General features: G+C 34.6%; 8 protein-coding genes across 17 annotated transcripts in view; 5 read left to right on the top strand and 3 right to left on the bottom strand.

Moving 5' to 3' along the window:
- LOC25483183 (transcription factor ORG2) overlaps window positions 1-235 on the top strand; it is a 12,177-nt gene extending 11,942 nt beyond the window's left edge. For all 3 annotated transcript variants that reach the window (XM_024775654.2, XM_024775650.2, XM_013611833.3), the window contains one exon: window positions 1-235. This exon is cut by the window's left edge and continues 1,057 nt beyond it. The gene's annotated coding sequence lies outside the window, so the exon portion shown is untranslated.
- Window positions 236-32,387: 32,152 nt separating this feature from the next.
- Window positions 32,388-35,968, top strand: LOC25483182 (transcription factor MYB1R1). Its single transcript, XM_024774937.1, has 3 exons — window positions 32,388-32,598; window positions 35,421-35,536; window positions 35,924-35,968. The coding sequence occupies exons 1-3, from the start codon at window positions 32,388-32,390 to the stop codon at window positions 35,966-35,968; spliced, it is 372 nt and encodes a 123-aa protein (XP_024630705.1).
- Window positions 35,969-45,792: 9,824 nt separating this feature from the next.
- Window positions 45,793-60,507, bottom strand: LOC25483181 (serine/threonine-protein kinase TIO). The gene is made up of 22 exons (XM_013611831.3): window positions 60,287-60,507; window positions 60,104-60,178; window positions 58,954-59,046; window positions 58,696-58,770; window positions 58,515-58,607; window positions 57,858-57,921; window positions 57,663-57,747; window positions 57,162-57,234; window positions 57,020-57,088; window positions 56,841-56,921; window positions 56,641-56,722; window positions 56,364-56,516; window positions 54,385-54,523; window positions 53,377-53,548; window positions 51,746-51,844; window positions 51,003-51,530; window positions 49,628-50,785; window positions 49,009-49,242; window positions 48,227-48,370; window positions 47,805-47,885; window positions 47,331-47,519; window positions 45,793-46,245 (listed from the first exon to the last, which is right to left on the bottom strand). Exons 1-22 carry the CDS (start codon window positions 60,377-60,379, stop codon window positions 46,000-46,002), a joined length of 4,026 nt encoding a protein of 1,341 aa, XP_013467285.1. The 5' UTR covers window positions 60,380-60,507; the 3' UTR covers window positions 45,793-45,999.
- A 7,802-nt stretch (window positions 60,508-68,309) lies between these two features.
- LOC25483180 (ethylene-responsive transcription factor ERF104) lies at window positions 68,310-69,632 on the top strand. The gene has a single exon (XM_013611830.3). The coding sequence runs from the start codon at window positions 68,454-68,456 to the stop codon at window positions 69,147-69,149; it is 696 nt and encodes a 231-aa protein (XP_013467284.1). The 5' UTR covers window positions 68,310-68,453; the 3' UTR covers window positions 69,150-69,632.
- A 9,263-nt stretch (window positions 69,633-78,895) lies between these two features.
- On the top strand, window positions 78,896-88,938 carry LOC112419533 (bifunctional 3-dehydroquinate dehydratase/shikimate dehydrogenase, chloroplastic). 7 transcript variants are annotated; one of them, XM_039834831.1, is made up of 13 exons: window positions 79,648-79,786; window positions 80,371-80,526; window positions 81,461-81,670; window positions 81,786-81,891; window positions 82,315-82,542; window positions 83,086-83,432; window positions 85,481-85,544; window positions 85,654-85,762; window positions 85,859-86,002; window positions 86,546-86,694; window positions 87,404-87,566; window positions 87,716-87,760; window positions 88,570-88,938. In XM_039834831.1, exons 3-12 carry the CDS (start codon window positions 81,474-81,476, stop codon window positions 87,754-87,756), a joined length of 1,548 nt encoding a protein of 515 aa, XP_039690765.1. In that variant the 5' UTR covers window positions 79,648-79,786; window positions 80,371-80,526; window positions 81,461-81,473; the 3' UTR covers window positions 87,757-87,760; window positions 88,570-88,938. The 7 variants fall into 7 exon arrangements, with proteins under 7 accessions (XP_039690768.1, XP_039690765.1, XP_039690767.1 ...); XM_039834834.1 differs by lacking the exons at window positions 79,648-79,786; window positions 80,371-80,526 and adding an exon at window positions 78,896-79,079; XM_039834833.1 differs by lacking the exon at window positions 79,648-79,786 and having other exon boundaries at window positions 80,283-80,526; window positions 81,466-81,670.
- Window positions 88,939-89,669: 731 nt separating this feature from the next.
- LOC120580720 (endonuclease 4) lies at window positions 89,670-91,494 on the top strand. Of its 2 annotated transcripts, none has more exons than XM_039834846.1 (4): window positions 89,670-90,093; window positions 90,182-90,351; window positions 90,876-90,986; window positions 91,078-91,494. In XM_039834846.1, the coding sequence occupies exons 1-4, from the start codon at window positions 90,041-90,043 to the stop codon at window positions 91,167-91,169; spliced, it is 426 nt and encodes a 141-aa protein (XP_039690780.1). In that variant the 5' UTR covers window positions 89,670-90,040; the 3' UTR covers window positions 91,170-91,494. The 2 variants fall into 2 exon arrangements, with proteins under 2 accessions (XP_039690780.1, XP_039690777.1); XM_039834843.1 differs by having other exon boundaries at window positions 89,674-90,093; window positions 90,171-90,351.
- A 25,507-nt stretch (window positions 91,495-117,001) lies between these two features.
- On the bottom strand, window positions 117,002-117,975 carry LOC11424269 (ethylene-responsive transcription factor ERF107). The gene has a single exon (XM_003589802.4). The coding sequence runs from the start codon at window positions 117,872-117,874 to the stop codon at window positions 117,269-117,271; it is 606 nt and encodes a 201-aa protein (XP_003589850.2). The 5' UTR covers window positions 117,875-117,975; the 3' UTR covers window positions 117,002-117,268.
- A 13,959-nt stretch (window positions 117,976-131,934) lies between these two features.
- LOC11429289 (lipid droplet phospholipase 1) lies at window positions 131,935-137,699 on the bottom strand. The gene is made up of 11 exons (XM_003589805.3): window positions 137,291-137,699; window positions 137,075-137,142; window positions 136,382-136,452; window positions 135,564-135,806; window positions 134,163-134,326; window positions 134,024-134,079; window positions 133,872-133,924; window positions 133,672-133,786; window positions 132,548-132,645; window positions 132,298-132,426; window positions 131,935-132,216 (listed from the first exon to the last, which is right to left on the bottom strand). Exons 1-10 carry the CDS (start codon window positions 137,413-137,415, stop codon window positions 132,355-132,357), a joined length of 1,065 nt encoding a protein of 354 aa, XP_003589853.1. The 5' UTR covers window positions 137,416-137,699; the 3' UTR covers window positions 131,935-132,216; window positions 132,298-132,354.
- Between the last annotated feature and the right edge of the window lie 6,480 nt (window positions 137,700-144,179).

Raw genomic sequence — 144,179 nt, 5'->3', positions numbered from 1 at the left:
GATAAGTGATGGTCTAAGATGGAGGAAGTGCTAATCATGGGCTTAGTGGTCCCCCATCTAGGTTTTAGTATAAATAGTAGTTTCCAAGCCGGAAAGAGGGTCGCAAATCATATACAGAATTCTACAACACTCAAACTACCGGCGTCCAGGGAAACGAGTTATACAGAATGTATGTAAAGTGATTTGTAGACCACCCCTTTTATTTTAATGCATTGCATTTTACTTTTTTCCTTGAGTTTACATGCGTAAACTTACTTTTATATTTTATCTTGCTTTATTTTAAGCTTTTTATCGCATTCTCAAACCTGTCGAGAGACAGTGCCTTTTTATATCAAACCCGACCTGCTCTCTAGCAATGAAATCAAAATTAAGTTTGATGTAGTGGTGACGAGGGCATCCCCCCGGAAGTCGTTGCATTATTGCTTGAGATAAAGAAATTATTGGGGTGGTTGCCGATTAGAATGTTGCCTGATTTTGGACTCTTTGTCGTTTGTGACGTTAAAGGTGTGCCCTTCCTCCCCCTAGGTGTTGTTTGTTAGCTTTTTTTAAAAAAATTGAACACTTGCTGTACTCCCCAATTTTCGGATATCAAACCATTAATTGATTTGAATCGTCAATCTTTGAACTCTCAATTTTTATTCGTGGGAAGGGAAAAAATGAGTAAAAACCCTTATCGAGACTTTGGATTCGGGGGTTGGTTTCGGATAGGGAAGGTGTTAAGCACCCTAAACGACTTCGGTACTCCGAAGGAACCGCTTACTTAGATTATCTTGTGCTAAATTCATTTGCTTACTTGAAAAATTATTACCTAAAAATCTAAGTAAAAGAATGGAGGGAGAAGAAGTATGTTTTTGGTTGTTTTTATTTGATTTGGGAGGACAAGTCCTCTGCCTACGTACCCTTTTGGGAAGGGATCAAAACCGACGTAGTTCCACTCAAGAATTTCTTTGGTGGGTTAGGTTGATTTTAAGATTTTTTGAAAATGGGTTTTAAGAAGAGAAAGAGGCCTCAAGGCATGAGATAAAAGAAATGAGTGAGGTTGATTGATTTTTGAAAAGAAATGGTTGAAGTTGAATTAAGATTGATTGAGAATTTGATTAAGAAAATAAAGAGAAAATGTTGCTAAGAAAATGATTTTTTTGAATTTGACATATTTGATTTTTTTTGATAAAAAGGTTTTTTCTAAACTAACGGTGATAACTAACGTAACATCGTAAAAACTAACGGAAAGCGGTAAATAAAATGTGGTAGTGTCGGTGCATGTGTCGGTGCTTGTGTTACCTACATTATTACATCAATTCCTAGATACAACCCTAAGGCCTTTATGCCAAAATAAAATGCAAGAAATAAAATTACATCAACTCCCTACTTATACATACTAAGTCAATGACAAAATAAAATAATGAGAAAATTAAATGTGCATGCTATGATTCAAGACAAAAATTAAATAGTTAGTAATCACAAGAAATATTATGATGAATGAGACATAAGAAATAATAAGCAAGAATTAAGACAAATAAAAATTAAGGTCATCATATAAGAGATAAACAAAAAACACAAAAGAAAACAAATAGAAAGGATTTTTAAAATTAGGGAAAATTAAAATAGTGAGAAAAAATATTTTTTTTGGAATTTTTCTAACCACAAAAATGTCAAAAAAGTGTAAAAACAGTATTTAAAAAATAAAGATAATTAAAAATAAAAAATAATAAAACATTGGCTCAGCAGGATTAATTCTGGACTATTGGATTAAATCAATAGTCCAGATTCATTCACTGGATTCATCACAGCCATAGGATCTAAGATCCAACGGTTTAAAAAAGAGCAGGAACACGATAGTAAACAGCAAGGGCGCACCAGATTAAAAGACAGTTTCAACAATGGCCATCAGATCGTGGAACTATCCAGATCTGGTGGCATAAAAACATGAGGGAGCATGAGATAACGGTGGATGCACGCGCGTGGGATCGAGAGTGAGTATAAAAGGAATATTCTGGTTTGTGATTTCATTTCTTCTCTTTTATCCTCTCTCTAAACCAAACTCTCTCACTTCTCTCTATAATTTCAAAGGAAAAGATCAAAATGAAGAACAATCTTCATCTTCTCTGATGGGATTGTATCTTCCGGCGCGGTGGCCGGTGGTGGCACCACCGCGCCGGAGCTTCAAACTCCTCTTTTCTAAAAAACTTTTAACAGTTTCGAAATTCCTTTTTCGTTTTAAACTCACATCCGGATTCACAATTTCAAAAACAGTTCATAACAGACCTAGATCTAACAATGAAGATTCAAAAAAAACTACCTCCGATCCGGTCCAGGCGCGTTTCTTTTGTGTTGGAGGAGATTCGGTTTCCTTCTTCTTCTTCGCGAACTGGGCGTGGCGCTTAAAGGCTCGGATCTTCTTCTTCACTTTGATTTCGTAACTGTCTGTGTTTGTTGTTCTTGGATTTGAGCTCTCCGATCTGTTATTGTTTGAGTGATGATGGTGTTGAGATCGGATTTGTTTTGTGATGAACTGGTGATGTGTTTATGAATTGTTTTGATGTTGAATGTTGTTGAGACTTTTTTTGGATCTGGAAACTTTGAATGTTTTTAATGATTTCTTGCTTTGATCCGAAAATGTGAGAGGAAAGAGGAAATTAGGGTTTGTGACTTTCTGTGGCTGCTGATTGACGTGTCAATGATTTTTCTCTGACCCATTTCCCAATGATTGACAGTGTATTTATAGTGACAAAATAGGGTTGGCTCTGGTACAGATCAAAGACCAAAATACCCCTGTTGGAGACTTGGAGAAAAAGACTTGACAAAAAATAAAAATAAACAAAAAACAAAAATAATAAAAATAAAAATAAACAAATAAAAAAAGAAGAAGAAGAAGAAAGACCAAAGTCACTTACTGTCTTCTCTCTTTTTTTTTGAAAATAAAATAATAAAGTAAAAATAAGAATAAAAATGAAGATTAATTAAAAATAAAAACAAAGTCCCTTCGGAACCAAATGAGGTACTTCAAAGTAACCTCCCTGCCGAAATTTTGTCTGAAATGATTAAAAGGACACGATTTTTAAAATATGATTAAACCTTTTAAAATGACTTGATTATTATGACTAACAAGACTATAAAATGCGCTCAAAACGTTATAAAAATGCAGATAAAAGTTTTTAAATGATTAAAGAAGAAAAACACGAGTTTTAAATGGTAAAAAAACGAATAGAAGAGAATGTGGACTATTTCAAAATATGGACAAAAAGATTTTAAATGGTCCAAATTTGGGGTATGACAGATGCCCCTATTTAAGTTTCTTCGTCACGAAGGTTTTAAAAGGGAAAACTTTTAAACCAAAGGGTCGAAGAGACTTAAATATAAAAAGACGCCAATTTGGACCGTTTGAAATGCCAGATATGCGATGCTGATGAATGTGATTATATGACTGCCCATGATACAAGCATGAATGTAAAGATGATGCATAAAAGACTGATTGGGGGACAAATGGATAAATATCACTGGGGAAAGAAATGATAGGTAATGCTTAAGATTGTTGTGAGATAGCTTGGAACAACTGGACTATGAATGATAATGTTTGTTAACATTGTTTCCATTGTAAAGGTAAGGACATGGTTTAGACGATGGTGAAAGTAACGACATGCTTGGCCGACGAGTGGCGAAAGTAAAGACATGATTTGCGGACGAGTGGCGAAAGTAAAGACATGATTTGCCGACGAGTGGCGAAAGTAAAGACATGACTAGCCGACGAGTGGCGAAAGTAAAGACATGATTGGCCGACGAGTGGCGAAAGTAAAGACATGATTGGCCGACGAGTGGCGAAAGTAAAGACATGATTTGCCGACGAGTGGCGGAATTAAAGACATGACGGGCCGACGAGTGGCGGAATTAAAGACATGACGGGCCGACGAGTGGCTCAATTAAAGACATGATTTGCCGACGAGTGGCGAAAGTAAAGACATGATTGGCCGACGTGTGGCGAAAGTAAAGACATGATTGGCCGACGTGTGGCGAAAGTAAAGACATAATTTGCCGACGAGTGGCGAAAGTAAAGACATGATTGGGCGACGTGTGGCGAAAGTAAAGACATGATTTGCCGACGAGTGGCGAAAGTAAAGACATGATTTGCCGACGAGTGGCGAAATTAAAGACATGATGGGCCGACGAGTGGCTAAATTAAAGACATGATTTGCCGACGAGTGGCGAAAGTAAAGACATGATTGGCCGACGTGTGGCGAAAGTAAAGACATGATTTGCCGACGAGTGGCGGAATTAAAGACATGACGGGCCGACGAGTGGCGGAATTAAAGACATGACGGGCCGACGAGTGGCGAAAGTAAAGACATGATTGGCCGACGAGTGGCGAAAGTAAAGACATGATTTGATTGCCGACGAGTGGCGAAAGTAAAGACATGATTTGATTGCCGACGAGTGGCGAAAGTAAAGACATGATTGGCTGACGTGTGGCGAAAGTAAAGACATAATTTGCCGACGAGTGGCGAAAGTAAAGACATGATTGGCCGACGTGTGGCGAAAGTAAAGACATGATTTGATTGCCGACGAGTGGCGAAAGTAAAGACATGATTGGCGGACGTGTGGCGAAAGTAAAGACATAATTTGCCGACGAGTGGCGAAAGTAAAGACATGATTGGCCGACGTGTGGCGAAAGTAAAGACATGATTTGCCGACGAGTGGCGAAAGTAAAGACATGATTTGCCGACGAGTGGCGAAATTAAAGACATGACGGGCCGACGAGTGGCTAAATTAAAGACATGATTTGCCGACGAGTGGCGAAAGTAAAGACATGATTGGCCGACGTGTGGCGAAAGTAAAGAAATGATTGGCCGACGTGTGGCGAAAGTAGAGACATAATTTGCCGACGAGTGGCGGAATTAAAGACATGACGGGCCGACGAGTGGCGAAATTAAAGACATGACGGGCCGACGAGTGGCGAAAGTAAAGACATGATTGCCGACGAGTGGCGAATGTAAAGACATGACGGACCGACAGGGTTTGCTAACATTGTGGGATAGCAAACACACGGTAAAAATAAAGGCAGGACGGACCATTAGCATTTGCTAAAAGCAAAGCCTCCGGTGAAAGTAAAGACAATGTAGAGCTTGGTATCAATGAGGAGTAACTTGATAAGGGTAAAGCTTAGGGGAAAAAGAATTTGTATGAAGCTAAAGGGGAATTGTATGTATGTATAGACTGATTACTGGTGAGACCTGCCACTTTGGAACATGTTTGACTTGATGACATTTTAGAGTTAGACACACTGGGTGTGGTATCTGAGGATAGTGAAGCAAAAAATTGGGCAAAAATGCAACTATGTATGAATGATATTTATATGCGTGCTATGTATGCATGCATGAATGAATATGTATGAGACTCATATGACGGTGTAATGGTAAGATTGTTGAGACAAGATTGGGCAGGTCTACAAGGAGAATGGTCCGGCATCACTGTACGAACACTCGAAACCTTCATTGGGGATAAAGTCACTGGAGAAGAAATCAATCCACTGCTGGGGTAAGACCCAATGGTCAAAAGCTGGGGTAGAAGTCGCCATTCCACAAACAAGTCACTGGAGAAGAAATCAAGCCACTGCTGGGGTAAGTCCTCATGATCAAAAACTGGGGTAGAAGTCGCCATTTATCTGGATGAAACCCATCAATCAACCATTCTGGCAGAAGTCGCCATCAATCAAAGTACATGCAGAAGTTGCCATCAATCAAACCACAGGCAGAAGTCACAATTTTCCAGGATAAAACCTATCAATCAATCAATCTGGCAGAAGTCGCCATTCTGTAAGCCAACACAAAGTGCATTCTTCCATTTGGTCAACTTGAACTGTGATGCCTCTGTCTTTTTTTCATTTCTTTGTATATTTTTTTTTTTTTTTTTGAATCCCTAACTTTTGCCTGGACCGCCCTTTCGGGTCTTCAATCCACCGGGAATATACTCTTTTTGTTTGTATGCCCCTAATTTTTGCCTGGACCGCCCTTTCCGGTTTTCAGTCCACCGGGACGCTCATTTTTGGCTTAAGCCGCCCTTTCGGGTTTTCGACTTAGCGAGCCTTTTTTTTTTTTTTATCTCTTTTTTTTTTTTTTTTTTGATAGAGGTCATCTCACAGCTTTTAGTCATGCCAACCCTGCAGAGCTTAACTGTCCTTGAGACGGATGTTGATGTATGTTTCACCCACTCATAAGTTCAAAGAAGATGTACCTGTTGTTTATGCTTTTCAGAAGACATGATAAAAGTTTTTTTTTTTTTTTTTTTTTTTTAGGTATTAACATCAAAAATAGAAGAAAAATTTGCAAACAGAATAAATGAGAATTTCAAATAAATGGGCACAAGCTCAAGTTAATGTAAATGGAGTGGTGGCCTGCCAAAGGCGTGGTTCCACGGATTTTAAAAGTTTGGAAAATGGTAATTATATGGAAAATGAACATTGAACACAATAACCATTGTTCCCTCTACCAACTTTGAATTTCACTGTTCTGAGTCTTTGATTTGCAGACGCTTCAGAACGGAAGCCCTTTAACAACTAAGATGCCCCAGATGAATCATATCTGATTTGATGCAATTACCTTGTCATGAGTCGAAGGTCTTTTGACGGCTGAAATGCCCTAGATGAGTCATGTCCGACCAGATGCAGTTACTTTGTCATGATCCTTAACTTTTGCATAGATCGCCCTTGCGGGTTTCAACCTATCAGGATAATCATCATTTTTTTATTTTTTTTTTTATATATGTCTCTAACTTTTGCATGGACCGCCCTTTTGGGTTTTCAGTCCATCGAGACGCTCTTTTTTTTGCCTAAGCCGCCTTTTCAGGTTTGCGATTTATCGAGCTTTTTCATTTTAACAAAGTATTTCTTGACTGCATCGGTATTCACAGGACATACAAGTTTACCCTCATTCTTTGTATTAGGCATTCATTGCCCCTGGAACTTGGTTAAATCAGATAGTATAACTTTTGAGCACAAGGCCACTCTTTTGACATTCATGGGGACGAGCCTTCTCTTGTTGAAAACTTGCTTCATGCTTTTGATACAACTGTCCACGCCATATGGCAGTAACACTTTTAAATTCAATCAAGCTTAGCTTTCATTGGAACTCCCGTTGACGGGACTTTGACCTCCATGTGAGGCACTGCGTTTATGTTTTATACAGAGGGATGGAGGGTGGGTTGCCCATGTTGAAGTGTGCACTTGAAGTATAATATCCTTGCAAGATAAATGGTAGCATCTCGTGCCAGTCTTTGTACATGAAAGTCCTCTTTTGGACAATCTTTCTTGATATTTGCTGCTTCTATGGCCAAGATGCCCTAGTAGGAGAGAAATCTTAGTGGAAGTTTCTTCATCATCCTCTTCTTCAGCCTCATACACAAGGAACTCAAAGTCGAGCGAGAGTACAGGGTTTAAGTGTTCAACGGGTTTATTAATGCATGATTTGATTATTGATATAAATATTATGATTATGCAGATATGTGGAAATGATTAAAGAAAAAGAAATTTTTGGTTTTTTGTATTACCATTTTTCCAGAAAAAGCACAAAATAAAAGAAGGTCGGGACCAAGACGACCTTTTCATTAATGATGAAAACAGATACAGCATAAAGCCCTAAACAAGTTCACTTCCGTCACGGGTGGGACGAAAGGATTTTTTTTTTTTTTTATATTTTTTTAAAAAACATAAAGCCACAAACAAACATATTAATTGAACAAAAGAGTAGTAGAAATAAACATCAGCAAAGGCCCAATTGTAGCTAAACACTCCACATGTCAACACAAGGTCCAAAAATCCGATAGCAGGTTAACTTGCACATTCAGATCCAAACTCTTCGAAAGGTATGAGATCGTCTTCGATCAGTTTCTGGACCCCAATCTTCAAAGAAAAACAGCGCTCAACATCATGACCTTGTGCCCCTTGATGGAAAACACAAAAGAGATCAGGTCTCCATCGAGCCGGCAATTTCTTCGGTATCGGAGGAGGTGGCCTAGTTTGGACAAGGTTCCTCTCAAGCAAATAGGGAAGCAACTTTGCATATTTAATTGGAATCGGATCAAATTTAATTCTTGGAGCCTGTTGTCGAGGCTGTTGTTGATATTGCTGAAACTGGGGCTGATAACCCGGATTGCGGACAACATTCATGATGGGCAAAACAGTGGTAACAGAGTGAGAATCCAGATACTGTTGTTGACTTGGTTGAAACTGGGGTTGATAACCTGGATCTTGAACAACATTGGTGATGGGCCTAACAGCGGCAACAGAGTGAGGAGCCAGATGTTGTTGTTGAAGTAGCACTTTTATATCTTGGTCACCGAAGGACCAGACGTTATTTTCAATCAACTTCTGAACTTCTTCTTTCAAAGGGTAGCACTGCTCAGTGTCATGACCTGGTGCCCCTTGATGGAATACACAGTTGAGGTCAGGGCGATACCAAGGTGGCAGCGAATTCGGCACCCGAGGAAGTGGTAGGGTTTGAACAAGGTTCTTCTTAAGCAAAATGGGAAGCAAATCCGCATATTTCACAGGAATCGGGTCACACTGAGATGCTTTTTGGACTTGATTTTGCGGAATGAACTTCTGAGGAACCTGATTCTGAGGGATAGACTGCCGAGGAGCCTGTTGTCGAGGCTTTTGAGGGCACATTGGCTGATATGGTGATTGAGGCCTTTGTTGGGCAAGCGGTAAATCATTTGTAGCCATCAATGAAGATACAAGGCTAGTTAATTTCTCTACCTCAGCCCGAAGTGTTGTTACCTCTCCACGAAGATCCTGGACTTCTTGCTCAAGCCGATCCATTTTTCCTGTTTGCACGAGTGTCTGCATATGCGAGCCGAACTTGGATGAAGACATCTAACCACTTGACTGACGGATTGACCTTTTATGGAGAAGACACAATGTAAGACACGGACTAGAAACTATGAATACAAAATGATGCATGATATGCTTATGAAAAAGATAATAATTTTTTTGAAGGACTTATCAAAGCGAAATGTAAACACAATACGAATATGGTTTCATTTTGAATATTGTAAAGACGTCGCAAACGGTTCCTTTTTCAAAAGGTAAGAACGAAACTAAGGAAAAAGTACAAAAGCTAAAGCTCAGTTAAGATTTTTGAAGTTGTATCTCTTGGTGTTCATTCTTACAAGGTCCATATCCATGATGTTTACAAAAACTTGACTAAGTCCTTCAATTTTTGATGGAAAAAGTTGTTTATGAATGGATGCATGTATGCATGGTTATGCTAAAGTACATAGAATACATGATGAGGTTAAGTCCCATAATGTTGGAGTCAAGGGTAACAACGCCATTTGGTAAGGACTATGGTTTCAAATTGTACCGGTGTCACGGGTTCTACCAAGGTTCCCAAAGTCCTCGACCACTTTCGAATATTATCGGATACCGAGAAAACACCCCGGTCCAACAACGTCCGTAGGAAAGTCTCGTTTGAGTGTAGTATCGCGTGTCGACTAGTTCCGAGAAAACACCCGGTTAGCCACCGCACTACGTCCTAAAAGGCCAAGATGGGTTAAGGGTTACTAAAGGTCCTTAGCTTCAATGGAAACTTAAGAGCAATAAAGTCTAAACGTGAAAACACACGCCGACATATATCACTTCAAGCTCCTCCGCTAAGTGTGGTTATCTCACATGTGCCAAGACACGAGTATACTCTCGGTATGCCACTATGAGTCTACCACTCCTATCTTATATTTCCCTCAAGCTCGGGTGTAGAGCTTATTTTCTCACCCCTCACGTAATAAGGTAAACATGTAAGAAAATATTTACAAAGCATAAGCAAATAATAAAGCACAAAATAAAGAAAGTAAGGTGGGTTTAACCCGCATAGGACCTAAGTCCCCAGTGAAGTCGCCATTTTGTGCTCCCCGATTTTCGGATATCAAACCATTAATTGATTTGAATCGTCAATCTTTGAACTCTCAATTTTTATTCGTGGGAAGGGAAAAAATGAGTAAAAACCCTTATCGAGACTTTGGATTCGGGGGTTGGTTTCGGATAGGGAAGGTGTTAAGCACCCTAAACGACTTCGGTACTCCGAAGGAACCGCTTACTTAGATTATCTTGTGCTAAATTCATTTGCTTACTTGAAAAATTATTACCTAAAAATCTAAGTAAAAGAATGGAGGGAGAAGAAGTATGTTTTTGGTTGTTTTTATTTGATTTGGGAGGACAAGTCCTCTGCCTACGTACCCTTTTGGGAAGGGATCAAAACCGACGTAGTTCCACTCAAGAATTTCTTTGGTGGGTTAGGTTGATTTTAAGATTTTTTGAAAATGGGTTTTAAGAAGAGAAAGAGGCCTCAAGGCATGAGATAAAAGAAATGAGTGAGGTTGATTGATTTTTGAAAAGAAATGGTTGAAGTTGAATTAAGATTGATTGAGAATTTGATTAAGAAAATAAAGAGAAAATGTTGCTAAGAAAATGATTTTTTTGAATTTGACATATTTGATTTTTTTTGATAAAAAGGTTTTTTCTAAACTAACGGTGATAACTAACGTAACATCGTAAAAACTAACGGAAAGCGGTAAATAAAATGTGGTAGTGTCGGTGCATGTGTCGGTGCTTGTGTTACCTACATTATTACATCAATTCCTAGATACAACCCTAAGGCCTTTATGCCAAAATAAAATGCAAGAAATAAAATTACATCAACTCCCTACTTATACATACTAAGTCAATGACAAAATAAAATAATGAGAAAATTAAATGTGCATGCTATGATTCAAGACAAAAATTAAATAGTTAGTAATCACAAGAAATATTATGATGAATGAGACATAAGAAATAATAAGCAAGAATTAAGACAAATAAAAATTAAGGTCATCATATAAGAGATAAACAAAAAACACAAAAGAAAACAAATAGAAAGGATTTTTAAAATTAGGGAAAATTAAAATAGTGAGAAAAAATATTTTTTTTGGAATTTTTCTAACCACAAAAATGTCAAAAAAGTGTAAAAACAGTATTTAAAAAATAAAGATAATTAAAAATAAAAAATAATAAAACATTGGCTCAGCAGGATTAATTCTGGACTATTGGATTAAATCAATAGTCCAGATTCATTCACTGGATTCATCACAGCCATAGGATCTAAGATCCAACGGTTTAAAAAAGAGCAGGAACACGATAGTAAACAGCAAGGGCGCACCAGATTAAAAGACAGTTTCAACAATGGCCATCAGATCGTGGAACTATCCAGATCTGGTGGCATAAAAACATGAGGGAGCATGAGATAACGGTGGATGCACGCGCGTGGGATCGAGAGTGAGTATAAAAGGAATATTCTGGTTTGTGATTTCATTTCTTCTCTTTTATCCTCTCTCTAAACCAAACTCTCTCACTTCTCTCTATAATTTCAAAGGAAAAGATCAAAATGAAGAACAATCTTCATCTTCTCTGATGGGATTGTATCTTCCGGCGCGGTGGCCGGTGGTGGCACCACCGCGCCGGAGCTTCAAACTCCTCTTTTCTAAAAAACTTTTAACAGTTTCGAAATTCCTTTTTCGTTTTAAACTCACATCCGGATTCACAATTTCAAAAACAGTTCATAACAGACCTAGATCTAACAATGAAGATTCAAAAAAAACTACCTCCGATCCGGTCCAGGCGCGTTTCTTTTGTGTTGGAGGAGATTCGGTTTCCTTCTTCTTCTTCGCGAACTGGGCGTGGCGCTTAAAGGCTCGGATCTTCTTCTTCACTTTGATTTCGTAACTGTCTGTGTTTGTTGTTCTTGGATTTGAGCTCTCCGATCTGTTATTGTTTGAGTGATGATGGTGTTGAGATCGGATTTGTTTTGTGATGAACTGGTGATGTGTTTATGAATTGTTTTGATGTTGAATGTTGTTGAGACTTTTTTTGGATCTGGAAACTTTGAATGTTTTTAATGATTTCTTGCTTTGATCCGAAAATGTGAGAGGAAAGAGGAAATTAGGGTTTGTGACTTTCTGTGGCTGCTGATTGACGTGTCAATGATTTTTCTCTGACCCATTTCCCAATGATTGACAGTGTATTTATAGTGACAAAATAGGGTTGGCTCTGGTACAGATCAAAGACCAAAATACCCCTGTTGGAGACTTGGAGAAAAAGACTTGACAAAAAATAAAAATAAACAAAAAACAAAAATAATAAAAATAAAAATAAACAAATAAAAAAAAAAGAAGAAGAAGAAAGACCAAAGTCACTTACTGTCTTCTCTCTTTTTTTTTGAAAATAAAATAATAAAGTAAAAATAAGAATAAAAATGAAGATTAATTAAAAATAAAAACAAAGTCCCTTCGGAACCAAATGAGGTACTTCAAAGTAACCTCCCTGCCGAAATTTTGTCTGAAATGATTAAAAGGACACGATTTTTAAAATATGATTAAACCTTTTAAAATGACTTGATTATTATGACTAACAAGACTATAAAATGCGCTCAAAACGTTATAAAAATGCAGATAAAAGTTTTTAAATGATTAAAGAAGAAAAACACGAGTTTTAAATGGTAAAAAAACGAATAGAAGAGAATGTGGACTATTTCAAAATATGGACAAAAAGATTTTAAATGGTCCAAATTTGGGGTATGACACTTGCGCATTGTAGTGCGAGGGGATATGAGTGTGAAGTTTCTAACATTTACGCGGGGTGTTTTGTGTTAGATTTTTTGTCTCACCAAAGAGTTGTTTACCTGAATGAGTGTTCGGAGTTGTGTTCCGAACGAAGGACAAGGAATGGGCAAATAATAATAAGTTAAATCCAAATCCTCGAGGCGTGGATCACCCATCGCGAGCTGGGGTCCTGCCTAAACAATGCCGAGGAGTGATGTCGCAGTTGTGAGCGAGCATACTGAGGAATTTAATGAATCTGTCTGTCTAGATTTCATTATTCCTTTATATTGATTTTTGGAGTTAGAGCGGCACAAATTTTTTTCTCCATTGTAGGTGCTCGTTTGGAAGAGCTTTTATTTCGTTTGTTTGAACTTTTTAAATGTGAGTGAATCGCTGAGCAAACCTTTACCTGTAGTACCTTTTAAGTTTTTCTACGTTCCATGTTCTAGGAATGGTTCCTTTTATGAAGCCTTCGAGGCCGTAGGCTCCTGTCCCTGTTTTAATCGTGATTCTATAGGGTCCCTCTTAATTGGCAGCGAGTTTCCCTTCTTCAGAATCTCATGGTTCTCTTCGTAGGACGAGGTCGCTAACCTCGAATTCTCGTTTCATAACTTTTTTGTTGTGTCGGGCCGCTGTTTTTTGTTTTAGCGCGATTTCTCTTAGGGATGCTTTGCTCCTTATCTCGTCGATGAACTCGAGTTCCTCGCGTAGGTTGACCGCGTTAATGTCGAAGTCTGTGTCAGCGCTTGTCCGCCAACTAAGCTCGTTTGTCTCAATGAGGATGACCGCCTCCGTGCCGTAAGTGAGCCGGAATGGTGATTCGCTAGTTGTAGAGTGAGGAGTGGTTTGATAATCCCAGAGGACCTTATGTAGTTCCTCAGCCCAACTGGTTTTAACCTGGTCTAGCCTTCTTCGTATTATGCGTAGGATTACTCTATTTGCTGCTTCAGTGGCCCCATTAGCTTGAGGATGTTCGATGGATGTCAAGCTTTGTTTGATGCCCAAGTTTCTCAGGTAATCTTGAAATTTCCGATCGGTGAACTGGGTCCCGTTATCGAAGACCACGAGCGCTGGTGTTCTGAATCTTGTTAGGATATTTCTTTTGAAGAAACAAAGTACGTTTTTGGCTGTGATTTTTGTAACACCCTAATTTTTAATATAAGTTTATTAATATTATTATTAGATAATATTAGTATTAATGTTGTTATTAGTCTTTGTTGTTAGATAGTGTTAATTTAATTATTTGTATTTATTGGAGAATATGTAAGGAGAAAGTATAGGTTGGTTAGTCACTTAAAGCATAAGAGAAAATAATGTTTAGAAAGAAAATAGCGTTTTAGAAAGAATAAGAAAGTAAAGTGCGAACGGAAGTGGATTAGTAAAATTGGTAGGAAAGAGGTGTAGTTTGTGAACGAAGTAGTGTTTTAATGATTTAAGCAGAGGGGGGTGTGAATAGCAAGACGGTGTAGTTACAACAAGAACAATAACCAAAATAGAGGTGCGGATAGTAACCGTGTGAGAGAGATTAAGTGAGAAACAAACTCAGTTAGTGATTATAAATAGATGAGACCATTAGAGAATTAGGGTTGCAACAAAATAGAGAGTCAGAATACGTAGAAACTGCTTTTGCGAGAAAAAGGGAGAAAGTGAGAAGTCGGATAAGAGAAGAGGGGTTGTAGCCTGACATGTCGAATTATGATATTAGCGAAGGGAGGTTTATGCTCTGTTAATTTTAAGCGAAGGGGGTTGTAGCATGTCAAGTCAATAGTTGATATACAATCAGTGGTGTTCACAATACAAATCAGATACTGACTCTAAAAACTCTAGAATTTCTAAGATATGAGCTTTGATAAGAAATTCTAAGTGAACTTTGAATGCAGAACAATTTCAGCAGAGTTTCGGCTCAGTTAATTTTTCGTATTGTTCTACTGAAACTCTGAGTCTTCACTCTATTATATAGAGGTGTGAAAGAGACGCTGAATTTTCAGCACATTAAAAATAGAGTCGTTTGAAACTTTTTGATCAATCACCAATGATCCTTTGCCTGATATGGTTATTGTCCTAAGAATGATCAATTTCAAATGCATTCCTATTATGAAGGAATATTGTTGCAGGCAGAGCTGTTTTTCTTGTCTTGTAGCAGAGACAAAATAGAGTAGTGGAGGTAGTGGTTGTACACTTCGTACAAACTTACTATTTCAGCGCTCTTTGAAGAATAAGCATCCAATGCCTTCAAATCCTTCCAAAATAGTCGTTGTTATACTTTTCCAGTCTTCTGCAATCTTTAGGCGAATTTGAATCCGTTAAACAACTTTTGAAGCTTTAAGTTGCATCTCCTGATGAACTACAACTTCTGGTGATTCTCAGCTTCTGATAAATTTGCTTCTGATGAATTTGCTTCTGATGACCTTGCCTCTGATGACGTCATCAGTTCAGGAGCACTTTGTCTTCAGGAGCGCTTTATCTTCAGGAGCAGTTTTCTTCAGACGCTTTAAGCTTCCTTTTTGTTGATGTATTTGCTCTTTATTTGTTCTTCCAAGACCTTTTTAAGATATTGGGTCTCCTTCCTTTAAAGAGCTCATATGTTGTTTTCTCCAAGATAGGTCTGATATAGATTCTATTTTGGACATAACATGTTGTATTCACTGCTTCTGCCCAAAAAAGTTTAGCCAAATTGTTTTCATGAATCATGGTTCTAGCCATTTCTTGTAAAGTTCTATTCTTTCACTCTACAACTCCATTTTGTTGTGGAGTTTTAGGAGAAGTGAATTCATGGACAATTCCATGTTTTTCACAAAAAAGTTCAAATGGCTCATTTTCAAATTCACCACCATGATCACTTCTGACTTTTAAAATGTTCATTTCTTTTTCACACTGTATTTGAGTGCAGAAGCTACTGAATACATCACATGCAAAATCCTTACTTTTTAGGAATTTTACCGAAGTCCATCTGTTGTAATCATCAACAATGACTAAACCATATTTACTTCCATATAAGGATGCGGTGTTAACTGGTCCAAATAAATCAATATGAAGTAATTATAAGGGTCTGGAGGTTGAAACAATGTCTTTTATTTTAAAAGATGATTTCACAATCTTCCATTTCTAGCATGCACGATAAAGTGCATCTGAATGATAATCAATGTTAGGTAGGCCTTTAACCAGTTGTAACTTGCTAAGCTTAGAGATTAGCCTCCGGTTAGCATGTCCCAACCTTCTGTGCCACATCCATTTCTTATCATTCACTAAAAGAAGGAAAACTACCTTCTTATCAACCAGTTCAAAAAAATTGATTTTATAGACATTTCCAACTCTCTTTCCATTGAATATTATGGATTTGTCATCCTTTTTATTACAGTGCAACTGGTCTTATCAAACATCACATCATAACCATTATCAACGAATTAACTGATACTTAACAGGTTATGTTCAAGACCATCTACCAGCCACACATTATTAATTGAGGTAGAGTGTAACACCCCGTTTTCCCAACTTGAATTTTTTTGTATAAATCAGAGTAAAACAACTAAACAGAATGCTACACTTCTTTCAAATATGAATATAGTAAAATTACTATTTATTTCAATCATCACATGTCATCAAATTAAATCTCATTGCAGCAGAAAACAACTAAGTTCAACATCATGTTGGCACAACGGCCTCAACTTAAACAACTTAATTAAAATCCAGTTTAAACAAAACTTCAACATAAAATCATGATAAATACGTAACACATGGAAAACAAGCAAATGTCCATCCCGTTACGTATCAGAGCGACCCTAAGACGACGAATATTGAGAGAGTCATCTCACTTTAACAGATATTCTTGATTTCCTGCAAGTTACCCAATTGTAAAGACAACATTTCCAAGCAGAAGGGGCGAGATTTCACATTCAATAATAATAAGCATATAATTCATCAAATGCATTTAACAACTTAAGCTTCATCAATTAATAACATTAACTCTTCATATAATACTTCATTAAATCATCGATCAACTTCTAGTCATCATTAATATCATATTCATCACCTCATATACATTCATCATATAACAACATAATCATCATATCATAACATCATCATGTAACAGCATAATCATCACATCATAAACATCATCATAATATAACATAAACATCACATCATAAACATCATCTTATAACATCATATATTTCACATCATAAACATCATCATATAAAAACATAAACAACAACGATTAATAAATATTAATACTTCACATAGTTCTTCATTAACAACTCATTGATAAATGACAACTTAACGACAACGACAATGCGACTTCAACAACTTAAACTCGACAAATGCAACTTCAACTTCTTAATCATGCATGTGGTACCAACCAGGGCATCAAGCCCCCAACTTATAGAGCGAAAAAGGCTCACAGAGCATCAAGCCCCCAACTTATAGAGCGAAAAAGGCTCACAGGGCATCAAGCCCCCAACTTATATGAACGATTATACATTCCAGAGCATCAAGCCCTCAACTTTAATGAGTATGCATGGACTCAGAAACCAACAACTTTAACAACTTAGACGACTTCAACAACTTAGACAACTTCAACAACTTAGACGACTTCAACAACTTAGACAACAACTTACAACTTACAACTTTCACGACATTGACGACAACAGCGGAAACGACAACAACAAAGACTTTGCATCATAATATGATAATTCATTAATTATGAACAACATCACGTAACATCATATTCATCAACATGTACATTCATGTAATAATTCATCAATCATGAACAACATCATATAACATCATTTTCATCAACATATACATTCATATAATAATTCATCAATCATAGGTTAAATACTCTTAAACACCTTAATTGAACCCCTAGTACTTCTAGTTTTGAGGTTTGGAGTTATTCCATAAGTTTTGGATTAACTTAGAAACAGTTATGTTGAATGTTCATAAAATTTCACTAAGACCTCCTTGAAGTATTTTCATCATATCTCAAAAATCAAAAATCAGTTTCAAGTAAAACCAAAGCCACTGGAAAGCTAACACATTTATCTACAACTTTCATGTTTACACTAAAGGCCAATTCAAAACAGAAACGTGTGAAAAAGACGCAAGAACATAAAACAGGAGATGCTGTCACTGTGCAGCTCTCGGGAAAAACCCATTTTTCATCCCAAAATCCCAATTTTGACTTCCCAATGCCCAAATTTGATTCCAAAACTTGTCTAACCATTTCTATACATGATAAGACACTCATAACCATATAAAACTTGACCCAAAATATTATTTTAGAAATTCACCAATTATCAACCTAATTCATCGAATTATTTACTCTTTCTACGATCAATTTTAGTTTCAAACCCTAATTCTACAACATCAAAACCTATTAACAACTACAAGGTTAAACCCTTTTTCAGGATTACATAATTATGATTAAAGAAGGTTAGTCCCACCCTTACCTTAGGTTAATCGATCGAACTCTACAAGATTGCTTCTCTTCTCACAAGATTCTTTTCTTCTCTGACTTCTCTCTTCTCTTGGTTTTCTCCCTTTTTCTCCGAAAATAGGTTTCACGTAACCCTTATTTTCTAATTCTAACTCTCTCCTTTTATATAAATCCTTAAACTACTTATTTTTTCTTATTTCCAAATCTGCCCTCCAAGTCTCAATATTCTATTTTAATATATATATATATATATATATATATAATATAAAATATTTCTATAACAAATAACAAATATATCTCTATAAAAAATATATTTTTATAACATATATATTTCTACAACAAATAAGAAATATATTTCTACACCAGATAACATATATATTTCTATACCAAATAACAAATATATTTCTACACCAGATAACATATATATTTCTACACCAAATAACAAATATATTTCTACACCAGATAACATATATATTTCTACACCAAATAACATAATATTTCCAGTTATTCCACTAAACTCTTCTAATTTCCAAAACAGCCCCCACAACTTAATCTTATTTTATTTTCAAATCTTATTCTATTAAATAATAAAATAAGTCACTTAATAAATCAACAACACATCACAAAAATTATATAAATCACACAAGTCATAAAAATAGACTCTAAACTCAATAAAATAAATAAATATTAAAATAAGGCGTTACATAGAGGAGTTACCAATAGTTTTTGTACCAATGATCTTACCAGGTTGGCTGCCACCAAACTTCACTTTGCCTCCTTCTTTCATTGCAAGGGTGAGGAACATAGACTTCTCTCCTGTCATGTGCCTTGAGCAACCGCTGTCTAGGTACCACGATTTTTGCTTTACTTTTGCTCTTAGACATATCTCATTTTCATCTTCAGAATCTGAATCAGAATCTGCTTCTAAAGTCACTGTAGCCACTAACCCAACAGCTACTTTAGCATCTTCTTCAGAATCCTCCTTTTCAGAGTCTGAATCACTGTCTAAATCTTCCCATGTTTCCAATAAACTCTTTTTGATCTGCTTTCTGAATTTCCTTGTATTGAAGCTTGACTTCTTTGACCTGTCCTTTGAAGATCAGGGCAATCAGCAATGAAGTGTCCAGGCTTCTTACAGTTGAAGCATCCTTTCTGATCTTCTTTCTTGAAGTTCTTATAGCCATTTTTCATCATCAGAAACTTCTTATTCTTCTTTTCCTGATACTCAAGCTTGTTTGAGAGCATAGCCATCTTCTCAGTAGGATCTTCATCAGAATCTCCATCAGGTGATTCTTCTTCAGATTCCACAACTTTAAGAGCTTTTGATGACTTCCCTTTTGATGGAAGAGCAATGAATTACTTTTCTTAGAAGATTCATGTTCATTAAGACTTATCTCATGAACTTTGAGAGAGTTGACAAGATCCTTAACACTTAAAGTGTTTAAATCTTTAGCTTCCTCAATAGCAATCACCTTTGGTCTCCATCTAGCAGGTAAGCTTCTAAGTATCTTGCTCACATGATCAGAAGCTACATAGCTTTTCTTCAGTATTTAAAGTCCAGAAACTAGAGTCTGAAATCTTGAGTACATTTGCTCAATGCTTTCATCATCTTTCATTTTGAACAGCTCATACTGATGAACAAGCATAAGAGTCTTTGCTTCTTTGACTTTCTTACTGCCTTCATAGTTAGCACAGAGAGAAGCAAACATTGATCTAACAGTGGATTTTTCACTCATCTTCATATACTCTGCTTTAGGTATAGCTTTCACAAGTGCTCCTCTGATTATGTGATGCTTCTTGTAGAGTTTCTTTTGATCAGGAGTATGCTTTTTCCTATCAATAGCAACTCCTTCTTCATCAAAGACCAAGTCACCAATACCATCTTCTAGTATGTCCCATAGCTCTTCATCTAAACCCATGACATGACTGTAGAAGTTGGTTTTCCACCAGGAAAATTCATCAGGATCTCCGTTGAACTTTGGAACTTTTCCATAGTCAGGTTTCTTGTTGCTACCATAATCATATGGAATAGCACTTCTCGTACTGGATTCAGGTTCTGCACCGGCACCGGAAATGTTTTTCTCAAATCTTTTTCTGTTACACTGTTAAGTGTTTGACAACAAACCAAGGCTCTAAATACCAATTGAAGGTGAGAAAAAACACAAGAAGGGAGGGGGGGGGGTTGAATTGCGTTGACTTTTTCTTCTTTTTCTCCTAACTGAAAACATAGATCAGAAGCAGATAGAGTTCTACTTCTGAAGAGATGTTCAGAAAAAATTACAGCGGATAAAAACAAAGAGAGAGAGAGAGAGAGAGAGAGAGAGAGAGAGAGAGAGAGAGAGAAGAAAGAGATAAGCAATTTATACAGGCTCCTTCCACAAACCGGAAGTCAGTCCTGTCCCCCTTGCACTTCCAAGGAGAGTTCACTATATAATATCTGATTACAAATTGCTCACTACTAAAGTTAGTAAGAGACTTCAAATGCTCAAGCACAATTGCAAGAGACTTCCTATGCTCCTGAACACAATCAAGAGACTTCTATTGCTCAAGCACAACTGCAAGAGACTTCTCAAATCAAACAGAATTACAAGAAAAATGTTTGAGATTGAACACTTGATATACAATCAATGGTGTTCACAATACAAATCAGATACTGACTCTAAAAACTCTAGAATTTCTAAGATATAAGCTTTGATAAGAAAAGTGAACTTTGAATGCAGAACAATTTCAGTAGAGTTTCGGCTCAGTTAATTCTTGGTATTGTTCTATTGAAACTCTGAGTCTTCACTCTATTATATAGAGGTGTGAAAGAGATGTTGAATTGCCAGCACATTCAAAATAGAGTCGTTTGAAACTTTTTGATCAATCACCAATGATCCTTTGCCTGATATGGTTATTGTCCTAAGAATGATCAATTTCAAATGCATTCCCATTGAGAAGGAACATTGTTGCAGGCAGAGCTGTTTTTCTTGTCTTGTAGCTGAGACAAAACAGAGTAGTGGAGGCAGTGGTTGTACACTTCGTACAAACGTACTATTTCAGCGCTCTTTGAAGAATAAGCATCCAATGCCTTCAAATCCTTCCAAAATAGTTGTTGCTATACTTTTCCAGTCTTCTGCAATCTTTAGGCGAATTTGAATCGTTAAACAGCTTTTGAAGCTTGTTATCTTTCCAGTACCCTTGTTTTGACGTGAAAATCTTGTGTGGATAACTTAATATGTTTTTACGAAGATGTATGATGAATTGTGGTTGTTTAAGCGAAGGGGGTTGTAGCCTGTCAAGTCGAATTACGACATTAGCGAAGAGTGCTTGATGATCTGATGGTACCACATGCATATTGTATTTGTTGAGTCGTTGTTGTTTCATCTTTGAGTTGTCGTTGTTGAATTGTTGAGTCGTTGTTGTCGCATCGTTGTGTTGTCGTTGTTGCATTGTTGAGTCGTTGTTGTCACATTGTTGAGCAAAGTTAATTGATAATTTATAGTTGAAATTATGTGAAGCATTGCTGATAATGATTTGCTGTTGTTTGTGTTGCTAAATTCTTCTACATGAATTATCGCTTATTAGCATTGTTAATGATGAATTGCTGCTGTTTTGTGTTGTTGAATTCTTTTATAGAATTATATGCTTATTATTATTGAATGTGAAATCTCACCCCTTCTGTTTGAATGTTGCCTCTACTTGGGTAACGTGCAGATAAGCAGGAGTAACCGTTGATGTGAGTTGATTTCTCGTGTCGTCTTAGGAGTCGCTCTGATACGTAACGGGATGGAGATGTTTGTGTTTTTTGTTTTTCCTTTGTTACGTATCTTTCTATAACTTGATGTTGGACTATTTTTAGGTGGATTCTATTTATGTTGTTGATGTTGAGGCCTTAGTGCCAAGTTTTGTAAGATGAATAAATATTTCCGCTGCGATTTTGTTTTAGTCTCAGGAGCATAGGAAGTCTCTTGCATTTGTACTTGAGCATTTGAAGTCTCTTGCTAGTTTTAGCAGTGATTAGTTGTAATCAGATATTACATCTTAGTGAACTCTTCTTGGAAATGCAAGGGGGACAAGACTACTTCCGGTTTGTGGAAGGAACCTGTATAATTGCTTTGTGTCTTTCTTCTTTCTCTCTTTGTTGTTTATGCTTTTCAGAAGACATGATAACAGTTTTTTTTTTTTTTTTTTTTTTTTTGTTTAAAAAGATTTTTTTGAATTTTTTTTTTGCTTTAGGTATTAACATCAAAAATAGAAGAAAAATTTGCAAGCAGAATAAATGAGAATTTCAAATAAATGGGCACAAGCTCAAGTTAAAGTAAATGGAATGGTGGCCTGCCAAAGGCGTGGTTCCACAGATTTTAAAAGTTTAGAAAAATGGTAATTATATGGAAAAGGTACATTGAACACAATAATCATTGTTTCCTCTACCAACTTTGAATCTCACTGTCCTGAGTCTTTGATTTGCAGACGCTTCAGATCGGAAGCCCTTTAACAGCTAAAATGCCCCAGATGAATCATATCTGATTTGATGCAGTTACATTGCTATGAGTCGGAGGTCTTTTGACGGCTAAAATGCCTCATATGAGTCATGTCCGACCAGATGCAGTTACTTTGTCATGATCCTTAACTTTTGCATAGATCGCCCTTGCGGGTTTCAACCTATCAGGATAATCATTTTTTCATTTTTTTTATTTTTTATTTTTATTTTTTTATATGTCTCTAACTTTTGCATGGGCCGCCCTTTTGGGTTTTCAGTCCATCGAGACGCTCTTTTTTGCCTAAGCCGCCTTTTCAGGTTTGCGACTTATCGAGCTTTTTCATTTTAACAAAGTATTTCTTGACTGCATCGGTATTCACAGGACATACCAGTTTACCCTCATTCTTTGTATTAGGCATTCATTGCCCTTGGAACTTGGTTAAATCAGATAGTATAACTATTGAGCATAAGGCCACTCTCTTGACATTCATGGGGACGAGCCTTCTCTTGTTGAAAACTTGCTTCATGCTTTTGATACAACTGTCCACGCCATACGGCAGTGACACTTTTAAATTCAATCAAGCTTAGCTTTCGTTGGAACTCCCGTTGACGGGACTTTGACCTCCATGTGAGGCACTGCCGTTATGTTGTATACTGAGGGATGGAGGGGGGGTTGCCCCTGCTGAAGTGTTCACTTGAAGTACAATCCTTGTAAGATAAACGGTGGCATCTCATGCCAGTCTTTGTACATGAAAGTCCTTTTCTAGACAATCTCTTTTGATATTTGCAGCTTCGACGGCCAAGATGCCCCAGTAGGCGAGAAATCTCAGTGGAAGCTTCTTCATCATCCTCTTATTCAGCCTCGGATACAAGGAACTCAAGGTCGAGAGGGAGTATATGATTAAAGTGTTCAACGGGTTTATTAATGCATGATTTGATTATTGATATAAACATTATGATTATGCAGATATGTGGAAATGATTTAAAGAAAAAGATTCTTTTTTGTTTTTGTTTTTTGTATTACCATTTTTCCAGAAAAAGCACAAAATAAAACAAAGTCGGGATCAAGCGACCTTTCACTAATGATGAAAATACATAAAGCAAAAAGCCCTAGATGAATTCACTTTCGTCTCGGGTGGGACAAAAGGATTTTTTTTTTTTTTTTTTTGAAAAGACATAAAGCCACAAACAAACATATTATTTGAACAAAAGAGTAGTAGAAATAAACATCAGCAAAGACCCAATTGTAGCTAAACATTCCATGTGTCAACACAAGGTCCAAAGATCCGATAGCGGATTAACTTGCGTATTCAGATCCAAACTCTTCGAAAGGTATGAGATCATCTTCCATCAGTTTCTGGACCGCAATCTTCAAAGAAAAACAGCGCTCAACATCATGACCTTGTGCCCCTTGATGGAAAACACAAAAGAGATCAGGTCTCCATCGAGCCGGCAATTTCTTCGGTATCGGAGGAGGTGGCCTGGTTTGGACAAGGTTCCTCTCAAGCAAATAGGGAAGCAACTTTGCATATTTAATTGGAATTGGATCAAATTTCATTCTTGGAGCCTGTTGTCGAGGTTGTTGTTGATATTGTTGAAATTGGGACTGATAACCCAGATCTTGGACCGCGTTCATGATGGGCATAACAGCGGAAACGGAGAGAGGAGCCAGATATTGTTGTTGGCTTGGTTGAAACTGGGGTTGATAACCCGGATCTTGAACATTGGTGATGGGTGTAACAGCAGCAACAGAGTGAGAAGCCAGATGTTGTTGTTGAAGTATCACTTTTATATCTGGGTCTTCGAAGGACCAGGCGTTATTTTCAATCAACTTCTGAACTTTTTCCTTCAAAGGATAGTACTGCTTAGTGTCATGATCTGGTGCCCCTTGATGGAAGGCACAATTGCGGTCAGGACGACACCCGGGAGGCAGCGTATTTGGCACATGAGGAGGTGACAAGGTTTGAACAAGGTTCGTCTTCAGCAAAATGGGAGGCAAATCCGCATATTTCACAGGAAACGGGTCACACTGAGACGCTTTTTGGGCCTGATTTTGTGGTATAAGCGGTTGAGGAGACTGATTTTGAGGGATAAACTGCTGAGAACCCTGTTGTCGAGACCGTTTCATGCATATTGGCTGACATAGTGCCTGAGGCCTTTGTTGGACAAGCGGTGGATCCTTTGTAGCCATCAATGAAGATACAAGGCTAGTTAACTTCTCTACCTCAGCCCGAAGTGTTGTTACTTCTCCACGAAGCTCGTGGACCTCTTGCTCAAGTTGATCCATCTTTTGTGTTTGCACGAGTGTCTGCATATGTGAGCCGAACTTGGATGAAGACATCTGACCACTTTACTAATGAATTGACCCTTTTATGGAGAAGACATAGTGTGAGATACAGACTAGAAACTATGAATGCAAAATGATGCATGATATGCTTATGCAAAAATAGATTTATTTATTTATTTATTTATTTTTGAAGGACTTGTTAAAGTGAAATGTAAACATGGCAGAGGAACATGGTTTCATTTGAAAATTGTCAAGATATTTACAATAGGTTTCTTTTTCAAAAGGTAAGAACGAAACCAAGGAAGAAGTTCTTTAACAGAAGCTAAAAGCTTAGTTAAGATTTTGGAAGTTGTATTTCTTGGTGTTCATTCTTACAAGGTCCATATCCGTGATGTTTACAAAAACTTGTCCAAGTCCTTCAAAAAAAATTTTGATGGAAAAGGTTGTTTATGAATGAATGCATGTATGCATGGTTATGCTAAGTGGATAGAATACATGGTGAGGTTAAGTCCACAATGTTGGAGTTTAAGGGTAACAACGCCATTTGGTAAGGACTATGGTTTAAAATATACCTGTATCACGGGTTCTACCAAGGTTCCCAAAGTCCTCGACCACTTCCGAATATTATCGGATACCGAGAAAACACTCGGTCCAAAAACGTTCGTAGGAAAGTCTCATTTGAGTGTAGTATCGCGTGTCGACTAGTTCCGAGAAAACACTTGGTTAGCCACCGCACTACGTCCTAAAAGGCCAAGATGAGTTAAGGGTTACTAAAGGTCTTTAGCTTCAATGGAAACTTAAGAGTAATAAAGTCTAAACGTGAAAACACACGCCGACATATATCACTTTAAGCTCCTCCGCTAAGTGTGGTTATCTCACATGTGCCAAGACACGAGTATACTCTCGGTATGCCACTATGAGTCTACCACTCCTATCTTATATTTCCCTCAAGCTCGGGTGTAGAGCTTATTTTCTCACCCCTCACGTGAAAACAATAACATTTAGACATGTATTCACAAGGCATAAGAAATAATGAAGCACAAGTATAAAGAAAGTTAGGTGGGTTTAACCCGCGTAGGACAAGGTCCCCAGCGGAGTCGCCATTTCTGTGCTCGCGATTTTCGGATATCAAACCATTAATTGATTTGAATCGTCGATCTTTGAACTCTCGATTTTTATTCTTGGGAAGGGAAAAAATGAGTAAAAACCCTTATCGAGACTTTGGATTCGGGGGTTGGTTACGCGAAGGGAAGGTGCTAGCATCCTAAGCGTCTATGGTATTCCATAGGAACCTCTTACTTAGATTATCTTGTGCTAAGTTACTTGTTTACTTGAAAAAATTATTGCCTAATGTCTAAGTGAGAGAATGGAGGGAGAAGAAGTATGTTTTTGGTTATTTTTATTTGATTTGGAAGGATAAAAATCCTATGCCTACATACCCTTAAAGAAAGGGATCAAAACCAATGTAGTTCACCTCAAAAATTTCTTTGGTGGGTTAAGTTGATTTTAAGATTTTTTTGAAAATGGTTTTAAGAAGAGAAAGAGGCCTCAGGGCATGAGATAAAAGAAATGAGTGAGGTTGATTGATTTTAAATTTTGAAAATGATTGAAGTTGAATTAAAATTGATTAAAAATTTGATTAAGAAAATAAAGATAAAATGTTGCTAAGAAAAAGATTTTTGAATTTGACATATTTGATTTTTTTGTGAAAAATGATTTTTTCTAAACTAACGGTGAAAACTAACGTAACGTCGTAAAAAATTAATGGAAAGCGGTAAATAAAAATGTGGTAGTGTCGGTGCATGTGTCGGTGCTTGTGTTACCTACATTATTACATCAATTCCTAAATACAACCCTAAGGCCTTTATGCCAAAATAAAATGCAAGAAATAAAATTACATCAATTCCCTATTTATACATACTAAGCCAATGACAAGATAAAATGATGAGAAAATTAAATATGCATGCTATGATTTAAGACAAAAATTAAATGGTTAGTAATCACAAGAAATATTAGGATGAATGAGACATAAGAAATAATAAGCAAGAATTAAAATAATAAAAAAATTTAAGATCATCATATAAGAAATAATAAAAAAAAAACAAATTAAAAGGAAAAAAAATAGGATGGATTTTTAACAATTATAGAAAATTAAAATAGTGAGAAAAACATTTTTTGGAATTTTTTTCTAAACATAAAAATGTCAAAAAGAATAAAAAACAGCATTTAAAAAAATAAAAACAATAACAAATAAAAAAATAAAACATTTGCTCAGCAGAATTAATTCTGGACCATTGGATTAAATCAATGGTCCAGGTTCAAACCCTGGATTCATCATAGCCATAGGATCTAAGATCCAACAGTTGGATAAAAAAGAACATGGAATACTGCAGGCAAGGAACGCACATGTGATCTAAACAGAATCATCCTTGACCGTTAGATTAAAAATCAATCAGTCTAGATCTGAAGGTGTATTAAGGAACACCATAAATTGCACATTCATGACCGTTAGATTAAAAAAAGGAAAGGATCTAAAGGTTTAGAAAGAAAGGAGAAGGGAAACATATGGACCGGTCCGGTTCAAGTGAACCAGACCGGTTCACACATGCTTATAAAAGTGGTTGGGACCGGTTTTTTTCTCATTTTCTCCTTCCTCCTTCTCTCTAAAACTTTTGCTCTCCCTTCTCTCTAGAAAAAAGAAAAAGCAGCGCCCCTCCTCTCTTCTTCTCCGGCGAAGGGCAGTTTTCCGGCGCGGTGGCCGGTGGTGGCACCACCGCGCCGGAGTTTCAAACTCCTTTTTTTTTTTAAATTTTTATAGTTTCTAAAATCCTTTTTCGTTCTAAACCCAAATCCGGTCTCAGAATTTCCAAAGCAAGCTCGTACAAGTCTAGATCTAGGAACAAAGGTTCAAAGAAAAATGAGCAAAAAAAGTACCTCTACTTTCCCTTTCCGGTTCGGTTCAAGTGCTCTCTCCCCTGCTCCGGTTCGTTTTGTTTCTCCTTTGTTCCGGTTCGGTTGCTCCGGTTCATTTCTTGCTGTTTGGGTTCGGATTTGTTGTTTTTTTTTATTCGGTTCTGTTCGTTGTGTTATGTGTGGGTTCGAGTTGGTTTTGTGAATTTGTGCTGTTTATGTTAACAAATGTTCATGAATGTTGTTGGTGAATGTTGGTGATATTCATATTTGTTCTTATGATTTTTGTGTTTGATCTGGTAAAGAGGAGAGAGAGAAGGAAATTGTGTTTGTGACTTGATTGGAAAAAATGTGTGGTTGCTGATTTTTCTGTGAACAGTGATTTTTTCTCTGGCCCATTTCCCAATGATTGACAGGCTTTTATAGTGACAAATTAGGGTTGGCTCTGGTACAAACAAATGACAAAAATACCCCTGCAGCTGAGACTTGGAGAAAAAGATTTGACAGATAAATAAATAAATAAATAAAAAACAAAATGAATAAAATAAAATAAAATAAAAAAATAAAAAGAAAAGAAAAGAGAAGGAAAGAAAAGAAGTCACGTGAGTGACTTTTATAAAAATAAAGAAAATAAATAATAAAAAACAAAACTAGCCTAAAAAAAAGAAAGAAAGAAAAAAAAATAAAAAGTCCCTTCGGAATCCGACATGAGGTACTTCAAAGTATCCTCCCTGCCGAAATTTTGTTTGAAAAGATTAATAAAAAAACGCCTTTTAAAATGCGATTAGGCCTTCTCTTTTTTTGACGTGATCGTTACGATTTAAAAAAAAAAAAAAAAAAAAACTATGCGTCGTAAAAATGAAAGTGAGACGTTTTTAAACGTCGTGAAACGCGAACGTTGATTTAACACAAAAAAACTTTTTGAATGACTAAAGACAAGAAACACGAACTTTAAACGGTAAAAAACAAACGAATAAATGGGAACGTGAACAAATTTAAAATACGGACAAGAGATTTTAAACGGTCCAAAATTGGGGTATGACATGGGTGATATGAGGAAGTGAGTATATATAGAAAGAGAGGGCAAGAGCAAATTTTCTTCCAAAAACAACTATGTGAATCGATTCACTAAATGTGTGAATCAATTTAGACAGCTAAAGACAAAACTGGAAAGAAGAGGAATGCTATGAAGATTGATGTGTATCATATGAGATTTGAATTGATTCAAAATACCCAGGATGAAGGCCGATACGATTCAAACTATCTTGAATCGATTCATGGCAAGTCAGAAAGATTTTGTGATACGATTCCCACATTTTTGAATAAATTCATGATATCATGAAACGATTCACACTAAGTCAGAAACTTAGTGTGATACGATTCAGATGAAAACTAATCGATTCATGTAGTAGAAACATCAATTTTAACAAGCTAGCTAGAACACATGGAATCATTTTGTACTGGCGTGCATAGATTGCTTCACTGGTTTAACAAAAATCTAAGTGAAACCTAACATAAGATCAACATGCTAAAGTTAGCAAGCTAAAGTCAATATCAAAAACTAAAATAACATCATCAAATCAGCTTATTGAAATCTAGGTTTGGGGAAGTTGTCCGCTTTTTACACACAAATGGGGAAAAGGGTTTAATATGGTAAAGCAATTTAGTTATCATTGGCCATGGTGTTGGTACAGCTGTAGGAAGTTTGATTTATGATAATTTTGCGCTTGAGTTAGGGAATGGTAACTCGATTTTATTTTGGTGGGATACTTGGATGGAGGGTGTAGATTTCAAAGATATGTCAAGCCGTCTTTTCGAGATGTCTGATAATAAGATGGCTACATTGGCTGAGATGAAACTTTTAGGGTGGGTGAGGGTGGAGAGGCTTGAATGTGGCACAAGAGGTTATGGGCGTGGGAGGAGGAGTAGCTGAGGGAGAGTAGCGATATGTTGAACACTATTATTTTGCAGGATGATGTTAATGACAGGTGGAGGTGAATTTTGTATTCTTCAACAAATTATATTGTCAGCAGTGCTTATAATTTTCTTCACCAATCAGCAAATCAAGATAATATAGCAATTGACAACCTTGTATTTTGGCACAAGGATTTTCTTTAAAAGTCAATCTATTTGTCTGACGTCTTCTTCTAACCGTCTTCCAACATATAACATTATGTTTGAGAGTGGAATGATGTTGGCTACTTCTCAACCTTGTGTGGGCAGGTGCGGTAATCTGGCGGAGGCGGCTTATCTTTTTCTTCACTGCATCTTTTTCTGTCAAATCCAGATCGTAGTTTCTAATTGGTCAGGCTTCGACATAGTTACTTCGCTTCGAATTTCAAAGCATTTAGATTTGTTCGTGGACTTCAATGATTTCTCTAAACGTAAGCGCAAAATATTTGCTTAATTTAGTTTTCTACAATTTGGGTGTTATGGAAAGAAAGAAATGCAACAATCACCAAAAACATAAATGATAATATCCACCACTTTCTTGACAACGTTAAGGCGCAATCTTTTGACTGGTTGAAAGCGAAATTTAATAACCTTGCTTTTGACCACCACCACACATGGTGTCTAAATCCTTCTAATTTCTTGTAACTGTTCTCTTTGTTTGCTTTTGGTGTACCATACCTGTGTCTCACGTAACTTTACTTTTCTTTTTGCTTCTTTAAAGCACACCTTATGCGGGGTAAGGAATGAATATTTGTTAATATAATTTCAATTTAGTTTCTTAAAAAAAATTAATAAAAAAGAAGTACAATCTCCACACAAAAAAATTGTTTAATCTTATCATTTCAGTTACAAATAATATAATAATAGTTTTGCAAAAAAGAAACAACTAGAATAGTAGTAAATCCAATCCCACATATTTAATAACAAAACATAAATCCCACAAATATTCGGTGATATAAGCAAAAGATCAAAATACAAATGTACAATAGCTGTACAATTAATTTCACCGCGTCAAAAACAATAAATAGCTATACAATTCTTCGTTTTAGTCAAATGCAGTTACAACTTACTACAATACATTATCAAAAGGACAAAATGAAAAAAAATTATCTTTTTTTTATGAGGAGCAATTTTATCTTTCATGTGCTGCAAATTTTTATTTTAAATTTAAATAGTAATCTATACATTATCAAAAAAATAAACAAATAGTAATCTATAAAATCAATACTACCTTTTTTTTCTTGACAGGAGTAGTTAGCAATTGTTATAATATGGGAACACATAAATAGACTATATGGGGTTTCTTTCAGGTCCACTATATTTTTTTAAGGGCCAATAATTTACTAAATTTTTAAGAATAACTTTTTTGTGATTTCCTAAAAAAAAAAAAAAAATTGTGATTATAAGGATGCGGATTTATTTTGAGGTATTCAAAAGAAATTGTTTCGTTAATATTATAATATTTCCGGAATCTTTATAGTAGAGGGAATAATATGCAGAATGTTCTTTTGAATATGCATAATCTTAACGAAACAATTTCTTTTGAATCTTTATAATATTATAACAATTTTCGGAATATTATAATATTATAATATGCAGAATCTTTATAATATTATAAATTTATTTTCATCTTCATAAAAACTTGACTCCCACTCTATTTTATGAGAATGTTGTTTAATTTTTAAAAATATTGAATATCAAGAATAAAATTCATTAAACTTGTAAAAAACATTAGAATATATATTTCTATCATTTTTGCCCTCAAAAAAAAAATATTTCTATCATTTTATTTGTTGGAAATTATCAAAATAATTTGAAACAAACATACCTTATAAAATATTCCAAAAAGTGAAAAACCTACCTTATAATAACTTGAAACAAACGTGCTCATTATTTAGGTAAATATGTTCTTAAGAATTCAGATTACATATGGATCGAAGAAACTCCGCCTTGTATTTCTGCAGTCTTGCATTTGATTTATTGCCCGACTTTCATTATTCAAATTTCCTTTAATGTCAAAAAAAAAAAAAAAACCTGAAACAAATATTAGTGGAATCATTAAAACAAACGTAATTATTTTTTTATAATTGAAACAAACGTACTTTATAAAATATTCCGAAAAAATAATATTAGTGGAATCATTAAAAAGATTCTCAAACGGGAAATATATATACACACATATTTTTGACAATATATACAAACACATATTAGTAAAAAGAAATTATATATATATATATATATATATAATATTTCGTCAAATAAATTAAAAAGTAAATCATTTATAGACACATACATATATATTTGTAACAAAAATATATCTTCCTCAAATAAATTATTTTTTTGAAAGAAATCTTCCTCAAATAATTTTTTTTTGAAAGAAATCTTCCTCAAATAAAAGTAATCAGATTTTTTTTTGACTAATCAGATTGTTATCTTATGTCTAGATTACTTCAAAATCAAACTATATCTTGATAAAACAATATTTCATCAGATAAGAAATTATTATACGTTAGATATTCTAATTATTATCACCTAAATTTAAGGGATTCCTTCAAAAAGATCATCTAAATCATCTAACTTTTAGGGATATTCAGTTATACCCTCGAAAAAATATGACTGCCAATAGTGAGAGATAAAACAAAAGTTTGTATATAAATATAAACAGAAGATTAAAGCAAAACCCTTAACGCAGAAGGTTTTCGCTAGACCTAAAGACAAAAACCATGTCGAATAATTTAAAGACATACGATGAGAATGGTGATAGGTGTGTGATGTTGTTTGGTGTGAACATCGCAAAAAATCTTGTCACAGATGATGACACCATGAACGAGAGTTTTAGTCTGGAAAACTTCAATCATAGACCTGATGAGTATGAAAACGAAAATCAAGAATTTGATACTGGTCAAAGTTCCAACCATGAACACATCAAAAAGGGTATGTTTTTAAATAACATTTTGTGTTTTGTGGTTGTTTGCAGCTCTTGGTTAGTGGCGTTTTGTTTGGTGGTTTGTTTTGTTTTTTCGGGGTGGTTTTCTGAGGTGTTTTGTTTTTTTTGCTCTTTGCCAACCCTAGTGTACTATAGTTCTATCACTTGTTATACTATAGTTCTATTTGTTCATGTTTTGATTCCAACTTGCGTTTGGGTTAGAGGATCTCTTATATTGATCATGGAATAGGACAATTTCTCTCTTATATTAGTACTACCTTCTTTTACTAACAATATTGTTAACAACATCTTATAATCTATGAAGCAAAATAAGATAAAATATAAATATTAATTTTTTCTTTTAACAAATGAGGTGTTGATGGATTAAAAGTAAACATAAATAGTACACAACTGGGGAAATAACATCTTACCCATCATGATCATGAAGCAAAATAAGATAAAATATAAATATTGATTTTATTTTTTTAGCAAATATGGATATGCGACACCCTGAACAGATTAATAGTAAACATAAATGGTACTCCCTCCGGTCCTATTTAAAAGAAACATTTAACTTTTTTTATTCATTGCATAAATGATGTATTGGTCTATATTCTAGATCAAATACAATTATTCAATGAATCTAAAAAGTCAACTTTTTCTTATAAGTAAATCGGAGGGAGTGCAAAAAAATTGGGGAGATAACAACTTACCCATCATAAACATGAAGCAAAATATGATAAAAATATAAATATTGGTTTATTTTAGCAAATGACACCCTAAATTGATTAAAAGTATAACATATATAGAACAAACAATGTGGGGACTTAACACCTTACCCATCAAAAATAAAAGAAAAACAATTAAACTAGGTAAAATAAAGCAACCTTATAGGTTCTTCATAGTGGAAAGGTATTTCCTTGTTAGGATTTGGCGCCACCTCCCATTCAGACTGGTTTTTGGATGGGGTGAGGAAGGTGGTCAGGAGTGGGATGTCAACTTCCTTCTGGGAGGATATATGGGTCGGTCAGGTCCTTTTGTGTGTGCGTTTCACTAGACTCTTCAGGTTTCAAAGCAGAAGGCAAAGTTTGTGGATATGATCGGAAGTTGGGGAGAAGTTGGTTGGGTTTAGGATCTCCGTTGGAGGCGGAATTATTTTGTGTGAGCAGAGGATTTGTCTGGGGAGCTAGTGTTTGTTATGGATGAGGTCATCCATCCCGAGTGGGAGGATTCGTTGAAGTGGGTGCATATCCCGAGGAGGTGTAATTTTCTAGGTATGCCTATTGAGTGTTGTCTGAGCGGTTGTTGGGTGAGGGCTCTAGCTTGGAGGATATGATTTCTTTGTTGTTGAGGTCGTGGAAGAGTTGGGCTCCCTCTAAGGTCAAAGCTTTCGCTTGGCAACTCATTCTTGATAGAATTCCAACTATGATGAATCTTCTCTCGACTTCCATAGTACATCATGTCCCTTTTGTGGGGTGTTGAGTGAGATGACTCATCATATTCTTGTGTTATGCCCAATTCCGTCTTTAGTGTGGTATAAGGTGCGCTAGTGTTTGGGTTGGGAGCTGGTTCTTACGGGGATTGTTTTATGTTTATTTCAATTAATAGAGTCTCGTGGGAAGAGGGCTAGGGGTAGGCTTTGTTTTATTTTAATCTAGCATTCAGTTGTGTGGACCTTCTGGAAGGCTCGTAATGGTCTTATTTTTGCAGGTAAACCTGTTGAGGTTAAGCCACTAGCGGATTAGATTTATTTCCTCTCTTGGAAGTGGTTGTTTGGTAGACACCCTGGTCACCGTTGTTCTCTATGAGTTGGGGGTGGAACTAGTTTCTTTGTTGGAACCTATAGAGGTTGGTGTAGGCTATTGAGTTGGATCCAACCTGTGTGTGTGGGTGGGGGGACTTTGGTGGTGCCCAAAAGCCGAGTGGGACCCTTTCAGGGGATTAGTCAGTTCCTCATTGTGTGGTTTGTTTGTGGGTACGTTGGTCTTTTGTTTATCCTTTTGGGACTTTGTTCTGGCGTTTGTACATTCCTCCTTCTTTCTGTAAAAACCCTTTATAGAAACCATAAATCAAAATCGAAAACAATCAACCACACGCTACTAGCACAATCCAGGGCACTCGAGTACGGATGTGAAACCAAATTGTAAAAATATATTGATGTGTGACATAACAAGAATTGGATCAAAATCTTGATTAGAGCTAGTGAATCCGACTGCCAACACGGTAACAAATCCATGCACCTCCACAATACAGCAAACTCTCAGCCATTTCTCGCCACAGCCATTTATAACCGATCAGTCAAGAAGCATAACAATAACATTTACGGACATTTGAATCAGCACCCACCTTCGAGGCGATCATGAACCAAAGAAAGCCACCAGCACCTGAAGGTAACTGGATTAATCTTTACCCACAAACAATCATTCAGACCCTCACGGGTTTTAGAAACAAACAAAATTGGATGAACCAGACTCTTTCGGATTTCAACCAAACCAACACACAACCACACGAAGGTGGCGACATACTCCAACCCGACGAGTGGTGAGGAGTCTCGTAGCACAACAAAAAACCAATCAAGATTTAGAACCAAAACCCATACAGTAATAACAAATCCAGTGGTTTAAATGTTCAATATTATAACATTAAGAGACAATCCAATGGTTTAAATGTTCAAAATTCATATTTTTATGCATTGCCCTATCCTTCAATGCATGATCAGATATTTTTATATGATTAATCTCACTTTCTTTTATGGTAATCAATATCTTACGCTTAGTGAGAAAAACTTCTATTATTTTGTATATGAAAATAATAACTTGTTGCATTATAGTGAAACCATGGACAAGGACGGAGCACAAGGCTTTCTTGAAAGGTCTAAAGGCTGTTGGAAAAGGCAAATGGAAGCGAATATCGAAGGATTTTGTGGTGACCAAGACTCCTACTCAGGTTGCTAGTCATGCACAAAAGCATTTTAATTACAGACGTGGTACATATAATAACAAAAATCGTACAAGCGTCTTTGACATGAAACTTGTAAGTTTTCATTTTGTTTTTCTTCTCTTTGTGTGAGTGAGATTTTTGTTATACATACATTATGTACAAATACGTAACCTTGGCGCAACTGGTAAAGTTGTTGTCATGTGACTGAAAGGTCAAGGGTTCAAATCTTGGGAAACAGTCTTTTGTATAAAAAAACAGGGTAAGGCTGCGTACAATACACCAAAAATGGTGGGACCCCTTCCCAGACCCTGCGTATGCGAGAGCTTTAGTGCACCGGGTTTCCCTTTTTATACATTATGTACAAAATAATAACTATATTGCTTGATATGGCAGGAAGAAAATGAAAATTCAAAAGCTACTGGTGCTTCTTCTGTATAGAGGCCATCTTCCTGCAACTCTAATTATATGTAAGTCAGAAAGTTCATTCATAACTTTTACAATAACAAATTGGCTTTGGCATCTTACATATGCATATGCATGTATTGTTACAACAAAGACTAGACTGGTATGCTATAATAACAAATTAGAATGCTTGCATAGGAAAAATCCGTGGGTGTGTATGGTCTATAAACCAAGTTAAATTTGACGACATTAATAGTTGAAAATTGTTTCATGGACACACATCCACCCCATTGACACCTTGAGAAAGAATGAGATAAAGAGTATGTGATAAATGTGATTTTTTTTTTCTTTTTCTGAACAACAAATGAAAAAATCTTGTTGAATCATAGGTAATACAATGTAATGGTTACTTGACGACAAATTTGTCAAGTGAACTAAATTGTTTCAAGTAGTAAGTAGTAACTTATCGTCTTCACATGACTTACTACTTTTTACTAGGCAATTTAGTAGACTTGTGAATTAAAATTGGGGGGATTCGCAAGTTTGATTTGATTGCGCATAGCGAGTTGTTTGATTGGAAAATAATTAAGAATGTTTGATACAGATGAAATAGAAGTTTTTCTGTTTGTCTACAATAATGCTATAGTGTTGATATTATTAAAAAAAATAATAAGAGTTTATAGTATATTTGTTATATTGTTGGTGTCATTGAAGAAGATAAGCATTGTTTGTCGATAGCGCAGCATGCATAAACTTGCAATGCAAGTTATGATTTCATAGTTAGGGTTCTTGACAGAAATTTTAGGGTTTATGATTTTATGTGAATTGAGAAAGAATAGAAGAAGAAGAGAATGAGAGAAATTGAGATATGTGAAATACACATGTAGAAGTGCTTATATACAAGGTTTGTTAGGTGACTTGAGAAACAAGCAATCTTTCTAAACCATAACAAACTAGGCTAAAACAAAACAAAAATGTAACAAACTTATAGCTAACTAGTTATTCTATGTTTAATCAAACAAACTTGATTAAACTCAAACTAATTAAACTAACTTGAATTAAACAAAACTAACATTTGTTACAATTCAAAACTCACAATCATGTGTACCTAAATTTTAATCAAAATTTCATAAAAAACTCAATTTAACTAATTACTAACATTGTAATAGATGTTACTATTGTTACAAAGTGATAGACCAAAAATATGTCAAAACAATGCAGGAGGTTCTTGTTTAATTTTTTTTTTTTTTAATGGTAAACTTATATATGTGTGTGTTATGCTTCTAAGCTTCTTAGAATGTGCTATACCTATGCAAAATCACCATGAAACATTTTTTGAATTCCTTACTGTGAGGTACTGCATTTTTGTTTATTATCGACATGTTATAGTAGTAACATGGATGAGGTTATGTATAAACTTATTGATATGACTATATGATGAGGTAGTTTTAAGTAATTAACAGCCTTAAATATTATTAGCTTGATCTCTCACTCATACAACTTATTTTTGCAGTTGCTGGCCTTTGATTTGTGGCGGAGAATGTTCTACTATAAAGAGATTGGAATGGTTGAGGAAATAGTTTTGCATAGTAGTAGTTTGGGACACATCAATTCTTTTAGAGTAGTGCTATATTTATCACACCATTTGCACGAATACTTTTTTTTTTTTTTTAAATTCCATGAATACCTTTAGCATGTGGATTAGTTTTTCAAGGGGGGGTTGTTTATCAATTTGTTGACACATGTAAAATAAAATATTGATTTTTTTACATAAATAAAATAAAATATAAGCTAATTAAAAATAATTTATTTTTTCTCAGCTAAATTGTATTGTCACTAGTTATGGATTACTACAAATATTCTTGACCAAGCGCTTCCACCAATAAAAATAATTTATTTTTTCCCGGTATGAATTGTATTGTCACTAGTTATGGATTACTACAAATATTCTTGCCCAAGAGCTTCCACCAATTCTCCGTAGTTTGCAGCCTGGAGTGGTATGTGAAAGAGGTGGATTGTGTGTGAAAATATAGTAAATGAAAGTGTTAATTGAGAGTGATTTTGAGTCAACCTTATATAGTTGAGGAGGTCAATAACTACCTTCAAGTTTTGTGACGTGTATCCTCGAAACTGTTAGAGATGAATCTGATAGATATGATTGATCTTGTCGTGCTTATGTGTTGTGATGCGCATAGGGATTTTTATGCGCCTTCACAGTGCTTTGTCAATAGGAGTATGCCAATCCAAAATAATTCCCTCCACCCCCCCCCCCCCCCCCCCCCAATGTCATTATTGTCTCTAAGACGTAATGGGCTTGTGATTCTGAGGATGTTTTGGACCTGCAGCGTGCACGATAGGTTTGTGCCTTCCGGGTCTTTTCTTGCTTTGTGTCGTGCACGCTAGATTCGTGAAGTAATTCTAAGGATGTTTTGGACTTGCGTCGTGCACAATAGGTTCACACCTTCGTGATCTTCTATGGCTTTGTGTCGTGCACGCTGGATTAGCGCAATGCTGCTAGACCACTTTTGTATTGTGAGTGGGGGTAAGTTACATTTATAATGATGTGACTAGAAGGAATCTGACTAGATGTCTCTATACTTTATGCCCCCTACATGTCACTTGCATGTCTTACACGCGTCTTGGTGTTGGAGCATGCGCTCTTAGTATTGAAATGTTTTTCAAATTTCAAGGGTACCCCCGGCAATTGGATTGCACTCTTCGAATTATGTTGGACCCTAGACCTCGATCTAACTTTCTTGGAGCCTATAAAAGGGAGGAAATATCTGTCATATTTACTTTTTGGAAACTCTTCATCTTTTTTGCTATTATATTCTACAAAAACTTCTCTTTTCTCTCGATCTTTGAGATTCTTTTCCTGATTTTTCGATATCTTCCCAAATTTCACCCTAAAGTTTTAGAGATTTACTTCAAATATCTTTGTTCTTGTTATTCAACACCAAAATTTTCACACTTTCAGGTTCTCTAGAGAAATCAAAGGTAGTTCTTTCTCCCTTTCCTTTATTTCTCTATTTGTTGTTCTTGTAGGTTTTTCCCTTTTTCAATTAAAATGGAGTGAAAAACCAACTTTAAAAACCTAGAAAGTTTGAGTGATTGTTGTACCAGTTCTTTATCTAAGGGTAGGAGTAAGATGGTGAGGGAAGTCGACTTAGAAGGGAGTAAAGGTTTGGACTTGATGGTGATGGAGAACCTTCCCTCTCTCCATGCTCGTTATGAAAAACAATGTGTGGGTATCAGCCACACCTTTATTGAGATTGAGTTAGAAAACCTTGTTGATGTCCGAGATATTGAGAATGATCTTGTCTATTAATCAATAAAAAGTAGTATAAAATTTTGATTTAAGCGTCCTTCCCTCCATCGCGACATCATATGGAATGTTTAAGTTGGTGTTCTCATGGCGCTCACTTTCTTTTTATGGACAAATGCAACAATAAGGGAAACCAAACCCAGTGACTCTAGAGACTCCACCGGATGTTGAGGAATATAGTTGGATGAGTCCAGACGTCCTCGGTGTACATTCTTCTTATGAGTACCATTGGTCCCGTCGTTGAGACGCTTGACAAGTAGAATGCATTGTGACTGGTAAAAGGATATGTAGTATCTACGATGTTTTTTGCCTTCCTATGTATGATGTTTTGTTTCGAGAGTTACACGGCATGCTCCCTTTTACTATTTTTGAGGTTAGGCTCTTAAGCCACATGCGCATTGCCCATTCTAAACTTCACCCTTTGAGTTGGGCGCTGACGAAAGCCTTTGAATATTGGTGTGAATATCAAAAGAGTGCTCCCACCGTTCGTTTGTTTTTTGTCCTGAACCAAGTTATGCATATAACTCTTGGAAAAATCGGCCTTAAGAGATCATCTTCTTCAAACATAGGACCAAGTATTTAGAAAATTATTTGGAGTCCTTGAGGTCTTTAAAAGATAAATACCTGGTGCTTCGACCTCATTCTCGGTTGGCTCATTGATGTATTGTTGAAGTCCTTGTTGGTTGCAGATCAGATAGGCACATTAGAAGCACTTCGGAAAGGCTAATCCAAGAAGTTCAAATTTGGTTCTCGTCAACTGATTCTCATCTCATATATTAATAATAAAGCTTTTTTAAACTTAGAATGGAGATCAATTGTACATGAGGCTGCAGATCAGGTAGATCATAATTAGAAGTCAATGGTTACATAGATTGAAAATCCAAAGTTCAGAAGCAGGTCAGAAAAGAATTCATAATCGGAAATTCATAAAAAAATCAAAAGGAATGATGATAGAAACACAACCAAAGGTGCACAATAAGATCAGAAGCCAAGATCAAAAGTTGAGAAGCATTGCACAACGGCTAGTTTCAAAACATTCTTGGTCCACAAGGCAAAGGACAAAAAAATGGCTAGTTTTATAACGGCCAGTTCCTTGCTTTCTCACCAAGAATGAAGCTACATCAATAAAATTAGACCAATATCAAATCTCCACAACATATCTCACACCAAAATATTTTCGATTTCAAGCAAGAATCTCAGCATCTAAAAAAATCAGAAGAAGAAAAGATCAGATTACTTCTCAAAGATTAGAACACCAAGAAAAAGAATCCATTAAAATCCACAATTCAACCCCCCCCTATTGTGTTATAAAACACAACAACAACAAAGGGGTGAGAGTATTCATCTTGACATTTAATTGGGATAAATTAATAAATACAATAGTCATAAACACAGCTGGTCATCTTTTACAATCATGCTCATAATATTTCATCATTATAATGCAACATCGACGTTCATCAGTTCACATCATCATTATATATATCACATACATCACACATAACACATAAACATCATAGCATAAGCATCATATACACATCATCATCATCATATACATCAATTACACATAACATGAGTCATATGCAATTACACTTAATTCTTAGACCTGTATGCATGCCGGTACCGGAACTTATCGTCTTTAAATGTATGTCAGAGTTGTGTTACTAAACATGAATTCGTCTTTATGCAATATGATATGATGCATGCAAACTCACTAATTACCGTATAGGAAATACATCATCAACCCATCATTCAATAGATCATATTTACAACATAAAATTCATCATTTTACTTGTCATAGAACAAGTACGTCTTCCGTCCTTACTCGTCTTAAGTACGTCTTTCGTCTTTTACAAATATCATGTAATTCTTCATTCATCATCGTCATATAGCAATTAATATTTCATCATTTACTCCCTGTCTTATTTCAATAACATCTCTTTTCTAATTCTTATCTTATATCTTTAGACTTAAATTCATTATAAGGTTACTTCACTTATCCCTTATATTATTTTTCATTAGTCTTACTATCTTCTATTCAATTTCCATCTTAACCCATTGCTCTGCTATCCCTAATGTCATTCATTTACTTATTACATAACTCCTTATCTTCGTTTACATCTCATCTTAACAATCCTCTCATCGTCATCAATTCTATAAATTCGATCACACTAATTTAAACTGTTATATTCTCAACTTATTAATCTTAACTATCTCAACGTGTATCCTCACCACGATGATGGTCGGATATGGCAAGTGTACCAAATCGTTTAACAAGTAATAAAGTGATAAGTAGTGTATCGTATCCACAGGGATTGTCGTTTCGTTCAAACAATTTCCGTTACTTATTTTTGTAGGTTGACGGTATAAAATTTAGGTTGCAAATTTTATCTGTTTGCAATAGAGCAAGTTTACCTATTTTTGGTTGCAGAAAAGTAGGCAGCGGTAAGGATTCTTCGAATCCCCTCTGTATATTTATTGTTGGATGATAAATAATAAAAGTATGTCGCGTTTATTTATCTTAAGTAGACTATATAAGTGATGAGGCCGTTGGGATGTTCCTACTTAGGTAAGGCACCACCTGACTCAATGGGATTTAACATTGAGTACATACTTAGGCTTTTCCCTCCAATGGATAACTGCACTTGTTGATCGCACGATGATCCTTACGTGCGGGGTCTTGCTAATTCAAAGATAATTGAAACATAAACTTTATATTGGCTTTCCAGTGTTTCCCAACGCAATGAAGGCCAAGGTTCCCTTAGTTATGCCCATCTATGAATCTTAGGACACTCATAGCACACTCTCTCTACGCTTTCTTAGTAGTTTTACAAACGAAAGCCCTAATCTACGTCTACCTGACTAAGGGTTTCAAGAGAATGGTTATATTAGGTTATAGCTTAAATCGGACCGCTAGGTGCTTGTTTCCCTAATTACTAACTAGTTAATTCCTAGGTTCGGTAAGGCACCACCCAACCCAATGGGCTCTAGCTGTTGGCTACCTATATCTTGGGTCAACAATTATTCCAGTATATTTGGCTAATTAATAATCACTTTCCTAGATTGATAGTTATCAGTAAAGGGATATAAATATCAAGATATAAGCATCCAAATATTGATAGCAATATTAGGCCCTGTCACAACCTAAGTACCTAATCTAGGGTTGCACCTCTCGTAGAAATAAAACTACTTCCTAATAAAACTTAATAGCATACAAAAGAATAAATAAAATAAACAATATATTAAATAAATAAATAAATATCCAACAAAAATATACAGAGGTTCATCTTAGAACTCTAACCTAAAAAGATTTAGTTACACATGGTAACTAAAAACAAATTACTAAAGATAAAAACAAACCCTAGAAAAGCAAGGAGAAGATAGAAACTCTCCTGAAGCTTCAAAGTCACCTTCCTCTTGCACTGCAACAGTTCTGAACGAGAAATTCTAAATGAGGAAGGCTGGTATTTATAGTGAGAGTTTCTACCTGGGTTTGGGCTAAAAGTGTGGGCGCATAGAAAATGCATGGGGCGCATTATAGTTCACCCCTTTGCATGCCCTAGGCGCATGGTTTGTTAAATCATGCCCTAGGCGTTTTTCTCATGCCCTAAGCGCATTGTGTCTTTATTTTGGGCCCAATCTCTGACTTTCCGTTGTTTTCAGGTCTTCATCTTCAAATAACTTGCCTCGGTACTTTGGGAACAGAATTCCTCCCATTTGTAAGTCTTCTGAGGCCTCTTAAATCTTCATTCTTATCTCTTGAATCTTCGCAAATCTTTGGATGTTCTTGATTTGCCGATTTGCATGATTTCTTCGTGAATTACTTCAAAAACCCCCAAAAATTGCTATGTTTCAGGAAAACTAGAATTACATACTCAAATATTGAAAACATTACAAAAGTCTCAAAATCATAGGCAATCGTTCTAATACTCCTCCTTTTTGCTGTTAAATCCTACTAAAGTAAACTGAAAAACATGCTAAGAATAACGTAAGATAACCTGTCATCACACGACTATTACCTCTCACCATATCCATTTATTTAGCCCAACTTTCCTTACCATCGTTTATATACACCTCATCGCTTCATTAACTTTACTGTTTATCTTAATTCCTTTACCCTTCAACCTAACAACCTTCATAAGCTCATGTTTGTTTTAAAGGAGGTTATGTTTAACCTCATCAATTATCCCAAAAATACCTACTCCATGTCCACTCGTATCGTCATCTTTTTCACTTCTTTAACTCATTTCTCTCCTTAAAATCGGCCACCCCTCCCTCAAAGTCTGCAAACAGCCTCTTGTCTTGGTAAAGGGTTACCCACTTTCGCCCGCCTTTCATGTTTGTCTCCCTTCGAACCGAAAAGATACTAAAGAACATATCTTTAGAAGGTGAGGCTCGCAAATATCGACACACCAGGTCAAAGGCTTTGACATAAGGGTAAGAGTGTGGATGCAACTACGAGCGGCATAACTCCAGCCACTGAAGTAGAGTAACGTACAACGACGAGAATGGCAGCCTAAAACCCATCTCTTTAAAAATCGTTTCATACATAGGAATGCAGTTAGCATCATATTTGGAGCATATCCAGTCCGAGGTATTGGGAAAATTCACTTCTCGATCTTCTTTCCTTCCCACGGAAAGATGCGGGATTTCCGTCGCGCCATTAGAGGAAAACACGGATATCGCATCTAAAGGTCCTTTTCCAACCCAGGAAATGTCATGCAGGACGACCTCGTTCCTATTAGGGTTACCTGCCATGGACGAAACCTAAAAGCAAAGCACAGAAAGGGTGAATCCAAAGCGATCAAACCTGTTGTTCCTTTGCGCATCAGGTTCGCCTTGATAAACAGGATACTCTAAACCCTAAAACAGGAGAAGGGAAATGTATAATGACGAAACACCACCCAGCGGTGACAAATCAAAACCCTAAAAAGGATACGACTAGTCACCAATGATTTCTCCCACTAGAAAACTCAAAAATCACCAAAATGGATTCGAAATCCTAATACTCCTCAAAACGCAGTGCAAACCACCAAACAACGGTGGCACCACAGCAACGGAGCAACAATAACAGCATGCAAGATTGCGGTTTTTACGCACAAAAAACTACAGTGATCAGAAACCCTACGACAACAGGAGAAAGAAATGGAGAAATGACGAACATGTGTTGAAAGTAAAAGACTGGAAGTTGTTGATGATGAATTGAAAGGCCAAACTGCTCTTGGAATCTCAAAAGGAACTCTGAAAAACCTTAAGTTGCTAAAACAAGGAGAAATGCAAAGTGTTCCAAACATACGTTTGAAACATATTTATACTCCCTTCGCAACCTTTCAGAAAACAGGCGAGCGCAATCCAGTGCAACCCTTCACATACGAATCTTCACTAACAAAACAAAGCAACGTTCTAAATCGTCTCAATCAGCACATCCAACGGTTCTGATAACGTCTCAGAAACACAAACTCAAACGCCCTCAAGGTGCAAGGTACTCGAGTACCGTCATAGCTTTTACACGTGGCAGTCAGAAACCAAAGGTATCATCCAACGGTTCTGTCCCCTCAGTCTCACCCTCGAGACATATGCATTGATTGCTGAATGACAAACGACGAACTCTCTGACGAGGAAATCTTTCTCACTTCTGACCAACATGGGCGAACACGGCATATCGAGCACATGCTTGAAAGAGGACACCCTTGACCCCGATAGCAAAGCAACCACAAGTGCCAAGTCCAAAGAAATGCCCGCCTACGCCGAGTACGAAGACCGTCCATGATAAATTACAAACAACATTCCTCTAACTGAACTTCCTTGTTCCGTCGCGAATACATCCAAAAAAACATCTCTAAGACCTCCACGGTCAGTTCCCCCGCCACGACTTAAGTCATCACTCTTAGACTGGTGCAACAACTTGGGGGGATACTGTTCTGATCGAAGACCTGGGCTTAGCTACTTAAGCCTAATAGCAAACCAAGCCCAAATGCAGCATTTGGCAAATTACTTGCAACACACCCCTTCTCCACAAGGGGGGTGCTCGGAGCAACTGAGACCTGTTCAAACGAAAAGTAATGTGTCTTTCCACGAATATCTCACCAGCGGTTACACTTTTGCTGATTTCGTAACCATTGGTCACACGTGTGCCTTACAACAGCTCTGCATTCACCCACCTCTATAAATAGGAGGCTCCTCGCAGCCTCCAAGGTTGAACCTCTCTTACTCTAAAACCCCCATTCTGAACTCTACTGACTTGAGCATCGTAGTGTCTGCAGGTACACACTCCCCATTCGATCCAACCCCGACAGCCACCGTCTGGTCAGGTACAATCAATATTGTAATGAAATTGTTCTTATTACAATAGATTTAACTGATTAAATAAAGGGTATAATTCGAAGATAAAATAACAGTGAAAAATCATATACAAAGAGAAAGTGCTTATTACGGATATAGATAAAGGTAAGTGTTTATTTAAAAGTTAAATGAGAACTTTTTAAATAATTGAAACGTCCAGTCAAAAAATAAATAAAATTTGAAATGTAGAAACTAATTTCAACACATACAAAGACATTGTCTAAAATGCTCATAATTATCATAAACATTTTTACTATTTTACACGAATATTTCTTGAAATTGGCCCATGTTACATATGAACATTTCCGTTCACATACACTTATGTGCGGTTTTCAAGTCTATTTACAAATACCTAAGAATGAACAGAATGACTTCAGTAGAAGTCAATCAAACAGTGGTACAACTAGACTTCAGCAACTTTGCTAATGATCACGGATGCATATTTGGCAATGGATGATTCTGGAGACTGCTGAAGTCTTCCAATTACAGGGAACAAAGGTGATGAACGGATGAACTGTCTGCAGAGTGGATGCGCACACATCTTTGCTAGGGAAAAGAGAGCGATCTTCAAAGGAGACTCGTTTGTTGAATCATTTCTGCTTGGATTTAGTGCTGATACCGCATAATCGGAAATTAACTTCAGGAGAGACTGCAAAGGAAAAGGAACATCAAATTGCTTGAAAAAATAGCTGGCAGTACAATATAGATTATAGACCACAAAGTTATGCTGTAATTGATTGTTGTAACACGTTCAACGCTTGAAGGGCGATAAATATAAGTAACTCCTAATCATCTTAAATCCTCAAGAGAAACAAGATAGAATTTGTACATCCTCTTCAACCATTGAAGATCACCTCATGTCCTTCTGTCTAATTATAACTGCTTTCAGAAAAAGAGTAAACCTACACCTCCCTGCCCTCAATAAACAAGCTTTGCGGTAAAATTATTCTGTTGACTAAATGTGTATCAACTGGGTTGAAAAGTTTGTAGGTATAATAAACATGGACCATAATCCACAGAAAGGAGATTCCTGACAGTTCACGATTTTTCAGATTCCAAATGCCATTTTCTGTACATTCATGTTCCTCGTGCTCAAGGAGGACCTTTAGACATAACTACTGCGCCCATTATATTTTAACTAACTGTCTAGCTAATAAAATCTTGCTACTATGACTATTGATAATGCCATTAGTTATTATGTCCAACAAACAGCTGCTATTTCTTCTTACACTTTTTGCTGCTGGCTTTGGATTCACATTAGCAAGTAGTTAATTTAAAAAACTTAATTTATTATAGGATAGAATGGTCGTAGTATAGTAATTACAATCTTAAAATTAAAATGTGATATGGAATTAAAAAATTTAAAATGAGGAAATTATTTGAAGAACAATTTTATTATTTGAACTGTGCAATCACAATTTTCTCTTCAAAACAAGTGTTTTTCTTTTTAAAATTTTAAAACATTCTATGATTACGATTCAATATAAATTTAATGTGAATTTGCATTAATTGCAAAAAATAAAAAATGTCTGCGTAATCATCTTAAATTCTAAACGAAACTAAAATTGTGTAAGTGAAAATCTAAAGTGAATCTAACTAAATTTATTGATTGGGGAGGAAAACGGTTAAGTTTTCTATTAGATGTAAAAATTGATGAAATTGCAATTGACAATATAAATAAAGTTATAAACTAAATTATATAAAAATATTTAAAAAAATGCAGTCTGCACGTACCTGAACAGCTCCTTTAGACACAATGTCTTCACAAAGTCTGTCAGAGTTGCGAACCAGATTGCTAAGTGCACCTGCTGCATTTGCCTTGGTCTTGTCCTCCTCTGCCATTTGCAACAAATTTGCCAAATGAGGAATTGACCTCCTCAGCTCTTCATACAACACGTCATTGTGGTACGCCGCATTTCCAATCTGAATTCAGACAGCAGGTTAAAAGAGAAAAGAAAAAGTATAATTCCAGCACATATACAGTACAAAAATGCATAAGCATGATGGAATCAGTTTTAAAAACAGGAAGGACAATTTATGCATATGTCTACGTAAATTGATAAGAACTTACTTCAAATGTTTGACAAGTAAAACATGAAAATTTTCATCGCAAAAATTCATCCAAGACAATAAGAATGCCAACAGGCCAAAACATATTCTATAATACAGCATAAATCTTTGGCTTTAGCCATGGGATTTAAAACTTACAGCAAAACAAGCAAACTTCCTTGTTCGTTTGTCTGGATCAGAGCATCGATCAATAAGGATACCAACGATTTGATATCTTGCCTGCAAATTCCAACTGTATTATAAGAGAATTCAAAATATGATAACTGCAAAAGGTAAAGTGTCAGATTTTGAATTTTCATATTTGATTGAGAGTCTGCAATTTTTTTAAAATAATGAAAATGTGTGTTCGCTCATTGAAAAAGTTAAACTTATTATTCTTTGTAGGTACTGGATATACTGTAGATCTAAGTTAGAAATTTTTTATATGTCTAGGATATAAACACATTGTGATAGGAAAAAAAAGAGAAGGCCAGCGTAAGAAATATTTTAAAAACAAGTCCGCATATTTGCTTTGATCAAACAAAATATATTACTTCTATATTCTTAATTGTTATACTTACAAGAGAACTGTAAAAATAGGCATTGTGACGACACATGTTTCCAAGAGCACTGCAAGCTTTTGCACGCATATTTGGATCTTCATGTGAAAGAAAACTTTTTAAGAACTCCAAAATAGAAGCACCTTTAATGTACTCATAGAATCCCTGAAAAACAGGAAACAGAAAGTTATAATCATTTTTCAAGGAATGACTATGAAACATCCAGAAAGCAAATACACGTGAAACAATTATACTGGTCTAAAATAACTCAAACTGGCAGTGCATTGTATGCCAGAAACCATAGAAAAATATTTACCTGTACATCCCCATTGTAAAATGCCACTTAGTTATTCAAAACGATGTAACAAAACCAAAATGAGGATTCTCTAAATATGTTTTGAACACAAAAATACACATCTCAACAAAATTGTACTAAGTTCATTCCTTTAAAGTTATTTTTGATAAAATTATTTGTTTTTTATTTTAAAACTCTTAACTTTTCATTATCACATTCTATCTATTTCTCTCTCTACAATAAATAGTTTGAGGTAACGTTGACAAAACAATAATGAATACTACTTTCAACTTCAAGAATGAAAAGTAAGTACGAATAACAAACTTCTAAAAAATGACACTTAACTAAAGGGAAGAATATGATTTGCAATATGTTTACATATCTATCTCATTTCTGTAATGTGTATCCACTACCCTTTACCATTAAACTGAATAGAAATAATAAAGGCAATAGATGATCAACTTAGCATTCATAAAACGAAACCATTTGGTGAAGACTCAAAACTAACCTTGTCCATACGAGCAAGATCAGAAATTATCATAAGTGCATCCAGCATAACCTCTTTTAGTCCCGACAGATCAAAGAACCTTCTCATCCTATTTGGATCCAAAAGACCTTTACTCACAAGTTGGACTGCTAAAGGTCGTTGGCACACCATTTTAGCAAGAAAGGCCACAGGCCTTCCCAAATCGTTCAATTCCATATGATCTAGGCATCGAAGGATAATACTAGGCGCACCAACCTGAAAACATCAAAGCAATTATTAAAAACATGGATGTTATAAGATAGCAATTCAACTAGTCAAGTGAAAGTAAAAGATTTATAGCAGGCCGCTGTATCAAATATAAAATTTCTATAATGACTGAAAACAATTGAGAAAATAATACCAAAAATAAAATTGTCACCACATGTCATAAACTAATAATCGGTGCACTAAATAGTGCACTAGCTGTGACTTTTTTTTAAAAAAATAAAATTAAAAAGTAGCCTACCATCAGCTACTGCTTAATAACTAACATTAATGACATGCAGTGGAATTTCAGTGTCCCATGAAAGAACGATATTTGTTTGCAGCCACTTTCAATATTCCAAATAAATTACCAAAGGGGATTGAAAGATGATTTTACCTCCACAAGGATCTTAATGTATTTGCCCATGTCTTCTTCTATTGCCTTAACTGTATCCTTGTCTTCCATGCATACTCTCTGACCAGGGGAACCGACGTTAAGAAGAAACCCACTGCTGACAGAAGCATTGGCTGATGGCAAGCCAGGGGCATTTTGAAGAGCAACAAAAGGAAATGCTAAGAGATCTATGACTGCATTTATTAGATCTCTAACTCCGGCTCTCCCTCCACCAGGTCCGGTCCAGCTTTTTATCAACTTAAGATGAGCATCACATATTAAGTTGGATATGAGCTTAACATGTTCATTCCTAATCAAAATCTGACGAAAAATCATAGCACCACCAGAGAGACAGTGACATAATGATGAAATTGTCCACACAACACCTATAGGAGATAATCCAATTCTATTGTTTAGGCACTCGTTTTCTTGAGAGGCATTTGAAAACCCATTGCTTAACAAGCCGATAAGAAGAAGAGGTATACCACTAGCACATAACTGCTGAACAGCTAATGGTCCTCCCCACTTGAGTTTGGAATCTAAAAGACCAACACACCCATCTCTTATCCCTAGCCAATATGGAAGCTTCCCATTGAAATTACCAGGGTCCAGTTCATTTTCTTTTCCTGATGAAAATTTAAGGTGGTCACTTAGTGTAGAAGTTCGAGGAATTAAGGGCATAGCAATTTCAGATATCGGAGACTCAACCAAAGTCCCATGTTCGAGGGAAAGAACGGATGACAAAGCCAACATGGCTGATGCACTTTGAAGTTGGAAAGAGGCTTTTGTTTTATCATCATAAGAAACATGATGAGCAAGAACTGAGAGTCGAGCAAGCTGCTTCTTTGGTGAGTTGGTGAGCATAAAAATTGCAGAATTTCTTCCAGTTGACTTCAAATGTTGTGCAATTATTGTAAGAATGAGACATGAATGACGAATCAGAGCAGAAGGATTTGCTAATTTACATTTAGTATTACTTGGTTCGACACTGTGTGCATCTTTGTTAAGAGAGGAACTGCATATTGACAAAACTGAGAAAATCTCTGAAACAATAGTGCCATCACCGCCACCACTAACAACAGTAGTCACAGGAAGGGAACTGGGAAGCCCACAAAGGACAGCTGGAACAATTCCACTGTGGAGGCAGCACCTTGACAAAAGCTGAAAAGGCAAAAGGATGCATATAAAAATTTGAATTACATTCAACTATTCCATATCTGAAACTTTAACCTTTGCATCAATAACAATAAGTACTATAACTATTAGAGAAACAATAAAAATAAAAAATTGAAAGATCTGCTTTATGCAGCCAATATAAAACATGCAACTTTTTGTCATAACAGGACTACCTAAAACAAGGGCAAGCGACCAAAAGTACCTGAAGACCACAAATCGTTGCAGACTCAATACGTTGGTGAAAACAATAGTATACAGCAACCTGAACAGCTTTGGTTCTCAGGAATGCTCGTGTCATTGCATCAACCATTTTTGTTGATTCTTCGTCAAACAAGGGATCTTGTCTGTGATCCATAATTTCTGTCCTCTGCAAAAAATGACGCTGCAATGCACTGATGGGAAACAAAATGGCACTTTTTTTCATAAAAAGAACGTCCATAGCATTAATCAATGACCAGGCAGCTCTGCATGCTTCAGAAGCAGCCCGTAGCATATTTGAAGAACCGGCAATAAGACTTGAGCCTGAAGTTGCTAAGCACTGGCACAAATGGTCCACTAAACCAGAAGTTTTCGCATGATCTATAATTCTATTAGCTGTTTCATTCAGTGTCTCTGAGCCTGAAATTTGAGATGATCTAAGCACTTGAGTAACTTTAGACAACATGACTGTAACACAGGCACTAGACTCATACAAAACTCTTCCAGATGCATCATTTATCAAAGTTACAACCTGCAATTATATATTAATAAATGAGTGCTGCAAACAAGTAAGGAATGCGCAATTAACAAGAGTTTTTCAATCTCTGATGTACAGGCTAATATTTAAGATATTCTAGGTATTGGTTATAATGATATGAATACTGAACTATGTAGTTTAGATGTACATGTCACTTTCAATATAAATTACCAACAAGATGCAAATTTACATGATAGAAAGAGTATTACCTGGGAATAGATATGAACCAATTCAACCCAGTGATTTGAATATGAGCTTGAAAAGAAACTCCCGCCATTATCTAGCAAAATTTTAGTGATAGAGAAACCCTGCACAAAATAAAATGCCTGAATTTTAACTAGCTATCTTGGGAGAAAAGGATGCCAGTTAATTCCACATAAAATAGGCCAAAAATGATTAATCAAAGAAGATAAAATTATTTGTACATACTAAGTTTCTGAACGGTGTCAAGAAAAGTATTAAAAGAAAAGAATCCTAAAATAATATGTGCTCTATAACAAGTTCGTTTGTGTTCTCACCTATCTTATATCTGAGGTGTTTACAGTTGTGTGATCATAAATAATCAATCTATACTGGTTCTCACTCCACTGTTTTCGCACTTACGTCTACCATATTTGTAATAATTAGATACTCATATACTGAGCAATCAGGCTCCCTGCTCATAAGGGAACCACTTCCAAGTATTGCTTGTTCAATGGGAATAGCTTGTAACAATGACGTCATAAGATCAAGTGCTGAAGCAGAATATCAAGTGTGAACTTATTCAGCTCAAACAGTTACTTCAAAAACCTAGGTTTGAGAGGTTACACAACTGACACTTATTTGTGAATTGGGGTAATCATATTGGACCACATTTCTCCTTTAATCAAGTGTTCCATGAAGGGCCAATCATCATTTATAAAAGAGATTGTTTTTTAAGCAGGCATTGTCACTCACTTTGTTGATTCAAATGATCATTAAGCATATGTTTTCACTTGCATGAAATCCTCAATATTTTAAAAGCTTGGTAAAAACAACCTACATGCTCTAGCTTGAATGATTGTTGGAAAGTACGTAAACAATGTCAAGACAAACTGTATAGATTACATAGTATCATGTGATTTCAGCAATTAAAGTTAACTGTGATACAATTATTATTTTCAGTCTATATATTCAGCTCATTGTGTAGTTGAGATATACAGACTTAATACTGGTGGGACTTAATCTCTACATTCATTAAGGAAGACATTTACCAAAATAGGGTTGGTCTTCCTAGTTTTAGATTCAAATAATTATGTCTTTTCATAGATTTGGTCCATGTCCCCAGTGATTTTTGTATTTTTTTTTTCCTATTTTTAATAAATTTTTAGTGTGCTGCAAATAACTGTTAGTGACTAGGGTGCAACCATCATAGTTGAGATCCCTTGCTCAGCATAGTGTAGAGAAAAAAAAAAATTCTTAGATTGCTTCCTCGACATTTCCAAGGCTGCTTGCTCATGTCATATAATTTTACATCATCTATCAAATATTTTCCAAGATATTGTGAAAGACTACGATATTCTAACACATCAAATCAAGATCCAAGCATTTTAAATTCATTCTATTGAGAAGGAGACTTGGCGCAACGGTAAAGTTGTTGTCATGTGACTGAAAGGTCACGGGTTCAAGTCCTGGAAACAGCCTCTTGTGTAAAAAACAGGGTAAGGCTGTGTACAATACACCAAATCTTGGGACCCCTTCCCGGACCCTACATATGCGGGAGCTTTGTGCACCAAGCTGCCCCTTTTTTTTAGATAAATAGATGGAAAATATAGAATTCTTGAAGAAAGAAACTAATAGATTAAAGATGCAAGTAAGGTACCTTTGTTAACAAGTCAAAAACTTCATCAGATTTCATTGCTACAACAGATTTTGTAAATAAAAGAAGCTCGCTTATTAATTCATCAATGTGTCCAGGAGAACTGAAGACACCAGCAGCAACTAGATTTGATAGTATTCTCAATGACTGGTTTGAAGCAGGAAGATCTTGATCACTGTAGATCATAAAAGAAAGATTTCAGAAATAAATAATTATAAAACCAAAAGAGAAGAAAAAATTAACAGGGTCTTGAAACACAGTTGCTTGATTTTTATTGAAAAACTAAATAGTAAAAGTTCCAAAACAATCAAAGTATGTCTCATATTTAATTACCTATCACGTGGCTTTTGAATTTAATTCAATAGTACTAAAGTAATTTTTTATAATTGGAATGTGGATGATCTTTGAATTTAAATTTGTGTCGTCCTTTCGATCAACGTCGTTTTTCATGAATTAATAATCATTACCTGTTAATGTTAGTACTATATTACCATTTTTGCTTTAAAAGTTTGCCAATAAATTATATTGCAAACACCATCCTGTAGTTAACCCTAATGCAGGTATTGGGATCAGGTTCGGGTATAGGGTATAGAAATTACGGTCCATGTAGTATAGGTGCCAGACGTGATATTTTAAAAAATGAAAGCATGAGAACGAACATTATAATTATATATATGGCCATTCAGGTCTACTATGCTACTGACGTGGTGCTATAGCATGACATTGACAGCATTGACTTCAATTATGTTATGATAAACAATCTTCTTCAAAAAAAATGTTATGCTAAACAATATGTGTGAACCTGAAATGGAAGTTTTAGGAGGATTTTATGTCTACAGATTTTCAACAATACAAGCCAAAAGAAGGACGATAATGAACATATGATCAACAAGAAATAAATTAAATAATGTTCAGTAAACTCAAGACATTAAAACTAATTCAATTTTAAGTGGAACTCATGAGGACTCCCAAATGCATATTGAAGTTTTTAAGTCTAAAACACAAACTTACCGGCAAATATTTTGAGTTCCCTTTGACCATTTTTTCAGTGGTTGCAGAATATGTCCCAATGCTTCATTGTCTTGACCAATTACTGTTGCACCTTTGACGGTGCGAGAGTTACTTTCAAGTCTGTCAAGTCTTTGGCAGCCTGCTCGGAACATTCACAATCACATAAATCCAGGTTTCATATAAGATAAAGAATCTATTACTAAGGTTTTGCAAAGCAAATAGAACAAAACTGCAGTTTGACTCCGTACTAAAAAATAACAAGTCAATAAATCCCTAAATGCACACAAAACTGACGCATACATCTCGTACTCGTTGATTTCAGTTCTGGATAAAAACAAGGGATAATTTCCAGGAGGCTTTAGCTTAATCATGAAGAATTATTATCTGATTCAATCTTGTAAAGGTGTATCCTGCCCTTCTTTTCCCTATTTTCACAAGGACCAGTACAAAGGAACCACTTGCAAGACGCAAGAAGTTTTTGAATTGCTGATTATTGACTGTTAGACAGTATGTGTGGTTGGTAAAAAAATGCCATTTCTAATTTTAAACAGCAAAACATTCATTCAAATGAAAGGATGTGGAACGAAGTGCAATCTTCTGTATAAAAAGCACATGCAAGTGTTATACTGTATCAATTTGTGGGTTTAGCTTGTGTGCTCATTTTGATGCAACATCTGGTCTGCAGATGAGATAATTGTCATTTCATTAGAAAAAGATGCAGCACGGACTCATTCTACCTGTCCATTAAGAATGGAAAGCAGTTGCTAAATTTCTGTAAAATTTCAGTCATAATCAAGGTGGCTATCTTTGCAAGAAGTTAAGAATGATGAACACCTATGCTCTGGCTTGAGAAGAGTCTTATAAATTAAAAATACAAGAGTTTGTCTATTCTTGTCACAGTCAGTAAAAGCTGGAGGCATGCATGAGTATATGCAAAATATCTGTTAATAAGAAAACCAGTCATATATCTTCACCTAACAGCTAAATTTTGTGATATGATTCATGACATGGTATCGAAGTCACTCCTAAACCTTATAATGACTGCTTAAAGCCTTTCATAAAGGCATTCTGCACATAATCCTCATTTAATTTATAACTTCCTAAGCTGTCACTGTTTATCCCGAATCCTTTATCAGTATACCTTTTTTTTTAATGGCAGATGTTTGTATGTTAATTGTTATGTTAGCATTTTCTCCCTTGCCAGGATTCAAACCCTGAACCTTTAACTCTTTAATCCCTTAGCTCAACCAAGTGAGTTACCCATGCCCCCCTTTTGATTTGAAAATCCAAATAATGTCATCTATTATATTCTATTTGATTGAAAATCCAGACCATATCAGTAATTCAGTATACCTTTGTTTTTTCTATCTATTCTATTTGTTTTTATTTGTAAAACTGTCCAAACAATGTTCAATCCAGAACTGGTGTCATGCTATGATTATGAGACGACAGTGGACAGCTCTTGATTTTCATCACATGAGCTCTTGCTCATTCAATTACGGGAAAATTTCCAATATGTTGTCACTGATTCTTTTTGAGTTCAATGCTGTATATAATGTAAACGAAGGTAGCACTGAGCCAACAGTGGTTTTCAATCCATTCATTTGGGACGCAGTATACATTACATGCTGCCTCCCTTCACATGAGTAAACATGGAAGATAGACCAAACCATAATTACAAACGAAAACCAATAATAACCTTTTAAATTTTAATCAATTAAAAGAACGTATTACTTTAAAATGAAGAATGAAGAACAGCTTTATACTTTAAAATATTTCACCTTAAAATTAAAATGTGAAGAGACAATAACTGAACCTCATAAGTATTTGGAGTGAAATATTTCTAATTTTAAATTTAATTTGAATTTGTACAAGACAGACAATAGTCAGAAACATGTAAACAGGGTTATATCATATGTCTTCCAATAACCAAAGAAATATTAGCATACAAATAAGCATAAGCATGGAGTAAAAGATACCTGACTCTCCTACATCATTTTGATTTGAAAATCCGGAAGACTCATCAAGCACTTTAGAATTGGTTTTGTTCATGTTAGGGCCATTTAACTGAGCTTCATTCTTAAGTGGTGAAGCAATATGCTCCTCCAAACATGTTGTGTGAGTGTTTTTGCCTGTGACAAAAGTAAGTCATTATAGAGGGAAAGGAAAAAACTGTAGAGACATTTGGTAGACACTTTATTGATACACAATAATACAGTAAGTACTATCATCCTGCAGTACTGGAAGTTGCTGAACCTGATGAAGTTTGAATGGTTTTCCCTTCAACCCTCTGTGGTGTGTTGTTGTCCCTTGGTGAACCGCTTATCTCATGCAATTCCTGAAGTTCAGTCCATATTTTACTAAATTAATTAACTGAAAATACTCAACTAAGATAAGACTCCAATGAGCATCTTGCCCGATGCAGAATTCTTTGGCAAAAAATTTAATGCACCTACCCTGGCCTCGATTTCGTCGTTAGTTTCTTTAACAAATGGGTGTTCAAGAAGAGCAGGCCAAGTTAGTCGACTTTCTGGTGCCTGGTTAGAATAAATTTGGAAACTGAAGTGTATTAATTCATTGTAAAATCTCACAAGGTAGAAATGAAAAAGGGGGAAACATTCGCTAGAGAACTAACCTTGTTAAGCAAACCCTTTAAAAAGCTTTTGAAATTTGTAGTCATGCTATCAGGATATTTAACCGGATCCTGGATTATTTAATTAGTGGTCAGAACATAAATAGCAATTGCATAACAAATCTCATCTGATTAAAAAATGTACCTTAACAATGTGTCTGATTAGAGCATAAACAGAATTTGTGTAAAATGGTGGTTGTCCTACAAATAACTCATACCTGTTGTAGGCATAAAAAAAACAGGCTTCAACTCAACTCAATGTCAATAACAAAGAACATTGCAAATTGCTAACTAACTATTAGTTAGATAACGTCATCATTCAGAACCCTTTTGCTAATGCAACAGGTCCGACTCATTACTAAAAATGAGAAACGTAAAGCAGTTGTTGAGTACCACAAGCATGAAGTTGGTAAAGAATTTGATTCTAGAGAGAATAAGGATAATGCAGATAGAAAATAAAAGAAATAAAAAGTAGGATCTATTTGGTTTGAGGAAATGAATTACCAACTTAAATATTGAAAAGACATCTGATATCAAGACATTAGGCCATATTTAAATGGACATCTATCAACGAAGAATGCATAACTGAATACCAGTAAATGTGTTATTAGATGCGGATAAGAAGAGATAAAGATATTCAACATACAATATAACACCAAGAGACCATAAATCTACAGTGTGGTTGTAAGGCTGTTCCCGGACAAGTTCTGGAGCCATGTATAATGGGGTGCCTGAAAAAAATGAAACAAATTCAGTCTCTAAAAACACCAACAGCTACACACAAACTGCATTGCTACAATGAAGATTAAAAGGCAACAGATTGTGTTCTGATAAGCCAAACCTTTTATAGATCGCAAAACAACTGTGTTTGTGGACATCGCACGTGCAAACCCAAAATCGCAAAGCTATCAGATATTCAAAAACAACATAAATTAGACCATGATCAACTGTTCTTAACTAAGGAATACTAGAAATGAAAGCCATACAATCAGTTAGTGGGATTAAAACATAATGTGATGAGTGTTTGAATTAATTCTGCGATAAAAATAAAAACAAAATAAACTTTTCTTTTAGGAGGAGTTTGTTTCAAGGGATGAATATTTTATTCACTCCTTGAAATAACTGGTTAAATGGCAAGTCCTCTGGAAGTGCTTGCGGCTTAAATTTGGTCAAGAGGATTCGGCGCATTTTGTTATTGGAGTAGAGGGTTTGTATCCATCATGTTATATTTATAGAGAAGAAAATTAGGTTGCAGATGGGTTAGCTAATCTGGCCTATATACTATCACAGAAAAATTGAACAAAGCACATATGCAATGCCTCCATGAAGGTAGTGTATTTACAGGAAAATTGTATTAGATTATTCAATGAAAAGAAGGCTTTACTCGTGTAGAATGTGAATCATAACAATTACAACAGATAGTGACAAATTTCTACTGCAACTAGGAATAAGAAATGTGCGGTGCATGTTTATTCACGTGAGCAAAGAGTTAGCCAACCTTGACAATCGATCCGGAACCAATGAGAATATTTTGAGGCTTCATATCACGGTGGATGATCCGGTTGGAATGCAAATAATGTAAGGCTCTTACCTGCATAACCCAAACCAAAAAAATAAGACATTATCATTGTAATTCTTCCTCCAAGTATTGTTAGGAAAAATCGTATAGGACAGAATACCAATTGCTTTGCAATTGCTTGAACTTGTTCTTCAGGAAGGCATTTGTCATCCTCGAGAATCTCAAATAGCTCACCCTGAAATATGAAAATTACCATCAGCATGACAGCATGTCTCAGGATTCAAACTTCCTTGTTCCACTATCAGCTGGTTGTGCATGCTTAAATTAACATTAATGAATAAGTGGAGGTAACTTTCATAGACTTTAGAGTACTACAACTCCAAAATCAAGCAAACAATCAACAATATAGATAGTTTACCTGTGCAAATTCGGTGACAACGCAAAACTCTTGTGGGCTTTCAAATGAATCAAGCATTTGTATAATATTTTCATGCTTCAACTTCCTCAATATCTGCGAAATTCATGAATATTAAATGTCGGCAGTTAGCACAGCCATTAATAAGGAATTAGTAGAAAAACTTATATTGTTCAAAAAACTAGATCCATCAATTAGTAGGATCTTCGATAAATCATTTATAAAAAATTATTCTCTTCGTCAATTGTTTGTTTTTGGTTTCTCCAAATTTTCGTTCAAGTTTAGACTTTGATTTTTGCAATCATGTAGAACATAACAGAATTTAAAAATCAATGCACATTCTATATATGCACGAACTCTCCAAAAAGGCAAAAATTGATGTTAATCATGCCATCCTGTTCATCCAGTCCATGAATTTTGCAGTGTTTTTAGAGTTATGAGTTCTAGTCTTCTAAATAAAGTTAATTAATCCATTTTGTTTAAAAATCAAAAGTTTCCAACAGAAACGCATTTAACATTATCAATGCTAGTCCAATATGTAATACTATTTCCAACTATTGAAGTATATGGAAATCACCAATCTGGAAAATCAACAATAGCAAACCAAATCTACAAACTCAATAATAATGACTTTAAGGAAACATTGATAATGATTTTATTTATTTCTTAATTAACTCAATACAAACATAGCAATAGCAATCTATGAATCACTTACACGGACAGTAGACATGACACTATCACTGACACGTCAACACCGATCAATCAATAACAACAACAACCAAGCCTTATACCGCTAACTTGGGTCAGCTACATGTGTCAGTGTAGGGCACTGACGCGGGTTACTGGACACCGTTTTGGTATCGGTGCTACATAGATAGCAATACCAATACCAATACCAATTTTAAAAACAGTTAGCAGTAGCTTCTTAACTCCACACTCCCGTGGCAATAATCGCAATACTATAAACAATACTTTTTGCATCAGTGACAAAGAAAACTTGTTTTTCGAATTCAACCTAAATACATAAACAGAAACCCTAACAATTGCAGCATCACAATCGCACAAAAATGAATTCATAACAAAGAGAAAACACAGAATCAAATCGCGTTAATTAAAACAAAGTCGAAATTGATGAATAAATTAAACGAATTACCTCAATTTCTTGTCTCAAATTATGAATATCCTTTTCCGTTTTACCGTGTTTCATGATGAACTTCATCGCAACAGTCTAAACGGAAGAAAATTGAAAATGGAAAGTTAGTTAGAAAATGGAAATGGAAGAGAGAGAGAGAGAGAGAGAGAGAGAGAGAGAGAGAGAGAGAGAGAGAGAGGGAACCTGTCCGGTGTGTTTGCGTCGGCCTTTGTAGACTTTACCGAAGGAACCCTCGCCGACGAGCTCGATTACGTGGTATTTCTCCACCGACCCCATTGTTGAATCTCGGGGAGAGAGAGTGTGTGTGAAGTTCAGAGAGAGAGAGATTTGAAAATGGCGATGTAGTTGAGTTGAATGTGAGAGTAGAATCAGAGATGAGTAATTTCGAATTTCTATTCCCGCTCCACTCAACCCTTTTCCTTTTTTATTTATTTTAATTTTTGTAGCATTTTCAGACCAAAAAAGAGCCGTTTACTTTCTCAAATATTTTCATTTTTAAAATTTTATTCATTTTTAAAAATTTGTTCATTTTGAAAATAAATAAAAAATTGAAGAATTATTTTAAAATTTGTTAAAAAATGGAGACTCTTGAAATAAATCATTCTGATGGATTGAAGAAGAATGTTAGTTAGGGATGATGATTTTTCAAAATAATGAAAACAATATTTTGATATTTTCATTGTTCCGAAAAATGCATACAATTTATCATTTCAAGTGTATAATCTCTTCCTTTAAAAAAATAGTAATTGTTCAAATTGATCTTGTAATATACGTACATAATGTTTGAAAAAATGATCTGTAAAAAACAGGTATTATATCCATATGATTTGATCTAGACGTTGATTTATTGATGATTTTGTGGGGGCATGTTTAGACTTCGCACGTAAAATTAGAATGATGATTTTCAAAAATTCATAATTATTGATGTTTTTCTAACAAAGGATGCAATAATTATGAATTTTTAAAAGCGTCAAAAACTCATGAAAAAACAAAATCATGAAAATCTCAAGCTATAAATTAAATTTTGAGTTGATTTTTTGCACACTCCTCGATAAAACTACATAGAGAGGATCTACAAAGTTTTATAGTATTCTGAATATGCCTCGATTTATTTTGATTTTTCAATCAAAATTGCAATTTTGCTATGAGTTGGCATGTAATCATAGGTCCAATTTAATTCACTAATTTTTCTAGCATGATTACAACATAATAAAGTTCACCTCTAAATTTTGGAGTTTTTAAACGAGTGACAAATTAATTATGAATTTTCATTCCCCAAAATTATGAATTTCTTAAACAATTCATAATTAATTCACCTCTTGTTTAAATCTCTAAAAATTTTATGTTGAAGGTTCTTATGATGTTCTAACCATGTCTATAAAATTAGGGAATAAAATTTGACCCGTGAATATATGCTTACTCAAAATAAATTTCAATTTTGCATGTTGTTGTTGAAAAATTAAATTAAATTAAGGTGTAGTTGAAATGCTACAAAACTTTGTTGATCCTTTCTATGTATTTCTATATTGGTGTTTACAAAAAATCGACTTAAAATTTGATTTCTAGGTCAAAATTTTTGTTTTTTTTTTTTTTTGCTTTCGATGCTTTAAAAATTTATGATGGATATGTCCCTAGTCTTAAATTCTAGTTTTATGTGGAAAATCATATTTTAACATCATAAACCTGCCTAAAAAAAAAAAGAAATTGAAAGATTCAACTTTAGGTCATTTTTCTCGACTGTATGAGTACAAGGAGAAATAGGAGGTCAAAAATTGGAAGAATATCGAGTTATATGTGTAGAATTTGTCCTCCTCATCATTAGAAGTTGAGTCGCCGCCTGCTGCCCCCCACCCCCAAACCTTTTGAATTTTCTCAATATTGTCCATTCCAACCTTCTTCAAAATAAGGGCCCTATAGTGGAGGAACTTATCTCGATGACACTGCTTCTGAATATGTGATATATGAAGAAGCTTGATCTCTTAAATGTTCATAAACATCATTAGCTTCAAGGACCTCAACATCATTACTGTTATGAGTAACTTGATCCTCTTTGAAAACCTTCATGTTGTACTGTGCATTATCAATAATCACATGATAAAAATTTGGTGATTGTACAGCCACTCCTTGTGATTGTTTGTTTGTATCTTGTGCATCATCATCATTAGCAACAAGCATTTCCTCTGGTTGTTTGTTTGTGTCATTCACCTTAAGTGCATTCAATGTTGGCATCTCTGTATCCTTGGGAGGATCATGAATGGTGATCGGTTGTTTGGAATAATTCTCCTTGGGCTCGAGCAAGTTTGACACGTACTGAGTCTCCCTTAATGCAAGGTTTGATCATCATTGACAAGAGTTTGCACAAAGGTGTGTTGTTATTGTTTTTTTTTAACAAACAAAAATGATATGTATTATAAACAAGTTGTTTAGTTACCCTGCAAAAGGTAAACCAACCAACACAAAACAACAAGATGGTGTCGTTCTTAATAAAGCACCAGGAAAGAGTTATAGTCAATTACACAGTAACATCCATACAAGGAAGTGGATTTTTCCACCAATCATGATAACTATAATTAAAAGATATCTGCGGAATAATCACAAGCTTCATTTTGGAACACACAGTTGTTTCTTTCCTTCCAAATAGCCCACACGGTAGCAAACCAAATTATTTTCAAGGAGTAGGTGGCTCTAGGCAATCTAGCCATATTAGTAAATTGAAGTAAATGTTGTCGACTTTCACCTGGGAGCACCGCAGAAAGACCCATCCAATGTAACACATGGGACCAAAGCAAACTAAAAGTGTTGCAACCAAAAAATAAATGGGATGCGGTTTCTGGTTCACCGCAACCAAACACACAAACCGAGTCAGATATCAGCAAAGCACGTCGCCGCACCAAATTATCTCGTGTGGGCAATCTATTCCGTAGGAAGCGCCACGAACAGACACCTTTGAAGGGATAAACTTGTGCCATACATCAACTACCATCGACCTGTCCACCGGGTTACCATTGTTGGTGAGAAAGTTGTAAGCCTCCCGAACTGTGTAACGATGAGAAGGATGTAATAACCACCTCCTGCACCGTGTGTTGTTATTTTATTTTTTTTTGTAAACTCGGTATCCGACGTGTGTTGTTATTCTTGTTGGTGGTGATGAGGCTCCTTGGGCTCATTGACAGAATTCATACATCTCCAAGTGCATATCGGCAAATCAATGGCCATGGTGGCAAAGCCCTAGGTCAGAAAGGGCGACACCTACTACAGTAACCACTGATCTCCAATCTGAACATGATTGATTGACTCAAGCAGGCTGCAGTTACAACGTGACTTGATTTGCACCAAAATAATCCACCGATGAATTAAATAATATTAACACAATACACTGAAAATAATGAAAATGATGGATGGAAGCAATTGATGATGCCCACCAACCGAATTGCAAGATGCAAATGTTGATCAGTGGAAACAAGATGGAATAATGTATATATTCATGTAAAATTGCTCATATAATTTTGATAATCGACACTCATGTTAGGGAAACCTAGCAGACTTTAAAAGTGTTGAACAAAACATAACCGTAGAGATCCTTAAACATTATTACTGATTGCTGAAAATTAATAATTTATTACGAATAATTCTTTATTTCGTATGCCACTTTCCAACATTATCAGTACAAAATTCTAATTCTTTAACTAGTAAATTATGTGATTTCTCCTGTCTTCAATATAAAACATATGGGTGATCGACGCATGGTAAGGTGAAGATTACTAAGTTTCATATCTGAATTTTCAAGAATATGGACGATTTTTGAATGCACAAAGCAATTTATGGAGAACAAATATTGAACATTCCTAAGTTTTTTGGAGAAGGATATGATTTTATTTATATTTTTATAAAAAAAAATTAGTTATTCACCATCTTTCAATAACAATTGATGTTGTTCATTCATCCTCTTCATTGATCTAATCTTCAAAAACAACTCCTCTTTCTCAATTTAACTAAAGGGAATTCCTTCAACTTCCAACTTGGTTACCTTAGCCTCCAAGGTTGTCTTCTCATCGGATAAACCCTCTGCCTAGGCTTTATATTCACTTTTCCTGTGAGGTTCATTCTGCTTAGAAGCAATCGCCTAGCTATCATCCTTCTTGGCGAGCCTCGTCAACTTCTCTTGAAGGTTAGACATGGCGTATGCGAGCAAGACAAGAAAGCTAAGTTAATAACCAATGCACAAAAACAAAATATATATCAAGTTAAAAAAATACAAACTTTACATAGCAAGGTCCTTGCCTCTAAGGCATTCGAACACCTGACAAGCTTGAAGTTGTCGATGAAACAGGGCTCGGTAATAGGCGAACCCTCAAAGTCATACAGAGACTCCTACTTTACTGACTACGACTGCATAAGGGATTAGGCTAAAATCATAAGCCCATAACTTATTATAGTTATTGGTCTCCTTCGCCCACAACTGCTCGTGAAACTTTTTAAATCGGTTAAACCAATTTAAAAAGTGATTGGACCGATCTAATGAAATGACATTTTGTAACGCCCTAGTCATTATTTTATTTATTTTAGAATTATTTAGAGTCTTTTATGTGTTTTTAAATAATATTTGTGATTTATGTGGTGTGTATTATTTTATTATATGATTTATTTTAATATAATGAGAATAATATGAGAAATAGAGTTATTTTGGAGTGTGGGGAGTTAATTAAGAATTAATAGAATTAAGGGGAGTTTAATGAAATAAAGGGGAGTTAAGTTTTGGAAGTTAAGAAAAAGAGAAGTCAGAAAAACGTTTTACGTGAAACAAGTTTTGGGAGAGAAGAACCAAGAACAAGGGGAGAGAAGAACAAGTAGAGCCAAGATCATCCGTGTGTCGTGCGATTTTCTGAATTAAGGTATGGGTGAGACTATCTCTCAATAATCATAGTATATAATTTCTGAAAATTGATCTAATTGAATTGTTCTTGAATAAAAATTGGGAATTAGGGTTGATGCTGATTTTGAAGGAAATGGTGTAAGAATCATGTTTAATGTGTTTAGTTTTCGTGTTCAGAATGATTTCTTAATCTATAATGTTGCTGTGATCAGAATTTGAGGGAGATTAGAATTGGTTGGGAAAATTGGAGAGGTTTTGTATGATTGCTAGAATGATCAGAATTGTTGTTGTTGATGTCTGTTTTGTGTTCCTTTAGATGCCTAGTTGTGTATTGAACCTGTAAACATCTGTTGGAAAACGTTTTGGGTGATCAGGGGACTAAAATTGGGTTTTGGAGTGAGGAGAGGTTTGAACCCGTAGGTTTTTGCACTGCCCAGATGAATGGTCGCTTAAGCGAACGACCCGTCGCTTAAGCGAGCATTCAAGCAAGCTGCCCAGAATTCTGTTTTGTCAGTTCGCTTAAGCAAACTGTGAGCGAGCCTGTAAGCAAAAAAATAATTCCATTCTGTCAAGAGTTCGCTCAAGCGAACTGTAAGCGAACCCGTAAGCGAAAAATCAATTTCATTCTGTCAGAAGTTCGCTTAAGCGTACCGTTAGCGAGCGGAACCCCAACTTTCTGTAAGCTGGTCGCTTAAGCGAACTAGCCGTCGCTTAAGCGAAGATGACCTTAGTCAGCCACCTTTTGAACTTTTGCCTCGTGCACTAGGGGATTCTTTTGAGTATTTTTAAATGTTCCTTTCAACTTGTAAGACCATTATATATACCCTGAATCCTACTTAACACATTGTTAATCGAATTGGTGGAATTTAATGAATTTTCGGATTGGAGTGAGTATGAAACCAAGTGAAAATATACTATGTTGAATGAACTTGATGTATTAGTATGATTGTTATTAATTATACATTTTTCTGATGTTGGATTGGTTTGTAATGATGTTGTTGAATTATGGAGTCGTATGTCATATATATATATATATATATATATATATATATATATATATATATATATATATATATACATTGTCGGGTTGTATGTAGATATACACAAGTGAAGTCAGTTGCATAAGCATAAAAGCGGGAGGGCTTCGGCCCTGGAACGCCTTGTCGTTCAAAGCGGTGGAACTCTTGTTGTTCAAAGCGGTGATGACTTATGTCCTGAAGGAATGCTTTAACCATTCAATAGCGGTCAGGACCTATGTCTTGAACGAATGCTTTAACCATTCAATTAGCGGTGAGGGCTTCGGCCCTGAATATGGTACCACATGCATAGTTGCAATTGTCGAGGAGTCTTAGAGGTGTTGTCATGTCATTGCATGAGTCGTTGTTGTTGGTTGAATTGCTATATTAATGATGATGTTGTTGATTATGAAATACTTATGCATATTGAATAATCATTGAAATTTTAGGGTGTTAGATTCAGTTGATGTTATTATATATTATTATTATTGTTTGTGAATCTCACCCCTTCTGCTTGAAAATGTTGCCCTTCCTATGGGTAACTTGCAAGTGATCCTGAGTAGCAGGTGGTGGCTCAAGTGTCTAGGGCTCTGATACGTACGGGATGGGAATTTCTTATTTGTTTTTCATTCCTTATGTATCAATTGTTGGAATTTGCTGATGTAGCCCTATGCTTGATTTTGTTGGATTTATTTTGATGAGGCTTTTATGCCAATATATTTTATGGAGGATTAAACGGTTAATGTTGTCGTTTTGATGCAAATATTCCGCTGCAAAATAATGATATTTTTGAAGGATGTTTTATTAAATAGTTTTATATTCTATTTAAGAAAATTTGAAAAATGAAGTGTGACATGCCCGTTTGGGTTATTACTCTGATGAATTATTTATTAATTAATTTCTTTGGGATAACGAGGTGTTACAATTGGTATCAGAGCAGGTTGGTCCGTCCGGCCAAGTAGTAGAGTCGTGTTGAGCCACCTAGGATAGAGTGTCAACTCTAATGTTGTCTTTGTTGTTGTTCTGAATGGTTGTTTCTTATGTAGAACTTTGAAATGGCTGGTCGTAATGATGAGAGGAGGCCCAAGAGGAGAGATGCTCCTGCTGAGATTGTTTGCTACAAGTGTGGTGAGAAAGGCCACAAAAGTAATGTTTGTACTAAAGATAAGAAGAAATGCTTTAGGTGTGGACAGAAGGGACACACATTAGCTGATTGTAAGCGGGGAGACATAGTTTGCTATAACTGCAATGAGGAGGGCAATATCAGTTCATAGTGTACACAATCGAAGAAGGTTAGAACCGGTGGTAAAGTGTTTGCTCTGACTGGTACGCAAACCACTAGTGAGGATCGACTTATCAGAGGTACTTGTTTCTTTAATAGTACTCCTTTAATTGCTATTATAAACACTGGTGCTACTCATTGTTTCATTGCTATTGAATGTGCTTATAAGTTGCGTCTGGTTGTATCTGATATGAGAGGGGAAATGGTTGTTGAAACTCCAGCTAAGGGTTCAGTAACTACTTCTCTTGTTTGTCTAAGGTGTCCGTTGTCTATGTTTGGTAGAGACTTTGAAGTCGACTTAGTTTGGTAGAGGATTAAACGGTTAATGTTGTCGTTTTGATGCAAATATTCCGCTGCAAAATAATGATATTTTTGAAGGATGTTTTATTAAATAGTTTTATATTCTATTTAAGAAAATTTGAAAAATGAAGTGTGACATGCCCGTTTGGGTTATTACTCTGATGAATTATTTATTAATTAATTGCTTTGGGATAACGGGGTGTTACACACTTAACTACCGTTTTGTGGCAAACGACAGTCTACTACTACGCATCCAACGGTAGTTGCATTTTTTGAGCAGTTAGTGGGTGCCTAAAGAGCAACTCTCTTCTCTTAGGCTTCACATATGTTGGGTTACTAGGCCCAATGGACTCTTCAACTATTGGATCGATAAACTCTTCAGCTGATGGTGGAGAATTGCTATCACACACACATAACCAATTTTATCAAAATATTTTAAAGTATGTATACCTATGCATTCCAAATCAATCAACTAAAACCAAAACCACAGGCAGAGCAAGCATTAGGTAGGAAGTCGCCGGGAAGAGTCATTTGGTGAAGTTGTGGTCCCCTTTGTCATCACAAAGTCAAGTTAAGATTTGAAAACAACCAAAACGACAATATTGTCACCAAGACCATTAATTATTGATATATACAAAGTAACAAAACGATGCTTCCTCTCTCCATCTTGGAATCTCTATAGAAGGCAACATTTTATTTACTTTATTGCTTTCTTTTAGTTTATTTCTTCTTTTCTTCCATTATAACCCCCTCATATTTATATACTCTTCACTCCTTATTTTCCACTCAACCAATTCCTCTCTCCATTCTAAATTTAGCACACTCCTCTCTTAAGTCTTAATCCTCTTCAAAAAAACAGAACAACCTCAATTTAGAAGTATGGAACAAAACATAGAATTCACTTTTTGGTCCTCAAACAACCTAGAAATTCAAAATTCAATTTCTCAAAGCAATAACATGAAACAAACACAAACCCATTTTCAAATCCCTCAAACCACTTTCTCCAAACCTCCAAGGTCATCCTCAAACCTAAGCAACCGCAAACCCTCCTTGAACATCACAATCCCTTCTATAACAAAACCTCTCCCACAACAAAACATAGTAAAAAGTGAAAACACCAACACCAAAGAGGATAATAAGCACTATAGAGGTGTTAGAAGAAGAACATGGGGAAAATTTGCTGCAGAAATCCGTGACCCTAATAGAAAAGGATCAAGAGTATGGCTTGGAACCTTTGATACAGCCATAGAAGCTGCAAAAGCTTATGATAAAGCTGCTTTCCAGATGAGAGGAAGTAAAGCCATATTGAACTTCCCTCTAGATGTTGCTACTGATTCTGTAGAATCATCACTTTCTAACTGCATCAAAGTTGGTAAGAAAAGACAAAGAGATGAAGGGAACTGTGTTGAGATTAATAATAATAATAATAATATTAAGCAAGTTAAGAAAGAAGAAGGGGTTTTAGCTGCTCCTTTGACTCCTTCATGTTGGAAAGGGTTTTGGGATACTGATGTTATGGGAACTATCTTCAGTGTTCCTCCTTTGTCACCCTTATCTCCACTCATGGGATTTTAAGATTAATTAATTAAGCCCTTGTAATAAACCAAGTTGTTTGGACTTCGGTGATAAGGAACTCCTTCCAAGAACATACCTGAGGAATACTGGGTTCGATTTCCAGGGGAAGCAATGCTTGGCTAGTGCGCATGCCTCTACACATGAGCCAGATTAGTCGCTCACCTTTGATGGGTTGAAAACCGATGCTAAAGCCAAAAAAATAAAATTAAGCCCTTATAATCATGTTAAGGTGTTAATTAAAGTCCTTAAAGCCCTTATCTCCACTCATGGGATTTGTATCACATATATACTAGTTGTTGAAATAGGAGGAGTGTTAATAGTATATTTTTGTAGGTGAAGATTAGATATATATTGGTTGGTTTTAATTTTAGTGTAAATATAGGAAGATTGAAGCTAGTGTTTAATTCTTTTATGTATGTCCATTTGGTGAAAGAATATTGAAATTTGTTTATTCGTTTATTGGAGAAAACGTTGTCCATGAAACTACAGTGTATGTATGTAACTTATGTTATAATTCTGCATCTTTGAAGCAAAAAACTTGGCACACACATGCAATCATTGTGGTAGACACACATCCTGTGATGCGTTTCTCATACATGCTTTATAGAATTTTTATTCTTGTCAATTTTTAACTAGCTTCAATTCATTAAAATAAGATGCTAAAATTAATTAGAAATTATATTTGATCCATATGACATGGCAGTGCGGAAAACCGCATGAGAGAGGATGTATTCATGACTAAAGCTCTTGATATTTGTCCGGGTCAATTCGTCGATATTATAGGAAAGACTATGATATTTAATTTGAGGCCTGAAAAATATAAAACCGGGTCATTTTGGTATGCATGCTATCCCCAACTATATGCAATCTTTCATTTTGAAGAGAAATATATAAAAAAATACTTGTAAAAGTGTCACATATCCTTACCGATAAATCTAGGGTCGGATACCAAGTTGTTGGGTATTGGGCTCCCTTCCTATGTGGAGAAAAGACTAAATATGTTAGTTCATTATATCTCACTTATATAAGTATCTTCTTATATATCTTCTTATATATTAAAGTTAACATGTAAGTCCTAATTTTAACTTAAATCCTAATCTTCTTATCTTCTTATATATTAAAGTTAACATGTAAGCCCTAATTTTAACCTAAACCCTAATCTTCTTATATATTAAAGTTAACATGTAAGCCCTAATTTTAACCTAAACCCTATTGCATAATTTTACTGTTTTAACCCTAATGCTCACACCTAATCTCCTATTTTCATGAACAACCCTAATGCTCTCACCTAATCTTCTTATATATTAAAGTTAACATGTAAGCCCTAATTTTAACCTAAACCCTATTGCATAATTTTACTGTTTTAACCCTAATGCTCACACCTAATCTCTTCTTATATATTAAAGTTAACATGTAAGCCCTAATTTTAACCTAAACCCTATTGCATAATTTTACTGTTTTAACCCTAATGCTCACACCTCTTCTTATATATTAAAGTTAACATGTAAGCCCTAATTTTAACCTAAACCCTAATCTTCTTATATATTAAAGTTAACATGTAAGCCCTAATTTTAACCTAAACCCTATTGCATAATTTTACTGTTTTAACCCTAATGCTCACACCTAATCTTCTTATATATTAAAGTTAACATGTAAGCCCTAATTTTAACCTAAACTCTATTGCATAATTTTATTGTTTTAACCCTAATGCTCACACCTAATCTCATATTTTCATGATCAACCCTAATGCTCTCACCTAATCTTCTTATATATTAAAGTTAACATGTAAGCCCTAATTTTAACCTAAACACTATTGCATAATTTTACTGTTTTAACCCTAATGCTCACACCTAATCTCCTATTTTCATGAACAACCCTAATGCTCTCACCTAATCTTCTTATATATTAAAGTTAACATGTAAGCCCTAATTTTAACCTAAACCCTATTGCATAATTTTACTGTTTTAACCCTAATGCTCACACCTAATCTCCTATTTTCATGAACAACCCTAATGCTCTCACCTAATCTTCTTATATATTAAAGTTAACCCGTAAGCCCTAATTTTAACCTAAACCCTATTGCATAATTTTACTGTTTAAACCCTAATGCTCACACCTAATCTCCTATTTTCATGAACAAAGCAAATCGGCATCGCTTTATCTCCCCTATTTCTTCAAAACAAATCGCCCTATTTCTTCAACAAAACAAATCGCCCTATTGGAATATAAGGGTTTTGAAAGATTATAGCAATATTTTTTTTTGTTAATATTACACTTTTCATCCAAATTAGAACTGAACTCTCTTTGTTAAATATTTACCACAAAATGCACCAGAATTTTGCAATCTATATAAACAGGTGGAAGAAACATTTCAACAAACAGTTAAAGGGTATCATTTATGGTAAAGGCCAAATATTCGATAAAAGGAAAATTATTTAAATAAAACATTTTACATGTTGAGGTTAAGAATGAGCTATTTTTTGGTACATAATATAACATTAACATATAATTTTTACAAAAGAATGAAGTAACATTTTGTCAAAAAAAAAAAAGATGAAGTAACATACCAATAATATAACGTTGACATATAATTTTAACAAAAGAATGAAGTTACACACGATTGATAAAAATTAATATTTTTCAGGTGAATAAGTGTGGTGTATGAGGTTCGAATTCCAACATCTGCATATATTTGGACCACATATTTCATTCTCTTTGATATGCATTAAGATTTGTTTTTGTCTACTACATCTACAATGTATATGACTCGTGCGGCAGCACGGGTGGAAAGTCTAGTAGAGATGTCATATTAGGATTAAGGAGATAGTGTTTTTGTGAGAAAAGTAGCCACCAAAATGAGAGAAGAGAAGAGAGAAAGTCAATCCCAATGGATCTGAATGATTTTGGAGAGCAGGTTCGCAACATCTGGTTTTACCTTTTCACCGTTCGGATCGTCGAAACCAGGTCTGAGATGAGAGAAAGTTGTCTCGCACTGAAGCAGTACTTTTGGGTATTTTCATCTTTTTTGTTCTCATTTATAAGCTTTGTTGCTTTGTTGTTCCGGCTAGTTGTTGGCACTATTTGCGCATCACTTTTGAGACTCTCTTATATCCATATTTGATTATAGTGGTGTTGTTTCATTGGTATGGATGACTCGTGGTTTTTACCCTTACATTGAGGGGTTTTCCACGTTAAAATATCAATGTTCACTTGTGTCTTTTATTTGCTTTCACTGCTGTCATTTATTTATTGTTGCTCCTCATAGATTCTTGCAAGTTTGCTACACGCTACAAACAGCAACATGTATGTCCTAAGAGCACAATCAAGCTTGTCAGTCTAACGATACTTGTCAAACAAACCATGCCACCATTCTTGAGTATAATAGCCACCCCTGGTTCTCATATTCTTCCGTAGCCTCATAATAAGTTATTAGAGATATAGATTAGTAGCATATTAGTCCTAGTAGAGAGTAGTATAAATAACTTGTAACCACCCCATTAGAGGGAACTTTTCTCATTTTGTAATATTCAATTTTCATCAATAGAAAGAGTTTCTTAGTTTTCTCTCCTTCCTTTCATGGATGCCATGTTTTCTAACATGGTATCAGAGCTAATCTGGTATCCACCTTGAAGGATTTTTTCCGCTGCATTTTCTAGAGAAAATTCAATTTTCTCATGGTTCGTTGCTTTCTCAATTCCTTTTCTTTCATTGTTATTTTTCTTCCTTTACTTTCTCGAGACAATTTCTCCTCTACCATTTCATTTTTGATTCTGTTACAATCTCAAAATTGACATTCAATTTCAGTTTTATTTTCCAGTTTCCTTTATCGCTTCATTTTCTTCGTACTTCAATTTTCCGTTATTTTCCTTCACTTTCTCGAGAAACCTAAATTCTTCTTAGTTAGTGAAATTGTTCATATTGTTTCTTCTATTAATTCCATCTATTCGATTCTGATTCCATTTCTTATCTCTTCGCTGATTTTTTTCTTTCCATTTTGTTCTGATTTTTTGGTTTCGATTTTCGAACCGATCGTCTTTGATCTGATCTCGAACCTTTTTCGCTTGTATCTGTATGTTGTTTGAACGATTTCTTCATTTCGTTCTTATTGATCGGTTCTTGTTACAGTTGGTTTTGCGGTTCCATTCAACCACAAATATTCTATTTGTGTCTATTTTCCCCAAATCTTAGGGTTCCACAAGTCAAATACGATTCCAACTTGTTTTTGCGTTTTCAATTCCTTAATAAAAATTAATTTTCTGATTCACTTTGACAATTGACGGATTCGTATCTGAACTGAGGGAGGTTGATTTCTTTCCCAAATTTTGATGACAAATTGTGCTCTCAAGGTGTTTGTGATAAGTTTTCTTTGAAGATGAGATGAATTTTTGGCAGCAAGTATGGGTTTTCTTCAATGTTAGTGCGTTCATACATGAAGCTTCTCTGCATTCATTTGGTTTTCGACTTCGACATTGTCGACTGCGGTTTTCGTTGAGATTGTGTGCGGTTGCTGATTGTTAGGCACAATTCTTGTGCGATATTCGGTGGCTTCTCCTCATCAAATGTGATTGATTATTCATACGTGAATGTGAGGAGTTTGCACTATGTTATTCAGTCTCAGACTCGTTTGTGCGTGGTGTTGGTGCAGTGCACGTCAAAGATTTTGCTTCTGGTTCATTCTTCCTTGGAAACACTTGTTAGTAGTCTTGTTATAATTCCATGATATTCTGATTCTATACAATTCTAGAGCACATTGTTGATTGTTGTTCTAAGTTGTTGATTGGATATGATTTGAATGCTTGCAATATGCTTGGTAAGAGTCACCCTTGCTGCTAGTGTTGATGGTTTTGTTAAGGGAGCTTCCTTCTTTTGTTATTGTAATTGCAGAAGAATTTCTTTACCTTTTTAGCATTTCTTATATGGAATACATCACAGCTTCAATGTTGATATTCCTTATAAGAATTCTATTGGATTTGTGGAGTACATTAATGTATCATTTAGCAATTTGGATAACAACTCTACAAGATTTGAGGATTCTGTATGTTGAAGTTCCACTCAAGATCACTGCCCTGCATATGATTCACTGTGTCAGATTGGTATTGTGCTACTTAGTGGAATTGATTGACATATGAGAAAGATTTGTTTGTGGCTTTCTGGTTTTGCTATTTGGACAATTGCATCCTCACATCTACCTAGCAATGTTTTGGTTATGCTTGCTGCTGGTTGTGTACATATCTGCTACTGAAATATGTCTTTCTGTCCTGGATCATTGTTTGGAGTGGTTTGCTTTCTGAAGCTTTTCATTTGGCCTATAGTTTGCTTCAAGTTTGCCTACTACTGTGACAATTGAAGACTATTTTTGGATTTGTTTTAGCTTCATTATTAGAGGCATTGGTTTTGGCCTATGGTTTGAATGCATCAACATGGATTTGTTTTTTATGGTTTGAAGACACATCACATGGCTATGCATCTCTATTGGCTCCTTGTTTTTGTTGTTGTTGTTGACATGCCCTGTAGCATACAGGTTGCATTTGGTTTTTCTTGTCTCGGCTCGGCATTGGAGGGCATCTCTTTTTTATCTTTGGAACCTTGGTCTTGTTGCTTCATGGTATCTTTGGTGTGAAGTTTGTTCAACATATGACCTCATTCCATTGTAGACTTTGGCCCTTCCTTGCACTTCTTTTTCTTTTGGATATCATCATTGATTTTGGATATCTTTACTCTTCTTGTCTTGTGTTTCTGTTCATGATGGTTAAGCTATGTTGATAAGCTTCTGTCATGAATGGTTAAGCGTCGTTGTGCTTCTGTCTTGAGTTATTGAGAACTCTTGATGGTTAAGCGTTGTGCCTTTTAAGGCTCTGTTGATGATTGGCTTCTACCGGATGGTGGTTAAGCGTTGGTTTGTTGCTTCTTCCTCCAATTCATAAAAAGAACTTTTCAAAATAAACCTTGATCTTAAATCAAGTGACCGTCTTTTTATTTTATTTTTCTTAATCAAATTTCAAATCAATTCTAATTCAACTTCAAGTCAATTTCTTTCAATCTAAAAAACACAAATCAATTCTCATTTGCCACTTGGCTTTTTATTTCAAAACCTTTTTCAAAACTAATAAAAAAACACTCAACAAATCAAACGTCAATTTCTACCCCGAACTACGAGGTTTTGATCCCTCACGGGTACGTAGGCAGAGGACCTTGTCCTTCCAAATCAACTAAAAAACATTTTTCTTTTTTCTCTTCAATTAAAAAACAATTTTCTTTTTTTCTTTTCAACTTTCAACTAAAAAACAATTTTCTTTTTTCACTTCAATTAAAATCAATTTTCTTTTCCTTTTCAACTCATCATTTATTCTATTTTCATCTCTTTAAAAGCAAGCAAGTTTAAGCACAAAAAGTTAAATAAAATCAAGAGGTTCTCGTAGAGTACTACGAATATTTAGGGTGCTAACACCATCCCTAAATATAACCAACCCCCGAACCCTGAATCTCTTCAAAATGGGTTGTTTGGAACTTTCTCCCCTTAAAAGAAATTTGTTCAGTCGTGAGATAAAAAGCGAGTCAAACGCCAGTCAAATGGCCTTGACCTCCGAAAAATGGCGCGACAACCCTAAACGACTTCGGTACTCCGAAGTAACCGCTTACCTAAATTATCTTGTGCTAAGTTACTTGTTCATTTGAAAAATTATTGCCTAATGTCTAAGTGAAAGAATGGAGGGAGAAAAAGTATGTTTTTGGTATTTTTTATTGATTTGGAAGGACAAGTCCCTTGCCTACGTACCCTTTTGGGAAAGGGATCAAAACCGACGTAGTTTCCCTCAAAAATTTCTTTGGTGGGTTAGGTTGATTTTAAGATTTTTGAAAATGAGTTTTAAGAAGAGAAAGAGGCCTCAAGGCATGAGATAAAGAAAACAAGTGAGGTTGATTGATTTTAAAGTTTAAAAATGGTTGAAGTTGAATTAAGATTGATTGAGAATTTGATTAAGAAAATAAAGAGAAAATGTTGTTAAGAAAATGATTTTTTGAATTTGACATATTTTGGTTTTTTTTTTTTAAATAAAAAGGTTTTTTTTTCTAAACTAACGGTAAACGAACGTAACGAGCGGAAAGCGGTAAATAAATTGTGGTAGTGTCGGTGCAAGTGTCGGTGCTTATGTTACCTACATTATTACATCAACTCCTAAATACAACTCTAAGGCCTTTATGCCAAAATAAAATGCAAGAAATAAATTTACATCAATCCCCTATTTATACACATTAAGTTAATGACAAAATAAAATGATGAGAAAGTTAAATGTGCATGCTATGATTCAAGACAAAGATTAAACCGTTAGTATGCATAAAAAATATTGTGATGAATGAGCAAAAATTAAAATAGACATGTGAGCAAATAATAGGCAAGAAATTAGAAAAAGACATAAAATGAGAATGATTGAGAAATATTTTTTAGAATTGTTTAGAAGCATAAAATACCAAAAATAGTGTAAAAAAGTATTTAAAATAATAAAGAACAACAAGGAAGAAATTGGCTCAGCAGGATACAATCTGGACCGTTGGATGAATCCAGAGGTCCAGATCTAAATCCCAAGATCTCATCACAGCCACTGGATCGAATCAAAGATCCAACGGTTAAGAAAACAGCACAAAATAGAAAAAACAACTCAGGAAGCACAGTGACCGTCAGATCTTTGATCAGATCGTAGATCTGACGGACTAACTTCGCAAGCGCACGATAAGGCCAAAGAACAACAGGCATAGGATCAAACAGAAAATAGAGCATATAAAAGCAAATTAAATAAAGAAAAACACACAAAAACCTCACATACTTCTCTCTCTAAGTTCAACTAGATCTACAAAAAAGGTTCGAAGAAAGATAAGAACAACTACCTTGTTTACTTCACTAATCCGGTCCGGTTCGCCTTCCTTTAGATCTGATTCGGTTCGCTTTTCTTTAGTTCCGGTTCAATTCGTTTACCTCTCCTTGATCTTGCTCGATCCGAGTTGTTGTTGATATGAGGAACAGATTCGTTCTTCTTCTCTTCAAGTTCGGTTTCGACTCTGTTTATGTTAATGAAGGTTGTTGAAACTTTGAATGGTTTGGTTTTAGGTTCATTCGGGTTCGATTTGTTTGTGTTATGTGTTGATTTGAGTTGGATTTGTGGATTTGTGTTTAGGGGTGGGAATAGGCCAGGCCAGGCTTTGATAGGCCTGAGTCTGGTGGCCTATGGCCTATCATAGACCGTTTTTCTAGGCTTGGCGCCATCAAATAGTTCATTTGGACTACTAAATAGGTTAAACATGTCTTAAAGCCTACTTAACTACAAGTAAATTTCAACTAAATTAAAGCCTACATAAAAGCATATAACAACAAAGCCTATTAAGGGTTTTAATATAAAAAAAATATTTTTAATAAATAAGTATTATTAGACCGGCCTATTAGGCTTAACAATCTTTTTTTGAAGCCTAAGCTTTGCCTATTTAACTAAACAGGCTTCCTAAAAAGCCTAGGCCTATCTATTAAACAATCCAGACCAGGCCAAAACAGGCCAGGTCGTAGGCCCTTGTAGGCCAGCCTGGCCTATTCCCAACCCTATTTGTGGTGTTTATGTTGATTTCTGGAAAAAAGTTATGAGGATGAATGTTCATGAATATTCATGAGTGTTCTTGGTGATGTTCATATTTGTGTGATTTTTGGTATTTGATCTGTATTTGGAATGAGAGAGAAATGGGAAAGTGTTTGTATTGATTGAGGAACTGATTTGACTCTGATTCTGACGCGGCTACAGTGAATTTTCAGACCCCCTTTTCCCAATGATTGGACAGTCTACTTATAGTGACAAAATTAGGTTAAGATTAGTGATTGGATTGGACAAAAAACCCTTTCAAAGGGTTCCTATGCTACTTGGACACCAAGACACTAAAGATATTTGGGCAAAAAGTTTTAAAAACAAAGACTATTAATTAAATATTAAAAAGAACGAAAATGACTTTTAAAAAACATAGAAAAAATGATTAAAATGAAATAAAATGCTAATAAATAAAATAAAAGATGTAAAGTTAAAGTAAAAGTAATAAAAAATAAAACACTTAAGATTGTCCTTTCGGAATCAAATGAGGTACTTCAAAGTAACCTCCCTGTCGAAATTTTATCTGAAATGATTAAAAAGACGCGACTTTTAAAATACGATTAGACCTTTTAAAATGACTTGACTGTTATGACTAAAAAAACTTTTAAATATAAAATGTGTTTAAAAGTTATAAAAATGCAGATGAAGTGATTTTAACTGTTGTTAACGTTGAAGACATAATGATTACGTATCTTGAATATAGTTATATTTATATGTATAGATACTTCCGCTTTAGGTTATTAACATAAACGTTTTTTGAAGGGATAAAAATTTGGAACATTTCTCGATATTTTTTTTTTTTGATATGTTTTTTGAATGTTATGAATTTGTTTTTAACGATTTTAAATTTATACACTAAGATGTATTATATCAACTTGAATGAAATGAGTATGAGATCATTGTTTATTTTTGTAAGACAAAAAATTTAAACAAAATTTGATGAAAAATGTAAACAATTTTTTTTTTTGATGAAAACAAACACTCTTCGCTCCCGCCGCATCCGATCTCACTCACTCTCGCACCTTCACGGCGTTCCTGGTTTCTGATCAGGTTTTCTTCAGTGTTGGGAGGTGAGAAGTGAAAAATCTTCCTCATATTATTATATTAAAAAAGATCTAAATAGTTAGTTAGATGCATCGAATGGTTCATAATCACCTGACTAAATCCACATCCGTTGAATTTGGTCCCACTCACCAACCCCCATCATCACAAAGCAAGTCGCAATCCAACCACTCTTTCATTTCTTTGAACTCTCGTATTCTTAACACAAACATTACATACAGTGCAAAGCAGCCAGCACCTACCACCGGTAACTAACTAACTCATTTTCATTTTTCTTTATATCATATCATATGCTTCATTTCAATTCAATTCTCTTAACTTAATTAATAATATCCAATTGTCTCTTTTATTTTTTTGTCAAGTTACGAGGATGAATGCAACGTTAATCTGCGTCCCTATAATGGGCGAAACAATCCAAAAAATTATACCTGATAAGCTATTTTTATTTATTTAGTTTATGAAAAATAGCTTATGTAAATAAATAAGCTTTTATTTTATAAACTCCCACTAACAAAAATCGTATCTTCATAAACTGTTTTTTCATAAACTACCTTTGAAATAAGGGGATTCAAACGAGCTCATATCAACAACTTTTTTATGAAACTTAATAATTATTTCTTTAAAAACTTTTAACTATTAACTTAATTTTTTTTGAAGGAACTTAAATTAAACTATTAACTTAAATATGTTTTTTTTTTTAGAATTATCTCTTTACTCTTCAATCTCGTATTAAATAAAAGAATTTTTATTTTTATTTTTTATATTTCACCTCTCAAAAAAGATTGAATAACCGATAAATTAAATATCTCTATACATATAATATACCGAGGAAAAAAAAAGAGTGTTATATTTGAAGCTTTGCTTGCCACCATCGTTTTTACGCACGAAGATCTATCTGTTCGTCTTTCATTTTTTCAAGGTTTCGATCTCTCCGACTCAATCAAATTCGAAAAGGTTCGTTTTTTTCAATTTGAATATTTCTTCTTGCGTTCGTTTCATATATCTAATTTAACTAATCGTCTCTTTCATTCTCTTAAACTTAATCTTCAGATCCTTGTTTTTTTATGCTCATTCTCATGTTAGTGTTTATGTTTGTTTAATTTGAGCTTATCTTCTCACCGTTTTGGTGAATTTATTAAAATAGCTTATCACAATTTTCTTAAATTCAACAAAAAAACAATTTAAAATTATACTACCACCCGCAGATTTGGTTCGGATTGAATATTGAGAATTGCTGTTCCTACATTATATAAGGCTGTGCCACACGAGTAAATGGTTTTTTTTTTTTTTTTCGTCGGCAGTTAACTGCCGCAGAGACATTTTCGTCTTTTACATGTGTTTTTCAGCCCTATTATATGTCTAAACAGCATCTCTCTTGAATATTTGTGTAACCAGTGATTCTGTGAAATTACTATAATACCCTTGAGTTAATTTTAATATTACAAAACATGTCACTGCTCTCTCTCCCGCACTCAGTCCTCTTTTCTCCAGAACTAGAAAGAAGCGCTTTTTTCTCCTCTTCTCCCTCGCAAGTTCAGTTCCACATCTCTCACTCTCACCCACCCGCAATCAGGCCGCGACCGGTGAAATCTCCGTCGTACTCAAAGCCTCCATATCCTCTCTCTGTATCAATCTCTGACTCTGATTTTTCATGTTTCAATCTCTCCACAAACCCTAAAACTGTTAAAAAAATTGTAAGTGTATCTCTGATTCCTTCATCTGTTTAGTAACAACACTGCTTCGATTTTCTTTTGTTTGTTAATGAATTTGATTTTTGATTTGGTTTTCAATTTCAATTTTTCCATAACCCTAAAATATATTGAAGACTTGAAAACATTGTGGCAGCATGTATTCAAAGGATGTCACTTCAAATTTATTGAGGGAGCTATGTGTTCATTTCATAATTTTTAGGAATGGAAATTTGTCTTCATTTGTTCTAAATATTATGTTCTTGTAGCAAGCATGCCATCAGGATAATGATTCCTTTCGATTTCCTTTTATTTATGGAAAGTTTAGTATGTACTTTTTTTAATTATATCATAGCAGTAACGAAAAAGGATCAGGATTCCATTGATGTGTATCAAAATTGTTGATGTTGATAGATGTTTATGACAATTTTTTACGTATGTGTATGTTGCTGGTGTTTTGTTTCTCATTAGACATTAACAGGAGCATTATCAACTGTAGAATTGTTTCATTATGAGTCTTAACACTATTCTCACATCATTTTGATAAATTTGTTTATTTGCAATAGAAAAGTAAAGGTGAAGAGTCGAGAAATCGATTCATTTTTCAAGAGGAAGGGAAATGATATTAAAAGAAATGAAGAAGTTTTAATTTCTTCATTCGAACCTAAACAAGTTTGTAAAAATCTAAGAATTGGAGAAAATGAGTGTCGTCCTTCAAAGGTTAATAGAGTTAACCCGGATGACATTGAGAATTATTTAGAATGTGATCCTGGAACTATTCGATATTTAATGAACAGCCATCCCAAAATTTTTTCGCTGGCTCCGCCATTGTAACTAACTAACTCATTTTCATTTTTCTTTATATCATATCATATGCTTCATTTCAATTCAATTCTCTTAACTTAATTAATAATATCCAATTGTCTCTTTTATTTTTTAGTCAAGTTACGAGGATGAATGCAACGTTAATCTGCGTCCCTATAATGGGCGAAACAATCCAAAAAATGATAGCTGATATACAAAAAGCTAAACTTAATGGAGCTGACCTTGTCGAAATTCGATTAGATTCTCTAAAAACTTTCAACCCCTCTCAAGATCTTAATACTTTCATGCAGCAGCATCATTCTTTGCCCTTCTTGTTCACTTACAGGTTTCATTTTGTTTGTTCTTATGCTTTTTTGTTGATTAATTCATGTCATGTGACATGCATGAATGATAATTTGAATTGAATTGAATGATGATCAAAATGTTTTACATTCTTTTAGGCCCAAATGGGAAGGTGGTATGTATGAAGGTGATGAAAATCAACGCTTGGATGCATTACGGTTAGCCATGGAATTGGAAGCTGATTACATTGACATTGAACTTAAGGTTTGTTTATTTTTCAATCAAATAACATCTTCATTGTTAATATAAGTGTTTTATTAACATCACCCTTTATAAGCTTACTCGGTTCTGTTGATATGATAGTCGTGATGTGCTAAAATATATACATCCAAATATGCCTTTTTGTTATTTTGTCACGATTTATGGTAACATTTCAATCTTTGCATCGTGCTAGTAGGATTTTCTGATTTGGCATTGAGCATTTCTTTAGGAACTTGTCTGCTGGTTGAATGCCTTTAACTTATCTAGAAATTAAAGGTTGCGGACTCAATAGTTAACGATTATCACTGTTTAAAAAGTTTTAGCTGTCATTTGATAAAGCTGGATACTGTCCTCATATTATTTGCTATCTGATGACTGAATTCTAAACTTAGTGCAACATTTCCTGTTCCTGCCATATCTCCAAAGGTTGCTCACCAGTTCTACGACTCTATACGCGGGAAGACATACAATAAAACCAAGGTCATTGTTTCATCTCACAATTATCAGCAAACTCCGTCAGTTGAGGATCTTGGCAACCTTGTAGCAAGAATACAAGCAACTGGGGCAGACATAGTAAAGATTGCAACGACTGCCGTTGAGATCACGGATGTGGCGCGGATGTTTGAAATTATGGTGCATTCTCAAGTAAGACACGTATGTTTGATATTGGAAATTTTTAATAAAATGTTGATCGCATACACATTCTCCCTTATATGTTATGGTGCACTGTGGACCTTATACATTTGTGTGTTCAAAATATTGCATGATCATAATGGTAAAAGTACTTCAAGGTTGGTCAGGAACTTAATTTCTTTCTGATTGATAGACAACTAAGTTGAGGAAGAGGGTCAAAATAATTGTTATTGATATGCGTATAGATGAAGATAAAGGGACCAATGCAAGCAAATGCAAATTTTAATCAACTTTTTGCCTGTACCAGTTAAAGCAATATGCCGATGGTGCTAGGGTGAACTCATGATGTACTTCGCCGTTACATGATTGGATTGTATGAATGTCTCATATATTAATGCTTAAAATATTATGTTGCCAATTTCAAGTCTCATATACATGACCTTTCAAACAGCATTACAATAGCCGATTATATTTGTCTGGTAATGCTTAAATTTACAATTACTGCATTAAGGGTTGTTTTGTGACAAAAAATAATTTTAACATAACAATTGTTGGAAATTTCAGGTTCCATTCATTGGACTTGTTATGGGCGACAGGGGATTAATTTCACGTATACTTTGTGCGAAATTTGGTGGGTATCTTACTTTTGGTACGCTCGAGTCAGGGGTAGTTTCAGCTCCAGGTCAACCTACACTTAAGGATCTGTTGCATTTATACAATTTCAGACAAATTGGACCTGATACAAAAGTATATGGGATTGTTGGAAAGCCTGTCAGTCACAGTAAATCACCCATATTGTTCAATGAAGCCTTCAAGACAATTGGTTTTGATGGAGTTTTTGTATTTTTATTGGTGGATGATCTTGCCAATTTTTTAAGGACTTACTCATCAACAGATTTTGTGGGATTCAGGTTCGAACTCCTTATTAAGATTGTTTGAATTATGTATTCTAATTTTTGGCATTTCTTGCATGTGTTGTATGGTTATGTTATGATAAATGGTATTATGGTAATACATGCTAAATTCTCATTGCATGCTATGCTACAAATCTTATTTGGGTTTGCTAATGAGGTATGTGTGGATAGTAAGCTATAATATACTGCATATCCATTTGTTGGTTGGGTTATTGAAATGTTGGTCTAATAAGTGTTTAGGATACTTGCTACTTCACAATATTTCAAAACATAGGAAGTGCTGTCGAGGTAATTCCAAAAGAATATATAATCTTGCTAGGCCTTTTTTTTCCTAGTAATTTTATGGTTAGTTTGATTTGAAATCTGCAATTTCTAAGGCTTGTTTCATGTTAGCTTACAAACATAACTTTTTAAGGTTATTGAATCTTTAATATTTCCTGCTTGGCATCGACTGTAGTTGGTATACATGTTTTATAATACATTTGTTATGCACTCAGTTATTGTTGGGAACCCAAGAATTGGATTCCAAGGGAAAAACACTTTTATTAAAAAATAGGAAATAAAAAGAGAGCAAAGCTCTCCTACACCGACCAATCATAATTCAAGACTAAGATATACCAAAGATCCGAGTTTAAAAAAAAAAAAAAAGATATGCCATTGATGATTTCTAAGGGAATGGGAGTCTTTATTTGTAGACTTCCTATACAAGAGAAACAGACAAAGGATCACAAGCAACTAACTTAAAAGGAAAAACAAGCAAATAATCAACTAACTTACTAACTCTCCCTATTCTAACTCCTAACAGTTATATATATATATATATATAGGGTTAGGATCAAATGACACCATGGTGTCAAAATTAGTTTGACATCAAATCTCATCCATTCATTTCATTTAATCAAAAGGTTTAAAACTATCACCAAATTAATTAATATACACCACATACTCTCTATCACCTAATTAAGAAGCATATCTATCATCATTAATTTATAATCAAACATTCCATTTTTATTTCCCCAAATTTATTTGTTCCTCTTTTTTATTTCCCCAAATTTATAAATTTTCCCAGATTTCTATTATCATACTCAAACTTTTTTATAAAATGAATGGTTAAACTCATATACCTATGGTTGTTTGAGTCATCATCACCATCAATGATATTTCTTTGTCTTTATCTCATATACTCATTTTTCTTAATAATTAATTAAATTGTATTAAAAAAAAAATAACAAACTCGACAAATGATTCTTGAATTGTTCATGCTAATTAGATTATTTTGTCACTCATAGGTCTAATTTTTTTTAGAGGACTCGTTGTGTCTCATGTTTAATTGAATTAAGATTTATCATGATTTTATAAAAATTATAAAGTTTGAGTTATGTGTTTATGGCCAAAAGAAAAAAATTAGGGGAAAATAAAAAGGGTTTGAATCTACCAAAAACAAGAAGGTATTGTTTGATTATGAATTAATGATAGATATGTTTCTTAATTAGGTGATAGAGAGTATTTGATGTATGTTAATTAATTTGGTGATAGTTTTAAACCTTTGGATTAAATGAAATGAATGGATGAGATTTGGTGTCAAACTAATTTTGACACCATGGTGTCATTTGATCCTAACCCATATATATATATATATATATATATATAATATCGCTATAATTTATTTTGTGTATTTTTAACTAAAACAATTACAAGGATAAGAGTTCATGAAGCTTTTGTAAATTCAGTCTTTTGAAATCAAGGGATCTGGGCCCTAAAGGTGTAACAGAAACATTAAGCGGTTATGTAATCGTGTATTTGATTGATCTAATACAATCAAACCCTTGCTTAAATGCCCAAGGAGCTCTATTTTTTTCTTCCCGCTTTTATGAATATCATCCTATTATCCTTTTAAACTCTTACCTTTCTTTCTTTTGTTGCATATTATCTCCTTTTTCATCGTTCAGATCTCTAGTACATCATTCCAGTTCAATCGTTTTTGTTTTGTGTTATAGTTAAATCTCTCACACCACTAGAGTTTGATCTTTAATAATGTATTTCAGCGTTACCATTCCTCACAAGGAGGCAGCCCTTAAGTGTTGTGACGAGGTTGATCCAGTGGCTAAGGTATTTGGTTATTAATTTACATTATGTTACAATGTATGTTCAATAATGTTGGATCTGTATTGAGAAGAGTTTTTATTTTCTTTCATAATTCTTCGAATTGGTTACGCAGTCAATAGGAGCTGTAAACTGCGTTGTAAGAAGACCAACGGATGGGAAGTTGATTGGCTATAATACAGATTATGTTGGTGCTATTTCTGCTATTGAGGATGGGCTACGAGGTAGTTGTTGTATCTAGCGGCTGAAAATTTATACTTACTGTTGTAGGTAACTCGTCTCCTGAGATGTTGTTGTGTATATCAATTGTTTCTTGGCAGGTAAACATATTGATAGTGGCACAGCTGTTTCACCATTAGCTGGTAAGCTGTTTGTTGTTATTGGGGCCGGTGGTGCTGGGAAGGCACTTGCTTATGGTGCAAAAGAGAAAGGAGCAAGGATTGTGATTGCAAACCGCACCTATGGTAAGCTTCATGATAAGTATTTTCCCGCCTAGAGTTAAAAAAAGTTGAATTGCAAAAGGCTATTCCAGGATCTTGTTCAAAACACCATATATTGGAGATAGCTGATGATAAGATGAATTCTTTTAATTGATTAAATGGATGGTAGTTATCTTCATGAGATGCTTTCTTAGGTTCTATTTCTTCTCGTGTCTCTAGATATCAACTTGCATTCTGTAGATATTATTGTCATGTTTCATCTTATGCTTTCCCCTGTATGCATTACTATCCTTTTGCTTATTAACATTCCTCTCTTAAATAAGAAAAGGTTTATGCATTTACAATATTTTGTATTCCAAACTCATGTTAGTACATTTGTTTATTCAGTTCACTGTCACATGGATTCAAAATATTTACACAAGTTTTGCACAATATTGTGTGTTGCTTGCTGCTTCAATCAGCGTTGCATTCACCATATAGCTTTTCTTACAAACAATTTTGGCAATTGATTTCTCTCCCCTTGTCAAACATATTTGTTGATGCACTATGTGTATTGTTTATATATAGATCGTGCCAGAGAACTTGCTGATGTAATCGGTGGAGATGCTCTTACCCTCAATGATTTAGATAATTACCATCCAGAGGATGGTATGATTCTAGCAAACACAACTTCAATCGGAATGCAACCAAAAGTTGATGAAACACCTATTTCAAAGGTATGCTACTTATATGGCTGTACTAAACCAATTAGGGCCTTGTGCTATTACTGTTATTGGAACTTTTGAGTTTGATATGTTAATGAGCATCACATCTACCTTGATTTTTCTAGTGAAGATTGGATTTCTATTCAAATGAAACATAATTTTGTTTTGAAAAAAAATTAATATCACAATATGCTATGTTGGTTCCAATAAAATCACATCATGATGCCACCTTGTTAGGTTGGTTCCTAGAATATCTTCACAAATGAGATGCAATTGGATGCATATGTAAAAATATTTTATAGTGGTCGTGCTTACAGATTAAATTATATGTTTATTCCAATTTCCTTAACAGAATTTTGGTTGGGAATCATTATAGTATATGATTTTTAATGCCGCTTAAGGCCTTAAGCCATGTTTGTGACTTAGACCTTTTGGTTTGAAATATTTATGCTCTCCATGATTGTGTATTTATTTGGTATAGTTGAATTTTACTTGAACAAAATGCCAAAAACTTGGCCATCAAAATACTCATTCTTTAAGTGGAAGTGGAGCGGTGACCCAAACAAAAGCACTTCTACCACGTATTTATGTTTGGCCCGTGGCGTTTCTATTGTAGATGGATGTTACTGTCAAATATTGTTTTTATTAAGGCACAGACTATCTTACTAAGGGACGAGAGCAAGTTGACCTTCAGGGAACTAATCACTTCTGTTTTTTGTAGCATGCATTGAAATTTTACTCTCTGGTTTTTGATGCTGTCTACACGCCAAAAATGACTAGACTGTTGAAAGAAGCAGAAGAATCTGGAGCTACTATTGTAACAGGACTGGAGATGTTTATTGGACAAGCATATCGACAATATGAGCATTATACTGGATTGCCAGGTAAACTGACAGTAAAAAATTTAATAGACTATGTTCCATGGACTTTTTGGCCCTGATTTCGTTGTCCTTGTTTCCGTGGTTTGTAATTTATTTGATTGAATAGTTATAACATCTTATATTGCTTCTTTGACTTCGTTTTGCATTTGCAGCACCAAAAGAACTCTTCAGAAAAATTATGGAAAACTATTGACGAGGTTTGCAAGCCCTAACTTTTATCTCACTGGTCATATTTTCCTTCGCATTAAAGTTATCACCTTGTGCTTATAATTCTAATCCAGTACTCGATACGTGATTGCTTTAGAGAATGTAGTGAATGTAACTATCTTTGGTGATTTTACTTATTATCTGAATACGATGACTATTGAGTATTTATTTGTCGCAATATCATCGCACAATGTATTATTATTTTTTTTTGTAAAAAATCGATCTATTAATTTTCTTTGAAAATTCCTTTGTTTCATGCTCAATTGTTGAATTAAAGTAGCAGCAAGTCAGCAACTGGCAAGTATATTCTTTTTTAAGGTTTAGTTTGAGAAAACATGTTCTATTTTCACATTTAATTAAAAATATCATTCTGTTTTCACTGCATTTTCTTTTTTGTATAGGAAATCGTGAAAATAATAGGAAAGTTGATTTCACAATTTTTTATACAAACTATTGGAAACAGGAGGTGAAATGAAAACAAACTTGTGTAATTAAAAATGAATGTAAGAAATAAAGACAAAAATCACTCCCTCTAAACAGAACCTTATACTTCCTTCCTGCTCATCTTTTCAATTTACTATTATATATACTTTTTTTGTCATCAAACTTTTTGCACGAAATGCTTGATGTAGATTTCTAGTTACCTTTCTGTTTATTATCCTCAACACATTATCCTTTGAAACACAGGTTACAGACAGGTCTTATTAACTGTGTTTGGTTATTTGTTCTTCGCTTCTTAATGTAATAGGACGACAACAATAAGACCTAACTGTGAAAAGGTAATGTTTTTTGTGTGCAGAGTGCATCTTAATCCTAGAAGCAGGATGGTGAGCAGCATTGCTTACATTTGTTGTTTTAACTTCATGGTTGTGAGCGCTGGTTGAGTTTGTTCAATCTTTTCAACATAGATGGTGAGCAGCATTGCTTACATTTACTGCATTTATCCTTCCCGGCAATCACAATGAATATTAGCAAAAAGTTTTGCCTTGTAATTTGCACTGTATGTATGTAACTTTTTAAAGCTGAAGAAGAATTGTTTTTTGATTGATTTTTTTGAGGAAAATTAAACAAAAATACTAGCAAGGTACTTGCTTTTGATGAGCGTTTGTATGTGTAATAACAACTCAAATGGTAACAATTCTTTCAAAACTAAAAATGAGTTTTAGAAGTTTTCACGTTTGTACATGTTAGCCCACAATTATTTTTAATGGTTAAGAACAAGTTCTTGTATAAAAACACTTCATAAATTTGTCATACACGTTATTCTCCTTGAATAGTGGAATTTGCATGTAAGAGCTAGTTTTGATGTCGAAGGAATATACTAATTGTGATTTGGCACAAAAATGCAAAAAAAGTTTTAGTTGTGATAATATCCACTATGTGCAGCCACTTTTGTTGGTCTCCATCACGTACAACCCTTTGTGAATCATGCTGCCTAAAAACTCAACCTCGCTGCTCATGCATGTTCTACTTCAAATAATCACTCAAGAACCAAACTCATAAGTTCACTTGTCAATTGGACGGTTTACTATTCATGTAGATTCCGCGATAAAATCGATTGTAATATTCTAAAGAGGTGTGTTATTTGAACAATCATTTGTGTGACAACTTTCAAGTCACAAAGAAAAATAGGTATCATTTCTCTATTCCAAATATGTTAAGAGTCTTGCTAACGAGTTGTCTTGTATATTTTATACGCAATATAGCATGCGATGTGACATTGATGTGTGATTCACGTGAAAACGTGTGTTTATATTTAACAAATTACATTATGGTCTATAAGCAAAGAAGTTAATAAATAAACTATTTTGAATGAAGAACTACAATTTCAATAACAAGGATACATTTGCTAATTCATAGAATTTCAGGTCTTCTTTTTACAAACGTTTACCATTTTGAAAACCAATTTTACTATTCAATCAAATTAGTTCTTGTTCAACATTTCTCAAATAGGATTGTCCAAGAAAATTAGGAAAAAAAAAGTTAATCAATTTAATCATTCAAGAGTAAAAACAATAAATTTAGACTACAAAATATTAGATATACGCAAAATCCCTGAACAAACTACTACATACTTTACCTAAAAAAAGAAACTACTAACTACATACTTGAAGCGAGAGTGTGATTGAGAGAAATCATCAATCAATAATTTTGTAAATTTGAAGAATGAAACTTTAGGATATTTTCCCACAAAATTTCTAAAATGGTTTGGAACACACTCAATATGATCACGCTCTTAGTTCCGTTGCTGCTATCACCGGCGTTGCCAAATGTTCTGGCTTGGGGAAAAGATGGTCACTATGCAATTTGTAAAATTTCACAGGTAACCCTAACCCCTATTCACTACACTACTCTTCACCTACTTTATCATTTGATTCTAAATTCAAACCCTAATTTTAGGAGTATCTTAGTGAAGATGCTCTATTTGCAGTCAAGCAATTACTTCCGGATTCTGCTGAAGGTGATCTTGCTTCAGTTTGCTCTTGGCCTGATGAGATTCGCCATAATTACCATTATTGTTGGAGTAGTCCTTTACATTATATTGATACACCAGATTTCAAATGTAACTATCAATATTGCAGTAAGTAATTCAATTCTAATGCCAATAACATTATTTCATATTTAGTCTTTGTTTGGTAAAAAGTTCCTGATAACGGATAAGCTAGTGAATTGAATTTGTAGTGTTTGGTAAAACTAGTGCTTGAATTAGCCGATAAATATGAAATGGCATGTTAAAATAACAAGGGGGTTGGGTAGATCAACTCGTTTGAGCTAAGGGATAAGGACTTGGAGGTCATGAGTTCAAACTCGGACCAAAGAGTAAATATTAATCTAATATATTAAAAATAATCAGGGTAAAATTGAGAGAAGAAATGATAAGCTATAAGTTCATATGCTACTTGAAGTGACTTATAAAAAAATGTTATAAATTATTATAAAAACACTAAGCTTTTGAGAAAACATTGTCACCAAACAGGTCTATTTTTGTCATATGAGCTTATAAACTATAAGCTAAAAAATTGACCTTGGCAAATAAAGCCTTAGATTTCTTAATGTGGCCATGCACTTCACAAATTAATTCAATGTTTCTTGCAATTCTTATAGGAGACTGTCATGATTCTTATGGACATAAGCATAGATGCGTTACTGGAGCAATATACAATTATACAATGCAATTAAAATTAGCTAACGCCGATGCTTCATCTGAATTAAAATGTAAGCATTTACGAATTAAATTCTTAATTTGCTTGTTTTATTTGAAGATAGGTCCTTGAATTTATTACTTACTTTCCTCCCTTAATTACAGATAACTTGACAGAGGCACTTATGTTCTTGTCACATTTTGTTGGAGATGTTCATCAGGTTTGTTCTTCCTGGTTCCTATTCAAAACCTATTGAACAATTGAATAAATACCTAGTTTAATTTAAGAAGTAAGTGGTTACACCTTGAGTTGTGGTTTTCTCTTGTTGGAGTAAGCATTTGATTGTTGCTATGTTCTTGGCCAATGTATTTCCGGCATCTTTCCTTGTATTTTCTCATTTCAAGTTGGAAGTGTTTTGAACACCTTTCAACTTGAGGGGGACTATTAGAGATATAGATTAGTAGCATATTAGTCCTAGTAGAGAATAGTATAAATAACTTGTAACCACCCCATTAGAGGGAACTTTTCTCATTTTGTAATATTCCATTTTCATCAATAGAAAGAGTTTCTTAGTTTTCTCTCCTTCCTTTCATGGATGCCATGTTTCCTAACATAAGTCACTCCCAATTGTTCATCCACAAGTTTATTTCCTCCTTCTTCATTTATACTTAGAGGCTAAGTGTAGAAATCACCCATAATCAGAAGGTGAAGTAAACACACCACATGCCATCTTTGGTGCCATCTCTCCATAAATGCATATATAAGGTTGGTTTCAACTATCTTCAAATTGATCTCTTAAATGCGCTCAAACCTTAACCTATCACCCATTTACCAAAGGGGTAAGATATCTAGGATCCCAAGCCTTCGATTTTTTTCTCCAAGATGCCACCATCAACTCCTTCTTCGGTCTTTGCTCCAGCATAAATATAAAATAAAGGGTTAATATGTCTTTACCTCTTGTAATTTGGGTGAGTTCCGGTTTACCCCCCGGTAAAAATAAAAGTTTAGATTCCAACCATATAATATGAAGATTCTTCACAAAACACCACTATAATATTAAGATTCTCCACAAAACACCTCTGACCCCATCCAGACGCTGATGTGGCATACCACTGTGTAATTATTTTAATTTTAATTTTTTTTAAAACCTGACACATGTGTAATGGACGCTGACTGTATAATTATTTTTATTTTTTATTTTTTTTAAAGTGTACATCTGATTTCTCCTCTTCTGACTGCCCTTCTTCAGGCACAACCATACCTTCTGGCAATGAAATTGGATTTATCCCCGCTCGACTTCTTTCTTGTAGTCATCATCGGACCTGAGCTCTTCCCCCTAAATCCTTTCTATTGCGGCTTTCGAGCTACTAATAAAAATTAAATAAATTCTGGAAAAAATAATAAAAATGAAAAATATTCTGAAAAAATTAGTTAAAATAAAAAATATGATTAAACAAATTCTGGAAAATTTAATAAAATAAAAAATAATCTGAAAATTTTAATAAAAATGAAAAAGAATCTGGTAAAATGAAAAATAATGAAAAAAATTGGAAAAATTAATAAAAATTTAAAAAGTTCTAGAAAATTTTAAAAAATAATAAAAAAATCTGGAAAAAGTTAAAAATATGAGAAAAAAATATATTTCAAAAAATTTATATTTCTTGAAAATTCAGGAACTTAATATATTTCGAAATTCATGAATATAATAAGAAAATACATTTTATTTTTTTTTAAAAAAAGTTCAGATTTTTCTTTCGAAATTAAAAAGTTTTTATTTTATTTTATTTTTTATACAAAAAATAAAAATATTGGAAAATATTTCAATAATCAAAAAAACATAACATTAGATCATGAAGAATAGAATTAAGGACTTCTTATTCAGTAGTATAACATGACTTATATACTGGTGTCAATCAAAATCCATTGTATCTTGTTATTCATCTAGATTATATTTTCGAATAAAATAAAATTCTAGAAATAAATTTTCATAATCAAAATAACTATATAATATTATATTTTCGATTTTTTTATAATTTTAATTTAATTCAGAATTTTTTTATATTTTGATATATATAAATTTTTTCTAGAATTTTTTATTTTTTTTAACTTTTTCCATAATTTAATTCGTGATTTTTTCTTAAATTTTCTAGATTTTTTAATTTTTCAGAATTTTTTTATTAAATTTTCTATATTTTTTCATAATTGTTTTTTCATTATTTTTTATTTTTAATAATTTTTCCAGATTTTTTAAAAATAAAAATAAAAAAAATACAAATGCCACGTGTACCATTTAAAAAAAATAAAAAAATAATAATAATACCGGAATTATGCACAGTCACATAGGTCAAGGGCTAAAATCAAAGAATCTTATTTTACAGGGTTGGAATCTAAACTTTTTTTTTAACAGGGGGCAAACCGGAACTCTTCTAAATTACAGGGGGTAAATACATATTAACCCTAAAATAAAACATCATTATAAAATAAAACAATGAAATAATTAAAATAGAAATGTTAACTAGTGTCTCTGGGATACTAGTTAAGGAATTATAATTTTTTTTTTTTTGAAATTGTGTATTTTACTTTTTGAAACTTAAAAAAGTGTTGTTTTTAATGTTAACTTGTCATTTCTTTCCATTTGTAGGTGCTTAACTAGTGCCCCTGCCCGAAGGGTAATGGTTAACATGACCCTAATTACTTACGTGGTCATACCACAACTTACATGCAATGTGGTACTCATACAATATAAGCAGAGGCGCGTCGAATGGTCCTTCAGGAAAATGGAACCTCCAACTTCTCATCCGCTCAATGTACAGGTTGATCCGATGCCTGATGAACGGGAAGCTCCTCCCACTCATCATATTGTTGACCATGCTCAACCTCTCAATGTCGTCATGCTTTGAAATCTTCATGCTCACGACGTATAATCCTTCCATCCTGTCATCTATATTGCGCCATTGGTGGAAAAAAGGGATAAATAGTTAAAAATACGATAAATCAAAAATTATTATCTAAATTTTATGCAAATATAATCAAAATTGGAACCGGAAAACAATAAATTTTCTGGAAAATATTCTAAACAAAGTGAAAAAAAGTATAAAAGTGAAGTGTTTTAGTTTATAGTTGTTGGTGTAAATAGTAAAATTTTTGTTTAGAATAGCCCACAAAATGTTATCTATTTAAAAAGATACAAATCAGAAATATATTTTTGGGTATGATTTTGGAAAAAGTTATATTATGGTTAATTGTTCAAATTGACATTGTAAATACGCGAAGTCTGACAAATGACAATGTAAAAAAACATACAAATTTTAACCTTGTAATTTGAGATTCTTCTTATTTTTCACCTTCTATTTTTCCTTATAGACATAAAGTCCAGAAAAGTGACCTAAATGTGAATTTTTTTCATGATTATTTTTCCAGATACGTTTGTGACATTAAAATATTACTTCCACGTATGATTAGAATTTTTCCACAAGGTACAAATTAATTTTGAATTTTTAAAGCGTCAAACACTCAAAAAACAACTGAAATCTCAACGTGCAAAATTGTAATTTTGGTCCGAGTAAGCATACACTCACGGGTTAAATTTCCTTCCTTAATTTTGCTAGCATGTGCATTGCATCATAAGAATCTCCATCTCAAAATTAGTTTTTAAACTACATAAAAATTATTTATGAATTTTCGTTCCCCATAAAAATGACATAAAGAAGAATCATGAAAAAATTCAACCTCTAGATCACTTTTCTACACTTTATGTCTACAGAGAAAATTAAAAGGTCAAAAATAGGTAGAATCTTAAATAACAAGGTAGAATATGAAGACAACACCATCAAGAAGATGCAAAGTCAAGGGATGAAAGATATATCGGTTGGATGATTGCCTATAATGAACTAAGTCTGACCACATGTTAAGGGGTAATAAGAGATGATGATTTGTATCTTGTTGAAAACTTTGATCTTGAAGAAAAGATTAGGCATAAAGTCAAGATTGAAAAAAGGATGAAAGTCTTGGATTTGATGATTGTAACATAGACCTTGGAGCGGATTAGTTGAAATGTATATAATTATTTTATTTTACATAATGAAAATATATTGAATGCACGGAAATATGAAATTATTGTAAATTATTTGATGAAATCTAGCACATTTCGAATCATAGAATTAAAAAAATCTTGCTTGTGGAGGCTTGGGAGGGATTGTTTACCAAACAGGCAAAGATTGTTGACAAAAGGTGTCAATTGTGAATCAAATTATGTTGTTTGTCACAGGTACACAAAATACAATTGTCATCTATTTCTTGATTGTTCAGATAGTATTGCTGTTTGGAGGAAAATAAACATGTGCACAACTTTGGAAAGTTTGATGGTTGATGCCGAAGGTTTTCAAGATTTATTTGTTCGTATGTGGCAACATCTTAACACATCTCAACTAATCACATTTGCAATGACAACATGGAGTCTTTGGCGAAAATGAAACTTAAAGTTAGGGGAAGACAAGACCGAGACTATAGAGCACGTCATAGGTCACGCGCAAGGAACAGTTCATGCATGGCAGCATGCAAGACATACTCACACTAATGATTGAACCCATCAACATCATGTGCAACTTGTGTCTTGGCAACCTCCTCCTCCAAATTATTTCAAGTGTAACATTGATGCAACATTTTTTACAACAGAAAAAGGTAAGCATGAGAGCGTGTCTTCGTGATGAGAAAGCACATTTGTTGCTGCTTTAACAACTTATTGCGAGGTTGTGATGACAATAGCGGATGTAACACCCCGTTTTCCCAATATACAAATTTCTTAAATCATTTATCAGAGTAAGCATTCATAAACAACGGGATATCACATATAACAGAATCCAAAACAGTTAAATAATAATTTAACCAAATATCTTAAACATTGTAGCGGAAATTATATCATAATCATAAAACATTTTGGCACGCAGGCCCCATCAAAATAATCTCAAAGGAGTTAGTTCAATAAACAAACAACATATTATTCATGTAATAGAACGAAGCATGCATAACATATAGCCCCATCCCGTTACGTATCAGAGCGACTTAGACGACACAGTGAAGGCAAGGCCACTCACGACGGAAACTGCACACTAAGCACGATCACCTGCAAGTTACCCATACGAAGGGCAACATTTTCAAGCAGAAGGGGTGAGATTTCATAACAAAATAATGTTAATCAAAGTAATTCAAATCATAATTAACATTAACATCATAATCGATCTTAAGTAACTTTGCATATTTGATAAACAATTATCACGCAATCACATCATCATTCATAGACAACTTTGCATATTCAATAAACAAGTATCACGTATTCACATATTCAATCGTCATCAACAACATAGCATTATAGACATGACAATGTGACAATGCTCTTAGACTCCTTATATGCATGTGGTACCAATCGTCATCATAAGTATTAATATACTTTAAAACGTGCGGAGGACAAAGCTCCTAATAAGTCGTGCGGAGGACAAAGCTCCTAATAATCGTGGTGAGGACTAAGCTCAATGAATGCTAATGCATGGACTCTTATGAACAAATCACCGTAATCAACATATCAACATGCATCCAATAATTTGGAGCTAAACGTCATTATTTCATCATATATAGACATTATGCACTTAGTTAAATAACAGCAGCAGCATAGTCAAGTCACATAACAGGATGATATCATTATATCAATAGTAAATCAATTGCATCATAATTAAACTTTCATATCTTACATAATGGTACAATACTTTAATCATGCTCAATTAATATCAACATATCTTAAACAGCTTTACAGATTGCATTAAACGTCATCTTTAGGTCTCATTACCATAAGGGGGTTCACTCTTGATCCAAACGTGCGACATAGATCGCACAAGCACTCATTACACTCCAACCTGGAAGTGCTCGCGAGGCGAGAGTTCTTACTCGCCATGGCGAGTACCAAACAATTCCCAAACTAAAGTTGTTCTAGGTCCAATCTTGTCCTACATTCATCCCTAATCATTACTAGGTATGTTCAGGCACTCAAAGGCACTCAAGGTCCAACTAAAAAGTCGAAAACACAAAATCTAACATGCTCTCTACCTTAGCTTGCTATGGCGAGTAAGGTTGCTCGCTATGGCGAACAATACCAAAGGAACTCGCGAGGCAAAGGGAAAGGCTTGCGTGGCGAGCGATGAAGATCATCACTCGCGAGGCGAGGTTCATAGCTCGCTGTGGCGAGCGATGAATGTCGCTACGGCCAGGCTTCCTATTTTCACAAAAATCCGACGATTCACATGGTTTTAAGCCTAGTATTGATTCCAAAGTTTGTCCTAAACATTATCTAAGGTCCAGGAACACTTTCTACAACAGTTTAATCAATTCCTACCGTTTAATCATCAATTCTAGGGATTTGACCTAGTTTTCGTTTTCTCCAATTCAATCCTAATTCTTGCTAACTAATCATCAGAATTACAGTCAATTAACAATACTGAGTTATTAGTCTCACCCTTACCTTGTTTTGCAGAAATCGCAGCCCTCTCTATGCTCTTCTCCCTTCTTAAGCTTTTTCTCCCTTTCCAAAAGTTTTCACGTACAATGGTTTTTCTAACAATTAGGTCTTCTCTATTTATATCTCCTCTAAATAACTTATCCTATCTCACTTTCTCCCCCAAAACTATCTAAAATCTCAAAACAACCCCTAACTAAATATTTTATATTATTTTCAAATCTTTATTTTATTTAATAATAAAATAAATCTCTTAATCTTATCAAATCTTCCAAAACTCATAACTTATCTCAATATCAACCAAACCATCAATATAGTCGTAAATCATTTCAAATCACACCACAATCATGCATATATTATATAAATATAATATAATCGCCTAAACTCGTTAAATAAACAATTAACGAAAGTGCGCGTTACAACTCTCCCCCACTTAAAAGATTTTCGTCCTCGAAAATTTACCTCAAGCAAACAACTCTGGATAAGACTCCAGCATCTTACTCTCAAGCTCCCACGTCAAGCTTTCACCAGTCGCTCCCATCCAAACGACTCTCACGAGAGGTATCTCCTTGCCTCTCAACGTCTTCACTTTACGATCATCAATCCTCACCGGTAAAGTCTCTACCGTAAGGTTGTCTCTAACTTGCACATCGTTACTCTGGATTACATGAGATGGATCCGGAACATACTTCCGAAGTTGCGACACATGGAAAACGTTGTGCAAATTCGAAAGATGCGGTGGTAAACCCACTCGATAAGCCACCGTTCCAACTCTTTCCAATATCTGATACGGACCAATAAACTTCAGGGTCAACTTCTTTGATTTCAATGCACGTCCTACACCAGTCATAGGAGTGACTCTCAAAAATACGTGGTCTCCTTCCTGAAACTCAAGATCTTTTCTACACTTATCATGGTAACTCTTTTGTCGACTCTGCGACGCTTTCATTTTCTCTTGAATCATCTGAACTTTCTCAGTAGTCTGCTGAACAATCTCTGGTCCTAAGACCACTCTTTCACCTGACTCAAACCAGCACAACGGAGTTCTGCATCTCCGACCATATAAAGCCTCGAAAGGTGCCATTCCAATACTAGAATGATAACTATTATTGTATGTGAACTCGATCAACGGAAGATGACTATCCCAAGTTCCTCCTTGCTCAAGAACACAAATCCTCAACAAATCCTCTAGCGACTGAATTGTCCTCTCCGACTGACCATCTGTCTGTGGATGATACGCCGAACTCAATCTCAACTTTGAACCCAAAGCCTCTTGCAAACTTTTCCAAAATCTAGAAGTAAATCTTGGATCTCTATCTGATACAATGCTCGAAGGCACACCATGCAACTTCACAATCTCCTTGATATAAATCTCTGCCAACTGGGCAACAGGGAAACTAATTTTAATCGGTAGAAAATGAACCGACTTCGTCAATCTATCAACAATAACCCAAATTGCGTCGTTCCCTCTGGGAGTATTCGACAAACTTGTCACAAAATCCATTGATATACTATCCCACTTCCATTCTGGCACATCTAAAGGTACCATCATTCCGGCAGGTTTCTGATGCTCGACTTTCGACTTCTGACAAACTAAATAGGAATACACAAACTGTGCCACATCTCGTTTCAAACCAGACCACCAGAAAATCTTCTTTAAATCGTGATACATCTTCGTAGCTCCCGGATGAATACTCAAGCTACTTCTATGACTCTCTTCAAGAATCATCTTCTTAATCTCTTCATTCTCTGGAATACAAATTCTTCCTCGGAATCTCAACACACCTTGGTCATCGATTTTAAAATACTGTCTTCAGTCTGATCTCTAGCAACCAGCAAGTCCACAAACTTTACATCAACTTTCTGTGCTTCCTTGATACTTTTCAGAAATTCACTATGAATCTTCAGCATACCCAGTTTCACGCTCTGAGGTGACCATTCGCAAACCAAACTCATATCTCTGAACTGTTCAAGTAACTCGAACTCTCTGACCATAATAGCGGACATATGCAATGTCTTCCTACTCAAGGCATCTGCAACAACATTAACTTTACCTGGATGATAATTCAAACCAAAGTCATAATCTTTCAGCAACTCTAGCCATCTACGCTGCCTCATATTCAATTCCTTCTGATCGAACAAATACTTCAAACTCTTGTGATCACTAAACACCTCAAATCTCGAACCATACAAGTAATGTCTCCATATCTTCAATACAAAGAATACGGCCGCCAACTCGAGATCATGCGTAGGATAATTCTTCTCATGAACTCTCAACTGTCTTGAAGCATAAGCTACCACTTTACCTTCTTGCATAAGCACACCTCCTAAACCCAACTTGGACGCATCGCAATACACCACAAAAGGTTCATCTGACTTCGGCAAAATCAAAACTGGAGCAGTCGTCAGGCGCTTCTTCAATTCACCGAAACTGTTCTCACAATGGACGTCCCACACAAAGGTTTTACCTTTACAAGTCAACTGCGTTAGCGGGAGAGCTAACTTGGAAAACCCTTCAATAAACCTTCTATAGTAACCAGCTAAACCCAAGAAGCTTCTAATCTCTGTAACGGACTTAGGAGTCTCCCATTGCGATACCGCTTCAACTTTAGACGGATCCACAACAATACCATCACCAGAAATAACATGGCCAAGAAAACTCACTTCCTTCAACCAGAATTCACACTTAGACAATTTGGCATAAAGTTTCTTCTCTTTCAACACTTGCAAGGCAATCTTCAAATGTTCAACATGTTCTTCCTCAGTCTTGGAGTAAATCAAAATGTCGTCGATAAACACAACTACGAACCGATCCAAAAATGCGTGGAAGATGCGATTCATATACTCCATAAACACTTCAGGTGCATTGGTAACACCAAAAGGCATAACTTTATATTCATAGTGACCATAACGCGTTTTGAAAGCCGTCTTCTGCATATCCTCATCTTTTACTTTAATCTGGTGATAACTTGACCTCAAATCAATCTTGCTGAAAACACGTGCACCCACTAACTGATCCATCAAATCATCAATTCTCGGAAGTGGATACCTATTCTTGACAGTTACCTTGTTCAACTGTCGATAATCAATACATAACCTCATACTATCATCTTTCTTCTTTACTAGCAAAACCGGCGCTCCCCAAGGTGAAACACTTGGTCTAACAAATTTCTTCTCAAGCAAGTCTTCCAACTGTTTCTTCAATTCAGATAATTCGGAAGCAGACATACGATAAGGTGCCATCGACACCAGCTTCGTTCCAGGAACAAGATCAATAGAAAACTCGACTTCTCTCTCAGGAGGCACATCAGGAATCTCATCTGGAAAGACTTCAGTTCATACCCAGAATCACATCCATACCACTCAAGGGTAGACAAACTAAATCCATTTCAAAATCACGACCAAACATAGACAAATGACATTTCAAACATACGAGAGAAGTAGTCACCGAACCCTTAGCTGGAGTTTCGACAACCATCTCCCCATTCATATCAGACAATCCAAGACCCAAAGCAGAAACACAATCGAAAGCAATAAAGCAATGTATAGCACCAGTATCAATAATAGCAACTAAAGGAGTATTATTAATATAGCAAGTACCTCTGATCAAGCAATCCTCGTTCTCCGTCTGAGTACCAGTCAAAGCAAAGACCCTACCAGTAGTCGGCGCCCTCTTAGGCTGAGTACACTGTGAACTAATGTGACCCTCTCCATTGCAGTTAAAACACAAAATGTCCGTACGCTTGCAATCAGCTACAATATGACCCTTCTTGCCACACCGGACACACTTCTTGATCTCTTTAGGACAAACATTGCTTTTGTGGCCTTTCCCACCACAATTGAAACACACAATCTCAGTAGCATCCTTCTTCTTAGGCCGCCTATCATCGACCATCCTCTGTTTCCCTTTATCAGCATGGGCACTGTACGGCTTAGGAGGACTCTGCTGTCCCTTGCCCTTCCTCTCGTTCACAATCTTATAGTGAGCCTTGGTATCCTCTTCATAGATCCTGCAGCTATTGACCAAATCCGGAAAAACTCTAAGCTGTTGGTATCCAATCGCCCTCTTGATGTCGGGCCTCAAACCATTCTCGAACTTGATGCATCTCGAGAACTCAGCATTCTCAGCAGTATAGTGCGGGTAGAACTTCGCCAGCTCCACGAACTTGGCAGCATACTCTGTCACAGACATGTTTCCTTGCTTCAGCTCAAGGAATTCGATCTCCTTCTTCCCACGAACATCTTCCGGAAAGTATCTTCTCAGGAACTCTCTTCTGAACACAGCCCAAGTCACAACAGCTCCTTCTTGCCCAAGGGTAGGTAGAAGGCTAACCCACCAGTCATCAGCTTCCTCAGATAGCTGATGAGTGCCGAACCGCACTTTCTGATCCTCAATGCACTGCATAACCCGGAAAATCCTCTCAATCTCTTTAAGCCACGTCTGGGCTCCATCAGGGTCATATCTTCCTTTGAAAGTTGGAGGGTTCTTCTTCATGAATGTCTCCAATGTAACACCCCGTTTTCCCAATATACAAATTTCTTAAACAATTATCAGAGTAAAAACCATAAACGGGATATCACATAGAAACGTAATCCAAAACAGTTAAATAATGATTTAACCTTCACAAATATCTTTAACATAGCAGCGGAAAATCATAAACATAAATCATAAACGTTTTCGGCACGCAGGCCCAATAAGTATCTCAAAAGAGTTTATCAAAACATAAGCAGTTCACGTAAAAGAATGAAGCATGTTATAGCATAAAACCCCATCCCGTTACGTATCAGAGCGACCTAGACGACACAGTGAAGGCAAGGCCAACTCACGAAGCAACTGCACACTAAGCACGATCACCTGCAAGTTACCCATACGAAGGGCAACATTTTCAAGCAGAAGGGGTGAGATTTCATAATAAAATAACATTAATCAATGTAATTGCGAATCATAAATTAACATCAATCATTCCATTATTAACTTTGCATAAATGCTAAACAGTTATCACGTAATCATATATCCAATCATTATAAACAACATAACATAATCAAATAACACTTATCACATAATCACATATCCATTCATTATCAACAAGGCATCTTAATCATGACAATGTGACAATGCTCCTAGACTCCTTATATGCATGTGGTACCAATCGTCATCATAAGTATTAATATACTTTAATCGTGCGGAGGACAAAGCTCCTATAAAACGTGCGGAGGACAAAGCTCCTAATTTTCGTGGTGAGGACTAAGCTCAATGATATGCTATGCATGGACACATATGAACAAAACATCATAATCATCGTAATCATGTGCATTCAATAACTTGATGCAAAACGTCATCATTTTCATTATATTCATATATAAACATTGCATACTCAGTTAAATAACAGCAGCAGCATAGTCAAGTCGCATAACAGCAAGGAGATATCAATATATCAACAACAATTTACTAGAATCGTAATCATTTCAATTATATCTTACATATTGCATAATACCTTAATCATGCTCAAATAATATCAACTTAACTCAATAGCTTTACAGACTGCATTAAACGTTATCATAAGGTTTCATTACCAATTAGGGGTTCACTCTGGACCAAAAAGTGCGACACAGATCGCACAAACACATAATCAAGTTCATCCTGGTTGTACTCGCGAGGCGGGAGTACTTACTCGCCATGGCGAGCACCACTCAACTCACAAACTAAGCTTGTTCTGGGTTCCCTCTGATCCTACATTCATTCCTAATCAATACTAGGTAAGTTCAGGTACTCAAAGGCATACAAGATTCAACTAAAAAGGTCGAAACACGAAATATGACATGCACTCTGCCTAAGCTCGCGAGGCGAGGAAGGTTGCTCGCCATGGCGAGTTGAACCAAACAACTCGCGAGGCGAAGGAAAGGGGCTCGCGTGGCGAGCGATGAAGTTCATCACTCGCGAGGCGAGGATCATCACTCGCCGTGGCGAGCGATGAACAGAAGCACGGGCAGACTAGGGTTTTTCTCAAAAATCCCTCACACAACATGGTTCAAAGCCTAATTTTGATTCCAGAATTCATCCTAAACATGTTCTAAGGTTATAGGACGGTTCTTACATCAATCTAAACAAGTTTTACCGTTTGATCATCAATTTTTAGGGCTTTGACCTAATTCCAAAACTTCTCTAAATCAATCCTAACTTGGTCAACTAATCATCAGAATTACAGTAATTAACATTATTGAATTATTAGTCTCACCCTTACCTGGTTATGAAGAAATCGCAGCTCTCTCTATGCTCTTCTCCCTTCTAAGCTTTTTCTCCCTTTTCCAAAAGTTTTCACGTACAATGAGTTTCTAAAATATTAGGTCTTCTCCTATTTATACCTCTTTCTAATAACTTATCTTATCTCACTTTCTCCCCCAAAACTATCTAAAATATCAAAACAGCCCTCAACTAAATATTTTTCAAATCTTTATTTTATTTAACAATAAAATAAATTCTCTAATCTTATCAATTCCTCCAAAACTCATAACCTAACACGTCATCAATCAAATCACCAAAATCACCACAATTTATCAAAACATATCAAAATCATACATATATTATATAAATATAATATAATCACCTAAACTCGATTAAATAACGATTAAACGAAAGTGGGCGTTACAACTCTCCCCCACTTAAAGGATTTTCGTCCTCGAAAATTTACCTCAAGCAAACAACTCTGGATAAGACTCCAGCATCTTACTCTCAAGCTCCCACGTCAAGCTTTCACCAGTCGCTCCCGACCAAACGACTCTCACGAGAGGTATCTCCTTGCCTCTCAACGTCTTCACTTTACGATCATCAATCCTTACCGGTAAAGTCTCTACCGTAAGGTTGTCTCTAACTTGCACATCGTCACTCTGAATTACATGAGATGGATCCGGAACATACTTCCGAAGTTGCGACACATGGAAAACGTTGTGCAAATTCGAAAGATGCGGCGGTAAACCCACTCGGTAAGCCACCGTTCCAACTCTTTCCAATATCTGATACGGACCAATGAACTTCGGGGTCAATTTCTTTGACTTCAAAGCACGTCCTACACCAGTCATAGGAGTGACTCTCAAAAATACGTGGTCTCCTTCTTGGAATTCAAGATCTTTTCTGCGCTTATCATGATAACTCTTTTGTCGACTCTGCGACGCCTTCATTTTCTCTTGGATCATCTGAACTTTCTCAGTAGTTTGCTGAACAATCTCTGGTCCTAAGACCACTCTTTCTCCTGATTTAAACCAACACAACAGAGTTCTGCATCTCCGACCATACAAAGCCTCGAACGGTGCCATTCCAATACTAGAATGATAACTATTATTATATGTGAACTCGATCAACGGAAGATGACTATCCCAAGTTCCTCCTTGCTCAAGAACACAAATTCTCAACAAATCCTCTAGCGACTGAATTGTTCTCTCCGACTGACCATCTGTCTGTGGATGATACGCCGAACTCAATCTCAACTTCGAACCCAAGGCCTCTTGCAAACTTTTCCAAAATCTAGAAGTAAATCTTGGATCTCTATCTGATACAATGCTCGAAGGAACACCATGCAACTTCACAATCTCCTTGATATAAATCTCTGCCAACTGGGCAACAGGGAAGCTAATATTAATAGGTAGAAAATGAGCTTACTTCGTCAACCTATCAACAATAACCCAAATTGCGTCGCTCCCTCTCGGAGTATTTGGCAAACTCGTCACAAAATCCATGGATATACTATCCCATTTCCATTCTGGCACGTCTAAAGGTACCATCATCCCAGCGGGTTTCTGATGCTCGACTTTCGACTTCTGACAAACTAAACAGGAATACACAAACTGTGCCACATCTCGTTTCAAACCAGACCACCAGAAAATCTTCTTTAAATCGTGATACATCTTCGTAGCTCCCGGGTGAATACTCAAGCTACTTCTATGACTCTCTTCAAGAATCATCTTCTTAATCTCTTCATTGTCTGGGATACAAATTCTTCCTCGGAATCTCAACACACCTTGATCATCGATTTTAAAATCACTGTCTTCCGTCTGATCTCTAGCAACCAACAAGTCCACAAACTTTACATCAACTTTCTGTGCTTCCTTGATACTTTTCAGAAATTCACTATCAATCTTCAGCATACCCAGTTTCACACTCTGAGGTGACCATTCGCAAACCAAACTCATATCTCTAAACTGTTCAAGCAATTCGAACTCTCTGACCATCATGGCGGACATATGCAATGTCTTCCTACTCAAGGCATCTGCAACAACATTAGCTTTACCTGGATGATAATTCAAACCAAAGTCATAATCCTTCAACAATTCGAGCCATCTTCGCTGTCTCATATTCAATTCCTTCTGATCGAACAAATACTTCAAACTCTTGTGATCACTAAACACCTCAAACCTCGAACCATACAAATAATGTCTCCAGATCTTCAATACAAAGACTACAGCCGCCAACTCGAGGTCATGCGTAGGATAATTCTTCTCATGAACTCTCAACTGTCTTGAAGCATAAGCTACCACTTTACCTTCTTGCATAAGTACACCTCCTAAACCCAACTTGGACGCATCACAATAAACCACAAAAGGTTCATCCGACTTCGGCAAAATTAACACTGGAGCAGTCGTCAACCGTTTCTTCAATTCACCGAAACTTTTCTCACAATGAACGTCCCACACAAAAGTTTTACCTTTACAAGTCAACTGCGTTAGCGGAAGAGCTAACTTAGAAAACCCTTCAATAAACCTTCTATAGTAACCAGCTAAACCCAAGAAACTTCTAATCTCAGTAACGGACTTTGGAGTCTCCCACTGTGATACCGCTTCAACTTTAGACGGATCCACTGCAATACCATCTCCGGAAATAACATGGCCAAGGAAACTCACCTCTTTCAACCAGAATTCACACTTAGACAATTTAGCATAAAGCTTCTTCTCTTTCAACACTTGTAAGACAATCTTCAGATGCTCCGCATGTTCTTCTTCAGTCTTGGAGTAGATCAAAATATCGTCGATAAACACAACTACGAACCGATCCAAAAATGCATGGAAGATGCGATTCATATACTCCATAAACACTCCAGGTGCATTGGTCACACCGAAAGGCATAACTTTATATTCATAGTGACCATAACGCGTTCTGAAAGCCGTCTTCTGCATATCTTCGTCTTTTACTTTAATCTGGTGATAGCCTGATCTCAAATCAATCTTGCTGAAAACTCGTGCACCCATTAGCTGATCCATCAAATCATCAATTCTCGGAAGTGGATACCTATTCTTGATAGTTACCTTGTTCAACTGCCGATAATCAATACACAACCGCATACTACCATCTTTCTTCTTTACTAGCAAAACCGGCGCTCCCCAAGGTGAAACACTTGGTCTAACAAACTTCTTCTCAAGCAAGTCTTCCAACTGTTTCTTCAACTCAGATAACTCAGAAGCAGACATACGATAAGGTGCCATCGAGACCGGCTTCGTTCCAGGAACAAGATCAATAGAAAACTCAACTTCTCTCTCTGGAGGCACATCAGAAATCTCATCTGGAAAAACTTCAGGAAATTCAGACACCACCGGTAACCTATCAATCACTGCTTGATTCTCAATAGATAAAGTAGCCATTAACGAAAACATCAAGATACCGTCGCGTTCCAGTTGCTTCAGCTGCTTAGTAGATAAAAACTCTGCACCACTTTCCTCTTCGACGGAAGAGAAATGCACTGACTTGCTAAAACAATTAATAAGAACGTGGTTGTACTCTAACCAGTTCATACCCAAAATCACATCCATACCACTCAAAGGTAGACAAACTAAATCCATTTCAAAATCACGACCAAACATAGACAAAGGACATTTCAAACATACGAGAGAAGTAGTCACCGAACCCTTAGCTGGAGTTTCGACAACCATCTCTCCATTCATATCAGACAAAACAAGACCCAAAGCAGAAACACAATCGAAAGCAATAAAACAATGCGTAGCAACAGTATCAATAATAGCAACTAAAGGAGTATTATTAATATAGCAAGTACCTCTGATCAAACGATCCTCATTCTCTGTCTGAGTCCCAGTCAAAGCAAAGACCCTACCAGTAGTCGGCGCCCTCTTAGGCTGAGTACACTGTGAACTAATGTGACCCTCTCCGTTGCAATTAAAGCAAACAATGTCTGTACGGTTGCAATCAGCTACAACATGACCCTTCTTACCACACCGGACACACTTCTTGATTTCCTCAGGCCAGACGTTGCTCTTGTGGCCTTTCTCACCACAATTGAAACACACAATCTCTGTAGCATCCTTCTTCTTAGGCCGCCTAACATCGACCATCTTCTGTTTCCCTTTGTCAGCGGGGGCACTGTACGGCTTAGGACGACTCTGCTGTCCCTTGCCCTTCCTCTCATTCACTACCTTGTAGTGAGCCTTCGTATCCTCTTCATAGATTCTGCAGCTGTTAACCAAATCCTGAAAAACTCTCAGCTGCTGGTATCCAATCGCCCTCTTGATGTCGGGCCTCAAACCGTTCTCGAACTTGATGCATCTCGAGAACTCAGCATTCTCTGCAGTATAGTGCGGATAGAACTTAGACAGCTCCACGAACTTGGCAGCATACTCTGTCACGGACATATTTCCTTGCTTCAGCTCAAGGAATTCGATCTCTTTCTTCCTACGAACATCTTCCGGAAAGTATCTTCTCAGGAACTCTCTCCTGAAAACAGCCCAAGTCACAACAGCTCCTTCCTGCTCGAGGGTAGGCAGAATAGCAACCCACCAGTCATCAGCTTCATCGGCCAGCTGATGAGTACCAAACCGCACCTTCTGATCTTCAGTGCACTGCATAACTCGGAAAATCCTCTCAATCTCCTTAAGCCACGTCTGGGCTCCATCAGGGTCATAACGTCCTTTGAAAGTCGGAGGGTTCTTCTTCATGAACGTCTCCAACATCCTAGCTTCAGCATTTGCACCAGCATTCACGTTAGGTTGTTGTCCCACAGCTTGGGCAACAGCTTGAAGAGCAGCAGCTAACGCAGCATCATTCCTTCCAGCCATTTCGGATATTCTACAAAAGTAGCAACAACAACATAAGATAGTAATATAAATATTACTAAGACTCGACACGACTCTCTAATTGACCGGATGGATCGACCTGCTCTGATACCAATTGTAACACCCCGTTTTCCCAATATACAAATTTCTTAAACAATTATCAGAGTAAAAACCATAAACGGGATATCACATAGAAACGTAATCCAAAACAGTTAAATAATGATTTAACCTTCACAAATATCTTTAACATAGCAGCGGAAAATCATAAACATAAATCATAAACGTTTTCGGCACGCAGGCCCAATAAGTATCTCAAAAGAGTTTATCAAAACATAAGCAGTTCACGTAAAAGAATGAAGCATGTTATAGCATAAAACCCCATCCCGTTACGTATCAGAGCGACCTAGACGACACAGTGAAGGCAAGGCCAACTCACGAAGCAACTGCACACTAAGCACGATCACCTGCAAGTTACCCATACGAAGGGCAACATTTTCAAGCAGAAGGGGTGAGATTTCATAATAAAATAACATTAATCAATGTAATTGCGAATCATAAATTAACATCAATCATTCCATTATTAACTTTGCATAAATGCTAAACAGTTATCACGTAATCATATATCCAATCATTATAAACAACATAACATAATCAAATAACACTTATCACATAATCACATATCCATTCATTATCAACAAGGCATCTTAATCATGACAATGTGACAATGCTCCTAGACTCCTTATATGCATGTGGTACCAATCGTCATCATAAGTATTAATATACTTTAATCGTGCGGAGGACAAAGCTCCTATAAAACGTGCGGAGGACAAAGCTCCTAATTTTCGTGGTGAGGACTAAGCTCAATGATATGCTATGCATGGACACATATGAACAAAACATCATAATCATCGTAATCATGTGCATTCAATAACTTGATGCAAAACGTCATCATTTTCATTATATTCATATATAAACATTGCATACTCAGTTAAATAACAGCAGCAGCATAGTCAAGTCGCATAACAGCAAGGAGATATCAATATATCAACAACAATTTACTAGAATCGTAATCATTTCAATTATATCTTACATATTGCATAATACCTTAATCATGCTCAAATAATATCAACTTAACTCAATAGCTTTACAGACTGCATTAAACGTTATCATAAGGTTTCATTACCAATTAGGGGTTCACTCTGGACCAAAAAGTGCGACACAGATCGCACAAACACATAATCAAGTTCATCCTGGTTGTACTCGCGAGGCGGGAGTACTTACTCGCCATGGCGAGCACCACTCAACTCACAAACTAAGCTTGTTCTGGGTTCCCTCTGATCCTACATTCATTCCTAATCAATACTAGGTAAGTTCAGGTACTCAAAGGCATACAAGATTCAACTAAAAAGGTCGAAACACGAAATATGACATGCACTCTGCCTAAGCTCGCGAGGCGAGGAAGGTTGCTCGCCATGGCGAGTTGAACCAAACAACTCGCGAGGCGAAGGAAAGGGGCTCGCGTGGCGAGCGATGAAGTTCATCACTCGCGAGGCGAGGATCATCACTCGCCGTGGCGAGCGATGAACAGAAGCACGGGCAGACTAGGGTTTTTCTCAAAAATCCCTCACACAACATGGTTCAAAGCCTAATTTTGATTCCAGAATTCATCCTAAACATGTTCTAAGGTTATAGGACGGTTCTTACATCAATCTAAACAAGTTTTACCGTTTGATCATCAATTTTTAGGGCTTTGACCTAATTCCAAAACTTCTCTAAATCAATCCTAACTTGGTCAACTAATCATCAGAATTACAGTAATTAACATTATTGAATTATTAGTCTCACCCTTACCTGGTTATGAAGAAATCGCAGCTCTCTCTATGCTCTTCTCCCTTCTAAGCTTTTTCTCCCTTTTCCAAAAGTTTTCACGTACAATGAGTTTCTAAAATATTAGGTCTTCTCCTATTTATACCTCTTTCTAATAACTTATCTTATCTCACTTTCTCCCCCAAAACTATCTAAAATATCAAAACAGCCCTCAACTAAATATTTTTCAAATCTTTATTTTATTTAACAATAAAATAAATTCTCTAATCTTATCAATTCCTCCAAAACTCATAACCTAACACGTCATCAATCAAATCACCAAAATCACCACAATTTATCAAAACATATCAAAATCATACATATATTATATAAATATAATATAATCACCTAAACTCGATTAAATAACGATTAAACGAAAGTGGGCGTTACATCCAACATCCTAGTCTCAGCATTCGCACAAGCGTTCGCGTTAGGTTGTTGTCCCAGAGCTTGGGCAACAACTTGTAGAGCAGCAGCTAACGCAACATCGTTTCTTCCAGCCATTTCTGATATTCTACAAAAGTAGCAACAACAACATAAGATAGAAATATAAATATTACTAAGACTCGACACGACTCTTCTAATTGACCGGACAGACCGACCTGCTCTGATACCAATTGTAACACCCCGTTTTTCCAATATACAAATTTCTTAAATCATTTATCAGAGTAAGCATTCATAAACAACGGGATATCACATATAACATAATCCAAAACAGTTAAATAATAATTTAACCAAATATCTTAAACATTGCAGCGGAAATTATATCATAATCATAAAACGTTTTGGCACGCAGGCCCCATAAAAATAATCTCAAAGGAGTTAGTTCAATAAACAAACAGCATATTATTCATGTAATAGAACGAAGCATGCATAACATATAGCCCCATCCCGTTACGTATCAGAGCGACCTATACGACACAGTGAAGGCAAGGCCACTCACGACGGAAACTGCACACTAAGCACGATCACCTGCAAGTTACCCATACGAAGGGCAACATTTTCAAGCAGAAGGGGTGAGATTTCATAACAAAATAATGTTAATCAAAGTAATTCGAATCATAATTAACATTAACATCATAATCGATCTTAAGTAACTTTGCATATTTGATAAACAATTATCACGCAATCACATCATCATTCATAGACAACTTTGCATATTCAATAAACAAGTATAATGTATTCACATATTCAATCGTCATCAACAACATAGCATTATAGACATGACAATGTGACAATGCACTTAGACTCCTTATATGCATCTGGTACCAATCGTCATCATAAGTATTAATATACTTTAAAACGTGTGGAGGACAAAGCTCCTAATAAGTCGTGCGGAGGACAAAGCTCCTAATAAGTCGTGCGGAGGACAAAGCTCCTAATAATCGTGGTGAGGACTAAGCTCAATGAATGCTAATGCATGGACTCTTATGAACAAATCACCGTAATCAACATATCAACATGCATCCAATAATTTGGAGCTAAACGTCATCATTTCATCATATATAGACATTATACACTTAGTTACATAACATGATGATATCATTATTTCAATAGCAAATCAATTGCATCATAATTAAACTTTCATATCTTACATAATGGTACAATACTTTAATCATGCTCAATTAATATCAACATATCTTAAACAGCTTTACAGATTGCATTAAACGTCATCTTTAGGTCTCATTACCATAAGGGGGTTCACTTTTGATCCAAACGTGCGACACAGATCGCACAAGCACTCATTACACTCCAACCTGGAAGTGCTCGCGAGGCGAGAGTTCTTACTCGCCATGGCGAGTACCAAACAATTCCCAAACTAAAGTTGTTCTGGGTCCAATCTTGTCCTACATTCATCCCTAATCATTACTAGGTATGTTCAGGCACTCAAAGGCACTCAAGGTCCAACTAAAAAGTTGAAAACACAAAATCTAACATGCTCTCTGCCTTAGCTCGCTATGGCGAGTAAGGTTGCTCGCTATGGCGAGCAATACCAAAGGAACTCGCGAGGCGAAGGGAAAGGCTTGCGTGGCGAGCGATGAAGATCATCACTCGCGAGGCGAGGTTCATAGCTCGCCATGGCGAGCGATGAATGTCGCTACGGCCAGGCTTCCTATTTTCACAAAAATCCGACGATTCACATGGTTCTAAGCCTAGTATTGATTCCAAAGTTTGTCCTAAACATTATCTAAGGTCCAGGAACACTTTCTACAACAGTTTAATCAATTCCTACCGTTTAATCATCAATTCTAGGGATTTGACCTAGTTTTCGTTTTCTCCAATTCAATCCTAATTCTTGCTAACTAATCATCAGAATTACAGTCAATTAACAATACTGAGTTATTAGTCTCACCCTTACCTTGTTTTGCAGAAATCGCAGCCCTCTCTATGCTCTTCTCCCTTCTTAAGCTTTTTCTCCCTTTCCAAAAGTTTTCACGTACAATGGTTTTTCTAACAATTAGGTCTTCTCTATTTATATCTCCTCTTAATAACTTATCCTATCTCACTTTCTCCCCCAAAACTATCTAAAATCTCAAAACAACCCCTAACTAAATATTTTATATTATTTTCAAATCTTTATTTTATTTAATAATAAAATAAATCCCTTAATCTTATCAAATCTTCCAAAACTCATAACTTATCTCAATTTCAACCAAACCATCAATATAGTCATAAATCATTTCAAATCACACCACAATCATGCATATATTATATCAATATAATATAATCGCCTAAACTCGATTAAATAAACAATTAACGAAAGTGGGCGTTACAGCGGAGGGTGAAGCTTGGGGTTTGTACCAAGGCATTCAATGGATTTCTTCATTAGGATACCACAATGTCATTTTTGAGCTTGATTGTAAAATGGTTGTGGATGATGTGTACATTAGTAAGATGAATATCTCTGAGTATGGTTCGATCATCCAAAATTGTAGAACCTTACTTAATCATTATAACGAATTTGTAGTTGTTTTTACTAGGCGTCAAGCAAACGGTAGCGCTCATGCTCTTGCACGATAAGCATTAGCCCATGCTTCACGCATTACTTTTGATGTAATTCCTTTTTGTATTGCTACTATTATTATGAATGAAACATCTTAAATTTGCTTGCTTAAAAAAAAGAATTCAAAAAATCTTTCGTATTATATAATACAAATAAATTAGTATTTTTGAAAAAAAAATAAGACGCTCGAGAATATTTATCGGAACACTCTATACAAGTGTATGTTATCGGAACATTTAACTCGCCATTGATCTCTAGTCTCCACTACTCAAATTGTGATATATTTCAGGTCGTTATAAAAAATTGGCTTAATTGATCATTTGGTCCATTAACTTAATTCTTTATTTCAAATTGGTTTCCTAACTATTATACGTTTCAAAATGATCAATTTGATCCTATTTTATTAATTTTAAACTCCTTAAAAAGAAGACTGTTGGATAAAGGAGGTCCATCGGATCTAACGATGTATCATCAACACATAATTTATATTGTTTTCCAACTCTTCTTCCTCATCTTCATCTTCTTCATATAACCATCGTTAACATTCATGAACCACAAACCCAAAAAAAACTCATGAATCAAACTCAACAACTAACAAACACAAAATCGAATTATATCAATTTATGTAGATATTTTTAAGAGATTTTAAAAATTAATGTAACAAAAATTTAATATCGGATTAAAACACTTTTTTTTATAGAATCAGATTAAAACACTTAAAATTAAAATTATCATTTTTTAGGGAACTTTTAAAATTATCAATTGTTGTGCCGTAGCTCCATATTTTGCCCATCCTTAAAAAGTTTCACAAAAAAATATGAATAATCACTTACGTCTCCTCAAAAAATGTGACTTGTGTTTTTAATTTTATGTGTACCGTATGTGTACCAAAAAAAATGTTACTGTGATATATAATGGTGAACAATGACTATACCAAAAAAAAAGAAAAAGAAAATGGTGAACAACGAATAAGACGACAACGTTTGAGGACCTCTCTCTTTTACGGTCATCAAAAGTAGAAGCGAATTTTTTCTTCGTTCCCTGCATCGCCCATTGACATTGACATTTGAATCGAGCAGAAGCAGAAGAGCGCAACAAAGATGAGTCGGAACGACTCCAAGTACTTCTCCACCACGAAGAAGGGTGAAATCCCTGAGCTGAAAGAAGAGCTTAATTCTCAGTACAAGGTTCCTTTTCCTCAGATCCCGATCTATTTTCTCTTTTTTCACTCTTTCCATTTCTCGATCCATCCGATTTCACTTTCTAATTTGGATTCTGTGTTTACAATTCGAGGATGTGACATCATTTAATTACTGAAAGAGGGGAAACAATTGAGTTTGATTTTGTGTTTGTTAGTTGCTGGGTTTGATTCATTATTTTTCTGGGTTTGTGGTTCATGAATGTTGATGATGATTATATGAAGAAGATGAAGATGAGGAAGAATAGGAAGAAAGCGATATAAATTATGTGTTGGTTATACACTATTAGATCTAATGGACCTCCTTTATCCAACGGTCTTCTTTTTAAGGATTTTAAAATTAATAAAAAAGGACTAAATTGATCATTAAAACAAAGATAAATAAACATTTTGAAACGTTTAATAGTTAGAGAATCAATTTAAAATAAAAAATTAAGTTAAGACCAAACGATTAATTAAGCCTAAAAAATTAATGTTTTATTTATGCATTGATACTCCATGTTACTCCCTTTGTCTATTTGTCAAATCATGAATTTAGGAATTGAATGACAGACCTAGACGCAAGTTAAAATGTCCAAGTTGCACAATTGTTTTTTGACTTTTTAACAATCTAAACATCTGTGTCAACTCCAAAAGCACCAACAAATCAACTAATTTTTCCAATATTGAGAAAATATGTGAAACCAACTTGCATGTATACATCACTTTGGCCGTCGTTGATGTTCCCCAATATCTCTACATCAATCACAATGATCATTAATTATTGGTTTGAGGAACAGCTAAGCCCCTGCCCTGCTCCATCTTCCTACCGCTACATGGTTTTTTTTTTTTTTTTTTTTTTTAATAAAAATAAAATAAAATAAAATAAAGAGAAAAAAAAAAAAGAGGTTGTAATTCTTGGACCGCAAATCATGCACACTCCTAAGTTATTTTTTTTTAAGGATGCACACTCCTAAGTTATGAACACATTACGACCAATAATTATCGATTAAAAATCAATATTAATATTTTTTTTGTGGCCAGAGTTTGAACCACAAACCTTGCATATATTATGTATTTTTTCTATCAATTAAGCTAAACTCACGAGGACATAAATCAATATTAATAGAACAAAGCAAATAAGAAGCATCTCTATTTGTTCAAAATTGTACTTGAACTAAGTAGAATAGTTCCAACCCTAACAATAGTATGCTTTTTCAGAGTTAGAATGGTATGTTGTCGATATAGGTCATGTCGTTTCCTTGGAGTGTGGGTTGTATATTTATAAGGGGGATAACCGTAGAAGGAATCGGAACGGCTGCCCTCCACGTCTCTCCACGATGCCCCTTCTTCCCGCCTTTTCCTCCTTGATTTTAGGCACATAATGACCAGGTGGAAAGACTAAGTCGGGGATGACTTGGACCCTTAGACCTCGAGCTCGTACATGATCAAGCCGCCTAATATGCTTGCGTATGTGGCCCTAAGTCTATGCGGGCCTAATGGATTCTTGCATTTCCCGCCACATGGCAGACACGTGGGCGGCTACAATATGTGGGGCTAGGCGGGACCCAACTCTAATTTTCTAGCGGTACACAGTCCTCCAAGTACGAGTCCTTGAAGAGGGCGAAGTGCTTGTGTTTAAGGCAAGTTTGTCCACGGTGTTATACAACCCCTAAGTAAGAGTCCTTGAAGAGGGCGAAATGCTTCCGTTTAATGCAAGTATATCCATGGTGGTACAAAAATAAATGGAAAATTACATTATTGAGAAATAGACACAAAAAAACATTTATTGAGGAATAGATACAAAAAAGTATATAGTGGACCATACCACTTAATGGATCCCATCACTATTAGTTATTTAAATATTTTTTTTAGGTTAATGGTGTTTTACCCCATGTAATATATGTCATTTTTTATTTTCCCCCTGTAAAATTTGTTTTTTTTGGAATACCCCCCTAATAGGTCATAAAAAAACGAAAAACTTCTGCAAAAAAAAATATAAAGTCGTTTTTTTATGACCTATTAGGGGGGTATTCCAATTTTATTTTTTTTTACAGGGGAAAAAACAAAAAATGACCTATATTACAGGGGTAAAACACCATTAAACTTTTTTTTTTTTTTTTTTTAAATTTCATTGTGTTTTTATCTCTCCAAATAAAAAAAAAAATGGATAGGGGGCACTAAATAGATAGTATTTTAACTTGAACAAAACCCACTTAATTTGCTTTTGATGATGGTGTTTTGTGATCTTAGAATATACTCTAAAATCTTTAAGTTCCATTATTTCTGATATCAATGAACAAATCATAAAAAAATCTTATTTCATTCGTAAGATATTTTTCCTTTTTGCAAGTTTATTGGTCCTACAAGGAGGGGATGAACCTCCTAACATATTACTAGGCACCAATTTATTTACAACTCACACTCAACTAATCAATTTTACATAATCAATTCTTTCAAAATCAATTTTTCTTATCCATAACATTAACATTGATTTCATACTCATATCTGCACTGATTTCATACTGACGTTAACATTGCTTGCTTCTATGTACAAACTATGTGACATAATTGTTGAGCTCACTCCTAGTAGACATAACAAACTAAAAATTAATTTTAAATACATTCAACTAATAATTCTAATTAAAACAGTTCTTGCTAATATTATTTTAACATTTTAATTGATTATGAGTGCTTAACCAACAAAGAAAAAAGAATTACTAGTTACTAAAACAAACTTGTACAGCATCACCAGCACCTATGAACTTGAACTTGAACATCTTGTACCTTCAATTTCACTTTCTCTTCTCCTTTTCCTACCACAACTATTTGGCTTAGGATCACAAACACCAGCTTCCAAAGGAAAATTCAATATAGCTTTCTGACCCCTCATTCTGAAAGCAGCAGAATCATAAGCTTTTGCAGCATCAATTTCACAGTCAAATGTACCTAACCAAACCCTACTTCCTTTCCTTGATGGATCCCTTATCTCAGCTGCAAATTTCCCCCATGGCCTTCTCCTTACACCTCTATATCTTCTTGTCTCATCAACACATTCTTCTTCTTTCTTAACCTTCTTTGATGACACCATAGTAGTTGCTATTGCTACTTCATCTTTGATTTCCTTTGAAGGGGTTGTTTCCTTTGAAGATGAAGTGTGAGTGAAGAATTCCATGTCAGCTATTAAATCATAGTTTTCAAGGAAAGTGAAGAAAGTGCTGTTTTCTGAAATATATGAAGAGAAATCAAATTCTGGTAAAGGGTTTTCAAGTTTAACAGGATGTAGAAACGGGTCAGAGATGTTGTCACCTAAGAGATGATGGCGTATGAGATCTAAGTTTGAAGTTTCTTTTGTTGTTGTCATGTCTTTAGGAACTCAAGAAAAGTAACAACATGTGATTGAATTTTGTGTTGAAATTTTTTAGCAGCCTAAGGTATATTTTTATATACCTCTTAGTCCTCACTGTTAAATGGTCCCCACACACACATATTAGAAGTCATTGGGTTTTTTTTCTTTAATTTGTCAATAAGTGCTTTTCTTAATTTTTTTTTTTTTTTATGGTTTGAAATTTTGGATCGTGTTTTTTCAACGTCTTAAATTCGATTCTTCTTATGTCAATTTTAATTGATTAATATGACTATTTTAAAACAAAAAAAGTCTACAAGAATTTGTTTATTACATTTTTTTGAAATATAAAACTACTTCTTTAAAAAATAAATAATTAATTTATCTAAAATAATTAAAAGTGTGAATCTAAAAAAAATTATATATTGTTTCAACTGAAAATTGTTTTGAGTAGATTATCAGCTAAATCATTTTTTTAAGATGAACACAATGATATTCTTAAATTTTGGTTGGATATGCATTCATTATCCAATTAATTCAATGACATTTCATATTTCGTATTCATTTATTAAAAAATAAAATAAAATTTTAAATGGGTTTTTCTATGGGATAACAATTCCAACCAAATTTCAAACTGCCTAAAAATTTACCCTTTACATTTCATTTTAGAGTTGTGTATAATTTTTAAAAAAATGATTAATTGATTTGATTTTATATTAAAACACACTTATTAATTGTAATTGTAGTTAGTGTACTAATTCAATAGAGTTAAATTCAATAAACAAGGGTATATTATATTAGGTGTTTTTCGTATGAGGTGCTCCAACCATATTGATGGCGGTGCTCTGAGGATGTGGTGACCGCAACTCCGTTAAGAAGAAGGGGGTGTTGTACCTGCAGACGCTCCAACGCTCAAGTCAGGTGCAAGCAAGAGAATGGAGCATAGAGAGATACATACCTTATGAGCTTGTCAAGAGCTCATTATATAGAGTTTAGGAGACCGTTGTGTGGTCATGGTGGAAAACTGTTATGAACGGCCCCATGAATGCCCTCAATGATAGACATTATGAGCTGTCGAGTCATTTAGTGTCTTCATTGAGGTGGAGAGATCCGATGTCTGGTGGTAGGCTTTTGCTTGTTGGGTCTCTGAGTAATTGGGCCTTAATTTGTAGCGGGCTAGGCTTTTGACTAGTCCATAACAGTTCTTAAATAAAAATACATTTTTTTTAGTTATAACAAATTTTGAGAAAATTATGGATTTGGGGAAATCATAGATACTTCAGTAAATAACCATTCAAAAAACAGTTAATGATGTGCACCTATGTTTTTTCTATGTTGCATTGATATTTTAAAACGACAATCATTTTGAGACATAGGCCAGCTGATTCCAATTTCTCTCTAGCTCCTCCATCTCAAACAAGTCGGCTCTAATTTTATGTGTCAAAGTTCTCTCTCCATCCCGTTTTCCAAAGCTAGCCACCGCGATGTAGATCCTCCAGCCGGTGGTGCGACGAGAGATGTTTCTCTATACCGCCTTTCACTCCTCTCCACCGGTGTTCTCTCATCCTCTTCACTGTTCATCTGACCAGCTTTTCATCGCCGTGCTTTGGTTGGTGTGAGGATGGACTGATTCAGATTCCCGCTTTCTTTGCTGGGTTGATGGATTTTTGGTTTCCTGCTCACTTGGTTCAGATTCCTACTGTTTTGGATGACTGTTGGTGGGTGGATTTTGGGTGGTGAGTTGCTGGGTCAGCGGCAGTTCTTTAGCGACCTTCATTGTTGGTTCCGGTCATCCTCACTATTCAAGGCTTTTGATATCTGACTCCTTCCAGATCTGTTGAGATCTGCAGATTTCTTGGCTTCGATTCGCTCCTTCTCGCCGATGGTCTTGGGGTGGTTCTGTTGTTTTTGTTTTGGTTTTTTTCTGTATTGTGCGTTATTTTTGTATTGTGCGCTGTTTTATTTTGCTCGTATGTTTGTTCTCTGTTCTTTTTCAGATCAAAGATTGGGTGACAAGAGACATGATCTTGTTTTGCGGTGGTTCGGTTACAAAAACCCGAAAGGGTGTGGTTCGTTTAACCCGGAAGGGTATGGTTACTGACGTATTGGACTCATCCCTTGATCTTAGTTCTTACGCATTGCTTGCTCGAAAGAGCTTTTTATGCTTGCTGTTGTTCAGGGAGCTGTTGGCACTTGGATTCGGATATCATGCTGGCGGTCAATCCATTCGCCATTTGTACACTCTTATTGTTCTCTACAATGTTCACTTTTCATTCTTTTTTTGTAACTTGGTTTCGCGCCCGTACGCGGGTTCGCTGAGTTGCGTCTGTGATTAGTGGATTTTTGTTAGGATAGGTTAGAGTGGATCCACTTGGACTGATTTTTCACGATGTATTTCCGTTTGAGTTTTCCCGGGTCAGGTCCTATGTCCCCCCAGTCTTTGTATCTGTTTCCTTTTCTTAATATATTTTCTTTTCGCTTAAAAAAAGAAGAAGGTGATTTTGGGTCAATTTTTTTATCTGAAATCATGCAGCTTTATCTTTTCCTCTCTATTTCGATCTAAATAAGTAATTTTCACATAAATATAGGTTTTTTTTCGTGATTTTGTCGTCTGAGTCCGGTGGTGTGTTGTTCATTTGATTTTCTGGAGGCATGAGTATTTCAATGACTTTAATTTTATGATATTATTTATACGTATTTTGCCGTTATATATAATATTTAACTTGGACGTTGTGAATTTGTTTGAAGGTTCATCTTTTACGTTTTTAGCAGTGTTGAATGATATACTATATCAATTTAAACGAATGAATGTCATTTTGTTTTTGTTAAAAAAATATTTTGAAACATAGAAAAATGTTAAAATGACAATTAAAATGAGGCAGATGGAGTATATTTTTTTTAAAACAAATGATAATTGGGAAGAATTTAATTAATATAATTTGTTAGTGAATAATTATTTTATACATATATGAATGTGTTGTCACATTAATTAATAAATATAAAAAATATGGGTTTCTTGTCCATTAATTGGTGTAAAAACATATCATCAAATATACATGTACAATAACCAAGTTGCTTGAACTCTAGTGGTAATGAGCTCCTTCCAAGGACGTATCTGGAGAATATCGGGTTCGATTTTCAGGGGGAACAACGCTTGACCAGTGCGCATGCCTCTACGTACGAGCCAGATTAATCGCCCACCTTTAGTGGATTGGAAACCGGTGCGAAAGAAAAAATATATGTATGTACAATAATGTCACATTAATAAAATATATTAATTAAACTCTCTTTGAATATCAATAATTTTTTTTTCAGTAGCTGAAGCTCACACAATTAAATGTAGCGAAGTAGAGTATCTGGGGTTCAAACCCCAACCCCTACATAAAATATGCAATATTGTTACCAACTAAGTTAAACTCACAACCATAATAATTTATTTTTTTATTAATTTGTAACTAAAGTATAAACGAGTTATAATTCCTCCATTTTGTTGTGATGCTTTGTTAACATGTCATTTCATCACTAAAGGTAGACCATGAAGTCTTAATATGGTCCACTAGTAACCACTTCTGTATTATATAGCGATGTCAACGAGTTATGTTATCATTGATTGATTAGATTCTAATATAAAAAGGAGCAATCATATTTGAACAATTATTTGGTACAATCTTTATGAGAATATTTTTTTTCTCTCTTCTTATTGATAAAAAACAATGGAAATAGAAAAAAGAAGAGAGAGAATAAAAAGATAATGTGAGTATGAAAGAAAAAGAAAGTTGTACAAATATCATTTCTCTATAAAAAAACTATATCAAATCGATTCAATGTTAAAATTTTAAATGAAAATAAATATATATGGGTTTATATGATCAATGATTAGATTTGTATTTTTCAAATTCAATATTTTTATTTTGGTTATAAAGATGAAAAAAAAATAGATTAGATGAATGGAGTGATATAATCTATTCCTTCCTCTTCTTTTTCGTTTTGGTTGAAAGTGGTAATAATCAAATTCTAATTTTCATGATTATATTTTCACATCTTGTATTTGCCTTGGGTACGCAAACAATATTACCCGTAGAATTTTTTTTTTTGGTGTTTGAAGTTTGAATTTCAAATTTTACATATAATATGTATTATTTTTATCAACTGAACTAAGCTCAGCCCACGAGAATGTAGAAGCATACGGTTTATTAGTGGTTTTGTTGTCCTTATCTTTTTAATTTACTAGTTTATTGGTGATTTAGTTTAGGGTTTAGGGCCTCTTAATATTATTAACTAATCCTACACTATAATATAAGGAAGAAAAAAGATGTACGGTATTTTTGTCTGGCCACTTGGTGGTATGAGAAAACAAATAATGGGTCCCACAATTAGCTGTGAGACACGTCATAATTGATGGTGAACCTTTTAAGTTAAGATTCTCTTTGTTTTAAACAATTTATAATAATAGAGTGCTTTATTTAAAATAGAACTAAAAATAAAAATAGGGTGCTTTATTTATAACAGAACTAAATACAAAGCTGAAAGGAGTTTTTTTTTTTTTTTTTTTTCTTTTGAGAGAAAAGCTGAAAGGAATTATTGATTGATGAATCCATTTTTATTTTTAAAATTATTTCAAAAACTTGTACTTATCTCTTGTCCTAATAAAGCTGTCTATATCCTTTAAAAAATAAAGATGATATTTTATAAATAGAAATATTATACAACACATCAAACTCAGCATCACAATTATCAATCTTCTTTCTTCAAAAATAAAAAATAAAAAATTATCCATCTCCTTACCTTCTTGAAAGGAAAATATTTAACGCATACTAATATAGTTTTTTTTTTTTTTTTTTTTTTTTTTTTGTTTGAATAAATCTAATGTTGATGCTAAGCTTCTTAAGCATTGAGGTATATGTCTATCTCTTTCTATCATTTTGTATTTTTATTTTAATTATTATGTTTTAATTCAAATTTAAATTAGGATTAGTCTAGTTTTATTTTTTTTAGAATTGCTTAAGAATTAAATGAGATTTATTTAATTTAGAATTAATCAATTTGATATGATTCAAATTTGAAAATAAGATAAATATCAATTTTTAATAAATGGAATAAAAGATAAAATTGTAAATAAAAATTTAAATGAGTGATAAAATTGTAATAAAAATATACATTACTTCATCCATATCTATATATCTATATATAGGTATATATAGATGAAAACGGAGCCTCCGTTACACGGTTGCATGATCTTATCCAACAAGTGGAACAGTCACATTCTTTTGTGTGCCCACAAGCAATAAAAACAAACAATTTTTATTAATTACACTCTTCAAGTTGGTCCTTTGGCATATACCTTCAAGCATCTTGTTTTTTCAGTAGGAAGCAATGTATATAGTCACTTAAGCAGCATGGGACAAAAAAGATTGTGCAACTTGTATGTCTAAGTTGGGTCTCAAAATGTTGCTTTTGATATATATGTTTGTTGCTATCTAGCTTCCATGAATCAACTAGACAGACTATAATTAAGGTCAATACATGCATAGTTTTCGGTATCCGATTCAAGAATCGACTAATTCGAGGGGATCAATCTCACCGCCCACTTACAGGGGCTCCGTTTAAAGCCAGAGCAAACTTTGTATAGACTTAGCCCACCGAAATTGGCACCAGAGAGAATCGAACCTGAGACCTCTGGAGAAGCAAACTCAAAGATCACAAGCCAACCACTAGGTCAACCCCAAATAGGTTAAATACATGCATAGTTACAAACTGATTTTTTTTTTTTTTTTGTTTAATAGTCTAGTGGTTAGAATTCACCTTTTTCAAAGAAAATAAGTGGGTGTTCGGAGTTCAAACCGCAACCCTGCATATCACAATGCATGTCCATGCCAACTGAGTTATGCTTACAGTACACTTACAATTGATTTTTACTAGTCGATGAGGACACTCATCCTCAACTTGCATCATAACATTAAAGCCGCATGGATTTTGATGTACCCTACATGTCATATCAAAGTAACCTCATTAATGGATAATAATAATACAGTCAGGCCAAATCAAAAAGTGTGAATGATAAAAATAGAAATGTAGTTGGTTTTGTGCAAGTGTTTTGAGTGGTACGCTATCCTCTTTAATTCATAATAATTCCATGAAAAATGTTGCCGACTGTATATGCTACAGAGACATCAAGTGTTTTCTTTTTCTTCTTACGCACTGATTCTCGGAAAAGGGAATTAATAATCTGAAATTCGATCGCGAAGTAAATATAATCAGACCAATCGAGAATTATTGAAACTAAAAATCAAATTTAAATTATAACTAATGACTTTCAATAACCACTTGAGCCGAATCTCTATATTTTGCTATTGATAGTTACTTTTTTAATGAAATTTTTTTTTTTTTTTTTGAATAAATGAATTGATATTATCAATAGAACATTATTGCTCGCTCAGTCTCATTAAGAGAAAATTATAAAAAAAAATTACAAGAGAAAATTATACTTCATTCCCAATTTTTTGCAAATTGATCCATAAATCTAAAGGACAATAATTTGTCAAAAAAAATATATCAAATGACAATAAGTGACATCATTCTCTATGGCCCGCTTACATCATATTTTTCTACTATAAATTAAATGTTAAAAAGTGTATTCATGATTATAATTCAATTTGCAAAACGTTACAGTATTCATGGATCATAATTCGAACCCTAAATTTTTTCATTACATACATTCCATGATAATATTGATTAAAGTTAATTAACATATGTAATTATCATTAAACCTGAGTAGATCATACGATCCACCTTTTAATTACTTAATCAATTTAGACTTAGGGAACTTCTTGTGAGTCACTTGTACTTAGGCTAAACTAGAATTACCACTACTAATCAATCACGCATTCCCTAAACTATTATAGAACTTTCAAACTGAATTAGTTTCACTCCAAATTGATTCATATAATTCAAGTTTTGATTATCTAAAGTCAACAATGTAGGCTTAAAATTCTATGACTGAGCGGTTGTGTTTGCATAGTTATTGATGAAGTTTCCCTTGGGATAGTTTGTATTTTGATGATGTTTGAGTAGGATGCTAGATAATTTGATGATGTTTATTGTTTCTTTTATAATGTTTAGCACTTCTTAAAGCATCTAGCAACCCATGCTCTTAGGGTCCTTCAAAGTGTCTTGTGTGTCAAGTTTTATTTTGTGGCAAAACTTTTTGTGTGGCAAAACCTTTAATTTCTAAGGTCTTGATTCGATTCAAATTAGCTTGAATCATGTCATTTTTATTCTCTGGTCTTCTTGGCCTTTGATGTTCATGTCAATTTGATTTGATTCATTACTTCTTGGAGACCCCCTATTCCAGACCGCATTGCAACAACTGCCTTAAAGTGTGTTGAAAAATGATTATAGACAGCCGTGCGAATATTATGCACCTCTTCCACTCTAACACCATCGACATACACCACATTAATAGCATTATGACGCCTTCGACTAGACATACAACCATGGAAAAAGTCCCCCATTTTGCACGGACAAAATCTTCATAACTAGTGTAATCAAACCAGCATTTAAGCATCTGAAGCAAATGAGGCCCCCAATTAGCATCATCAACATAAAGCAAAACTGGAACATGATCGGATAGGCCGCGTTGATAAGCTACCTGAATACAGCTTGGCCACTTCTCACACCACTTATTAGACAAAAGAAACCTGTCCAATCGACTCATTGAGACAACATCTCCATAATACCAAGTGAATAACCGACCACAAATAGGCAAATCAATCAGAAAATTGTCCTGAATAAATTTGTTAAATAATTCCGCATCCCCCTGCCTGAAGACTGTTCCCCTACCTTTCCTCTCATCAATACTCTGAACTGAATTAAAATCCCCACACACGCACAAACATAAATCAATATAGTTGATAGCCAGAAGATGCAACCGCTCCCACAACTCCTTCTTAGCTACCAAGTCGCATGGCGCATACACATTACAAACAACAAATTCTTCACCAGACGAAATAACCTTGCCCTTAATAACCAATACATGGTCATAACTCATAGAAGAGAAAACAGCAATACGGGAAGCATTCCACACAGTAACCAAACCACATGAGGCCTCGGTCGACGCTTGATAAGAATAACCAAACAGTGTCTCCCCAAAAAGATTTAACCAACAAATCATTAATCGTTGTCAGCTTAGACTCTTGAATACACAAAAACAAAGGATGCTTCTCATTAACTAACCTCCGGACCTCCACCCTCTTCTCTCCACCTCCTAACCCCCTTACATTATACGAAAGAATCTTCATTGATTCCACCCTCCATCCCTACACACCCACTCACTACCACCCTCAACACTCTCCCACATCCACCCCCTTACCCACACCTTCCCACACGCCTTAGCACCTGCTGTAGCTTCTCTCAATTCTCCTCCCCTCCCTCGTCAACAAATTAAAGCTATTCAAAGTATCACATTGATATTTCACCCCCACTACCTTACCTAAAGACTGAACATCCGCTGCCACAACATCCGCTTTACCATGTAAATGCGCCCAGTTCTCCCAATCATGGTTAACGGAAGAAATAGAATTATTGGACGAATGAGAATTTGAATCGGTTGCTGCCTTAGATAAATGAACACCGGCCCTTCCCTTCTTTTTACGCTTATGTTTCTTCAAGATACGTAAAAAAAAATTGCGATCCGTAGCCGACATCCGAACAATTATTTTCATAAATCCAAGCGAATGTTTAACAACTCCACTCCTTATTTTTTTGTAACGTGCCTGATTGTGAAGAATGACCGTGAACACCTGCAACCTTTAAATCTCTGCTCTTGCCATTGTTGCGCGACGATGTGAAAACAATACCACCATCCGCTATAGAATGCTGGTTTGCAAGCCAATCAATGCTCCAAGGACACGGATTAGTACTATGCTTCGACCTATCTGCGTGCTTTTTTTGATTGTCATCAACTGAATTCTCTACAAAATCACCTTTAGTATATTGTAACTATTTATTTAGAAGATATAAAAAAAACTAAATTTAACTAATTGATTAATAAAAAAATAGTTGTGTCTCATGTATAAATTATACTTTTCGATAACACTCTTTAACGATTCATTTGAAAAAAAAAAAACATGAAAACAATGAAGTAGAACTTATTATTTTTTATAATAGATAAAATGTGTAAAAAAATTATAAATGTTATAAATAATAAATTTAGTGGATATCTATCCTTAATCTATCACCTTTCTATAATCCCCATTAGTGACTGTATGGTTAGTGGTCCTTAATTGCTTTGATCATTCATTTGCTCATTTGTGTCCTAGTAATGTAAAGAACACACTTGTGAAGTAATACAATATACTATGTTATTCTCTCTTTATCCTTTTCAATCTATTCTTATATACTTTACAATATCTTGTAATATTTTGAATCAATTTCATAACATGTTATCAGCATGAAGCTCTACCAATCTAAGATAAAATTGATTCCCTATTGTTTTCGTATTGCATGTTGTGTTATTCTATCACTATTAATAATATTCAGCCGTGTATGTTCTTTAGCATGTTTTTGATAATGACTATTATAATAATATCAATAAAAACATTAATGCATGCATGGTGAACTTCTTGTTTTTCTTATGGAACTGTTTTCCATAGTTTCTTAATTTCCTTTTAGTTTTTTTTTTTTTTGTTAATTGCAACTTTTTGGTGATTACTTTATGCTAGTTTTTTAACATTTTCAAAGAAAAATTTATTTTACTTTATGCTATTCGAACTGATTAATGATAGTTTCTTAACTTTCTTTTACTCTATGTTAATTGAAAAATTAATAAAAATTAGTTTTCCTAATATTAGAGTTTTAATCCTTTACATCTTACTATCAAACTAATATCGAATTAGTATTAAATCATATTTTATCTTGATTCATTCATAAAAAAGAATTCATATTTTAATTGAAAATATATGACCTTCAAATTTCATCATCACATGGTTGTTCTGTTCTTCCGATCCAAAAATTCATTCTTTTCTGCTCAATATTTATATGTTTTCTTTATCACTTCACATGCTAAGGGATTATTCACTCACCTCAAGAGTCATGCTCAAAGCAATAGAAAAAATTGATAAAAGTCTAAAAAGATTGATTTTTCTTAAAACTTTTTGCTTACTTGCTTCTAATATATAGATAGATTCATTGGTTTCATTGTATGACTGATGTAAATTTGGAGAATTTTGTTTCTTCTCTCTCAAAATTAAGATCAAGATGTATCAAATATCTTTGAGTAAGTGAATATGTGTTTATTATTATTTTAAGGGGACTTCTATGGTACACCCGTAAATTACGGTGTACCGGTACTCTCGCTTACAATTTTTATAAATTAACTATCATTTTTTATGAAAAAAATAGGTGTTTGTTGACATATATATTTTAGAAAATATCATTTTATATGAAAAAAACATCATTTCATTTTTTATAAAAATCATACTAATTTTTTTTACATTTTATCGTAAAAAATACTCAAAATTCTCTATTATGAGTAATAAGAATTCAGAAAAATCAAATTTTATTGCGTTGATGTTTTTGGTAAATAAGATTTAGTTATTATAATTTTTTCCTACAAAAAATAACTCATTTAACTATTAATTTAAGGATTTAGTGTACCAATACACTCAAATTGTTGAGTGTACCATAGAACTTGCCATATTTTAAACATACAATTCATTTCAATTTAGACCAGTTAAGTATTTCTCGTCAATCTAGTAGCTTTTGCTATAGATGAATAATCTGATAAGATAAAATAGTTATAATCGTTACCACAAGATCAATTTAATTGAATTTAGTTTAGTGAACCCATTAGTATATTTGTCATTCTTGATAAATTTTAGAATAATTTAATATGGAGCATCCTTGAAGGATTGAAGAATGAACATGCTTATTATGAAGATATTGTGTAATATAGTTCTTGAAGAACTAATTATTTTTGAAGCATTCCTGCAAACAAACAAAAATTCTTGATAATGATTTATGAAGATTTGAGATATAGTTCCTCAAGAATTAAAATATAATAATAAAGCATCCTAGAAGGATTGCAAAAAAATCATAATTTTGATTGCTCATTGTTGATATATAGAGGTTTCTGGTTGAGTTTTTGACAACAATTCAAATATATAAGACCTATTTGATCTTAGTATAAGTTCTACCGAAATTAATTATGCCTCTTGAATGTGCTCCTGAAGTAGCTAAATTGAGAAAAATTGAAAAAATAATATCAAGAATGTTTTGAAATATCAATCATATTTCTGATCGACCAAAAGAGTAATTTTTGATTGTAATGATGAAACCTCACATGATAAATTAAACTTTATTTATAGATCGAATGATCCATACTATTTGTTTCGTACAGTCGATGTTGTGTTTATGGTAGAAATTTTCATTCATCTAGACTTTGAACATGTGAAGATAGTAAAATTCTATTATTATGATTTGTGATTATGATCTTTACTATTTATGAGTTTTCATAAGACATAGAAATTATAGGTAATGTCATCTTTTTACATACTCGATACTTATAATTTGTGCTCCACATATTATTATTTTTTAGTAGAATGCTCTATATAATTGTTTTTCTAATGAAATAGTAATTATTATGGTTGTGAATGTGATGTTATTACGTCTTTTGAAAATATTAAGTTTAAGAATAATATTATTTTGAATTGGAGATCTTGTTAGTTTACAGAAGAACTATAAATGAATATTGTATTATTAATTCTTTCTAAAAAGCATGTCTATTATATTTTGAGATCTCAAAAACAAGTATTGCTCCTAGAACTTGGCCTCACCAAGGAACACAATAATTTTATGTATATTTTGTTGGATATTGTTTTTAAATGAAAGATTTCTTATGCAAAAGACTATAAATAATAAACTTAGTCCTTAATCTTCCACCTTCCTATAACCTCATTAGTGAATGTATGGTTAGTGGTCCTTAATTGCTTTGATCATTCACTTGCTCATTTGTGTCCTATAAATAGGTCATATATAATAATGTAAAGAACACACTTTTGAAGTAATACAATATACTATCTTGTTCTCTGTTTATCCCTTTCACTCTATTCTTATATATTTTACAATATCTTGAATCAATTTCGTAACATTAAAAAAAAATGTTAACAAAAAAGACATGTGTCAAACAATGAAGAGAGGGGATAGTATTGTAATTTTAATAGTAATGAATTTTCTTAAGTCTAGTGAATAGATAGATATGATTCCGGGGTTCGAACATCAGTCATCACAAGAAAAATGATATAGACAAAAGTTTTTTTTTTTTTTTTTTTACAAATCTAACTCACAATTTCTTTAAGATAAAATTATAATTCATTTATAAAATCTTCTCAAATTGGTCACATTTCCCAACTTAAATGTGCGCAGTTATCCTTTTTCTAGTTTTCCGTTAGAGAGTGCTAATATGGTCGTTTTAACGTTGATGTTGCAAGAGCTATCCTATAATTAAAACTGAGTGAAAATCTAATTTCATCTTGCACATTTTTCCTTCTTTCAAAAAAATAAAATAAAACTTTCACAATTTTCCCTTAGTTCAATTTAGTCATCTACAAAAATTAATACCTAAACTAGAGTATTCAATGACATTTTTATACCGGAGACAAATAAAAAAAATCAATATCAAATTAGTCTTTGACATTAGTTATAATGAATTATCAACTAATTTTTCATTTGTATAAAAATGTCAGAGACTAATTTGATATTGATTTGTTTTTTTGTCAAGAACTTAATTTGAAGGTGAAAAAAGTATAAGATAAATGATATTTGTACAACGATTTTTTGATAACTTTTGTGATAATTTTCTCTCTTACTCACATTATATTTTTATCTTATCTCTATTGTTTTAGTTTTCGTGTCAATACCTACTTATCTTTGTAAATATTTTGTTGTTCCATAAATTGTCATACAAATGATTGTTCAAATAATATAATTATAAGGAGCAAAGTGAGTATTCACTCTTAAAAAATAAATGTTCAAATAATTTTTTATTAACATATAGAAACTCCAAATCAAATTAATTAGTGTTGAAGAACCCTATAAATGTGTAGGTTATTTATCTTTGACTTGTGTGCGAGTTTACGTTGGGCAGCACTTTAGATGAAAATTTTGTTAGTGTACACGCTCACGTTTGGTAATGACCGGGGAAATTGCTTCAATAGTAATCATTCCCCTTTCAATTGCAATCATTCCACCTACCAAAATATCTTCCTCTTTCAAATCCCATGCTAAGGTACTAACCATTCCTAGAATCAAAGCAAAGGTACAATCAGATCATAGTATGCTTCATCTAGATGAGGTGAAGAAACTAGGGATCTCTGAGAAGTGTGAGGGTGGCTAAAGAAATAGTTGTTTTTGGGCTTTTGAATTGGCCCAATATTAGGATATAGCCCATCTAATATTTTTGGCCATTACTTTTCCAACCCTATTCGGATTTTAAAATTCGAAATATTTCAATATATTTTTTGTAGATTTTTATGGGGTGCTTATGCCGTTCAAATTTTATAATCTGAACTGCATAGGGTGCACGAGAAACTCATAGAATGGAAAAAGAAGCCATCAATATTAATCAGATTGTAAGGTGATTGTGGATTCTTTAGTCAATAACTCCAGAGATTTTCTTTTCCCACGTTCCGGGGATCTCGTCAACCCTACAACATTTTATGTGTAAAAACACTTAAATACCCTCCAACACCCTTCAACATTTTAGATTTCATAATCCGAACTTGTAAGAAGTGTGAGAAAAGAAACTCTCATAAATCTAATGATGTACCATCTGTCAAAAAAAAACTCTAATGATGTATAGAAGTGGGTAGTCTCCCAACAAGCAAATATGGTTGTTTATTCTGAGGCATTAATCTAGTCCCCAATTTTATGATGTAATCCATTCTTATATCGTGCCTTTGATATCGAATGAATTACAATGAATCTCTTCAGGAAAAAAAAAACTTCATCCTTATTCTTCTTCGTTCTCATCTTATCGAATCTTAAAGACGTGACAAGACACTGCATATCTATCAAACTTTAAATTCTGAGGAAAGTGGTTCAATTCCTTGATAAATTTCTTTAATTCTGAGCCACATTATGATAATATTGATGCCAATTAGATTACATCAAAATAAGAGATTTCATCATCAATGATAAAATGTGCTGATTCAATTGCTTTAATGGAAGGGGGGAAATACACCTGATCTACATATCATACACATACATACATAATACATTGTCAAGGATCATCGACAAACAAAATTACAATTCTTCACCTCAACTAATGGAGAATTTTGTTACTCAGGAAACCAGTTGTTTCCATCCTGCAACAAATTCACAATTTCAGATAAAATTGAACATTATCAACCAGGTTTATAATATATGGTTAGCCATTTAAGATTTACCTTTGCAAAGCTTATATTGCTAAGCGATATCTATACAACTCTTGAGACAAACATCATCTATGTCAGAAAATGGTCAATGATATGAAGTATAACATCTGCACCTTCTATATGTGAGATTTGGTCTTTGACCTGTAAATAGCAAGAAAAGATGGAGAAAGAATAGAGGCAGTTAAAGCGATGTATTCAAAGAAATAGTATCATGTGTGACTCCATATTTGACACATTAGAAAGGGCAGAGCAAGACACAAACCTGAATTACACTATGAGCAGCAAATCTCTGTCTGCTACTATGGAAGCTAACATCTACTTTTTCCCATGACACAGAAGACAGACCTGTTACCAGCTCCTCTGCAAGTTTTCATTCCGGTTAGAAATCTTACATTTTGAAGACAACGTAAAGAAATATGCCATACATGACTCTATTGTCCAACTTCAAGCAACATTCAATGACAATAACAATCAAATCTCCTCTCAAAAAATAAAAATAAAAATAAATAACAATCAAATCGTACAATATTAAGTTAAGACCACCTGTGAATGGATCAATGAACATTCATGGGTTCTATAAAACTATTTTGATGGTATCTCCTAACCAGAAAGTTGTCATTATAAAAAATGTTATAATTATTTACATTTCTCGTGGTTTGGTTGCACACAATGAAACATGGTCATCTTTCCACTGATATTGTAATTTATATAGATTTGAAGTTTGCATTTAGAGAAAAATTATCTGATGAACAAGATAGTTAAATTTTATTACAACAGAAAACTGAGAAATTGTTAGAATGTCCAAAAAAATATCATACAATATCTTGATTTTATCCTAAAGAGTTATTCAGAATGCCTATGCTCTTATAAGATCTATTAGGAATGGTTTTCGAATCATACGTTCGATGAAGAAATAGAAGCAAATGCATCAGAGAAAAAATTATGATAACACTTATCATGTAACGATGGTAGAATCTTGCTTTAGGTTACGGAACACCAACACATTACATAAATTTCATGCTTTTCATTGTTAGAAATAACTTCTTGATAGTGTCCATATAACTAGAAAAAACAGCATTGCAATTTGCAAAAAAAGGACAAAGAGAATGTCAACATTTTATTGAACAACTTTATTATATCAAAAAATTTTCCATATTAGTGTAGACAGAACCAATTGGTCAACGATTATATGAAAGAGGAAAACAATGGAAGGCCAACCATGTAAGAGCACAGTGTGAAAGAACACAAATACACAATGCGAAAGAGCACTAAGATATCAATGATTAAACTTCAAAGAGACAATATATCATTTAAAATGTACATCACAGTAACTGCAGAGAAAGTGAACCTCAAGTTGCATTTGTTTTAAGAAAAATACGGTGATACCTTCTATCTTGTCAGAGCCATTATCTTTCAATAAGTCACACTGCTCAGCATCACAAGCCTTGCAAAGCTCTTCATATACAACATGTGGATATTTTTCATTGAGGGTATCCTCCCACTACCAACCAAATAGATGTACATCACTAAATGAAAATGAATGATATAATAAATCAGATAGCACCGAAAAATATCACTAAATATACCTTTGGAAGTTCATTATTACGTCTAATGGATGATGTTCTCCAGCCAACGATATCTTAAGTTTTTATGAAGGACAACCAAATAAAAATATATGCAATAGGAAAGTTGAATTCATATTTAATAAGTAGAAACATGTAGTAAATCTGAAGGATACGGTCATAGCCCACATTTGAATATATAACCCGTCGTTTGAAAGTGCGCAATGCAGACCTGCACAAAACATGACGGAATCATTTGAAGGAAACAAATTCCAAATATAAAAAGAATTTAACATGAGATAAAAACAAACATACATGAAATAATATCCATCATAGTCTTCAATCATGCGTTTGAGCAATGGAGGTTTTCCTTCATCGTCATCGGTAAGGAAAAGATGCCGGCCCGTTCTTCTAAATATCCAATGAATAACAACACTTGCAAGTTTCTCAAATGCAGTTACCCCAAAAAGAAATGGAACCTGAAATTCAAAACCCATTCAACAAGTTTAAATACTCAAATATCAAAAACTGATGCAACTTTCTTTTATGCAAATATCACAAAAAAATGCAAGATTTCATGTTCATTTCATGGTAAGACATGACCATAGAGATGAATGTGCTGCTAGTTGAATATAATATAACCATGTAATGCTTTTGATGTAAAACAAATATTTGAATCACAACATGCTATATAAAATAATAAAAAACACCAATCTATCAAACCAAACCCATAAACTGTCATTCAGTCTAAAAGATAAACACACCAAGAAAGAAATTATAAGAGTCAAAGAAAAAACAATGTATAGTGAGGGGTTGGGTAGTTCAACTGGTCTGAGCTAAGGGATAAGGAGTTTGAGGTCCTGGGTTCAAATCCGGACAAATGAGAAAAACTGATCTAACAACTAATTACTAACATTTGCCATTAAAAAATTAAAAAAAGAAAAAAATAATAATAATGTATAGTTGATATAGGATCTGGTTCTTTTTGGACCCTTACATATTAATTTACATGAAACCGAAGAATAAAAGATATAGGATATAAATGAAACCAACCCTTCATGATTGACTTTGGGTACTATTCATGAGATGTTAAGAGCAAGACTTAAAATAAAGGTCCGCAATCACGACTGTGGCCACAACATTAGGTTTTAAGGCTTTTTTATACTGCAATTACAGCCGCATTAGCCACATTTATCTATAATCTTCTACAATACCAAAGATTGCAACATAATACTGATGCACCTCCTACTATTTTGATTCACTAATGACACTAGATATGCATCGGTCTATATCCGAAATTTCTGAGCTCTAGATCATCATTATGAAGATAATATTAGGATCATGGTAACATTTGAAGATAAAGAGCCTAATAATGAGAAACCGTTCCAGGAGAAAAACAATCAAAATAAATTGGTAGAAAATATAAAGCTCCAGTAAATAATTTGAGAAATTGACAAAACCAGTAAATAATTTGGGAAATTTACAAAGCGTTTATTTACTGTATGAAAGAAAGGACTTTACTAGTTCAAAGGCCTGTATAGCTTTTTTAGAGAGAAATGAAGAGAGAGATGGAAGAGGGTAATGTGTCATTCATTACACACCAGACTACAGAGGACACTAAGCTATGCTAGATTTATTACATCACCAATAGTCTCTTTAATCCCCATCTCTAGACTAATGAAACATAAGGTAACTTTTAAGATGCAATGTTGGTACCTGCTTATTGCCCCTTGACCCAAGATGAGGTGTAGCAACAGTTACGAAATTCATTGCCTCCAGGCCGCATATTGTACCTATTGAGTCCACCTTACTTTCTTTATTGCCTGAATCCTGAATAGGTTCGTTTCCAGGTGGCCTATACAGCTTCCCAATAGCATATCGTGCCACTAATCCTCCAACTGAATGTGAAATAAATGAGACTTTACGCATATTTGGTTTTCTTCGAATCACCTCAATGACCTGAGAGTACAATTTCCGGTTAATACTTGATAAAAATAAAGATCATGTATGTAAAATGATACACAATTGTATAAAGATATCAAACATTAGTATATTAAATTTCTCTAATTAATATACTGTTTTATTAGAAGGTAAAAGAAGACATGACAATTATCCATCTCCAACATATATCAGAAAGTAATCAATAACTTCCTTATTTGAAATGACAAACAAAGTCTAATTTCTCTTTGCCAATGAAGCCCAGATACTTCAAATTTTCTAAAGAGTATGGATAAAAGAGTAAACTTCATTTTTTTAATGTTATTATCGACCAATAGAAAGGATTCTGTTTTCCTATACATCACTTATGAATATTTTATCAAGGCTGTACAAAGAATACTGTCAACAGGTTATGCTTTACTAGTCACAGGGAAAATATGTAAAAAAAATAAATCAAGATATTCATTATCATCTATCGAACACGGCAACATTTATATAATATGTGACTAATATAAGGCAATATAATCTAGGGATAATGAGCCTAGTGAACATATAGTAAATTCATTTACAAAAGACATGAGATTCAACAATCAAACCTCCTCTGCCAATCGCTCGCCCATTACGTCCACACCATCTAATGTATGCTTAGACACATTTCGTTCGCTACCTGAGTGAAAGAAGATGAGAAAAATTTAAAATTACATACAAAATTTATCAATTTGTACAGCCTTGATAAAATATTCATAAGTGATGTATAGGAAAACAGAGTCCTTTCTATTGGTCAATAATAACTCAGATATTGTAAAAAATAAGCAAAGAAATCAAGCCTCCTCAAGAAGAAGGAAGTCCAAAGCTTGTAAACTAGGTTGTCATTAAACCACAAAAAAATTGATGTTTGTACTCATTCTAACAAATAAATACAAGGTTCTATTGCAAAGGCTGTCGAATTCCGTCAAAATAATGTAAGATTTTTTTAACTAGTAAACGACAAACATGTTATTAATGTCAATGACAAGATTTCAAATTTCTCATCACCTTAAACTACAATTGCACCAAGTATGAATTAGATTACTTAATCATTGAAAAAATTAGATTACTAAAGTAGATTTTAAGTATGAAATTCCGAATGAGAGAAAAAATGGACATACAATTGCCAAAATTCAACTGGTTCAAATGAAAAAAGTAATGACATAAATCAAATAATTTCAAACAACAGCAACAAACTATTGATTTGACTATGATCAAGAAATCATTCTAGAAAACAAATCAAAGAGAAAAATGATTCTTACAGTGAACAAAAACCTTATCAGGAAGCTCTTTAACAAATTGCTCTGACGCAAATTTCCAATCCGTTGAACTGCAAGAACAAACAAACAGAGAGAATCTCTTCAATTGAATACACTAAATTCCACAAAATCTAAAAATTTCAATCCAATTACAATAACAAACACATCAACATCAAAACAAAATCAATCAAAAACACAACATTTCACCAAAATCAATACCTTCCGAGAATTCCATTGACCATGACAACAAGATGGTCGGCGGATGAAGAATCAGAGGATTTTGAACTCCAAACATCACGGCTTCCATCGAAAGATTCCGATGTGCACACATCGTTCTTCTCCATCCGATTAACGAGCAATCAAGCTTCAGCAGATTGTGAAATGAAGTCGGTGTTTGGAAGAGAAGAGATCGAGAAGGGAGAAGGAATTAGTGAGAGAAGAATTTTCCCGAGAAAGTGTGAGAAAATGTGAAGAGTTTGAATGGAAAATTTTGAAGATTTTCTTGATTTTGAATTGAATTATGAGTAGTTTGGTGGGGTAGTTGTTGTTACCTGAGAATGAAGAAAGAGCGTGTTATGTTGTAAGAGTAAAGGGGCGTGATTGAACTGTCGACATAAACTAGTTTTAACATTAGATTCTGTAATAAGAATCAAGAATGTGAATGTTACTTTTTTGAAAAAATATCTCTCTCAAGTGGGTGTTTTTTTTCTTTTCTTAATAGCAGTTTTCGCCCCCTAACTTTTACGAAGTTGCGATTTTGGCCTCTTAAGAAAAAGAAATATAAAATTGCCCTCTAAATTTTGTAATTGTACAGTTTTGGCCCCCTAAGGCCAATTTTGGTAAAAAAAAATAACATGTGGCACCTCACTTAGGCTGCCACATCGGCACCTCATTTAGGGTGTTACGTCAGCGTAGATCGAGTCAAAATTGATCCTGGGGGCCAAAACTGTCACAAATGCAAAACTTAGAGGGCAATTTTGTAGTTTTTTCTTAGGGAGTCAAAATCGCAACTTTGTGAAAGTTAAGGGACTAAAACTGCAATTAAGTTTTTTTTTTTAAGTCTAAGATTAATATTTCCCAGAGTAGATGTTAAGGAATGATTATATCCGTATTTGCCATCGTGAGTTTAACTCAGTTGATAAAAATAAATCTTAGTCACCAACAAAAAATATTTGTGTTTGTCATAAGATTGAGTAAAAATGTCTAGATATAATGATTTTTGTGAATAAAGTAATTTGTGCCTTGGGACATTAGTTAAGGAGGAAAAAATAAATAAATTTTGCATTAAAAACAATTTTTTATGTATATATTGTTTCCAATTTGTAAGAAGTTTTTACTATAATTATTTTCTTAATTAGTGTAACAGAAACTAGTTAGTGTCTGAAGACAGTTAGCATTTTTCATAAAAAATTTGTAGCTTTCAATATTCCTAAAATGTCATGTTATGTGTTAAACATTTTTTGAAGAAAAAAAAAAACCATAGATCAAATTTTAATATTTACATTTTCAAGTAAGTTTTCCATGAGAACAATTTCTACGTCAGTGAAATAAACGTCCCTTATATCAAATTCTATGATGCATGAACGAGAGAGTCTTACATTATACATAAATTAGATTTCATTAAAACAAAATTGTGTAGAGTTCAAGACCATTTTACATGTATACCACTTGACACTATTTAACGTTTTTTTTTTTTTTTTTCATTTTATAATGAAATACAAATCATGTAACACCATTTAATTGTTTTTTTAGGGTGATCGGAGTTCGAACTCAGACCTTATATATATTATGCATTGTCCATAGTAACCGAGTTAACTCACGATAACCACTGTTTAATTGTTTATATCAATTTATGTATTTTCAACCTCACAAGTTAATATCAAATACTTTGAAAACAAAATGTCACGTCAGCATTTTCCAATTAAAATGTGAATAAGGAACTAACAAATCTAAAATGGAATAAACATCGGGGGCTAAAGTCTAGCAATTGAAACTTGATGTGCTAAAATCAAACTATTAAAATTTAGATGTCAAAACTACATTTAAGGCACTTTTTAAAAGGATTTAATTTAATTTTTTTATGAAAAGGAAACTTGCCAAAAAAACAAGCCCATAGAACTATATTAAAACAAAAAGGAGAGGGGCATAGAACCAAAATCCTCAATACATCAAGAAAATCTATAGTTAATCATGCCTAGCCTATTTCTATTGAATTCTGAATCAATTTGACAAGGAACATGATCCCACCAAGCATAAGTTTGCAAAGAAATACCTATGTTGGCCAAAATATCAGCACAATGATTTCTTTTCCTATAAACATGAGTGACAAAGAAATTCATTGAAAAAACCTTAATCATGTAGTTTTCCCATCCGTTCCTTAGTTGCCAAGGAACTATCTTAGATGATTTGAAAGCTAGAATAACCAAAACTGAGTCTGTTTCTAATCAGAGATTGTTCCAACCCTTTTGAGATGCTATTTCAATTGCTATTATAGCACCTTGAAGTAAAAATAATTGTTAAAAGGATTTAATTTATACCGAAGTAAAAATAAATTATACATATACTCAATCAAATTACATTTTTAGTAAAAAGAAAACAAAATACATCGTATAAAAATATAATAAAGTGACATTTTTGTATGATTTGATTGGATGTGTCAAAACATATAAATTATTCTTATTTTAAAAATATCATTATAACATGATTGAATTAAATAAATGTATAAAAAAGTTTTACATCATGGTTACATAAAAATTAATCTTAAAAAGACAATTGTTATAAAGTACCAATGATATCGGATACGTTGAGTTTCCATTGAATATTGATGTAAAATAAACATCCTCAACAATCGAAAGATTAAATATGTTTTTGCTCCCTATAAATGTATGAATTTTGTTTTAGTCCCTCTAAAAAATTTCTTTAACTTTTAATTCCTATAAATTTTTCAATCATCATTTTTGGTTTTTTTTTAAGTCATCTCATGTGTAGCATTTATATATTTTTAGGAAATTGTACAGAAATGTGTATAATATTGTAAAAATCTCTCCAAAAAGAAAATAGAATTTTTTTAGACAAACATGAATTAAATATGAATTTTTAACCGTTTAAAACAGAAAAATTCATATTTAATTCATGTTTTTCTAATAATTCTAATTTTTTTTTGAAAGATTTTTATAATATTATAAATTTTTATTGAATTTTTTAATTGTAAAACAAAAAGTTGATAACAATGATAAATTCAATAACAAAATAGCGAAAATAGAACATACAACTATAGTGTAAAGTAGTATTCTATCAGAAAAACAAATTAGAGTGTAAAATTTACATTGTCATTCAATATCAATAATTTTCTTAGAGGAATATCAATCATGAAGTATTCTATCAAATTATTTCAATGCACTCTACTTTAATGGTATAATAACATGGATAGATAATTTCTATAAAAAAAAACATGGATAGATAATTGATATCTTATATTTTTCTTTTTGTTATCTATTAGGTATAAAACTGATTTACATCGACAAAAAATATCCATAAAATATAAATATTAAATAAAATATAGGAAAATAATATGATTGGATACTACAACCAGATGTAAAATTAATTCAAAATTTAAATTGAAAATTTGATAACTTGAGTACTTTTTTTAAAATCAACCCGCTCTTTCTAAAACTTTTACTCTGACCTCTCTCTAACTTCCCACCAAACGTTTACCGCCAAACCCTCCCTCTTTTTCCAAACTTCAACCACCGTGATGTAGCACTTTCAACCGGTGGTGCGAGGAGAGTTGTTTCTTCGCATCACCTCCTCCCCCTCTTCGAGGTTTTCTCTCCTTTCCTCCGGCGATCTTCCATCCCCTTTACCGCTCATCCGTCGTGGCCAGCTTGCGTCGTAGTGTTTTGATGGTTGATTCAGATTCTTGATTCGGTTTCAGATTCGGGATTACTGGTGTTGGTTGTTGGATCTTTGGGTGGTGGGTTGGTGGATGGTTCTTGCAGGGTTAGTGGTGGCTCTCTCTGTGCCTTCCCTTTTGGCTCCAGACATCCTCACCGTTCATGGCCTTTGATCTCTGGTCCCTTTCAGATATGTTGTGATCTACATATTTCTTGGCTTCTGATTCGTTGCTTTCACGCCGGTGGTTTGGGTTTTTTTTTTTGGTGTTTCTGTTCGTTTGTTTTTAATGTACTATGCCGGGTTGGTTTTGTTCGTATTGCTTGTTTTATGTTCTTGTTTGATCTTCGATTGGGTGACAGGTGACGTGGCCTTATTTTGCGGTGGTTCGGTTACGTAAACCCGAAAGGGTCTGTTACAAAAACTCAAAATGGTCTGGTTCGTTTAACTTGAAAGGGTCTGGTTACTGACGTATTGGACTCATCCCTCAATCTGAGTTCTTACGCGTTGTTTGATCGAAAGAGCTTTTATGCTTGTTGTTGTTCAGGGAGCTGTTGGCACTTGGATTTTGTTACCGTGTTGGCGGTCGATCCATTCGCCATAATCACACTCTAAATGTTCTATGTAGATGTTCACTTTTCATTCTTTTTTGTAACCTGGTTTCGCGCCCGTACGCGGGTTCGCTAGGTTGCGCCCGTGATTAGTGAATTTTTGTTAGGATAGATAAGAGTAGATCCACTTAGGCTTATTCATCACGATATATTCCCGTTTGGGTTTTCCTGGGTCAGGTCTTATGTCCCCTCATTATCTGTATCCTCTTCTTTTTAATTTAAATTTTATCTTTTGGCTTAAAAAAAATTCAAAATTTAAATCAACGAAAAAATAAATAAATATATAAAAGAATAGTATGATCATGAATTCTTTGTAAGTACCAACAAATATGAATTCAACACCATTTAGAATGTTTTTTTTTTAGAGCAACCATTTAGAATGTTGTTCACCCATAAAAATTCCGATGTATTTAACTAATCTTAAAAGTGATTTTTTTTATTGAATGAGATCAAAAGGAGGACTACTAACAAAATTGCACCTCTTGTAAAAAAAAAAAAAAACAAAATTGCACCCTTTACAATGTTTAATGATGTGGAAAACGAAAGGACGGCAAAGGCTACGGTGGGAGATCTCATTAGGTCTCCTACCGTAGGAGACTTAGATTTTTTTTTTTTTTTTTACAAATTGGATGTCAACTATTGTATGTAGTTGAAAACTTTTGAATGGTTGAGATTTACATGTTATATGACCTATTTAAGATTGTGTTATTTAAACATCTATCCATCCTCAACGGTTGACAAATTGGATGTCAACCATTGGATGTAGTTGAAAACTTTTGAATGGTTGAGATTTACATGTTATATGACCTATTAGGATTGTGTTATTTACATGTTATATGACCTATTATGGTTGAATGGTTGCTCAAGAATATTTACCATCCTCAACGATTGAATGAGGTTTTGGGAGATCTCCCTCCAGATCAGTTGCCTTCTGCTTCAACGAATCCCTCTCCAGCTCTAATGCCTCCTTCTTAGTATTGGCATCATTCAACGACTTGTCCGCCACCTTTTTTTTGACTCCAACACCTCTTTCAATCTAGCCTCAAGATTTGTCACCTTGTTCTTCCATTTATCCACATCTTCAGAAGCGTTCTTATATTTCACCTATAAATCGCCATGCTTCTTCTCCATCATGTGTCCCAATAAAAGGACCCGGAGGGCCGACATCCCTGCATCCATCACCAGCTCACCAAACTTACTCGTCACACCAGCATCTATGTCAACCTCTGCCAAAAGCGCCTTTTCCTCCATATACCTACAAAGATTGACGAAATACAATTAAAAACCTCATCATAATACAAGAACATACTTCAAAGATCAACTAATTTCCACACCTGCGAAAATCAAAATCCTTGTGCCAGAAAGATTCCTCCTCCAAGACTCACACAAATAAGCCTCAAGACTTTTAGAATTGCCCTCTCAGTTCAAAAAGCTCATGAATATCCATAAGCTATAACTTCTCCAACAAGCACACCATACCTTGCTCATATGGCGTCATCTTATTGAAATCATATCCCATCACTACAATTGGAGCATTGGTCTAACATAGAGGGAACTTAGGTTTTCCCTTCACCATCACCGAAGAAGTTAAGTGTAACACCTCGTTTTCCCAATATACAAATTTTTTAAAACATTTATCAGAGTAAGCATCGTAAACAACGGGATATCACATAAAACGTAATCCAAAACAGTTAAATAATAATTTAACCAAAAGTCGTAAACATTGCAGCGGAATTTAGTTCATAATCCATAAATCAGTTTGGCACGTAGGCCCCATCAAAATATCTCAAATGAGTTAAATCAACTTAACAAAACATAATAAATGTTCAACATCATAAAACATAAACATGATAGTCACGTAAGAGAATGAAGCATGCATAATCATAAAGCCCCATCCCGTTACGTATCAGAGCGACCTAGACGACACAGTGAAGGCAAGGCCACTCACGACGGAATCAGCACACTAAGCTCGATCACCTGCACGTTACCCACGGTCGAGGTAACATTCAAACAGAAGGGGTGAGATTTCATAACAGAATAACATTAATCAATGCAATTAAGAATCATAAGTTAACATCCTAATCAGTCTTGATCATAATCAATTTAAAACATAATCATCATTGTATCTTTAATAAGCATTTATCACGTAATCACATAATCAATCATCATCAACAACATAACATTATCACGTAATCACATAATCAATCATCATCAACAAAGCATAATAGACATGACAATGTGACAATGCTCCTAGACTCCGTATATGCATGTGGTACCAATCGTCATCATAAGTATAAATATACTTTAATCATGCGGAGGACAAAGCTCCTAATAATCGTGCGGAGGACAAAGCTCCTAATAAAACGTGGTGAGGACTAAGCTCAATGATATGCTATGCATGGACTCTTAACAACAAAACATCGTAATCATCATAATCATGTGCATTCAATAACTTGAAGCAAAACGTCATCATTTTCATTATATTCATATATAAACATTGCATACTCAGTTAAATAACAGCAGCAGCATAGTCAAGTCACATAACAGCAGGGAGATATCAATATATCAACAGCAATTCAATAGGATCATAATCATTTCAATTATAT

The sequence above is a fragment of the Medicago truncatula genome, chromosome 1 (assembly GCF_003473485.1).
Source record: "Medicago truncatula cultivar Jemalong A17 chromosome 1, MtrunA17r5.0-ANR, whole genome shotgun sequence".
In the NCBI taxonomy this organism is placed as follows: domain Eukaryota; kingdom Viridiplantae; phylum Streptophyta; class Magnoliopsida; order Fabales; family Fabaceae; genus Medicago; species Medicago truncatula.
Note: the sequence above shows the minus strand (reverse complement) of the source record. Positions and strands in the feature narration are given on the sequence as shown.

Bases quoted from the DNA above. Each gene is read 5' to 3' on its own strand.
- LOC25483182 (XM_024774937.1), top strand. From the start codon at position 32,388: ATGTCGAATAATTTAAAGACATACGATGAGAATGGTGATAGGTGTGTG. The intron at 32,599-35,420 runs GTATGTTTTTAA...GTTGCATTATAG, and splicing joins CCATGAACACATCAAAAAGG to TGAAACCATGGACAAGGACG. The intron at 35,537-35,923 runs GTTGCTAGTCAT...TTGATATGGCAG, and splicing joins TGACCAAGACTCCTACTCAG to GAAGAAAATGAAAATTCAAA.
- LOC25483181 (XM_013611831.3), bottom strand. From the start codon at position 60,379: ATGGGGTCGGTGGAGAAATACCACGTAATCGAGCTCGTCGGCGAGGGT. The intron at 54,524-56,363 runs GTATCTTTTACT...TGTTCCGAGCAG, and splicing joins AAATGATGTAGGAGAGTCAG to GCTGCCAAAGACTTGACAGA. The intron at 49,243-49,627 runs GTAAAATCATCT...TGATGTTTTCAG, and splicing joins ACATTAAGATCCTTGTGGAG to GTTGGTGCGCCTAGTATTAT.
- LOC25483180 (XM_013611830.3), top strand. From the start codon at position 68,454: ATGGAACAAAACATAGAATTCACTTTTTGGTCCTCAAACAACCTAGAA.
- LOC112419533 (XM_039834834.1), top strand. From the start codon at position 81,474: ATGAATGCAACGTTAATCTGCGTCCCTATAATGGGCGAAACAATCCAA. The intron at 82,543-83,085 runs GTATGTTTGATA...TGGAAATTTCAG, and splicing joins TGCATTCTCAAGTAAGACAC to GTTCCATTCATTGGACTTGT. The intron at 86,695-87,403 runs GTATGCTACTTA...TGTTTTTTGTAG, and splicing joins ATGAAACACCTATTTCAAAG to CATGCATTGAAATTTTACTC.
- LOC120580720 (XM_039834843.1), top strand. From the start codon at position 89,974: ATGGTTTGGAACACACTCAATATGATCACGCTCTTAGTTCCGTTGCTG. The intron at 90,352-90,875 runs GTAAGTAATTCA...CAATTCTTATAG, and splicing joins ATGTAACTATCAATATTGCA to GAGACTGTCATGATTCTTAT. The intron at 90,987-91,077 runs GTAAGCATTTAC...CCTTAATTACAG, and splicing joins TGCTTCATCTGAATTAAAAT to ATAACTTGACAGAGGCACTT.
- LOC11424269 (XM_003589802.4), bottom strand. From the start codon at position 117,874: ATGACAACAACAAAAGAAACTTCAAACTTAGATCTCATACGCCATCAT.
- LOC11429289 (XM_003589805.3), bottom strand. From the start codon at position 137,415: ATGGAGAAGAACGATGTGTGCACATCGGAATCTTTCGATGGAAGCCGT. The intron at 137,143-137,290 runs GTATTGATTTTG...TTGTTCTTGCAG, and splicing joins GTCAATGGAATTCTCGGAAG to TTCAACGGATTGGAAATTTG. The intron at 134,327-135,563 runs GTACCAACATTG...TTTGAATTTCAG, and splicing joins GGTCAAGGGGCAATAAGCAG to GTTCCATTTCTTTTTGGGGT.